This window comes from Myzus persicae, unplaced genomic scaffold (genome assembly GCF_001856785.1).
Source record: "Myzus persicae strain clone G006 unplaced genomic scaffold, MPER_G0061.0, whole genome shotgun sequence".
In the NCBI taxonomy this organism is placed as follows: domain Eukaryota; kingdom Metazoa; phylum Arthropoda; class Insecta; order Hemiptera; family Aphididae; genus Myzus; species Myzus persicae.
This window is the reverse complement of record NW_019101569.1, coordinates 612,627-748,397: the sequence shown is the minus strand read 5'-3', so window position 1 is coordinate 748,397 and position 135,771 is coordinate 612,627. Positions and strand designations below refer to the sequence as shown.

General features: G+C 29.5%; 3 protein-coding genes across 8 annotated transcripts; all 3 read right to left on the bottom strand.

Moving 5' to 3' along the window:
* Positions 1–4,726: 4,726 nt before the first annotated feature.
* Positions 4,727–17,908, bottom strand: LOC111029639 (kelch-like protein 2). Of its 4 annotated transcripts, none has more exons than XM_022308734.1 (14): positions 13,400–13,505; positions 9,034–9,265; positions 8,848–8,947; positions 8,704–8,784; positions 8,532–8,636; positions 8,300–8,456; positions 8,021–8,220; positions 7,850–7,956; positions 7,743–7,779; positions 6,310–6,563; positions 6,060–6,243; positions 5,796–5,972; positions 5,226–5,701; positions 4,727–4,991 (listed from the first exon to the last, which is right to left on the bottom strand). In XM_022308734.1, exons 2-14 carry the CDS (start codon positions 9,237–9,239, stop codon positions 4,895–4,897), a joined length of 2,181 nt encoding a protein of 726 aa, XP_022164426.1. In that variant the 5' UTR covers positions 9,240–9,265; positions 13,400–13,505; the 3' UTR covers positions 4,727–4,894. The 4 variants fall into 4 exon arrangements, with proteins under 4 accessions (XP_022164426.1, XP_022164427.1, XP_022164425.1 ...); XM_022308735.1 differs by lacking the exon at positions 13,400–13,505 and adding an exon at positions 9,703–10,109; XM_022308733.1 differs by lacking the exon at positions 13,400–13,505 and adding an exon at positions 9,737–10,109.
* A 9,296-nt stretch (positions 17,909–27,204) lies between these two features.
* Positions 27,205–52,521, bottom strand: LOC111029631 (inactive pancreatic lipase-related protein 1-like). The gene is made up of 8 exons (XM_022308722.1): positions 52,328–52,521; positions 42,659–42,757; positions 39,360–39,630; positions 37,142–37,290; positions 35,787–35,967; positions 31,630–31,895; positions 28,876–29,044; positions 27,205–28,027 (listed from the first exon to the last, which is right to left on the bottom strand). Exons 2-8 carry the CDS (start codon positions 42,720–42,722, stop codon positions 27,955–27,957), a joined length of 1,173 nt encoding a protein of 390 aa, XP_022164414.1. The 5' UTR covers positions 42,723–42,757; positions 52,328–52,521; the 3' UTR covers positions 27,205–27,954.
* Positions 52,522–67,820: 15,299 nt separating this feature from the next.
* LOC111029625 (MAGUK p55 subfamily member 5) lies at positions 67,821–128,635 on the bottom strand. Of its 3 annotated transcripts, XM_022308707.1 has the most exons (17): positions 128,268–128,635; positions 123,887–124,135; positions 123,133–123,242; positions 122,990–123,041; positions 104,687–104,841; positions 100,011–100,261; positions 88,579–88,825; positions 82,894–83,061; positions 73,742–73,985; positions 71,985–72,211; positions 71,642–71,890; positions 71,313–71,567; positions 70,533–70,893; positions 70,302–70,466; positions 70,011–70,142; positions 69,748–69,929; positions 67,821–68,947 (listed from the first exon to the last, which is right to left on the bottom strand). In XM_022308707.1, exons 2-17 carry the CDS (start codon positions 123,948–123,950, stop codon positions 68,762–68,764), a joined length of 3,048 nt encoding a protein of 1,015 aa, XP_022164399.1. In that variant the 5' UTR covers positions 123,951–124,135; positions 128,268–128,635; the 3' UTR covers positions 67,821–68,761. The 3 variants fall into 3 exon arrangements, with proteins under 3 accessions (XP_022164399.1, XP_022164400.1, XP_022164401.1); XM_022308708.1 differs by lacking the exons at positions 122,990–123,041; positions 123,133–123,242; positions 123,887–124,135; positions 128,268–128,635 and adding an exon at positions 121,623–121,811; XM_022308709.1 differs by lacking the exons at positions 100,011–100,261; positions 104,687–104,841; positions 122,990–123,041; ... (1 more) ...; positions 123,887–124,135; positions 128,268–128,635 and adding an exon at positions 94,517–94,749.
* Positions 128,636–135,771: the final 7,136 nt, after the last annotated feature.

The window sequence follows — 135,771 nt, the reverse complement described above, 5'->3', positions numbered from 1 at the left end:
GTAAAAGACATGATAAACGCAGCGTTGCGCTCATGCGTAAAAAACGAAAAATTGCTAACTTCCAAAGCCTATAACTTCAAAACTAAGTCCGACCGATAAACTTCCGAACCATCGTTCTTAAATAGCTAATATATTATATTAGTTTCAAAAAAATAAAATCGAAAATTGTGAGGGGGTGGTAAAGTGCATTTATTCCCCTATCGGGAGAGCGTGAAATGGACGAAAACATTTTGGCCGATCCATATTTCAGCCGAAAAATAATAACGTAAAAAAGTTTATTTAGAACCGTATTTCAGCAGACAAGTATTTTATTTGAACCGTATTTTAGCCGACAATTAATATTTCGTTTCTTTGTCTCAGCGTGGCGGGCGACTACTCGGGCATCACTGTAAATAATGTAGAATGTTTTTACACGTTGGTGACATTGCTGGTTAGGTTGCTGTACAGTATGACCAACCGTGTTAAAAACTAAAAATAAAATATTCAAACACTGTAATTTTATGAAAAATTTTTATTCGACTTTTTTTCTGAATACCCTTTTCAATACATTGACGATCAGGTAAAAATACACCTTTTTTTTTTTTCCGTTTTAACCGACGACGCCGCGGGATCTGCTTTCGCATTGCTTCCGCGGCGCCGCCATCGTTTATTGACAGTATCAAATATTAATACATACGTGGGAGGCAGACGGGACAGCTCCCCGACTTACCTCGTTCAAGCATTTTCAAAGTTTTGCATTAACAATTAAATTTTACATTAACAAAGGTCAATCTGAATTTTATGCATTACAAGTTTTACTTGACTTCTTCCTGTCCTTCTCGGGCCGACCGGAGTCCGCCGCCCTTGAATTCGCGTGCCTGTCATCCGATTGGCGAGCCGACCGGAGTCCACCACTCTGGATGTTTCGTTCTCCATCAGGGCGGTCGCAAGTTCCCCCGTGCCCTTCGCAAGGCCTCTTTCTCGCGTTCATCCGTATCCTTGGTCGACAGAATCGTCTCGGCCATGCGGATGAACTCCAGGCGATTAGTTTCGAACTGTTTGATAATTCTCCTTCGGGCTTGGGCGTCTCCTAGCAAGTCTTGTGACAGGGGACCACGCAGGATTTCCCAACGTCGCCCGCGTTCAGCGATCGCCTCATAATCTCAGTCATTCGAACGCGGTCGTCAATCCATCTCGGGCAGGTAAAAACCGTGTGCTCAGCAGTGTCGTCGGGGTCGACGCAGTATACGCAATAACTGTCGTCCGGCCGGTTAAACCTCTTCAGGTAGCTCCGGAAGTACCCGTGCCCTGAAAGCACCCGCGTCAGTCGGAAAGTCAGGGTTAGCGGGGGCTTCGCTGACCAGCGCCCGACGTCAGGGAGGAGCCGGTATGTCCATCTGCCTTTATCAGACCGGTCCCGCCGAGCTCTTGCCAAGCTGCAATGCCGACTATTCTCTCTTGGTTTTTCACGGTGTTCGGGACGACGTCGGTCTGGTCGTCCAGGCGAACCCGAACTCTAGCCCTTTCCGTTGCTAGCAGGTCTGCAGAGGTAAAAATACACCCACACCGCAGTGTATGAGTATGTGGTTTAATAAATTATACGCCTATTATGTAAGTTCCGCCACAAGCACCATTTTTTACTGTTAACTCCACCGGGAAAAATAAGCCGGTAAAATTAGGTTCATGGAAACAAAGCCAGGAAAAAAACGGGTAAACTCGTAAACTAGAGTGCATGTAAACTCCGCCAGTGAAGAAAATCAACTAGGTAGCAGTATGCAATTAATATAATGGGTATATTATTAAAAAACATTCATTATTTTCATAATTCATACATAAAAATTACTAATTACTTACTAGTTACCAGTGACTACTATTAAATACTCGTTATTATAATCATATTTTTTAATAATAATAAATGATAATCGTCCACATAAATAAGTAGGAGCATTTGCAGCCCCCCCCCCCACCCCCTTGGCTTTTTCATGGGTCAATTTATCATAAATTCATAACCATTATGTAGCACAGAATATTTATTCTGTGTATGTAGTATAAAATATCATAAAATAAATAATTTTTAAATTAAAAACATTTTTTGGAACGTTGAGCGCCACGGTCAACGCATAGTCGACAAATGTTATGTGAATTTTTATGGGTGTATTAACCATTGGGTCATCGGTTTTCGATTCACGGTTTCGACTTTTATAATAATGTGAATAATGAATATTTACTATTTAGTAGGATCTCGTGATTTCATTGGTATCATAGTCCGTTGATAATAAATACTAAAATACAACTAGTATTTAATACTATTTATAAACATTAATCAATGTTGGTATATTTGGATTTTGCGTAACTATTTTTAGTGTGTATTAATTATTTTTCCCGAATGACGACGACGGACGTGACGGCAACGTCGAACAACGCAGCGGTGCTATTTCCGATAATATAATATTAAGTTCAAGCTCGAAAATATATTAGTGAAATTATTGAAGTATTTAACAACCTGGATGCGAATAATTATATTCATGAGATTTTTAAAAAGGCTTAAAAATTAAAATGTTGCAAATAAGCTTGGAGAAGAAATTAAAATTCCTCGTATTGTTCCTAACCAAAAGCATCGTTCAAATCATCCAATAAATACTTCTGAAGATTATTTTAAAGTTTTCTTTTACCAACCATATGTAGATGCAATTATAGCTAAGATTATCTAATGAAAACAGTGCTGCTCATTCTTTATTAAATTTACATCCGAATAATATGAAAAAAATGCAGCATGATGAATTTAAAAACATGTTAGTAGAAATAAATAATTTTTATGCAATTGATAATTTGGTTGAGGAGTGTATGTTATGGTATAATGTGTGAAAAAATAGAAACACAAGTCATAGTTTTAATTAATTACAACTAATACTGTAAAATTAAGATTCAGTTCAAACGTTCTAACTATACACATTATTAATAATTTAATTTTTAAGTTCCCTACTTGTATGATAGAAAACACGTCAAAAACAAATAAGGTAGGTACTTCATCAGTCATCACTATTCAGATATTGAAACAAAAATTAAAAATTAACCCCCCCCCCCCCCTTTGACAATGTCCTGCGGACGCCCTTGCTCGGCTGACATTCAGTGTTGATGAGTATTTTGGCCGCCGTGCCGTAATATATAGAAAGCTGTAAGCACGTGTTATTTGTTGTAATTATAAAAACAAATATTAAATAGATATTTTTTAATGTTTCCATTTTTCTAAAATGGATTCTTAAGTGAATCAACAGAAACTACCATGGTCCATCTATGAATGAATCCCATTAAACTTGTTTAGTATTCATCAAAATAAATAGCTACGATGTAATGACACTTCAATACATTTTGAACGATGGCCTCGAGGGGGTTAAGATGTGTGTGTTACTGTTTTATAATAATGCAAAAAAAAATTGAATATTTAAATGAACAAACACAATAATATAATAATCAATTATTACAAACATGAAAAACCTGCAAATCATATTACTTGCCGGTCGCTTTAATAAAAATATGTTATAAAAAAAACTACTGATATCTCAACAAAAACACTTCGTTGAACTCCGCGTAAAAAATTGCCAAGTTGAAAAAAAATAGTCATTTATAAAACTTAAGCCTTATAAAGATGTGATATCATGAATAAATGCCAAGTAAATTACATTTAAAATACATTTATTCCATCTCAATAATTTACTTACTTTATTTGATTTATAAATTAATAATTAAGACCTTTTCACAAAACAAATTTGGTAACATTTGTAATAGAAATTTATTAGAAAGGCCAGTTATGAAAAGACATGTTAATTCGTCGAAATAAATTCTAGCAAAGTGAATAAATTATTGCGATAGAATAATTGTATTTTTAATTTAATTTACTTGGCATTTATTCATGATATCACATCTTTATAATGCTAAAGTTTTATAATAAATGACAATAAAATGTGTACCTACTTCAAATACTTATAAAAGATGAAATTCACTTTCCTGTCACTTTTTTCTTTTGTTTAAGGTAGAAAAACATGAGGAATCTTGTTTTAAATTTTTAAACTTTGACCAAGCAGAAAACTTTTTATCATTATTTATAGAAAAAAAAATTGAAAATTTTAAGTTAAAAATAGTCAAAATATTTTGAGAAAATGTATAGTATGTCAAGTTATTTGATTTTGAGTTACTATAAAAAACCTAAATGGATTTTGCAAAAACTGGTAATGCATATTACATATAACATTTTTTGAGTTTTTTCTCAAGCTTTTGAAAAAAAAAAAAAACTGAGGAATTTTCTATTTTGACCTTTTAAGAGTATCAACTTGATCTACCAGAAACCACCCGTAAAGTTGAAAATCAAATAATATCTTTGATAATTTTTCGTGTATACTGACTCGAAAAAAAACATATTATAAAATCAATAAAAGTACATTCATTGCTCAGCTCAGAATTAAAAACCTATCAATTCCATCCAAGTCCCCTTACCAATTCTACACCACTCTTAGATCTCTAATCAGGTGTTCCCACCCTGCTTTGTGGTTACAAATTAGACCCCCCTAAAGGCCGGAATGTTTTGGTCAAACAATCAAAACCAATTTATTCAAATTACTTATTCAAATTTTAGTTAAAGTTCTTAGTCCATATGAAAAACAATCTCAAGGTTAGGTTTTTATGCATGTCTGTTTACTAAATATTTTTTCTTCTAATTATTTGTATATTTGTCATTTTTTTAGACCAAAAATCTAAAAAACTAAATAAAATATTTATTATAATAGCAAGTGAATATTATGTAATTAACATTATACAACAGAAAAATAACCAAAACAACTATATACACAATGTCAACATCATGACATCTAAAGTAGCACTCTTTGTGTTTTGTATAAAACTCATTTATATCAAATTATACTCATTCATTTATGAAAGCTAGAGTTGGAATATAAGATCTCATGTGTGAAAAACTTGAAGCAGCTTTAATATAATCCCAGCCATTTTCTTCTAAACATCTATAAAAAATAGATTAATAAATAAAATATTAAAAACACAATAAAGTTATCTAGTGGGCGAAACAATTTTGAAGGTGCGTTTGATATTGTTATAAAATTGTAAATATAAGATAAAGAATTTAAGACATTTCTCATTCTTTTCAAATCATAGTTAACAAATACTTCAATATTTCAAACAATACTCCCACTTTCAATATTGTGATAAACAAGAATGAAATATAAGTCATGTCTTACTTTTCAGCCCATTCTTTATTCATCCCAGACTCATTTGAGAAACTCTTTATCATAGTCAACTTATCGGGATTGGCATACTTAATCGAATTTACAGGCACTTCAGTCGACAATTGATCTATAGTAGGAAATTTAGTTGTTGAAACAGTTGTTGTGTTGGGCATAGAAAATGAGGCAGTTGATTGCTGTGGCAAGTCTGGTTGGAAATTTACTGTTGCTGAAGGCGCTATTTGGTGGATCTGTGAAGTAGATGTCTGCATGCCTTCTTGGTAAGAAGGCCGCTGTGGATTTATAGGAGTCATCACTGGTAAAGACCGATCAAATGAAAATGTGGGTTGTTGCTGATAAGATGATGATGACTCTATTCCATCTGTATCCTCTATAAACATTGTTATATTTTGGTTACTACTGCCATTTAAATTATTCCTTTTTAATGAAACTGGTTTTGGTTTAAAAACATGGAGTCGTTTTGAAGTCTCCTAAAATACAAAATATTTCTATAGAAACATAATATACTATATATACTAACTATTCTATAACTAAAAGATGAAAAAAAAACAAACATTCACTTACTATTAATAAATCTTCATTGATTGTGGTAATAAAAAACATATCGCTAATTATACTCAAACCACTTCCAACTGGCACTATACAGAATATTCTGCAAAATGATCGACATATTTTCCTACAGTTGGTTTCTTTAAAGCCTTCAGCAAACACACCATTTAGGACAATCTGAACCATTGAAGTCTAAAAAAAAAATTTTGAAAATATCTGTTTAAAGGACCATGTGTGTATATATTATTAAAATAAAATAAAATAAAATATGATACCCACAGTTGCCAATGGAACATCAACTATGAATGAGCCATGATCATGCTTGGTTTTAGGTAACTTGTCTAAAAAGTGCATTATATTTTCCCTGCCTCTATGTAACAAACGATGTTTGATTTCATTTTTTTGATCAGATTTCAAAAAATTTCTACTTTCAGGTAGGTACTTTGACAAACTACCTTTATTCCTAAAATTAAACACAATTACAATTAGTTAACTGAATTTTGTTTGTTAGGTATATTATATAACCTACTTTTTAGGTATAAAACAACTGGATAATGTAAATATGGCATTTTCACTGTAAGCTTCCGAAACCATTTGTCTAGACACTTCGTTATCGTATCGTTCATAATATTTGGAGAGAAATGATTCTACTAAAGTCATTACTGGATTTGGCAGTTCAGGATTATGGCCTTCTGGTATTGGATAACAATTCCCTAAGTTAATTGGCATTTTAAACTTGAATCCAACAATCGAACTGTACAGAGATGGCAGATCTGAGTTATCCTGAGAACAATTAAACAGCGTCACCCTACATTTTCAACAGTGAACATTGGCACAACTTAATAAATATAAATATAATTTAAAACGTGGAAAGTTTGTTCATTAAATATTTTTTTTTCTTGTTTTAAGTACTACACGCTTAAGGCCGGTTTACACTTATCAAAGTAGCCATGTCCATGAACTACAAATTAGTGGCATGGATTCTACTTTGATAATATAAACACACCACGCGTACGTGTGACAAACTCGTACAAGTCGTGTTGTCTGATCCGTGCCAGAACGGACATGTATCAAAATTCTCGTACCTGGGGAGAACATTTTATTATTTTATATTTTACTTGGACAGAGAAAATTTGACAGTGTAAACACTGACGTCAGTGCTCGAATTAAAGTTACACTGATCTGTGGTTCACGGACGTGGCTACTTTGATAAGTTTTTGATAAGTGTAAACGGGTCTTTATGTTGGGTAAGATAATAAATAAAAGCTATAAACATTTTTTTTAATGCTATCAAGTTATAATATTTATTATAATTGTAGTTACAACAAACATCCATCATCCAAAAAACATAAGGAACAACTCAGTATTTTGTTTAAAAATTAAAAGCATAAATAAAACATTAAAATATATCAGTATTTGCCAATAAAACTACAATTACACATATATAAAATACATGCTAGTATAATTATAATAAATAATGTGTTTAAGAATTACACTTAATCAAACACCAATTACATCACAATGTGAAAAATTTTTTTCTAATATAACTGAATTAAACTTATGTTTGTCATAGCCATGGCAATTCATGATGTAATTTTAATTTGAAATTTAAACCAGGTATGTTGTACTTACTTTTAGAGTTTGAGTTGTAGACACCATGCCTTAGATCGGTGGAGTATCCACTTTTATTTTTATTTTTTTTGGGGAGGGGGGGTGGTTAAAATTTTTTTTGACAAATTGTATTTAAAAACAATTTATTAATGAAAATGTTGTTATAATTTAACAATTTTTGGGGGTGGTTACAACCCACTCACTTCTCCTCTCCAGAATGTATCACTACTTAGAATACACACCAATAATAATCATAATACTGTTAAGCTAGTATGACAAAAACATTGGTCTTGAGGTTCCTTGCTAACACTTAGTGTGCAAGTAGAATAAGATACAATAGATAACACTTACCAACTTGTTTAGCATAGGAAAAACTTTTTGTACATCCCTAGAATATGGATAGTATAAATATATGTTAAGTGGTGTTAAGACTGAAGCATAAAAAAAAATATGCATACCGTCTGTAGCCCTCCTTATTCTTTGTAACACACATGGGATTTCTGGACAAGTTCAGCACTTCAATAGTGTAACCTGAGAGACACTTAAGTTCTTTTAAATCAGACAACTGCAATAAAAATTATTTTAGCATATTGATCTTATAAAAAAAAAAAAAATAAAGAACACTTTACTTTGTTGCCAGCCAAATTCAACACTTTCAGTTCAGGGAACAACCTACGTATCCATTTGAGACTTTCACCTAGATAAATGTGATTGTTTTCAAGACTCAAGCCGTACAAGTCATGCTTGGTATGTTGAGCAACCATGTTAAGTGCGGCCAAGAGAACTGCTGGTCGATTTAATGATATAAACAGATGATTATTGGTAAAAACTAAAACAAAAATAAAAATGTTTTTCCATATTTCTTTTAAGACTATTAATGACTTAATGTAAAATAAACGTTTACTTACGTGGACATGCATAAAATTTTGACAAATCCAAGCTCTTGTTACTAGGATTGTAACGAGTCTCCATGGCCTCCATCATTTTCTCTTTTGCTTCACTAGATACTGGTGTGAATAATATAGGACCACGTGGAGGCAAATATAATGACACTTTTATAGTTAACTAAACATAAATATTAATGTTAAAATAAATTTAAAAACTCTTTCACATTACTACAACTGAACAATTTCAACTTACTTTTCGATCATTTCTCTGTATTATCTTATAACTAGCGTTGTGCAATGCTTTAGCAACTTCACTATCATCAACAAGAAATCTTAATGCATTATCAAAATATTGTTTCTGTAAGATAAATATTGATTATTTTAATGTATTCTAAAAGTATACAAATAGCAAAGAAATAGCATACATTATATGGATAAAATACAACCGGTGTGATATAAGTTTGTATTATTTTTAAAACTTCATCACTATCTTCAACATCTGGCACCTTAAAAACCAGAATAATTATAATTTAAACATGTGCCATAGGCAACTAAAGATTAGAACTTACAAATACTGAATACCATCCAGTGCTACTTTCTTTTAAAGACCAAGATAAGTTTTTGTATTTACCATGACCACCATAACGATGATTTCTTTCAGGAAAAGATCTATTAAATATTCACATTCATAGGTATATTATTTGATGTTAGAAATAGTAACAACTAACAAAAATTATTATATAATATATAAATACCGTCGACCAGTGTGATATCTAGGTGGTCCATTTCGATTTGAAAATTTATTTTTCAGTTGATCATGGACCAAGTCATTTTTACCATTCCAACTCTTACGAAAATGATTATCTCCACGATCATTTGGTTTAAATATCATCTTTTTATTAAAACCATAACGATCAGAGTATCCACCATCTCCTCGACTAGTGCTAGGTCTTAGAGACATTGATGTTCTATCATAATGTTCACTATCTAAAATTTAAAATTTTGTATATTATCAGAGTTGGAAAATAATGTGATCACGAATCAGATGAACACATTGGTTTTTGTGTTGGATATGAATGCGTTCAATTTTCAATAAATGAATTTCAACATTAACATGTAAAGTAACTTTTTTTGAGAACAAAAACGTTTTTGGTTTGTTCATTGGCAACATAAATTTCTTAGATAAAATGTATAATTTATAACTGATATTTTAAACTACACTTTGAAGTAGAAAATTTCACTGAATTTTTTTCAAAGAAATAATTTCAATGTTTCCGTAAAATGGTTTTCATTAATTTGTTGTTTGAACTTTTGAAGTATAGTTTAAGATAACAAACCAATGTTATGAAATATATTTGGTGGGTCGTACAAAACTGAGTATTTCTATTATTTATTTGTAACATTTATTAAAATCAAATTAGTACCTATAAAACATCTGAAGATTTGTAGAAAAATTACCTGCAAATAGCACCAGACCACCTTTATTTTGAAAAACTTACGCAGTTAGATACACTGAAAACTATGGTGAAGTTAGAATTTGGAAGTCGAACTTGGTTTCGACTGTTTCGAAGTTGTAGCCTATGAAAGTTTATCATTCGTCGCGGTGATCGCGTCTTAAATGGTCGATGAGCGGCGCATAAGTGATAACACACGGTCGATACTCGATAGTCGATAGTAGACAGGTTATAATAAATTAATATCCACGATCATGAGAAACTTTATTAAGTTTATTTAGTTCTATAGAATCGTGGTAATAACTAATATTATAGTAGTTTATATACTTAGGTCGGGAGATGAGGATAACTACTCTTTGGACAGACGTTGCCAGTCAAGTATAATAAGAAGTCGCTGACTACACCTGCCGGCTACCGGATCCGATCGCTAGACCCTAGTGGTCTCTATCCAGTTAACACAAATGCACTCGTTCCGGTCGGTCACAGGGCCGCGTGAATGTGCACTGTACCTACCCAGTTTTATATCTAATCGGATCAATATTAGGATCAGTCGAATTAAAATCCAGACTGCCGTTTCCGTCCTAGCCGTCAAGAAACCGAAACGCGTAGAGTGAAACTGAAAACAAATGAAACGAATACGCACTACTCCAATATAATCATCATGTTTGAGATGTCGGTCCTACTTATGAATATATTTTATTCAGAATCGATAAAATAACACATTTTTTTGTCAAGGGGATTAAAAGTGGCGATTTTATATGTGGAACATAGGAACTTGGACAGTTGGACGTGTATTCATTCCAACGTACCGATTGTCGATTGATCTAGTGAAGCCATGAGAATTCTAAAAACAGATTTAAATGTGATATCGTGTTAACTGTTTACTTGAAATAGTTGAAATCGACTTTCCCACATTTTTGATTTTATCCCTCTAAATTCCAAAAACAAAATCGTATAAAAAACGAAATGGAATATTTGAATTTTACTGTAAAAGTTAAAATCAAAAAATTAAAAAGCTGGAAAAGTCGATCAAGTCAAGTAAACATGACAACAAATTCAAATCTGTTTTTTGATTACTCATCGCTTCCCTATATCAATCGAATTGAAAACCCGTCTAAATTCTTATAATATTATGTTCTACTTGTGCTAGACAAATATAGAAAATCACCGCTTCCAATCTCCTTAAGGTACCTAGTCACGTACTAAGGTACCTGAGGGATGCCGAGTGGCACATATATTTCAATATTGAGATTGAATGCTAACAGTAAGCACGCGCTAGTGGAAGATATTAGGTTGGCCAAATTCTTGTTAGGCCGAGCTTTACGAGAACTCCACCACCGCCCAAACCCCATAAAACCATCGATTTCTAGTTTCTACGATATTATGCTCACTTTGATGGACATTATGAAACCTGCCATTACGTCTTGGTGGTCTGTCAGTCATCGCGTCCAGTAGACAGTACGTCGTCTGAACAATACCAAATACTATAAATGAAAGTTTCAGACAATACGCACAAGAGTCAGAAAACAGTACAACACAATTAAACTGTTAAAGAAATGGGACATCGGGATAATATGATGAGCCGATGAGGTGACTCCCCCAACCGTTGACGAGTATATAAAAAATATGGTTGTCGCCCAACCACGGATATCCACAATTACCATAGACATAAATACATAATTTAATTGTATTCTGACTATTTCACACTACGTAGAGTTGCCACACTTTAAATGTTCATTATCATGCATTGATTATAAAATATACGATTGATTGCTCATTAGTAGCTCAAACACGCTGCGCAAAAATGGAATTTTCCGTTGAAAAGCACTTTTCGGCTTTCGATGCTATACTGCTATAAAGTATCATAGTGGCTGGGTTGTTAGATGTCAATTGTCGAACACATAAAAATATAATAAACTATAATTTATTATGACGATTATGTCGACGTTGTAACGTTGTTAGGTATAGCTTCATAGACCCATAATAAACTTGTTCAAATAGGTATAGTATAGACTGATAAACATGTTGAATAAATAGTACCTACCTACTTGAAATTTGAAGGAAAATCGATAAAACTAGAATACTAGTCAAAATTAGAATGTACTATAAGTGTAACAGATTTCAAGTAAACTACAATATTATGTAATAGGTAAGAAAATATATCTGAGTATGTAGCTTTCAATATTTAAACTTAGTAGGTATAGGTATAATAGGTATACGTTCATACGTTATAGTTATGACCTGCTCTAAATAATATCGTGATCGTGAATCGTGATGATACGAAAAATATTCCAATAGTTAAATTAAACGTTTTTGACCAATTTTTTATGCAAACATTTAATAATATAAATATATAAAATATATTATTAATATTAAGATTTTTTTTTCTATAATAACATTGTAATTCAAAAATATTTGGAAGGTTTTTAACTTTTAAGGGAGTATATTATTATACTTTACTATACCTACACAATAAAATTTTTAATTTTAGAAATTTTAGATGCTTTTAATAGCTGAAAGCAACTGTCCATTGCTCATCTTGCATAGGTACCTAACTAATTGTTGCAGCACTAGAAATATGGCACCATGGTACCCTTGAGTAATGGGCTTTCTCATTTCTTATAATTTTATAAAAAACAACTTAATTTCTATATTGTGGGTATAGAACTTAAAATTCACAGTTTTAATTAATCTGTTAGTTTAAGTAGGTAATAAATATCTATTATTCTAGTACCCACATAATTTGGAATGTGATGTACTTTGTATTAATATTTAATACCTACCATACACAATACAATATGCCTGATAGGTACCTATGTAGATTATAGGTACATTATTAATATTTAATTGCTTATTAGTACTTTCAACCCTTATCTTCATTTATAATAACTTGTGAGTTTCTTAATGGATTATTCAGAATATTTGTATGAGTTCTTAGTGTTCTTATACTCCTTATGAACTTAAAATGTATTTACTGCACAATAAATATAATAGTTTATCAATTAACCATATTTTAAGGCCCAAACAGGTTTCAGTAACAAATTTTTGATTTTAGTAACTAAGTATTATACTCTTATGTGAAATTAGGTTAGAAACATATGATGGGAAAATAGTTTTTGGACATCAATTTGATCTAATTTTCCATAATCCTGTTCAATGTATGCATGTTCCAAAGAAAGCAATACAGATCATGTTAATATAAAAGAGTTAGGTGTATTCTGGCAAAATCATGGCCATTGAAAGAAATATACAGGTATTCTATATATAATGTATATATATTTGTATCTCTTCTATTATTAATTCTATTTTGTAGTTGGTGCATTAAATAGTTGTATAAATGCTGCAAGTTATGCTAATATATGTATTAAATACAAGGTATAGGTTGGTATTATATCAAATTATAATTGTTATGGTTATAATAATAATATTTATTTGAATAGTGCAAAGGTTTTTAACTTCAATACTGATCAAAATAAATGGCATCTAATATGTCTAGTAAGAGAAGTCATTTTAGTGTTCACCTATATCTTTAGTGACTTATAAATTGTGCAGGATTGCTTTGACTTGGTAATGTTATTAATAAACCATATTTTATTTTTACTTATTTATGTATTTGTTATATTTATGACATTTAAGCATTTCAACAGCAGAAATAAAAACACAATACCTATGCTAAGTGGTTCTGAAAAGTGGTGGCTTATCGATGACTATTCCACCAAAAATATCTCCGGCAATTTTTGATAATGTTTTCATGGACCAGGTATTACTTTTTGGGTTGTATATTTCTAAAGAATCCAAATGAGTGAATTCGTGGCTTCCATCAATAACATACAATAAACCATGTAATGTGAATACTCCTATATTAAAAATTTAATTTAAATTTAATACAGTTTTACAAAGATTTTAATACAAAAAAATAATATTGGTAGTCACCAGGATTGAATCGGCATAAGTGCATATCAGCAATGGAGGTCCAAACACCAGCACTTTCACTATAGACTTCAACACTTCTTAGATACTTTTGTCCATCATGACCACCGATAGCATACATTTCATCGTTTAAGACTCCTATCCCAGGACCAAAGCGACGTACAGACATTTCTGAACCTAGTGTCCATGTGTCAACACTGGGATCATAACATTCAATTGATTTCAAAGCCGATGAACCGTCATAACCACCCACCTACACAATTTAATTATATATAATATAACAAATTTATAACAAAAAAATGTAATTATTAACTGCATATAGAAGATTATTGAGTACTCCAACACCCGCATCACTTCTCATAGTAAACATACTAGATACCATTCGCCATTCTTGAATATTAACATCAAAAACCTCTACACTATTTAAAATACCAGTATCATCCGATCCTCCAACCTAGGTAGTAATTAATATAATACAAATTATTGATAATAAAGTAATATGCTGGTAATACTTACAGCATACAAGCAATCGTCAATTACACCAACTCCTAAACATTCTCGACTAACTAACATGTCATCCAAAGATACCCAGCATGGTGATTCTGATGACAAATCAAGCATTTCAACAGCTCTTGATCCACATTCATCACCCAAAGCAATTACAAAATGATCTTTTATTAAAGCAAGAACACTTAAAGAATACTCTTTACTCATTTTAAGTGGAGTTTGCAATAAGTTGGTTGTTGGGTCATACCAGTTTGTGCAATACTTTTTCAATGTTAATGAAAAACATAACAATAGAACTACCTGATGGAATTGTAAAGATAATTGTAAAGATAAATTAATGAAAACAGAATCATACTTTATGTCCAGAAAGTCTTGGTGTACTACATATTGTTTGTGGAGAGGTAATAAGCTGTTGTGCCTTAAGTGTATGGAAATCTAAAGCTTCAATTACTAACTGTTTACCTAAAAATATTACAATTATATTAAAAGATTAAACTTAAGACTAAGAAATACCTATGAAATACATACACTTAAGACTATTTTTAAGAAGAGGTTCCACAGCTTCTTTTTTTGATATGTATTCGTAGGATGCTAATGGCAAGCGTATGTGTTCTATTGATTTAGGTAAACTATCATATCTACAACCTAATGCATGCTTCATCCAATTCATAACACATTCAAATACCTACAAAAAATAAAAACGGTTAAATTAAAATGTACAAGTAGGTAATAAAATGTAGTTATATTAGGTATAAGATCAGTGGCTCAAATTTTTTTGCTTGGACTTACATACGTAATACTTATTTGGTGTACCACCAACTAAAATTTTTTTTTTTTCACTCAAAAATTCAAAAAATATTTTTGGGAACCTTTTTTAAAATACTGTTATCTATCTCAGATTCTTTTAGATTAGTCATTACTCAAATCATATACAAGACCTTAGAAATATAGCCTAGTGTTCTACAACCTTGCTTTTAACATATTCAATCAACTATCAAAAACTATTAATTTGTTATGCAAGTATTAAAATAATCATTATTCATTAGTTCATTACCAACATATTTTTTTTTCTGTCATTCGAATAAACTTTTTAAATTTGTTTCAATCCTTCACTGTATAGATTTTGACTATGTTTTTATAATATATAAGTTAATAATTCTATCAATACAATTAAAATTCAGGTATCAATTTTAGATTGCTTACTTTTTCTTCAAATGCACCAGTAAAGTAATTACAAGATATTAACTTAATCACTTCTTCGGGAGATAAAGATAGAAACTCTTCATACTTAACAACTTCTCTGAAAATAATAATCATAATTTATATAATTTACTGACAAATTTGTACTAATATAAATTTAAATTAATTAGAAAATTTAGTTAAATATTGTACAAAAAATGTTTTTTTATGAAGTCTTCAGAACTTGACAATAATTCCATACAGTTATGGATATCAGCAAATGATCTAATACCAAGGCAATTTGTAGGATCCAGTAATTTTTGTAAAAACTCAACACATACATCTTTTACATAGTCCAATTTTAAGAGATCTGCAGCTGGTAACAAAACCTTGAGAAATAAAAAAAAATTCATCAGGGTAGCCGATTTATCAACATTTACTGTGGTCTGGGAAAATGTGTGTTACCTATTATTGCATCATATAAATTATAAATGATTGAATATCTTTTAAAGCATAAAAATATGTTTATAGTTGAACAATTATGAAAAATAACAAGCCACATTTACTTCGTTTACAATGAAATTGTATGTGATTTTTGATTAGTAAGTAGTTTGGATCAAGCTTGGGTAGTATAAATGAATAACAAATGAAATATTTATTTATACCTGTACATTTTGTTTGGTAACTATGATTTCGCCCGTGTAAATATAGTCTACCAATAGTTGTAATGCTGTAGAATCTAAGTATCTTATATCAAAAATAATTGTATTGCTTTCATCTATGCTAGTGAACATGGCATGGAAATATGGACTGGCAGAAACTAAAACAACCCTATGCCCAATTACCATTTTACCATCGTCTGTTCGTAATTTTATTTCACATAAAACATCATCTCTAAAACAAAAATGTATCACAAGTATTTATTTTGCTAACATTTATAATTTTTCATAACTTACTTGCGTAAAGATTGTAGAACCTCAAATACTCTAACCATGTGAGATTTATTTATATAGTTTGTTGGTTCACATACATTGGATTTCATAAATTGTATTTTATTACATTCACATGATGATTTCTGTATGACATCCATCTCTTTTATCTCACCTTTCAAAATACCTATGATAAAAATGGAGTAGGTATAATTTTTATGTACATATTTATTATTTATTGTGGTCTATGTGTATGGTATTAGCTTATTGTATACAAGTCCCGAATAAACTACATGCCTACATAGTAACATCAAGTTATCAAGCTATTTTAGTAAGAATGTTCAGCCTATGTAACATGGCTTTTTAGTTTTAATTTCTATTCATTCCAATACCTACTTTATTGTGAATATCATACTTTTAATTAACAGGTATCTACTTGATTGTTTTCAAGTTGATTTATTGAATATTATTAGTCCAGAACTACTCAGCTGTAACACTGAAAATCAAATGTTCAAAACTTTAAGCTACCAGTGCTATTAAAATATATAAGCACCAAAGATTGGTAAAAAATGCATAGGTGACACTAAGGTCAGGTCAGTCAGGCTGACTGGATAACATACTGTCTTAATACAATTTAAAATTGGTATCAAAAACTTATTTTATACCTAATTAGATTTTTTTACGTATTTATCATTTGGCCTGTTCAAAAAAAATTGTCTAGTTTGGTTTATGCAAAAATGTATCTATGACACATTTATACAATTTGTTTGATTTTAATATGATCGAAATATTATTTAAATGTGATGGTTATGTGTCATAGATACCTATTATGTAAATAAGTATAAATGAAGTACATATAGCCATATAGGCAACTAACTGAATTCAATCTATTTCAATAGATACCGATTTCATGTAGATGGTTCACTTCAAATTAGTGACAGTACCTGTAATTAGTGACTAGTAGATCCAATTAGTGGTTATTCCGGTAGAATTGATTTACCTAAAATGTTAAGAATTAAGACTTGTTATTTATTCAATAGTATATAAAATTTAAATAATACAATACCTATGTGACGTTGAATGTTGATGCACAATGACTAGTATGGGCAGTGATTCTAGGAGACATTTGACTAGTAACAAATGTAATGAATATTCACAGACTAGATAAAATATTTGTTTAGAGATTGTAAAAAAAATTCTAAATGTAGAATGTTCACTGTTATATAGGTCTTTGGTTGATATGAATACCGTATAAATAAGTCTAATTGTATAGGTAAGTAGAAATATAGAATTATAGTAAAAACATTAAACTAAGATTTTTTACTGACGTGGTCTGTGAAGAAAAAAATTATTACTGTCCAGCCAAGTGACAAAATACCACACAGTTGTAGACTGTGGTAAACATGTAAACAGTATAGGTTTAAATCAGTTTAATTAATAATATAATAGTAATAATATGATCAATGTTTATTAATAGATTAAAGTATTATCTATAGCTGTGAAATATGAATGCCCGTGATCCATCACGTTCCATCACGTTTTAAAATTTTTTTTTTATGTTTTTGAAGAAATATATTCTATGATAAAACATAAAACCGCAGACAGCGAGATTAGAGTTAGATAAATTTAGAATAGAATTTAGACATATGGTGGTAGTACAAGCATAATATTATTAAGTATAGCATTGTCACATACTCACATAATGTAATACCTAGTAATAATATTGGTATTGTTTATCTCGATGAACACAGTCCACAGACGTAGATAATAAACTATTCAGGACTAGTAAATATATAAATAATATTATATGAATTTAATGATAAATATTGTTTAATTTTTACATGTGAATGATAAAAATACAGACACTTTTTTTTTGTTCATGGTTATTAGCCGGTTTTTACTTTGGAAGGGGGTATTGTTGATTCGGAATACGTGTATACCTATTACCTAATGTGCGGCAAGAATTTGTCACTAAGAGCCTAGGTGGTTACCCATCCAGGAACTAGTGGCACTCACACCAGCCGGTGCTGGCCAATGGCGCCCACAGGCTTTTCGTGAGCTAGTGCAATTATAATAATAGGGCCTCCAAATTTATTTTGGTCTACATTTCATTCAACGATCTAACAATTTAGATGAATAGTTTTGCATTTATAGGTAGTGTTGCTCCAGAGACCAGAGTGGGCCACCCAGTTGTATGTAGGCCCCAGGACCTACGACCCACGAAAAATCAAGGCAATTGCACAATAGTTTATGTAGATAGTGATATCAATTTTGTAAGTAAGATTATCTTTGAAGTCCATCAACTCGAGCACATCACTTTTACTTTAATTCGTTTTTACTTTATTTAAGACATATTTTTAGTAATATAAGATATAATTGTTAAGAACCTAATTTAGGAACTATTTAAATATCAATTTTAATACAAATAAATAAAGTTTGATAATTGTCTTTGTATTAAATAATTTTATTAAACAAGAAAAATTTATTCTTTTGTCTGTATAACTTTTTCAATTGTATATACAACTGTATATGCAAGATGCAACTGTAACATTTATTTATTTTTTGCTCACGTACTTTTAACCTAACCCTAAACGGCGCAGCACAACATGCGCCGGACGAATTTCTTCGTCCGTCTCCAAATTGTGCGACGCCGTTTGGGATGTATAGGCTCGCTGGCCAACAACTCCTGACGAGTGACGTCACTACATTTGTCATGCGTTTCGGGTTCTGGTTGGTCCATCAGTGAACAACGCAGAAGGATGTTCGGTGCTGAGGACCACCGACAGCCATCCATCAATCTTTTAACTATGCAGCCACCGAATTCGCTTGTCTTCAGGATGCCAGCCGATGTTACCCGAAGTTCCGGCTCGGACGTACACGTTGTCGTGTCAACTCTGTCCGGTGTATCCACAACGGGGGAATTAATCGCATGGTCGACCAGCGACATGTAATGGCGGAACGTTTGTCCTGCATAGTTCGCTACGGGCATATTGTTTTCCGGTGGACTGGATGGTAGTAAGTTTGGTCCGATCTCTTTGGGCTGCTGAAGTAACTTAAACGGCGATTGTTCGAACGGGACCGACAACGACTGATAAATCTCGGCGTCTCCTACCGAGTGTCTACGACATGTTGTGGCCACGTTTGGCGTCGACGAGTATCTTATTATGGCCGGCCCTGTTCTAACGCTGGTTGGAAACGTCGATGGTATGTGAAATTCAGCCGATCTAAGCTCTTCGAACACTAACTTCATCTTATCACTCTCCGTCAACTGCAGCTTGATGGATTCAGACGTGGTAAACATATTATTCAAACATGCGTATTAACCTAGTACAATGATATAGCAGACACGCAGGTCGATGCTTCAAGGTAGAGTAGCAAGTGGGTAATGACTAATGACTCATATGTCAACAATCTTCGAGTGACAAAAATAATTTATACTAGTCAAACCTATCGCAACGATGTTTTGTTGATTTTGTATCGGCCAGAAAAATATTAGGAACTCTATTAAATATTGTTACAAATACATTAATTTAAAATTTAAAAAAAAACAAACGTTTTGATTATATGAGTCTTGGGTCGGTTTTTTTTTAAACAGGAATGTGGCTCTTCTGTGATAATATCAATTTTATTCATAGGCGTGTTTACGGGTGTTGCTGGGTATGCTATAGCAACACCTGAACTTTTGTTAGATGATTTATCATACTAGTATACTACCAAGTATTAAGTAACATCAATTTGACAATTTGTATTTTAATTTAAAGCACGGCTACTATAGCTGTTGTTAAAACTTTAAAATATAAAAACCTAATATAAATATGTCTATGGCCTATGGGTGTAATTGTTATCAATATCGTGGTTTCATAATCTCGGTATACATAGATCGGTTCTCAACAGTAGATAACCGTAGTATACACCAGTTGTAGCTTACACCACGAAATTATGGTATCATGGTATCTTGACATCTTGTTAAATTGTATTAGTGATAATATTATTATTAAATGATAAGTGATAATTTTTTTATATTGTTTTGTTTTCCATTCAATCTTTTGAAATTTTACTGAAAATCTTCTGACACGCACAGTGATTATTTAAATATAATAAAAATAATAAAATATTAAAATGAACTATTATCAGAACTTGACTATGATAATATAATTGATGAGTTCAAAAATATCATTCCTCATAACAGACGTTTGATATTGTAATATTGTATTATTTTATATTTTGTATGTATAATTTACAATTTTTTATATGTTTGATTTAATTAGTTTAATATTTTAAATTATTTATAATGTAAGAAATATATAAATTACCATTTACTATTCTGTAAAAATATCTAATTGATAAAATAAACAACTCATTAAATACAATTTTTAATTTTTGGAACTTTTTAACTTTTGTGACATTTTAGCAACACTTGACAAGAAAGTCTGGCCACGCCTATGATTTTATTACACTATGGAACCTGTAGAAGGAGTTAGCTGAAGAAAAGATGAAAAGGGGGCAGTGTATACGTTGGCACCTCTTTTATTTTCATGGATTATTAGCCAGATATTAAATTACTTAAATGACAATAATAAATTATATTAAAACATGTTGTATACATTTTATAATTAATGTTTATAATTAATTATAAATTATTTTATATAGTTTGTTAAGGTAAACGGAGTCAATTTAGTAAATTGCAAAGTTCCGCAGGTTAATATTGGGACAAGAAATAAACCGCATTAGTCCCCCTCCCTACAAGTACGTTTTTGAGTGAGGAATACTTTTCACGTTATGTTAACTAGGTTATTATACTCATAAGTAGTCTAGTAGTCATATTATGTAGAGTGATTTATGTTTTACTAATATTATATATATTTTTTCTTAATATTGTTATTTTTTAATATATTAAAATAGTTTATTAACCTGCCAACGTTAAATTTGTTAAAAGAACATAGGTTCAATATTAGGTAACTTAATACATTAATATTAATTGATATACCTCCCTAATAAAATAATATCAATATTTATTTTATAATTAAAAAAAATATATGCATCAGCAGGTTTTAGTTCTATGTGTGGGTGGGTGGGTTACGACTTACGGATAGCTTCAATATTTGTCCCTAAGAATAAAATGTTCGTGACACTGATTGCACTACTTGGTACCCTAGGTGGGTGTCACCGGTGCTGGCAGTCAGAGGACATGTATGGCTGAAGCCAGACTCCACGCCACACAAAGTCACAGTCCCAAAAATTTAAAAGTCCACCTAATTTACACTCTATATTTATTAATTCATTATTAATGCAAAAATTTTCATTGAATTCTCTAAATGCTTAAATACCTAGGTCCTAGAGAAAGTTAATTCAATTTTGTTGCAGTGTATTTATACGAGTTTATCAAAACATGATTATCAAACAATACTAGTTCCCCTGAAGTCTGAATTTAGTTTTGATAATAATAATAATTATAATGTATATTATAATTTATAGTCGTATAGACCATATCAGAGTATTAGACCGAAACGTCAAATCTATATAGGTATACAATATACATACTATAATTAAATGCTAACTATAGCGGACAAATGCTGGTTTTTCAAATTTTGAAACAATTTGAAAATTATATTTTACATTATAGTTCCCACCTTAATTATAATACTTTTCCATTAATCTACTGCCTGATATCTATTTAGGGGGGGGGGGGTGATATTTAGTTATTTAGTTGTAATTAAAAATATTATTCGTGGGCACTTGAAACTTTTAAAGTATATTATTATATTTTAAAACTTAAACACACAATGTTGGGTAACACACAATTTTTTTGGTAAAAATTAATTTGACTTACTGAAATATGAATGCCTAGCCTATATTAATAAAACACATTACTTTAATCACAATAATATCATAAAAATAAAATATACTTAGTAATAGTATTATAGGCTGCTTGCTGGCGGTCTATCTTTGCGTTTGGAATCGTTGTTCGCACACACTGATTTTCTATCATTGAATTAAAATTTAACACATCCCTTATAGTAGTTATAGTGTCTCCTCTAGACAGTAGACACCTACTGTACAACAGAGCGTTACCCACTTGCCACTTTTTTATCTGAAAGAAGACTTCTTACAGGCGACATTGAATTCTGATTTTTTATTTTACTTCAGAAAATAGTATAAAATAAACTTAAAATTGTCTTGAAAAACGGAGTTTAATGCAAACTGTAAAAATTACTTTCTATAGTTTAAAAAAAAAATGGATAATTCTATAAGAGTACAGGACCAAGATCATTAATCGTTATTTCCGTAAAGTGTATATTTATGTCCAAAACTTTAAATAAACCTTAGAGCCACCCTATTACAGTATTACATTCCATCGTAATACATAATAGAATAATAGATTCTGATATAAGTGAAATAATATTAAACATATAAACTTAATATTGTACATCTTATAGCAATTGCCTATCAATTCACAACCAAACAAATACAAATAACCAAACAAGCACAACCTTAAATAAACAAGGTTACATACCGATTTATATAACGCACTTTATTATTGTAAATATTCTTAAATATTCCAAACTCTGCAATTACGAGTCAGTGCGACAAAGCTTATCAATACAATAACATAGCCGAAATAATAACAATTCAACGAAATAATATTACACAACATTACACAGCAGTACGTGCACACAATATTACCAATATTACGCAATATAAAACTTACGGTTCACGAGGTATGATTGTATGAATCCTATAAAGGCTAAAATAAATTACTTTAATATTAAAATTAATGTCAAAACTATATAACTTAGCATAATCGTAACCTAGGCCAAGAATATTTTTATTTGTTTATTTATAAGGGTTACCATTGATTACATATTATATCACTATAGGTACTATAACAGAATCATCTCTAATATGGTATACCCATTTTTTTACAAATGTATTTATAAAAAAAAATCTTTGGGACTGGTACCTACTAGTAGGAAGGACAGCTGTCAGTTAGTATTCTATACATTAAAATAACAATAATAATGTGGGCAAGTGGGTACCGTTTTGCTGAATATTATGTGTCGTCTGGGTGGTGGCCGGTGGGTCTCCGCAATAAAAGGGTTACATTTGAATTCAATGATATAAAATCATTGTGTACCTAAACGATTCTGAGCGAAGGTCTATCAAGTAGTATCAACCTATATTACAATATAACTTATAAGTACCAAATTGTTTGATACTATTGCTATTAAAGTAATATATTTTACTATTAGTAAAACAATAGATTGAATTAATTTTTGTCAAAAACATTTCATCTGATATAGGTATTGTAAAAGTTTCAAGTAAGTGCCAGTATTATATTTAAAAAAAAACAATTAAAATCATTATTCTCTGTTTAAAGGTCTAATTTCGTTCAAATTTGAACTTAAAATATCATGGAATAAACTTTGATCACCTGTATAATTTTTAAATTTTTCAGTTACAGTATGAAATACTTAGGGGCAACCTTGTTTTAAATTGTCAACCCTTAATTATAAAAAATGAATATTTTATACATATTTAACTACAAAATTATTTGCAAAAATTGTTAATGAATTTTGTCAAAATATGAACTTGAAATACTTATAAAAAAAATCATGCCCAAGTATCTTTTAAATTGTTGAACTACTATTATTGTAAAAACTTACGTGGATATTTCTATACAATTTTTAAACTGTTTTTATGGGGGGCGCTGCTTGTTTTTGCGGAATTAGGATATTAATTAAGATATTTTACCTTATATATTTATTTTAGTATATTAATTTATATACAAAATAAACACAAATAAGAATCGTATTAAAAAAAAGTTATAATATGTGTGTATCTATATAATATATTAATATAAGAATATTACAATTATTTAATATTACAAGTGTAACATTCAATTTAGTTTATTTTTTCTATACCTACGACTTTTTTCAAAATATTTGCATTATGATAATTAAAAATAAAATATTCATTATTAGAACTTAACTTCAAAAAGGTTTTTATTTGTGTATAGTTTATACTTGTTACTACTCTACTGTATAGGATTTCGACGGCATATTCTTCATTTATTTATTTCTAATACTTCTTAAAGTGCCAAGATTTTCAAACAAGTCAAAATCATCCATTTCTGAATGTACAATAAATGTAATATAAATGATGAGTATCAGCTATAAATGGACTTGAGATGATTTTTATTTTGTTTTAGTAGGTACATACGAAAACCGGCTTTCACAAACCCTGCTACTACCATATCTATTACCTTAACGTTGCAATTATATTCACAGCCCTAGAAGATAATGTCAGTCACTTTTCCCTATTTGACAACGTTTATCGATTCGGTCGCTTAGAGAGGACATTTTAGTTGAGTTTTCCACCGCACAAGCGCTTAAACACAGACGTGGTGCAATGATTGTACGCATTGATCAAACAATGCAACTATCAGGGTATGGTATAACTGGTATTTTGTTACCAGTTATATAACATAGTAAGAGCGGTTTATCATAAAAGGCATGACTATCATAGAATAAAAATAAAAATTTGAAATGTCCAAGTAAGCAGTACACGCGCGGTTGAGAGAACCGTTAACTCCGGGGACGACTGGGATTTCCCTGCGAGTTTTTTTCGTAGCGGTCGCCTGCAGACATCTTGGACAGCCAATTAATCCAGTGAGGCGATTAATAAGGGCCGGTGGGAGAGTCGCACGAATTTTAGCGAGTCCGTTTGGGTGCCGTCCATATTTGCAGTCACCCGAAAGGTTGGCACCGGCGATGGGTTGGTCTCTACTTTGCCGCTGTACACGGGCGATTCCATCCTTAGCTCGGGCGATGATTGCGAACGCAGCAACGGTGACCCGACAGTCGTGTCCCTACCATCGACGGACAAATCTTCAGACAACGATCACTGTTCGTTCTCCGTAGCTCGTCGGCGTCGACAAACGACTGATGATGATGGGGTTTTCACTTGCATGGCGTCCATCATCGGTGTCATGTAATTTATCAACAGTTTTTTTTCTTCAAGTGTTTTGATGTGCCGTGGACCGTGTGGTCAAGAGCTAAACATATAGTGACGAATTATAACAACAATCTGTAGAGCGAGGTTGAATACTTGTAGTTTGTTTTTTTCTGGTTTATAGTGCGACCAGTATAGTTAAATTGTAGCCAGCTAGTTGATGGTAAATAATTAAAATTAAATCATTTTTTACCAATTATTTTAATGAAGAAGATCTACGAATGTTCTCAAATTGATTTATTTTACTATTTGTTTGTAGCCTGTTTGTAACTGGCTTGTTTTTTTGTAATTTTTTTTTTTGGTTTGTAAAGATTTATATATTTTTTAAAAACCCAAGTTTTGACGGGGGACTAGGGAACTGCCCTAATTTTGATGTTTTTTCCAATTTAGATTCCAATTTAATTTTTTTTTGTGTCTGTCATCACGGTTTTGAGCAGTAAAAGTGCTTCGATTTTCTTCAACAGCAACTTTTCTGGTAGGAAAGTAAATCTAGTTGGTGCATTTGGGAAGTCAAAATTTAAAAATCCCAATAGTTTTCAAAAACAATAGGAAAAACAAACAAAAAAATTAAGGAAAAATGGGAAGTTTTACGCAATATAATTTTTCGAAAAAAATCGATTTTGGTTTTTAGTGTAACTCTAACAAAAATGACCGTAGATACCTAAGATTTTCACTGAATATTTGTGTAAGCATACACCATCAAATATTTGGACTCTTGTTGAACCATTCATATGTATGAAATGTTCAATTATTATTTGTTTTTTTTAAAACTAATGTCGATAAAAAATGTTTCACTCTGCCAAAATACTTGAAAATGTAATACCTACAAGGTTTTTCATAAGTTGTTGTGCGAGGATATAATAATAAGAAAAGTTGAGTCGAAATCAACAAAAAAATGTAAGAGCGTCTAAGTTTTTTGACAAAAACATAAAAATGTGCAAATTATTTAAGTCAGTATTTCTTAAAAAAATTCCAGTTTATACCTAAGTTTTGAAAACTTAATACAAAATTCCCCTTAAGTTTTCTTACATTTAGCAAAAGAAAAAAGTTGACCGGAAAGTCAAATTAAATTTTTATGAGCGTTTGAAGTTGAAATTTTTACAACATTGGATATTCACTCGATTTCTCTTGTATAGCGATTTTGAAATTGACACCAAATGTTTATTTCATCAATTCATACACTTGATCAAATTTTCAAAATATTCTGACTCGTTTTAGGCTGTTGACGGACATTTCCTTTTATTTTCATATTTTTTTCTATAAATATCAATAAAATTGTATTGGTTGGGTCAAAAAGCATGAAAATATAATACAAGACTCTTGATAACTTGTTATAATAGCAATTGAAAAATATTAAAAATACATAGGCACGATTTTTTTTTGTAAGCATTTAAAGTTCAAATGTTGACAATATTTATAAAGTTGAAAATTGAAAATGATTTTGTAGTTAAAAATGTATAAAATGTTCCATTTTTATAGCTAAGGATTGGAAATTTAAAGCAAGGTTCCACTTAAACAGCTTTTTCCATAAATAATAAATCTAAAAAAATATATGAATACAGTTATTTTTACAGACATTTTAAGTTCAAAATTTGACAAAATTGCATATTAACACAAAAAATAATGCTTATCATTTTGTTGTAATTCATTTCCAAAACAGCCCAATTGTACATATGTATATTTAATATTTTTCCAGCATCACTGATAATTTAAGAAATATATAATATTAATATAATATTAATTCAACTTACCGGCTACCATATTAATAATAACTAATAAGTAATAACAATATAAAATATCCTAAACTGACATACCGTCTCCGCTCAGAATCGTTTTTCGTATACAATGATTTGATATCATTGAATTCAAATTTAATACCTGCACGACTCGTTCATATACAATATATTATATACAATTAGCGTTTTCGTTACAACTTTATTGTTTCAAAACAATCGAACAATATACACTGTTGTATGAATAAATTATACTACAGTCTACAACTTTACACCAGTATTGACTATACAGTAACTATTCGCCTATTTTATACACAGAAAATAATTATTTACAAAGTATAATCTAAAATCACATGAATCTTGAAACATTCACCGTTCGGATAAATATACACAGAAGCAATATAATATACATACGCTTATTAAGTTATGAGCACAAGGGTAGTATACAATACGACATAATATTATTATATTGTAGTAATTATGTCTTATACTTAGGTCATATACAATGGATAGAGCTACTGCTTTAATATTTGGAGCCAACTAACTGAACTAACTAAGAGGAATCAGGTAAAATGAGAATTCAGTTGCTACATCTGTTATCACAAGCAAAATATTTTGTATGTAGTTAAGTGATATGATAAATATGCGACGGGTACTGAAGATGTCTTCAAACACGTAGGTAGTACGCGTTTATATTATGCCAAGGCTCTGTTCATTGTAAATGATCTAAGCCTTAAGGACTAAGGTCTTATGCGGATGGTATCAGCACAGAATAGATTAAAATATCTATTCTATCTTATCAGTGCGCTTATCGCACAAAAAAATATTAAGAATACACATAATATTATTTGACTAGGCCTTTTTTTCGTATATTTTATTATTATCGAGTGTATTGTTGCAAGGGTCTGTGCGCTGCAGGTCGACAACGATGATCACTTCTTTTTGGGGAAGCCTCTGGCGTAAGGTTTTTTCGCGTTTGTGTGCAAGTAATAAATACCGCGAGCTCTGTGAACAAAAACAATAAGAACATATTATAAAATATCAATCATATTAAATTATTATATTCATTATTAAATGAAAAATGGGGATGAGCTTGATTGGAGAATCAAAACGCTAACTCAAAATATTCGTGCAGCAAATAGATGCGATTGTAAAAATAAAAAAATTCGTTCATTGAGGTGTTACGACGTATACAAGGGGATTATTTTAAAGGTAAACTCTCATTTTATTGAAAAGTATTTATGTTAGAAGAAATAATTTATGTTAAATATTAAAAGTATTAAAATTTGTACAAAAAAACATTTTTGAAAAATATTATGGTTATTACTTATTTCTTACTATTTTTGTTCATTATCATGTTATCCTATCAATGTTCTCTTTTTTGAATGATAGGGTACATTTTAAATTTCACACATTCCTAATCAGACAATTTTTCTGAGAATTTCAATACAGGATCATACAATTCGAATTTTAAACTATTATAGGTAGTTAACTATTTATACATTTATAAATTCCAGTATGACCTATTTTAATTTTAAAGTGTAGGAGCAGAGTAGAAGACCATTAACTAAATATTTAATTAACTAATCGTCTAAATTCTCAGGAAAAAATTGTGTTATAATATATATGACATTAAAAGCGTAGGTTTCGAAAAAATGTACAACTGATAAAGATTTAAAATGTTTAATATAATATTATTTTATTTCAAAAATGTTGTTTTGTATAATTATTAAGAGAGTTGTGTAAATAAAAATATAATATCCAAAAGCAGTATTATACTTTTCGAGAAAAACGCAAGTGTTTGTATCTTTAAACGTATCGCCTTTTTAAAATCCTATTTAAACTGCTCTTACTTGTGTGTCACGTGTTCGCCCATCAAAACGTACTCAGACTCCGGCGGATCGCAAAGGCCCAAGTTGAAATAAAATCGGTTGGCGCACGGTATTGACCAGAACCCTACGTTGGAATTGATCGATTCGATGAAATACGGCGTCACTTTGGTGTGATCGCACGACAGCGTCTCTGTAAATCAAGTAACTCGTTAGTACCATGATGGGTACTTAAAAATACATTAAATGCACAATACGCAGTATAACCTCTTTATAACGAACCCCCAATAAGATGGAAGTCTCCTCACGATGAAAAATCGACAGTCCCGCGATAACCTGCTATATCCCGTATAATATTTTATTCTCCATGTAACGGAAACGCTTTTATAACGAAAAGTAATTTGGTACCGAGCTATTCCGTTTTAAGGAGGTTTTACTGTATATTATCACATAGATAGGTGCATAATTATTGTATAAAGAATAATTTTTGGTGCAACCTAAATGGCTCCCATCCATGATTGTTTGTTATGGTTCCCAAACAGCTCCTGTCGAATAGGTTTCACAAATACATAAATATTCCCAAACAACTTTGGTTTTCGACGAAAACAGTTCTGTATAATTTACTTGCATAACTTGCATAATTTAAAGCCAATTTTATAATTTACTTTACACATACAGTTAAAAAAAAAATAATATCAAATTTTTAACCAAACCTCTTTTGAGACAGTTAAGTGAGAAAGAATTTGTGCAGTCAAAAGCGGGAACCGTTGGAGAATCAACCGAGCATTTGTTAAACGGAAGCTGTTTGGATATATTTACCATTTTATAAGACGGGAGTTAAATGAGCCATCATTTTGATTGTACGAAAAAAGTATAATATGTATACTGTATAAGTACCTACATAATACTTATCATACCTATTGGTTGTCATAATAAGTATGAGTAGAACCATTTAGTGGTGATTATTTTAATTATTTTAATGACTTAATTAAGAGTTTCATATCACTGATAAGTCAAAATATTAAATATTATTATGGATTAAATTTTATAGTTGTTAAACTGTGTTATATCTATTATACAACAAATAATTTAAAAAAAATAATTTTGCTTAAATTATAAACAGGAAATATTTATTATACGTATTAGTAATAAATAGGTAAATACTATGATCAATGTTTGAATAAATATTATAATATATTATTAATTTATGCATAGACGTTACCCTCTATCCGATTTGAAATAATTCTTACTTCCGAGAAACCAATATATTTAACTTTAAATTAAAACTGCAGTGGTAATTGACTTTTATTGTCGTTATTGAAAAATGATTTTTTTGCATGCGAGTGAATATTAATTTGATTATTAGTTATTATTTTTACCTACAAGTGTTTGTGTTTAAATCATTAAAACGAGTGGTAGTATTGCGTATGACATCGTGTCGGACAAGTACTTAGGCGAATATTATGCATTGCGGAAATGTCGGAGAAGGACGACAACGATCAATAAGTTACCTACCGCTAAATATTGTGTCTTTTCAACAAGGCTGGGCAAGTCAATTTAATATTTATATTTAACTGGTTAGCTGAAGTATAACTAATATTGTTCAGCGCTACTAGCCCTAGGCTAGTCTTAACAATTGAGTAGTATTCATGATATGATGTAGGTAGACAATATATAAAAAAAATTACGAATTTACTTTTTCAAGTCCAGCCTCGGAGTTTCAGCAGAATCTTCAATCGACGTTCGTGTATATATATTACATAATACATAATACATAATAAATGTAAGGATATCATTTTATATTTATGCAAATTATGCATTTTATATACATTCGTCGTATTATTCTAACTATGCGTGTTGTCCTCGTCACCTGTTGATCGGGAAGGTATGTTTGACCGTCTACTACACATGTGGTATATAAGTACTGTAGTTTTTAGAACAATATGACGACTATTTATATAAAACTCATAATTTGCATAAATATAAAATTATTTCTATACATTTATGATATATTATGTTATATACTTATATGCTTGAACGCCGATTGAAGAATCTGCTGAAACTGCAGCACTTATACATCAAGTGTAATTTTCAGTAAACGGTTAAAATATATATCTTCCTGATCAACAGTTGCCAAGCTGGTATAATGTGTTAACGAGTCAATAACTAAAATTGAGCTTAACTAGAGCTCAACTTTAAGTGACATTAGGTTACATTTTTTTGTTCGGGGGATAGCATTATCCAAAGTTAAGTGGTCAGCCCACATCCGATAATCACTATTTAGGTTCATGGTCCATGGATAAACATACAATTCCACTTGATGGGAGGGGGCATTTGAATTTCTGGAGGCCTAAATCCCCGGATTTCGGCTTAGTCATCTATATGGGCACACGAGTCGAAGCTTGCAAAAATATCGTAATGTATAGAATGTACATTATATAACCATGTATTGGTTAGGTTTAGGTTAAAAAGAGGATTAAAAAAGGTCAAATTTCATATTTAAAGCTAAGTTGAGCTAATTTTTATAATTTTATTATAATAAAGTTAAGTAATGTATAAAATAAATGTCAACTTACTTTTTTCTAGGTCAATTAATAATTAGACTCAACTCGGTAAAAAAAACGTTGACTTTCCCTGCCTTGCCTTACAGTATACAACGGTACTTATACGCCTAACGTTTAATTATTATTATAGTTAAATGATATTGTATTTTAAAAGTATTTGAAATAATATTCGCAATAAATTCCTGGTCTTGGGAATTCGAACAATATTACTCACGTATGATGCTGTCGCTGGCGCAACCAGGCTGCGAAGTGCCTCCATTTACGTAGAAATCGGCGTGTCCGCTGGGGCCCCACTGACCCAGGATGCCCGCCGCCGTGTGTATGATGTCCACGAAATGAGCGTCCGTGGGATCAAGGTCCCTGGATCTGTTGTTGCTCATGTAGAATATGATTGTCGGGTCCAAGCCGGTGATCCTGCCGATTTTTCCCGAGTTGATGAAGTTGGACGCCAGTCCTGCGATATGAGCACCCACGCTGTACCTGGGGTGCGCACAATATAATTAATATTATGGCACGAAAAGTTTAAATATTTAATACAAATAATATAAAGTAATATTATGATACATTAGATAATGATATAATTAATAACTATAAATGAATACAATATTACGTCCATATTATGTGTGTGTTTCAGATCGTCGCAAACATTTTTTTTTTTGGTCATAATTGTACATCGTCTCAAATGGTATTCTATAGATATATATAGGTAGGGGTTCATAAATTTTTTAATGTTTAAAATGTCTGTTTTATTTTGGCTCGAGACACATTAAATAGTAAATACTCATGATTTTGAAAAGTATGAACGTTTTTTGAAATATTTTTTTTACATAATTTTAAGTCATTACAAAACAACATAAGCTTGAAAAAGAATTATATAGGTATCTATTATGTGGAGGTACTTAATAAGCAATAAAATGTTGGCCCGTTACTCTGCTCATCTTAAATGTTAAACATATAAATAAATAATAATTAACTACTATAAATCATAAAATATTATTTTCAAAAATGTTACTTTGTAATGATTTCAAATTATCTAAAATAAATATTTCCAAAACTTTTTAAAAACTTTAAAAAAATGAGTGTTTACCTTTAAATAAACTCCTTGGTGACATAATCAAAGGGTTGTACTCCTCCCACATTTAGTATAATACTTTTTTAATTAAATATTTTTATTTTAACTAATATATACTAATAATAATATTATGAATACTTAGTCATAATTAATATATTATATGATAGTTAAAATTTAAACGCATGTTGATAAAAAAGGTATTAAAAATACATTTTTTGATTGGACCTTTGCAACCAATCTAATATTATTATTTTATTATTTAAATATTGTTATAAATGATATTGATCGGGCCTTTGATTTATCTGTATATTATTCATGAAATTATTACATTTTTAAGATTACAATTAAATCCATTCATGGCACGCATCATCGCATGAAATGTTGTTACTATATAATAAATAATTGGCAAAATTATATACGATAATTTTATATTATATTGAATGCAACATAATATAACGTTTTATAGTTACTAAAACTAAATCTCATGAAAGGTCGAATTTCTACCAATAGGTAACACATTGCTTTAAAATTAATCTGACTATGTAATTCCTTGTATGAAACCTGTTTTCGTATAGAATAAACATATAATAAAAAATAACAATAATTGTTCATTTCGAAACAAGTCACCGCATACCATGTCGTACAGACAAGTGTACAAGTATATACTAGAAACAATATGTAAGCCTTGTGTGACCATCAACCAGCTGCTGCAGGCTTGACCATACACACTACATTTATTGGAACCCCTATTTGACAAAAACACACCTATTATAATATATGTGTATACATTATTATTTTCCAATATTATAATAATGAGAGTAGCATAGATAGTTGGTTCGATTTTCTATGGATCAACATTGTCTATAACAAAATAGTCATAGATTTTGGGGCGAGGGCAAAAATATGTGACCCCGGGGCACAAAATGTTCAAATACAGCTTTATAATATGGAATCTCTAAATGTTCGTTACTACTGCTGCAAAATCCAGGGCTATATTAGGGCATTTTATTTTCCAAAGAAACGTATTTTAGCCTGTATATATTCACTGTATTTATGTATATTTATTATTTATACACATAATTATGTGTGTTTTTGTCAAATTTATTAAGAATAATCATCTTAAAAATGTAACAAAATATAGTTTACCTTTAAAAATATGAATGTGAATATTTCATCTATTACTATAGTTATTTTCCTCTCATATGGATAAGCTGTATACACTATACATATTCCTTAGCACATTGACGAATTTAATTAATTGAATATTGTAATACTATATGTCTATATTATGAACAAAGAAAAGTATTTTTACTAAATTATTATATTAGGGTATACTTCCGTTTTTGTGACTCTGATAGTAAACGGTAAATATTAATAATATTTTCCGACAAATTTATGAAAATAACACAGTAATATTATAATAATATGTCAACATAAATTTACCACCCCCTTAATAAGTGAACAATTTTCTATCCTCCCACTCCTCTAAATACGTGTCTGGTAATATTGTATACGCTTACAGGTGTTTTGACCTTTAGAGGTTTTGCCTAAATTGGAAATGACTTTGAGGCACCTAAATATTTGAGAGAATATGTTGTGTATTTGTGTTACGAAACGCATACCTACAATAAACGTATTATGACTGTGATTTTGTATAATAACTAAATTTTTAGGTGATAGTAGAGCGGAAAATGGTTTTAACAATGCTACTTATATATAATAAGTAATATTAACACCTATTGTTGTAGTTATTATTGTATTTACCCCAGGGCCAGGAAGTTGATGCACTTTCAATTTTTAGAGCGGTGATGATAACTTATAAGACTTATAATATAATACAGAGAGTATGAAAATTAGCGAAATCAGGTCGATATAAATTCGTTTTAGGATACTCGAATCAAAAAACCGTAGTTCCATATTGATTATTGTTAGAACTTAAATTGTGTTTAAAAAATTAGCAATTTTTCGATACCATCATAATATCATATTATACAATTATGATTTAAGTTTGGTGTTTAGAAAAATAGTGATAATGTTAACTTCGTGTTGTTTTACTCTTTATGCACAAAGACTTAACGTGCAAGAAACTGAGAATAATTATTATTTACGACTAATTGAGTATAGATATGTAAAAAATTATGCTCGCTATATCTGCGCTATCCATTTTGGTACAGCAGTCTGTTATTATTATGTGTTCATTATAATATACTAATTTAATTTAAAAATATTTTTTACATTTTATTTTGTAATAGATTACAACTGCAGAACGTCCCTCGGTGGAGTCAGTGATTCTATTGCAAAACCTAATCGGATGTTCCGGTTTTCGAATACAACACAATTTTGGACGGTATGCTGGTGAAAGGGAATAATTAAGTAGATTTTGACAATATTTCGACTATTTACTATCTCGTAAGCAAATTATATTCACGTAGTTTTTACAACTAAATTAAAAGCGGACGTTGTATTATTTCTCATTCTAGATTAGCTGTGGAAAACGAAACAAACCATACACAAGGTGATTTAATGCAAGACACTCATAATTTTTAAACATAATTCGTAGTTATCAAAATTGACAGTTATGAAGAAAATTTTAGTTTCACTTATTTTTATCGTTATGATTTATTATTTTTTACTTTTTAAAGGCGATACACATTTTTACTTTCATACTCCGGTGTAGAATATTTTTCAGATTTTCAAATTTCTAGTAGCCAGTTACTTATCTAGTTATAATAATAGTATTGTTTTAAAGTCATGACAAGCTACTACTCCGCTCACAGAAATATTTATAAAATTATAACAAATTAACGGCTCGTTTGAAATTCGATTTTTAATATACTCGTAAAAATATACTTACCTACTACTCATTTGCTAATGTATCATAAAAACTTTTCACCTTTTTATCGTATTTTTTTAAAATTTTAAAACTATTTCGGTGTGGTGTCAATCAAATAACATGCACAATTACACCAGAAGCTAACAAATTATTTTTATTAAATTTAAAAAAATTAAAATTAACTGTTAACAATTAGCAGACGCCGGCTGTTCACTTCCCCCCGGGACACATTGTATAGGGTATCTAAACATATACGGTGACCAAAGGAGAGGGAGGGGACCTCCTTGATTGCCACTGTCTCCTGAAAGACCACCGCCGATCCAGGGCATAGTAGTCGTGGTTTTCCACACCTTTCCGTATATATGAAAACACAGAAAAACCATACAACTCAGTGCACGGTGCGCAAGCTGTATGCACTAAACATTATCGTATAACTATTTATAGGCTATGGTGAACTATACGTTACCCCATCATATGCAGCTTGTCGGGAGGAACTCCTCTAGGATGGTCGGCCAAGTAGTTGGCCAGTTGAGCGATGCACATACCACAAAATCTGGGGGCCCATTCCACTTGGTTCAGACAAGGTATTTGCGCCAAACTCGAGTAGTCCACTATGATTATATTATAGTTTCCTCGAGTGAAATAAGCTGCAACACACGACAAAATGTTAAAAAAAAAAAACAAAAAACATATGACGAGGAAGTGATTCATACTGATTATTAAAATGTAGGTCCAAGGATTTTTTGGCTTGACTCATCGAGCATAGCTAATTTTATACCTACTTTGTTAATATGTATTTACTATCTATGGAAGTTCTCCAAATTTGTATGATTAGGTGACAACTGTCAAATGAGAACCTACACCCTTTTAACTGTGAATTGTTAAGTAATTAAACTTTATGTGCTGAGGATAATAATCCTCGATTATGGTTTTACTGTAAAATAGACGTAATATCCTTTCTAGTACCTAATTTTTACAAACATGAAACGTTTATTATTTATTAATATGAATTACGATAATTTTTAAATAATCATAGCTACCATAGGTTTTAATTCATTACTCGGAGGACTGTTGTCTATTATAGTAATATTCTTACCTAGCAGTCGGTACATTAAGTTTAATAATTTAGGAACTACGTGTTTGAATTTTGATTTAAGTATATTATATTCAGCAACAATAAAAAAAAATTGAATGAACAATATAGGTACGCAGTAAAAAAGGGCAGATCTCATTTGAATAAAACAAGTTTGTGTTGACACAGGTCAATCTTTAAATGTCATAAAAAATTAAGCATTTTGAAAGTATACTTCAGTATACTTCAGAATTCTAAATACAAGAATTTGAATTAACTAATTAGGTACCAATAAAAAAAAAAAACGGTGAAAAAAGAATGGTTTATTCTTGTAAATCACTCTGTATAATATCTTAGTTTAAAATGTATAAGCATATACACTCATTGAATTTCTCAATATATAATAATATAATCGAATAAAATATTTATTTTACAGTCGATATAAAATTGAAATAAAACCAAACAAAATGAATCATGGCGACTGGCGAGTATATTATTATAATATTCATTTCACTAACTAGTTTTTGTAGGTATCTGGTTGAATTGAACTTTTTCAATTTAATTTTTAACATATTAATATCTCAATTATTATTCCTAATAATAATAATAATAATAATGATAGCCATAATATTATTATTACAGACCCGGGAGGTTTAACAATAATATGTACCATTGTACCGTATCCGTCGGGTAGTACTGAAGTATAGATCCGGGATAGTTTACCACCGGGAGAACTATTTTTGACTTACCGTTCCGGAGATCGGTACTCGGCGACAGGTTTCTGCCACCTTGGAAACCATGTATGATAATCTTGACCGGATGCTTGGGGTTGAAATGAGACTTGTACAGCGATTCGGGATCAGTCACGTCCAACAAGTCGGGATTGTTCTGCGTGAGCCTGAAACAACGAGTGGTTAAATAATATATAGATATTATTATTATTATTATTATTATGGATATTTCGGTGTAAACGAAAGCCACGAAACGAGAGAAAGTATAATATAATATATTATCGTACTAAGACCTACGTCCTATGCTATATAGTAATAATATAATAAATATGCAATCATCGCAAGCCGACCATCATAATGAAACCCAAGTTATAATGCCGAGGCTTTTTAATTTTTTTCAAACAGTCTTAATTCGGTTTTCCGTGAGTCTAAATGAGTGAAAGATGCATGGGGTGGAGAGGGTACATGGTGCAAAGATAAAATATGGGATAAGAGATGGACAACCGATTACTGCCAACGTAAAGCATGACATTATACGACGATAAATGAAACGTGTTTTGAATATTTTTTGCAGGTAAATGAGATGGTTTTTTAAAAAGAAAGCAGCAATCAACAGATTGATAATAATGACGGACATCCTAATAAACATGTTTTTCAAATTTCGTTTGCTAACGATGACTTATTTTTCGGGAAAAGCAAATCAATTTCAAATTAAGAATAATTAATTATTTATTAATTATACAATATCTCACTGTACTTTTTCGTATAATCAAGTTCTTTTAAGTTGTATTAAAAATTCTTTTAGTGCTCAAGGGGCATAGTGGGGGAAATTATTGTGTGGTAAAATGGCACTGTCCCATTTTTTATTATTAAAAATATAAAAAATAAGTTATTCACAATTTTAAATGGTAACTGATTCCGAATATTCATAATGTACAAAAGTGATAAAAAACAAAATAATACGACTAAAAAGGTCTTTTTTGATAGTTAAATATTAATATTATTATTAAACGATGTTCAACAACATAATATTTAAGATGATACAATAAACAACGTTAATTACAATTTTAAGTAACAATTTATAAGTATACACTTAAATATAAAAAGTTAATAGAAAATTGTTCTATTTACTCAACTTTGGCTCATTTTACTACTTTACATTATGTACAATTTTCTTTCCCACATTTTTGGGTTTAAAACTTTTAATGTGATAAAATTAGCTGGTAGTTTGAACAAAGATTAGGTTGTAAATTTAGCTTTTGGCAAATTAACCTATTAGATTGAATGTATAATCAAGTGGAGTTAACAGGATTTCCCCCTTTTTTAGGCGGGGGAGGGGGGGGGGCTGATAATTAGTTGTATAAGGGAGGCTTAACTATACGATACATTTAGTATCCTGATTGCTGATGGTGTGTGAATACATACAGTATTACAGTTTTAGACTTTTGCAGCGGCCATCATACAAATTACAATACATATTATAATAAATAGACAATAGTTAGTACGTCTTATACGTAAGCAGAACACCGGTATCATTTTTAAATTATTCCCAAATATTGATTATTGGGGAGGGGGCTGTACCCCCCTTGGACACTTGAATATGCCACTGCAATAGATGGATCGGTTGGACTAACAGTGAACGGGGAATTAACAGTTTTGATTAATAAAACACGACTTTGGAGATGGGTTATTTAATATTTTCCATATAAATATATAGTCGCCATTAAATGAAAGGACGAATCAAAATGATAAATCTCACTTCTTCGATATCGTTGACTGGGTAATTGCGTGCACCGTTTTTTTTTATATAGTAGTAAGGAATAGAAATTTAAGCATAAATAAATTAATAATTTATACTCGTAGCAATGGTCATAAAAACTATTGAGATCGTTTTAAATAAGTTCCGCATAACGCACTTAGCGTGAAGTAAATATTAACAATTCGAATATTTTAATATAATTTTGTGAACCTATTTACTCTAGGAAATACTAAATAGGGAAAATCTCGTCGTCCCTCAGATATGGACATAAAAATAATTCACATTCACGCAGAAAGAACTAATTTAATATGTAATTGATAATTATTAACTACAACGTGGCAAGTCATATTGTTTTTTTTTCCAATCAATACTTTTCATTCCTTTACACGGTTTGTCAGAAGTGATTTTACATTAGTTCTCAATTCTTCCTTGTTACAACCTGTATTATTATTATTATTATTATTATTTACGTAGTACCTGGTGTACAAGTAAAACTGAATCTTCGGATGAGGGCACGTGAACGGAGGTTCGACGCACGATGAAGAATTGAATAGTTCTTTGACCGAGACCGGCGGAGTCGGCGTGGTTTGTTTCTGGATTGTGTCCTGCTGCTGTTGTTTAGTCGGGCGGCCGATGGCATTCGCCGCAGGACCGCCGTTGGCGGAGGCTACTGGTATGGCGCGTCCCTTCGGCAGTGGCGTTTGCAGTCTCGCTGCAGGGACTTCTCTACCCTGACACAGTATTTCGCCTAAAACAAGGAAACGTTAGTTAACGTGCCTGCAGTGTATATTTAGGATGGATTCTAATTATACGCATTCGCATACATTGTTGTCTCCTTCAATACATGTATATGTAGTTAAAGTTGGAGTGAAGGATAGAAATGTATTTCTAAATTAAAATTCGGAAGACTGGTTTATGAGTTATACAACGTTGGGCACAAAAGATAATAATATGTACCTAAATTATAAAAAATCATTTAAAAAAATGGTTCAAGTAGTTATAATAAATATTAAATCAAACATCGCAAAGAATTTATATTTTTGTAATAATATTTTAAAAAATGATTATACTAAGTATAAGCATTTTAACAATGAATGTACTACTCATTAAAATTTTAATTTAGATGCAACAAGATATTCAAGGAAATCATCCATTTAATAATTTGCAGTAAAATATGGGAGTTTTCATTTAGAAAAAAATAACACAAGACATTACTTAAGTGGCACAAAAAATATCAGGAATTTTAAAATATGGTCTCTAGGTATAATAAGGTATTAAAATAAAAATTCAGAAATTGAATAAATTTATTTAATTTAAATGAAAAATGAAGGGGGGGGGGTGAGCATACTTAACAATTACCTAGTACCTATATACATATAAGGTACATAATTAATGAGTATTTGCATATTTTTGACTATTTAACTTTAAAAGCATAGCATGTAATATATATATATATATATATATATATATATATATGTATATAAGTACATTATACGTCGACCTTTTTTTATTTGAATTATTTGTACGTAAGTATAGATACATTATTTTATATTTTACATTTTAACAGTTCAATATATGTATATTAATTATTTATTTGATATTTTAGTGCATTAAAGTCTTTTTGGTTGTAGTATTGATATTGAGCACTAGTGCGCCCCACAGCATAGGCAAACCTTGCTGACATGGAGGCAGAATTTTTGGTCAATTATTATTATATTTTATAAATAAACTACCTAAAAGATCAGTCGCTGTTCAATATATAAGATTGCCTATTTTTACGTTTTATAGGGAATTTTTATAGGCATATATTATAATTAAATAGTTATTAAGAGTGACATGATTTTTAGTGCGTTGTAAAAGTATTTTTATCTATGGCATTTGTGTGGCCAACAGCAATCCAAGGGCCTCGAAAACATAATATTATTGTCTTACGAAACAAAAGCTTAGCGACGTTAATACGTTATTCGACTTTTAAATATTTACCGAACATAGCGATCCGTAATGAATATAGTTTTATCGAAACCGAAATAGATAGTCCAAACTTTTAACGCTTGTGAACGACTAAGTATTTTTCCGTTGTTATACTTGATAAAATCATTGTTCAAACATTTAAAAAAGTGATGATCTTTTCGACTTTATTTTTGAGGGCATCCATCCTTATCTCTATCTATAATTGATCATAGCTAAAATATATCAAATACAATATACACTAATGTGGCTATACACAATCATTTTAAGTGATAACAGTTAGTGTATAATATAAATATAAAATAAATCATTTTTTATTTAAATTATTTAAACATTATTATTTAATATTATATTAGTTTAAAATATTTTATTTTTTAATAGCTCAACTTATATTATGGTTTATTTATTTGATATTTTACACACCATATTTTGCCGTTTTATTGGGTATTTAATAAACATATTATATTAAAACGTATGATTACATAATTTAGTGCGTTAAAGTCTTTTTATATTCATGGTATTGTTGCGCCTGGCAGCTACAATCCAAGGCCTCGAAAAACATTATTTTATTGTCTCAGGAAACGAAAGCTCGGCGTCGTTATTACGTATTGATATATTGATATTTATCATCGAACACTCCAATTTGTAATGAATGGATTTATCGAAACCAAAACAAATAGTTCAAAGTTTTAACACATGAGCTTTATCGATTTATATTTTTTGAGACATTCAACCCCGTCTATTTTACTGCAGGCTTACATGGACCTATATTTTCGAACGCACCATAGCTCCGCATGAATAAAAATATTTTGTGAATCCGTAACTCCGCATGCACCGTATCTCCGCACGGTCGAAAATACAAACGCACCGTATCTCCGCATGGTTGAAAAAACGAACGCACCGTAACTCCGCATTATAAAAATTTTTATTTACATCAGCACATCCAAATATTGCTGTATTCATTAAACATTTATTAGCTATGCAGACGGATTCTTATATAAGAATGAATTCTGCCAATAATAACGAAAGTAGGATAATTAGAAGAAAACTAAAAAATAATATACAATTTATAAATAAAAAAATCGAATTATATAATAACAACCAAATAGATAGATATAGTTTTGTAAAAAGTTTGGCTTCGTTTAATAATATTTTATTTTTACTTATTTTAACTTACATTATAATTTTAACGATTTTTCGTTGTATGCATTAATTATTATAATTTTTGTTAGATACATTTTATACCGACAATGACGATTTTTTTTGTATGCATTAATTATTATTAATTTTATATTTTATAATTACCTAGTATTACCTGCAGTCTAATATTATTTTTATTTAACTTTAATAATATGTATTGTATTTTGTATATTTTAAACATTAAAAAAAATATGTGCGGAGTTACAGTGTCAAAAAAAATCTTTTATGCGGAGTTAGGGTGTTTAAAAAAAACTTCGTATGCGGAGTTAAGGTGTCGAAAAAAAACCTTGTATGCGGAGTTAAGGTGATATATTATAAAATGGCGACGATCCGTGCGGAGTTACGGCGCACCGATATTTTCATCTCTACCAAAGCTAGAATATATCGAACACTATCATTATAACATCATCGTTGCCTATAATATGATGATAGTTGTGAGCACAATAATTAAAAAGCTGCATTGTTGCAGTTATATAGGCACTACCCAGACTAAATCCTATAACTCAATATATATTAATAATATATATTTTAATTATATAATTAGTGCATAATGTATGATTAAGTAGGTATTAACACCGCAGTCGACCCGAACGACCGCTAGCACGTACCGATTGCGACGAACGTGAACAGGTATAGTAATGTTTGGTAACTCGTGATTGTATGGCCGGCCATGGCTCTTTCATGTTCATGCTTGGTGTCAGATCATTCTGCAAAATATAAACGACGAAGTGATATTAGTGATTATTATATTAATTGATGTGCGAATAAAAATGATTTACAAAATAATATTGTCAGCTCGTGCGTTCGCGATAAAAAGTTATTTCAATAATAACTCTTTATACCAGTCCTTCTCAACCTTTTTTTACAACACCCTAATTTAGATTCATGGCAACATACTTTTCAACAATTAATGGATTTATGAAAAAGTATTACAAATATTAATCTCTACGCCTATAGATATGTGAATTAACCATGAGATTATCTTCACAATTATTGTTCTTTTTATCTGTTGTTTTCACCATCACTTCATAACCCCATAATACCGTTACACTATGCTTTCAACATGCACGATATAAACAAATACATTTTTTTGGCGATACGCATCTTGATAATACGCGACACGCTGGTTGAGAACCACTGCTTTATACTATCGTCGTGTATTAATATAATACCTATGTTGTCGACCAAATTATTATTTTTTTTCTTCGCGTATGACGACAATTATTTACCCAATTCCAATCGGTACATAAAAATAACGTTAATTGTCGAGGTCGTATCTTTAGAAAGCTCACAATATACGAATCATTAAAAATGTTACTTAAAATTCAGGTTGCAAAAAGATTTAATCAACATTCAATTTTTTAATAATGTTAATGAATGAACCTACTTGGTAGGTACCTACACTGCACACTGCAACATACCTTTGAATCTATAACTAACAAAATAGATACAGTACAATATTATTCTTGATTGTATTAAATAAATACATAATTTTTAAGAATAAGCGCAGTTCACGATCGTATTATGTAATATTTTAAATGCAATATTGTAGTATGATGATTATTGGACTAATTCATATCAAATTATTTGTATGTTTTCTATTAATCATAATAAAAGGTAGTTGAAAAATCAAATTTTTAGTTTAAACCAAAACGAATAGAGGTCATAGGATGTTCTGCATAGTTCAAATCATGTTATAGCCATATGCATCATAATATCGAGTTCGAAAGTTTTGAAATCTATAAGATTAACCATTTCTAAATCACATTTCTAAAGTTGTTTGTTATTTTTTTTTATTCAAATTCAATATCAATGCTCTTATTGTTCATATTCGAAAGCTCGCGAGACAATCATCTACACATGTGCACTTGTGCAATTTATCCGTGAACTTCACAATTGTCATTACTCATTAGGTATATACTACGAATACGTATACACACACACAGACACACACACACATATATACATTATATATAGAAGTATTTAACAAAACAAACGACACAGTATAATACAATTATTTAATAATTTAGTCCCCGGGAAATTTGAATCGCGAATACGAATATTTTGTATTATAACACATTGTATATTATGAGTAATTATAATATTATAAATATATATAATAATTATAATTATATAGTTGAATTATTATCTATTATGTTCTGAATATATTCATTATAATATATTATAAAACAAAGATAAACAATTGTAGATCATGAATATTTTAAAACAATTATAATAAAAACTGCAATTATTTACCTAATATTCACAATATTCGTTTGTTTTTGGAAAGTCTAAGAAATTGTAACCCTCGATCGCCGGCACCATGCGTATACTATTAGTTAGGTACCTATATTATGATATGCTGCAGCAATTATAAGCGCGTGCACACATCATATTATTATTGTGGCCGTGCAGCTCGAGTGTTCCACTGTCCAACCGGTATTAGGTATTATACCACGGTAACCGGCCCTCTACAGTGATGTAATTGCAGAAACCCGGGCGTACAAACGGGTCAAGGTTGCAGTAATATTTTTACGTTAGCGTTTCTTCATTACGATTTCGAGATGATTGCTGAAAAATTTTGCCGATTCACATCGCAGTGGACGGTGAAGATCAATCCAGCCGAGAGTCGATCAGTCTTCGTGCAACCGCGGTGATAATCAACACATATTATAATAAAGATAGGTGCCTACACACATATATATATATATATTACACTAACCTACCTATTATTATTATTACCGTAGCTACTTAACCAATTTAACTGGACCATAAAATACAACAATATATATATAGCTCGACCGCAAAAGAAAGATAATGACATTGTGCATGTATAATTTATGTTTCCAACGGCTGTTTAAAGCTGCTGCAACGACCTTGTAAATAATGCAATACACATTAAAAGACTTGAGGGGTGAGGTATACAGAGTGTAATAGAATGACTTGACAAACGAAATGACTTTTCAATATTTAAACTTTTTTTACAATATAATTTATAGACAGTTGTGCTACAAATTGGTACAGTATAGAATTTTATATTTTTACTTTTTAATACTGAAAATAAAAAATTTAATTACATTTTTTTTATAAAAATTCAAAAAAGCCAACTGTAAATCTAATTTTTAAGGAAAAAGTGGTTATTCAAGTCAAGTAGTTTATTTTTTACAATTTTTTTAATTTTTTAGTAATATTTTTGGAAATTTCCTGAGAAGTATTATACTTCTTAAATTATTTACTATACATATAATTTTCACAACAATTTTTGTCATACGTTTAACAAGTGTCAATATTTTATTTTTATTTATCTGGTCTTTCTGTTACACTCTGTATATTCGAGACGTGATAATATAATATTGTGTGGTTCGATGAAAACGACTCAACCTTCGGATCTAATATAATGTATAGTGACAGGAAATACGATTAGTTTTGGAATTTCGTAAAAGCTCCAACAAGTAATAATATATTACGTAGGTATAAACCTCTTAAAAGTAATACTCTTAGTCATATTATAGATTATAGGGAAAAAAATGTAAAGATTGTTGGGTTTATTTTTTCAAGTTTGAAATGCGTTACTCATTAGTACGATAATAATATATCAAAATACCACATTATGATACAATCAATCCGCATATTATATCCTTCAGACTTGATTAAAAATAATTTTCCTTACTTCGTTTATACCGTATTTTTATTTTAAAATGATAAATTAAGGTAGTCGTGATTAGTAATTCGAATTTAAATTTGACCATTTAACATTATGAACAAAATAATCGCTCATCAGGAAATATTTCGCAAATAATAAATTTAAATCCGTACATTTTATCTAACAAAATATGCAATATATGTTTCATTCAAATGTCGATGTTAAAAACATGTTTATATTATAACCTACCCGTTTGCATACTACAGCAGAAAAATATAATTTTTGTGTATAAAATTAGAATATGTTAGTTTACAGACAGAGACATTCATATGGCTACGATAATACAAATTATCAAATGGTATATAAACGAAGAATTTGCAAGAATTACAGAGACCTTGGCATACATTTTACTCCAATTTGTTTTTCAATAATAATTTATAAATTCGTGTGTGTAATACACTTAATTATATTATGTGTAGGCACCCATACGTTTTATACATAGAATGAAATATGAATTATATTTTTACTTTTTAGGCACATCATAAAGTAAATACAAAATAAACAATTATTGTAACTTCTATTTAAATACGATTTGTTGGGTACAATAATTATTGATGTAACAGATGCTAGAAAACATATAGGTACCTACCTACTTAAATCACACAGATAAGATCACTTGAGCGTACAAGACATATTATAATTATTATGACAACAGACATCTTGAGCTGATACCCTTAAAAACAAATGAAAGAAAGGCCTAATGAAATCTAACATTATAAATGTATTAATAATTTATATATTGGACTCTTAAATTAGTTAAATTGATTGTTCATAATATCAGTGTTAAGCAAGAATTAAAATATACTTAAGATGATTAAGTATATATTACTATATTGATTCAAGGTATTAAGTAATTTATAATAATAATAATATATACATATTTGTTTAAAAGAAAACTATATAAAAATACAGTAAAACATATTTTATTATTTAGGTTCGGGTTTTTAGTACCAAAAATAAGAAAAATTTATTAAATTTTTTTGGAAAAATTCAAAATAGCCAGCTTGTAAGTTTAATTTTTAGACGAATTTTTATAGTAAAAACGTTTATTCAAATTAAGTAGTTTTTTAAATATCAATATTTTTTTGGAGTAAATTATTAATTTGAAACTCAATCACTTTTTGCAAAATAATCTGACATAATAATAAGTTTATTTTTTAAATTATTTACTACAGATATCATTTTTTTAATACATTTAATACTAGTGTCCATTATCTTTTTTCATTTGTCAAGTATTATTCATGTTGGTTACATCCTGTATTAGTAGTTGGAGTTATAAATAAATTAATAAAAAAAAGAAACAATAACCAAGAAAATCGAGCTCGAAATTAAATTAGTGTTTTTATATCAACTGTTAAATATGCTTAGGTATATGAAAATAATATCTCACTTTTGTAGCACATTATCCATTGTTCTCAGCTGTTATTTTCTAATCTCACGAAAATAAAATTCGTTTTTACGGAAGACTGAACTGTAATGTATATTTCTCGTACTGCGATCTCGACACCGCAAGTGAAATTTTGGTACGTAGGTGCTTTGAAGACGTATATTATGCATAATAATGTTATTATAGTATTATATTACACAACACCATCATCGTAATAATAATGATATTATGCACATATCACTGATCTATTGTAATAGCACATGACATGGTTAAAAGTACTTTTGTGTTAATCAACACATTCGTCCAAATTTATTATTTGAAAAAATCCAATGAGATTATTATTCTATGGATATGAGGTATTGATATGCGTTTATTATATTATCGTCATGGGTGCAATTATTGAGGCACCTGTGATTTTAAGTAATAACAGTGACAATATAAACTATAAACTGATAATGTAATATAATTATATATAATATGTTATCAAAGACATTTTTAATGAATTTAACAGGTGGTAGTATACTAGCGGATCGTTCAAATGATTTCGATCAAAAGATATTTTATTTTTTAGAAGACTTCAAACACTAAAGATTTTTGTTTGACAAAAATAATCGTACTGTGTGAGTAATACTTTTGTATAATGTCCTTATAAGAAGACGCAAATTGTATATAAAATTATAAACGTATATAGTTGGAATTGCGATGGAGAGATTTAATTGGCGTGGTAATGGTTTCCTATTACATATACGATATACCTGTAATTTTTTATTATTAGGTATTAAAACTTTTGGATCGATACTATGAGTAACGTTTTTTTTGTTTAAATCGATAGAATCACATTTTTTTTAACATACATAATATTATTTTTACAATTTCCTTATTTTCAGAAATGGATGGATTACTACCTACACGGCTATACCCGCAGTCTAACTATTGGATAGCTTAAAGTAATCTATTAATTCATAAGTATAATTTAAAATGAAACATATACATTATATAATCGACGTTAACATAACATTAAACATACTCCCAATATTCATTATTGAATTTGATACATTTGTAAGCAATTTGTTAATGTTTATCAATCATCAAATTTGAGAAATAAATACATCAAAACCCTATTAAGGGGCCCGGTGACGGTTTTTTATAAATTATATTTTACATTTTAGTTTCTAAATTAATTATAATACTTTTCCGCTTGTCTACGACCCGACACCTATTCAGGGGGACTTATATAATTATACGCTGTATTATATCTAAAAAATGACTTCACAGGAATATTTCTCAGGTCTCGTAGAATTATCAAATTTCAATAAAAAATGTTTAATCTGAAAGAAGACTTCTTACAAGCCTCATTGAACTCTGATTTTTTATATTATTTCAAATAATGGTGTATTCAAATTGTAAAAAAAACTTAAAATTGTATTTTTTTTGAAGACATTTTATTATAAAGCTTGAGATTAAAATAATGAACAACGAAGTTCAATGCATCCCGTAGAATATCACTCCATATATATAAATTCAAAAAATATTTCCAAATTAGGTTGATGTCTGGGTTGATAGGTCTGTGTTCGCTTTTATTTGTTTGATATCTTTAAAAAGAAAAAAATTATAATCCTTTAAAAACTGATATTTTTACGCGTTTTCCAAATTTAAATAACTTTTGATATGTTGGTTTTATCGAAATAATAAAAATCGACAACACAGTTGAGATACTCTTCTATTCGAGGTGAAAATTTGGTTTCTTAGTAAAACTGTATAGTCTTCTTGATTCTTTCTTCCCGCAAAACAGTTTTTGGTATGTTTTACATTTGTAAAAAATACGAGGGTGTAAGCTCTGATGGCTTACATTTCTTCAGTATATTTGTATATAGTTTCTCCTCACGCTTACTTAGTTATATGGGAAATATTAAAGAGCAGTAAGCAAAGTTTAGTATTTATATAAATATAGTTGATCAAGGTTAATATGAGATTAAATCATCATCCTATTTCTCATAATTTATTCAGGTTCGATATGACTATTCTTGCATGGATTATTGAAAAGGCATGTTTGATAAATTTGAGCGTTTCGTGACAATTATTGATATCAAAGAAGTGCATCATTTTAAACTAACTAATTACCTACATTTACTCTTAACTATAGTTAAGAACAAAGTCATTCGAAGTGTGCGTCATGACTCCCAGGGACGTAGAGCGAGCCACGTCAAAGAACCGGAAACCAAAATTAATATAGGTAATATAGGTAATATACTCAATATAAGTATAATTTATAATCATTATAGCGATTATGGGAACGATAACGAAACACACGAGACCATTAATTCATTTATAGTACTAAAGTCATTGCTATTCATCAATTTATCATCAGCTTTTAAAGGCCGAGCCTTACCGTTGTAGTCATTTATGCCTGTCACATGCCGTTCTTTTAAATTGTTGGTCAGAGGTATAATCAGTCCTACGGAAGGTTCTTCCGTAGATTATTAACACCCTAAATTGTAGAGAATTTTTTTTCTAATTTGAATTGCATACTCCGGACATTTTTAGTGCAACAAGTTCCGAACCCTACAGTCATATTATTACTGTGTGTAGTAATTTCTTTACAAATATTTTAAGCCCAAACCATCAAAGTTTTTTAGAATAAAATGAGTGTTCATATAATGTAGTTAATTTTTTTTTAAGCTAACTAGTAAAATTTTACATAAATATATTAAATTGTGTATTTAATTTTTTAATCGCTGTTTTATATTAATTAAAAGCTTTTTTTGGCCTTTTTTCACATTTTAAGTGTTTATATTGTTTTTAAATCCGAATTCTAGTAATAATACAATATTGTAATAGGTATCCATATTGGTATGATAACCGCAACGAGTGGAATACGAAGTACTCGATTTAAATTTTTTATCCAATTATCACAAAGATCTAATTTGAGCTACAACGAAAGAAATTTAGATCAATATAGACGTGCGCAGGATTTTTCCAAATTTTTTAAAATTTATGTTTTGTATTTTTTCATGATACCTATACATTTTTCTCGAAATTAAAAATTATAATAATATTTTTGAATTGAAACACATATTTAAAATAGGTTCAATATGTCTAAGGACATGAAAACCCCAAAATACAGAAACTCAAAATGATGGTTCGGTTCCGCAGTCTAAAATAAAATTATTGAAATCGAAAATAGATTTCCTTTTTTATTAATAGGGTGCTATCCGTGCATTTGTTATCTCCGTTTACACACGTACGACATAGTACATTTTAGTTCATTAGTTTCAATAGTGTGCTGTTCATTTTGATAGTATAGTGAATTTACTTATTAAAAAAGTTTTAGGTGAGAACAATATCTGTGCTGAAGCATCGGTTTTTATTTGATATTTGAATATTTAAGTGAGGTATAAGAATTTTGAATTTGTGATATTTTACATACCTATATCAGCTATTTCTCGCTTGAAAATTAAAATATCGAATAAATACTGCTCTAGTTGCACTATACCGCTTTATGTCGTCGATGTAAACCCTCCGAGCCTGGCTCCTTGGCAGACATATATTTTACTATCATTGTCTAAGGAAAGTCATAAGCCCGTGATCCACTTGATGCTATTGTTGTCTAATTAATTTGTTTTGATGTCAACAATAAATGTTTGGGGATGGGAGAGAAGTATTGCCGTTCCTCTCTCGATCATCGTACCACAAAAAAAAGGTGTAACAGAAAGACTTGACAAATAAAATAACTCTTGAAAATAAAAATAGCCAATTTGTAAATCTAACTGTTAGTGTTAAAAATGTTTATTTTTTGAAGTTAATTAATATTGATTTTTTTTTCAAATTATACTTTTTGGGATTTCCTTAAATAACTTTTTATCGATATTATTTTCAAAATTTTTGTCTTAAGTTTAACAAGTATTTTTTTTATGTATCAGGTGTTTCTTATATACGCTACTGTATACCTAACTATGCAACCACATTTGTGAAAACGACGTTATGATGAGCTGATTTCATTTTGGCAGAATTCCTAAAATTACATATTGCTTGGGCGAATTGTTGATATATTAATTCGTTTGGTTAAAATTCATATGAGCCTAACACAACTAATGCATTTTCCCATTTTTAGAGTTATAGGACTTTCTCTGCAGTTAGTTTTAACTGTCAGGTATAGTGGTATGGTTAAAAAATTTTACTTGGACATAATTTATGCAAGTACTTATTGTAGTGTTGATATGATGTGTAGTAAATTATTAAAAAAAAGTTGGTAGAAAAGTTAAATATATCGTAAATAAAAACAAATAATTTTCTTGACTTTTGAAATTCGATGGTATGTAAATAATTCACTCTAATATCATAGCTAACAACATAAAATTGAATATTTTGAGTCCAAATTTGCTATTTAATATATTGCATGGGGGGTCAGAGCAAGGGTATACACAAATAGCGTGCTGACATAGTGTTAAATATGTAAATTCACTCAAACAATAGGTTATCAATTTGACGGATTCTTATAACTTGAGTCAATTTTGGGTAGTTTACGCCCAAAAGAATTAAGCTCGTTCCTACGTATGATGCAGTATCTACACGTAAGTAGTGAGTATAAGACCTGCGAGTCCGTAGAGTGGTAAATGTCACCGGCACGTAGACTGTTCGGTCGATTCGATCCAAGGTCTGGTCTTTTGGGATGAATATAGTTCTACACCGTTTGGGCGAATAAGTATAGATACAGACTTATAATTTTATTGGCAAATTAAAATATGTATAGTATAATTACCATATCTAGTGTTATAAAAAAAAAATAATTAAATCGCTTACAATAAACATAATTATTAATAGTAAACTCTAACTTTAAAAATAAATCGGCGATAACTGTTAATATAAACATATACTTTATGCATAGTACAGTAGAAAATGAATTGAATACAATTATATGCCCATCTGTGTCCATCATATCACTGACGGAGGTAAAAAAAATTTCACTCGCCCAAACGGTACAAAATAATATTATGCAAGTCGCCCATATGACCACTGCCCTGCAATGTCACGTCCGTATAATAGGACCACAGAGTCGGTCGTCAAGTAAACCCTAACCTAATCTAACCTAACGCATTATTGTGAATACCGCAAACCCGAAATAATTCGATAGTTATAATACGACAAAAACGGTGTTTGTGTTCATAGATAAGTGTAAAGTGTACTCACGTGCGAATTTTCGATACCGTGTCTGTAAAGCGCGAAGTGTGTGTCTTCGTCGTGACCACCGCAGCAGCTAAGGCGCACGCGACCAGCACGTAACTGAACGACTGTCGACTGCAGTTGCTGGCAGAAGTCGCACGCGCGCAGTCTGAGTGAAAGTGAACGGAGGCGGCGGTGTTTAAATTTTTTATTTTCCTGCCGTCTCGTCTGGGCGCACCACGGTTCTGACCGGTACTCCTACATTTAATATTATTATATATTATTACTATTATTATTATTATTATTATTATTATTGTTGTTGTTGTTGTACACCACGGTCGTCGCCAGTCTTCTCGTAACTATAATTATTATAATAATAATAATAAGAAGAAGAAGAACTATACACTGTGGCCCTTTGAGACCGCCTCTAAAATAATACAATATATTATTATTATTATGATAACCAACAAAAAATTTACATATAGAAATTGACTCTTCTAGTTTTCTAGTTCTTCTTCTTCTCCTTCTCTTCCTCATCTTCCTCTAGTGGAGGTCACCGTCCCGGTTTTGGTTTTTCTTTTTACGATTTGTAAAAATAACAAAACGTGATGGACATAAACCGTCATAATCGGTATGAGTTCCACTCAATGTAATAATCACATTTGTGCAAGTCGTTTTGATTCTATTAACCGGTCGATTTCCATTAGACGCATTTTATTTAGATTATCATTAAATTGTTCTATTGGGTACTTTGTACTTAAACTATTTTTTTTTTACTTTAGTACTTACGAAATAAAAATAATTAAACACATTTTATAGATGTGGTCCGAAGCTTTGATTTTTTCAAGTAAAAATTATTCATAGTATTTTGTAGACACTTCTCAAACAAAAATATATAAAAGGGTTAACATATTTTCTTATAACAGCTAATAATTAGTTATTATACCTCATAATAATTTTAAGAACTATATTTTGTTAATTTACTATTTAGTATCAAAATTCACCGATGACATCAAGAGAAATGATAACTGACTAAAAAATATGAAAATATCAAGTAACTCACATATTATATGTATAGATTGATTCTTCATATTTTTCTTCTTCTCTTCCTGCCACCGTCTAAGTCACCATCCCGTTTTTGGCTTCTTTTTACTGTTTGCAAATAATAAGTGCAGATGGACACACATTGTTAATAATGTAGTCGGTGCGAGTTCCGCTCAATGTAATAGTCATGTTGGTGCAGGTCGTTTTGATTCTACCTATTAGCCAGTCAATTCCATATAAGACATTATAATATAGACGTTTTTAATGACATTTTTCATATCATAAGTAATTTTTCTTAAATTTTAGATTTGAAAAAAAAAATATTTACATTTTCAAAAATAATAATATTATTGTTATTGAAGTTTTTATTGTCGCGGTTAGATTTATCGCTTGCAAGTATAAGTTCAATGTTCATACTTTTAAACACATATGCTTTTCGAATATTATATTTACATTAAGTTAATTTTACTGTAATTTTTTTTTAAATATTAAATACATTTTTATTAATTTTGATAAATGTTTCAACAATTTTTGGTATTTTTTTAGGTCATCAACATGCTATCTCTACTTACAAGTTATAACTTTATAATAACATGTATATTGTACCTAGTTATAATATGTTTATCATCAAGGCCCAGCGATTGTTTTAAAGCCTTCTCTATGGTAGAAATAATTCGAGTATACCGGCAACATTAAATAATTTTTACGGTCGTAGAAATAGTAAATAAATAGCATAATAAAGTCAATATATTCAGTTTATATAACTTTCATCACCTACTGGTTTAGAAGTCATAAAATTATTTCTCTTATTCACTCGGTTTATTTTTTAAATAACTTTTAGCAAGTATGATGCCATATTTGTTAATATACAGAGTGATTCTCACCAAGCATGCTCACCCTCTTTTTACCTTTAAAATGCATTCCTATTCTAATTCAAAGTTTTGGAATTTTGAAGTGTGCGCTTAATTGTGTTAAAAGTGCTCAATTATTTACAAATAATAGACACTTAGATATTTTTATGTCAATATTAATATAAGTGTCCTGTGGGGATAATGGGAAACTATACCAAAGTATATTAAACTTTGATTTCTAACTTCTAAGGTTAATAACCGACCACAATTACAATTTTCGAAAAATATGAAGTCTATAATCTCATGATTTTAAAATGTTAGTAAATATTTAATAATGTCAATGATTTTATTATGCTAACATATAATTTCTAAATGTTGGCTAAGTAATAAACACAAGATTTACACGATTAATATTACAGTAAAATAACTCTCGGTGAGTCGAAACTCGAGGCAAACAGAAAAAATTCGAGGTATTGAGTTTCATTGTAAAAGTGATTATTTCAAGGGGATTTCAATTGGGTAAAAATCTACTGTACATGTATTATATTTTATTTTAAACCATTATTAACGATAATTACTCTTTTAAAATTCGATTAAGATATAAGTAGCAGGTACCTATGCCTATAAAATGTTTAACAAAAATCATCAGAAGTACTATAGCTATATAATGTAGGTATAGCCATAATAAAACACTCCTCAAATCCTCAGTATAAATAAAAAATATCCTGACTGATTTATCGACGTGCAGCCAAAACCACGATAGTAAGAGATTAAGCATGTTCATGGTACTTTCGTACCACCTTGTAAAGATGCACTAAGGTAAGGACATTTTTTTAATTCATATTTCGAACAGGTGCATACACAGGGATTCGCTGGTATTCATAAAAAATTAATTTGTTTTTGTTTGTATATAGGCTGCTGTTGGTTACAGAAAATAAAATAGTTATTATGATTTTGTATAATAATTGTTTTAGACCTATATTTTATATTTGCAGGTCAAAACAGCCCTTAATAACTGAGCAAAAATTTGTTTTATTTATTATTTTATTTTATTTAACGGAGTTTAAGATTGTATTAATTCACGGCTATTTAATGTGTCTCGCGAAACGCCGTGCGTGATTAGGTATCTATTGAATATGAAAGTAAAACGAAAGTAGTCGAAAACGTCGGCTCTAAGTACACATCAAAATTTCAAAAATCAGACTATGCATAAGGAAAATATATTTTTTGGACAAGAAAGTCTGAACCATGAAGATCACTGCTGCGTGCCTTGCTAACATGTTATTTACAGTATAGGATCTTGTAGGTCCGTAATAATCCAAATAGATCATACATCGGTTGTAGGGGGGGGGGGAGTCCGGGGTGGATATCTATTTTGGAGGCTCAACTCTCTTTGCATAGCGTATAGAGAATTTAATCGTCACTGTTCTTTAATTATGATTTATGGCCCAAGGTCGCGACATAAACTAGTCTGTGAGATGTCTGTTTGGTTATGTAACACGCGACGTTTGTAATATTATTTCTGGTCGAAAATCTTTTTGGCCTAGTTACACTCTTCTATGAAATCGATCGACGTCAGTAAAGGATGCAAATGTCTGCAGGTGACATTGCTGTAATAGATTTTTCTCTTTAAGTTAGTATATAGGTACCAGGTGACAGGTACTATATATGTTATCGAAATCAACATTTTCCTCCTCTGTAGTATTATATAAATTGTATGACGGCAGAGGACATTTTACAACGTTCGAAATACTTTTTCATGAAGATTCGGGTTAAGGCCCTATTTATTTTGAATGTTTTTGCAAAAACTGGTATGGTTTTAAATTTTTGAATTGATAAAAAGAACAGGAGGTTATTTTTATTTCGATATATTTGTAATAAGTATGAGTTTTATGATAGCTTCAGTGTTATTTTCCGAATAATCAAGATAGCTCGACATAAGGGTTTTTAGGGTAACGTTGAACTGGGAGGCATTATTATTCTTAGCATTTTTTCCCATTTTTTTAGATTGTTTGCGTTGGAGTAGCTGATTTGATGTTTTGACCTCAGTCCATATTCTCGTTTCAAAAATATAGACGTCATTTAGTGACATAAATTATTGCAGGTTTATTTTAACTAATGATTTTTTGGACCGTTTTTTGTCGATCATTTTAATTGGCATGTCTCATGACAAGATATGATTGACTACGGAAGCAGTGACAATATACTAGTAAATTGCAATATACGAGTCAGCAATTAATGTCAATAATTAGTAAAAGAATTACTCGAACGTTTCTAAAGAGTATTTTAATTTTGAAAATTGTCTCGAATAAGACATTCAAATTTAATTTGATGAATTATTATATTCAATATATTACTATCATTATATTACTGCACACAACAGCTATAAAATTTAAATGAACTGTTATATTAAAAAAAATATATATTACAATTATTTAATAAATTTAAACTATTTTTAATTTGAATGCATTACTCTTGTTATACATTATTTGTTTTAGTCTTTTTTTTAATTAGTAATTGTTATACTAATACTAACATACATGTATAGGTATTTATTCGAGATTAATTGTTGGAGTTGAGCTCAATAATTTCGAGGAATGCTAATTTGTTTTTAAGATTTCTCCCTTTTTTTATTTGTCCAATTCAAGCACTGATGACATTAGGTATATTATATTATTATGTACCTATTGTAATAACCATTTGGTCACCATCGTATGCATAAAATATCCTTGAGGGTCTGACTATATAGTCGGATGTACAACTAAATTTGATGTTTATATATTGTTTCACAACGATAGTCTTAAATTAAATTAATGTAAACACTGTTTTTCTTATATACTATTATAACGACCTCATAATTTATTATTTGTGAGTACCTATATTTAACGTACTTTTATTGCATAATTAATTCAGATAATGTGTATATAATTACCAATTAGTAATTACTATATTGCGTTTGCAAGGTAATCATCGTCGACATTCAGAAGTTTTCCGATATTTAAATAAGTATCTATAAATACATATCTTTAAACGAGAGACATAGTTGGCGAAAATATATAATTGTTTATATTATAATCATTAGTGAATATTGAATATATTAATCATTGGTGAATTTAATATTTAGCCGATTCGTTGACGACCTCTAGGAAGGCTACGAAAAAAGAATATCCGTTCACATGGTATATTATATATTTATATTATTATGACTTATTATCATAGGTTATAAGTCCTCGCATTATATTGTCGTATGTACAAATTGTAATTTCCGCCATTAAAAAAAAAAATTATATCTAATTATTTCTTCCTCGATATCATATACGACTTTATATAAATATTTGTTCTTACTTCTTTAAGTTAATATACCGGTTGTTCAATAATACAATTGAAAATTATGCATAAAATATAATAGGTTTTATTTTTTATATACCAATCAGTGGCGGGTTCATTCTCCTAAGGTACCAAAAGAAAAGCACAACCTAATTATTAGCCTTGCTTTAATATGAACCTGCAAAACTTTAGTAGTTTAGTTTAATACTTGAATACCTACAGTAATATTTAAGATAATAGTTTTTAAATCATCATTCCCTTATCCAATATTATTTATATCACACATTAGTGTGTAATTTATTTAATTTTTTGAAAACATAACTTTTAAACTTATAATATGATAATATATTCTGAATTCAACTGTAACATACGATTATAGAATTTCCATTTATATGTATAATAATATAACCATATGATATAAAAAAGTATATAAAAGTATGATATCGAAATTACATGGCACTGTGGCAGACTGGCAGGGGATTCTGTATATTAAAAGTAGGTACGTAAATTAAAATTATGTATTTTTGTGCAGCTATTTCCTGTCTTTTAAAATCCAAAAGCTCAAAATTCGTCGATTTCTAATATTACAAATCAAGAAACTTGTGGCTCCAAATCCTTATACCCCAGCTCTTCTACAAAGCGAGAACAGACATATGGTACCTTATAAAAGTTGAAAACACATACAACACTCACGTACACTTAATGAAACAGGAACCGAGATCCAACAACCACAATTGAATTCATCAATGCATTTCTTCAGAAAACTAATTTTTACAACCAAATTGAAATATTTCACAAATGTTCTATTATTATTAGAATTCTTATTACCTAATTACCTTTACATGATTATGATGATAAATATATCATATTATAATTAATAAGATATAAACATTTAAATTTTCAATCCTTAGCTATAAAAATTGAAAATTTTATACATTTTAACTACAAAATCATTTTCAATTTTCATTTGATAAATATTGTCAAAATTTGAACTTTAAATGCTTATAAAAAGAAAATCGTGACTATGTATTTTTAATATTTTTCAACTGCTACTGTAACAATTTATCAAGAGTCTTGTATTAAATGTTCAAGCTTTTTGATTCAACGAATATACTTTTATAGATATTTACAGAAAAATAAGTTTAAAAAATTGAAATCTGAAAATGAAACTATCAGTAAACAGCTCAAAAAGAGTCCAAATATTTTGAAAAATTTTCAATTATAGCCAATGGTAAAACTAACATTTTATGTAAATTTCAAGTATCTACGGTTATTTGTTTTTTAAATACAACAAATTAAGAAAATCGTTCCATGGGAAATCAAGTGAATATACAATGTTGTAAAATGTTGGACTTGAAACGTTCATAAAAATTGTACTTGACTTTCCGGTAGCCTTTTTTTTATAATAAAGATGAACACACTTTTGAGAAATCTTAGATGAATTTTTTGATGAAAGAAAATGTTTATGAATTTCTAACTCAAAATAATTTGTAAATTTTAGTGATTTTTACGTATTTTATTAAAATTCGAAATTCAAACTCTCATAAAAAATATTATTTTTCCACTAACAACAACTTACGAGAAACCTTGTATTACATTTTTAAGTTTTTTGGCTGAGCAAAAATGTTCTTATTGATATTAATTTTAAAAAAAACCCCAATAATAATCGAAAATTGTATATGCCTACAAATAGCTCAACATGAGTCAAAATATTTTGAAAATTCTATGGTGTATACAAAATGCTAATATATTATATACATTCAGTGAAAGTTTCATGTATCTACGGTTATTTGTTTTAGAGTTCCACCAAAATAAAAATAAAATTCGGCTACATATTCCCGTTTTTTTTAAAAATTTTGGTTTGTTTTTCCAGGCACCGGAAAATTACCAGGAATTTTAAATTTTGACCTTCCAAATGCACCAATTAGATTCACTTTCCCATCGGAAATCATACTGAAGTTGAAAATCGAAACATTATTTCGACTACATATCGTGACACAGCCACAGGCACAAATAAAAAAAACACACATCATTGTAAAATTAATACAATCATCGCTTCGTTCAGAATCTAAAAATATTTTTTAAAGTTCAATATGTTGTTAATCCGAATGCTGAGGAACTTTTCAGTTGATGTAAGGAATAATTATAATATTATAATTCAAATTAATTTTTACCTAAAAAAGTAAGTAGTCACCAATTTCAAACTGTTAGAGCCACGAGAAAATTCGGTTTCACATAACAATTTATAATTACACAATATTTGAGAAATTAAGAACATCAAATGTAATTTAACAACAAAAATCGTTGGAAGAATGTCTTGCACTGTAGATTATTAGAAGGTTGTTTGATGGTTAATTTTAATATGTAAATTTCATTATATTTCTACGGTATAATGATTTTATTTATAATTACCTAATGATAAAAAATCTAATGCTGCAGTAATTACCTCCAGTTAATTATGTCCTTGAATTATATACTTACTTAATCAGTGAATCTGCGGATTTATTATAATGATTCTTGGATCTGCAAGTATGAACAAAAAAAATCGTAAACAGATCATTTTATTATTTTCAAGTTTTCATATACAGTCGTGAACAAAAACATTATTATTTGTTAGAATCCTCGAATTAAATACCTACATGGCTACTTAATTATATATTGTATATAGGGTAAAGAATAATAACATAAAAGCATAGATAAACTAAACATGTTATTTTAAAATTTACTTTGTGGAAATAGTCAATAGATTTCTCTGGACACAGTTGCAGATAAAGCTTCGATGAAGTATCTATCGTTTCGATCAAGAATTCTAAAAAAAATGTTTGTATCAAAATCTGACAATACATATAAATTAAAATAAATATCAATAAAGAATGTTAAAAAGAAAAAGCAACTATAGAAAAATAATTTTTTTGGGACGAGAAACAGTGAAGTATAAAAATAAAATTGTAAGACGAATGGAATTACACATTTTTATTTTTTACACTGCGTATAACAAAAAATGAACAGTGAAATAACGATATATTTTATACATAAATATGACTGTACATTATGAATTTAAATAATTATTTTAAAAGAAATCACATTTTTAACCACGACTGCCAACACAGGTAGTCCTAAACCCGAATGGATGATAGTAATTTATTTTTCACAATTAACAGTGAAAATTGTAATTTTCATTTAATTTGAACTTCTTACACCCCCGCATACGAATTCTAATGATTCGAATATATTTTGTTTGAATATAAGTTATAACTAGTTTTTACATGTTTATGTGTAATAATAATTGCAGATGATTATATTACTATTTACTAGTCATATAGTAAGAGTATGCTTGTAATCGTGTCCAATTTAATTGTTTCTACCTATACTCATGTGTTACGCGATACCAAATCCAGCCATCCAGGCTTATGTCCGATGCCATTCTACGGCCTACGGTTACAATCATACCATAGGACACTTTGTGAATTATTGTTTATTATATTGTGCTCGTGTTTCTTGCTCAGCTCCTTAGCTCTTTGGCTGCCATTTCACTTAGCCTTTCCACAGTGCCATATAAATAAAATATAATTAAGGTTTAAGAACACACTCGATTTATAGAAGATTAAACTATTTGTTTACTTTTGAATCTGAGGACCATTTTACCTGCGACTGTAACTGACAAACTGAGTGAACACTGGAAATAATTATTAACTTAAATAATAATATACTGTTACAATAATAATAATAATAATAATACCGTACAATACTTAGGTACCTACTTTGTTTGGTTTTCAAATATTTTCTAATTTACTCATCACGCACAGTTTGTTATTTTATTTATTTCGTGGGATTTTTGCCAGTAATAATTTGTCGTTTGGCTTAAAATGTACAAATAGATATCGTATCGTAAAATGACAATTATGTACTATATGTACGCAAGAGTCACATATAGATATCGGTATAAGTTTTACCTTTAAAGTATAGGTAATTTAATCGGTATAACACGGCTAGACATAGGTATAGGTATTTCATGGCTTTTAAAACGTTTGGATACACCACTCAAGCATTTACATATAGGTACAAGAATATTTTATTATTTATTTATTTAAAAACCTATTTCTGGCAAGAACTTTATGAACACAGAGCCGTGCGTTGTGGAATTTTGCATCTGGTTTCACTGGTACCACAGGGGGGAGGGACATAGGCGGAAATCCATTACAATTTTAGGGGAGGCTAACATATTTAATATCAATGTGAGCGGGATAGGACTTTGATCACACACAACTAAAAATATGTATGTTTATTTTGTGAGTGCTACGCCCCCTCCTAAGATTTCATGTACATAATTTATAAGTTAAAACCAAAATAATGAAATGATAAAAAGGGGAAAAGGGGAACTAAGTAGGTAACCACTCTGTTATGCAGGTGTTGAGTGTACCTCATCATTGAGAAGTAAGTCATTTTTGTAGTGTACTAGTATTAAAGTAGTATTACATGCGTTAAATTTGAACTCAATAATAAATCGAGTCATACGAAAAACGATTCACAGCGAAGACATAAAACATATATTAATATACGTTGAACGTTTCAAGTAGGAGGTACATACAGATATTTTTTTTAAATTTCAACAAAATATCTAAATAAGTCATTATTCTTAGTTCAAATATTATCTAACTTTGTCGAAATTTTAACTTGAAATGTCTATAGCAAAATTTTTATATTAATTAAATTTTTTGGTTATAGTATAAACTATTTACGAAGAACCTTGTATTTCATTTTCAAGGTTTTTGACCGGGCGAACAAATTTTTATCGACATATATTCTATAGAAAAAAATCTATTATATCTAAACATATTAGCTCAAAAAGAGTCCCAATATTTTGAAAATTTTATGATGTATAGAAAATGCTAAATACAAAGATATGGCAATATCAAGTACCTACTATTATTTGCTTTAGAAATACAAAAAAATAAGTAAATCGTTTGATAAGAAATTGTTATTTTACTTGAAAATCGTCAAAATTTAAATCCTAGGTACTCATAAAAAATATTTATGGAATAACGATTAACCTTTTTTTTTAATTTCAACAACATACGAGGAACCTTGCATTAAAATTTCAAGGTGTTTGACCATAAAAACAATTTTTACCGACGTTTCTGGAAAAAAAATTGATAATGTCATGTCTATACATATCTCTACAAAATTCAAAATTATTTTGAATATATTTCTATGTACGAATAACTGAAGATACTTGAAATTCACACTATATATTCATTTTACAAATTCATATACTTGATACAATTTTCAAAATATTTTGACTCGTTTAGAGCTGTTTTCGAACATTTTCAATTTTCAATGTTTTTAGGTTTATTTTTATGTAAATACCAATAAAATTGTATTTGTTGTATCAAAAAGCGTGAAAATTTAATTCAAGGCTATATATTGTTACAATATCAGTTGAAAAATATTAAAAATACATAGACACGATTTTTTTTATAAATATTTAAAGTTCAAATTTTAACAACTTTTATATAATTCGAAATTTACAAATAATTTTATAGTTGAACGTTTTTAAAATTTTCAACTTTTATAGCTAAGGGTTTGGTCATTTAAAGCTATATGTATTACCATTGTCCGTTGATAATATTACTTTTACATTTGGATTAAACAAAATTGCACTTCAGGCAGTGCTCGAAATCGAAAATTTTCCAAACCAGAAGGCATTTTTTTTCAAGTGTTCAAATTTAAAGTGTCTTGTTTTACCATTTTTTTAATGATTTAGGTATACTATTCTTTTATGACTCTTGGTGCTTTTTAGTTTTTAGTCCTCTTAACATTTTTAAGGAATTTGAAACTTATATTTTATCTACGCTTGTGTTTGTGAGTGTATTTTTAAAAAAAATATATACAGCTTTAAAGATCTGTAATAAATGAACTGTCAAAAAGAGTCGTTAAGACCTGAAACACTTCATTGGAGTTCTAGCCGATTTGATTCTAACAAACCCCTAAACAATAAAATACGTTTTCCAGTTAAGGAGATTGGCGTTGCTAAAAAAATTTAACTAAAACTAACTAATTTCAATGGTTAAAGAGTTAATTTACTTTTTTTAACTTCAGATTTTGTATCTACTGGACTAGTCATTTTTAATGGTCAACTCAATTCTAGTTCTCACAGTTTAAAAGAAAAGTTAAGAATAGGGTTTTCAGGGCTGAACGTTTTTCGGGATTAAAATCTTAAACAGCGGAACAGGAAGCATGATATCTCTTAATTATGCACCCATTCATTATTACTAAACTACATTTTCCATTATTTTCCTATTTACCACAAACTCTCAAAGCTTTCAAAATTTAAATCTTTTATTTTCAATGGTTCTTACTTGATCAAAAATAAAGAAAGTAAACAAATACAAATCATGATAAAATCGTTTCACTCAGAATCTTAAATCAAAAAATTAAATGAAAACTAATTAAAACCTCAAATAATGAATTCACCATTAGGATCAAGAAACAAATTTTCTTGTTTACCACCATCATTGGTCAGTTGATGACTCCAACATCAGTGTCGTTAGGTAGGTTTTTATATCAATCGATAATATAGTTGTAGATAATTTTATTAGCATTCGATTGGTGTACATACCTACTAGCTACGACTTGTTATGTTAATTGGCCTAAAAAAGGATAGTAATAATTTGTGTATCTATTATAATATGTGTCATTATGTAAAAGTAAATATATGATATATAATTTGAACCATGGACGAATTTTATTCGATTTGGTGAGCGAAGCAAAGAAGGCAATGTGGATAGCTATTACTTGTCGTATACCTACTCGTATACGGTTAATGTCCGTTCACTGTATTTAATCTTTCACTAAATACCCTGGTGTAAATATTATTAAATATGATAACGTCACTGTATCTACTTACAGGCGTATCATTGGCATTCTGACAGTATGTATATTATTATATTACCCGTGGGAATTCGTTTATGACAGTTTTAAATTGTTTTTAATATTTGTTTTACAATAATATAAATAATAAATAATAATATGTCATCCTTAAAATCGATAGGGCTTTGGATTTAAATGAAAATTAAATTTTTTCTGTTTGTACTGAAACTGCACTGCATTCCAAAGTCAATCAAAAAATTTAAAAATTAAAATTAAAGTTTTCAGGCTTTGGTGTAGTATTGGAATACTTTTAGAATATATAATTGCCCAGAAGTATTTAATACAGTAGGTATTCTGAATACTTGTATTCATAGGTACAGCATACAAATTAAATTATAGTTACATTGTAAATCATAAATTATTAATTATAGAACTATACAAATACAATATAGTTTTAACATTGACAACAATTTCAAATTTTCCCAAAGACGATGGGTAAGTATCATTTTTTTTTTTATATATATCTTAAACAGAACTATTTTTAAAGTATTTGGATTACTTTATCGGAATACTATTTTTTTCATAAGTTCTATCGAGCACCTATTTATTCCAATAACTTTAGAAAGTATTATGCCTAAGTTAACCCACAGAGTGAATGTGTTTGATTATAAAATTACAAAATTTCGTAAAAAATGACAAAAGTGTATTGGCCAAATAGGTACCTTTATGCATTTTAGCAAGTAAGAATATTGAGTTAAAATGTTCAAAAGATTCATTAAATATGTGCTTTGAATCCTCTAATAAGTAAAACCACTATAATTTATCACTTTTTAAACAATACCACATACTATTTAGTATTTATACTTTTAATATTTCCTTAAGAATATTAAGACGTTTGAAAAAAAAGGTAGGGAAGTAGATATATCATACAATAAAACGACTCGTTTAGGCACTTAATTCAATTCTATCGACTTATCCTCACGGAATCAATATTTTATTATTTTTATTTTACTAAAACATTATTGAACCAATAAATAGATAAACGCAATTATTAGAAAATTTGGACACCTTCTTCTTAGAATAATAATAATCTGTATTATATACATAGGGCTCGGATTTTAATGTACTTAAAATGTACTAAATATGCATTTTCTTATGCGCTTAAAAAAGTACCAATATACTTTGAAAATATGCACTTTTTTTATTCATATTTTTATAAATTTAAATATTTTTAAATCTTATAATTTTTACTAAATTTTTGTTTATAAAAATGGGAAATTGTCATCATAGATCATTAAGTATGTTCTTAAAACTACAAAATCGCTAAGTCTGCAAAAATATGCACTATAAACTTTTAGTATTTTTCTCGTAGTGTCATGATAATAATTTCGAACTTACTTTACAATAATATATTTAATAGCCCAAAAACCACATGCAGATGCAACAACTTCCGAGCTCTACTTATCACTAACGTTTATATATTCAACTAGGTGTTTACTTCATGTCTGTAAAAAAAGCGAAAATATGAAAATTGGTAAATAAATAAATGAGCAATACTATTATGTAAAAAAAAAAAATATATAACAGTAAAAATCGGTTCCTAGATATTATTATGCCTATAGCCATTAATGTACCTAAGTATTCAATATTTAGATGAAATAATAAAATGAAGGTAAGTACCTACTAATAGTGGTGCGTCATGACATATTCTTTAGTCTGAACTCTGAAACAACCGTGTGATATTTTATTGAAAAATATAATGAAGTGAACCGCTGACAACATTTATCACGCATATTAACAACATTATATTACGCATATTAACAACGACATATATGGACAGGTACTATAATAACTATTAACAAAATAGATTACATATGATTAGCTACAATATTGTAATAATAAATTGTGATATTATATAGTATTTTATAATATTATTAATATTACACTGCATTATTTATCAACCATGACCCACAAATGCAATACTTAAGTTGATATTTTTTTTATTATTACTAACCACCATCGTACGATACCACACGATAGTAATAATACTAATTATATAGAATAAAATCTCAGTGAATAATATTAATAATTATTGTATAAAAAAATTGCTTAAAAATAAATATTATATGGGGTATTAAAATTATGATATGTTTTTGTTTTACATATTATACATAATATATGGTTTTATGATATTCAGTATAAATGAAACGTTTGGTTCATTTTGAAAGGTCATGGTTCTTCACTAGCTGCAGTTGTTTTGCTTAAATAATAGAATCATCATACCATAATTAAACAATTTAATACAATTTTATTTTGTATTTATAAGAACTAATAATATCAAATTTAGCAGTTACTAGAGGACATTAAGGGACTTATCATCCCCTCACGACACCTTAGATCAATTTCTTCCCGTATTACTACTTCGATTAATGATTAAAATCATTATTATTATAATATTATCGAATATACGAATATTTTGACAGTATTAATTAAGTGTAAGTATAAAATATGTAGGTGCCTATATATTAGCGACATCAGTGTATAGGTAACCCAAGAATTATGAATTAGCTGGCGGATAAATTAACATTGTTTTATAAGACTTGGGTAGCGGCAACCGTAGTATTTTGTATAAAACAGAAACACATTATCTGCAGTGGCGTGCTCAGCTTTTAGGGTTAGCTTTTTTAGCTTCTAAGGCCAGAGGGGGAATATGAATTTTTGACTATTCTCAGACCACGTTATATATGTATAGCGTAAATTTATGACAATATATAAAATAATATCGTTACATATGACACCCTCACCCCTCTTCCCGTGAATACACCGCTGCTTTTAACGTTATGCAATGTCAATATTATTTGCAATAGTCGGTTGTTGGGGATTGTCTGCAATGTCGCAGTACGCGTGATGATCCCGTTTGAATTTTTTATGAAGGAACTACACATTAAACAAGGATATAATATCATCAAAATCTACTGTTAGGAGAAAGTCGTTACGAAGAGGAATGTAATAGGTATGCAAGTCTTCTGAGTAAAAGATTTCATCTAATATTGAGCTGAATTTATTAATAGATTCTAAAATAATAATGATAATAATAATCGTGTACACAAATAATAAATAATTTACATTCATTTATATATATAGGTATATATAATGTTTATAGGTACATACCTATATGTATTTAGATCAATATTAAAAAAAAAAACAACAAAATAATAATAAATAAAATAATGCACTGGCGAGTAAGATTTTGTACAAATAAAAAAATAATAATAATAATACAATATATAGGTATTATATTTAGTTTTACTTTTGTGCACACAGAAATTACTGAACCGCGGGCGACACAGTAAAAAATTGTAATGTTTTAAAATAATAATTTTAATAAAAAAAACCATTTGCTCGGTTAAAAAAAGTAAAGTATAATACCCGCCTGAGTAGTCGTCTATAATAGGCACGCGTAAGGCGTGCGAATTCAGGATTTAAAAATGGTTGTTTAATATCCTATAACATACCCGTTGTCATCTACTCATTCACTAATCGGCTGTATATTACACCATACAATAATTTATTCAATAAATAAAATATTTTTAACAATTATTTCATTTTATTTCATACACACCGTGTGAGTGATGATGGGTAATAGCGGTTCGTCGGTAGTCATTATTGTAATGCAATATTAAAATGATTACAATAATAATTAATAACAATATTATTATTATGATTTGTGTACACCTCGTGTACACAGAAAAACAATAAAACAATAATATAATAATAATTCTAAACATTCACAATCACAAAATTAATTGAACAAGTATTGACAATACATTATTGGATACTTACATATTATTATTATTATATTAGGGATTCGTACAAGAGTGGGGCTCAGTCGTTTTATAAAAATTTACGAGAAGTTTCCGAATATTTTGTATGTTGTATAATAATACTATATATAGTCATCAACGCTCTTCGAAGGGGAATCAACAGAAAACATTCGAGGGTTATAATAATATTATAAGTAATTATACATACTAAAATGGCAAAGTTGATGGCTTTTCATTGGTCATCATTTACATACAACACTGTACCTACTAAACTATAATTAAGGTAGCATATCACATTACTTTTTTTTTCCATTATTCAATCTGTACAAACATAACACATAATAATATTATGTTAACTTATAAACGTTCAGTTTTGTGTATGCTTACACCGAATGCCTGACGCAGCCATTCGACTTGTTCGGCAAGCACCGTTTTTTTTCTGTTCATCAGTCATCATGAACTTTTTACAATATAACAATGATAATAGTTATAATAATAATAATAATAATAATAATAATAATACTAATAATATCCATCGTCTACCGCTATGATGCGGTTTTTACCCAAGTAGCTGGTACCCATTGCGGTTCTCTTTCTAGACTATTTATTTCATTTAATAACTGGTGATACGCCCTCTCGGTGTCGTTATTGATGATGATCATGTCGAAGTAATGGCCGAACTTGTCTTCCATTTCTCTCGCCTTCTCTATGATTTCTTTTAGCTCTTCCTCCTGCAAAGAATATTGTGTATAAAGTCATGCGACCAATAGAGATTTAATACAGTATAATTTATCAAGTAAATCTAACGTCCCGATTTGGGTGGGACAGTCGCCCTTTTGCGCTATGTGCTCTGCATCCTGCTAACCCCAAAGAACGCAAAAATGTCCCGCTTTGAAAAATGACGGTCTATGGCCATTGCACTCTATCAAAAAAGACTTGGACTGTAAGTCCCCGTGGTTAAAAATGATTTATTATATAATAATAATTAAAGACGTTATTGCGGCCGCCAAACACTCGTGTATAATATTTATTATAATATGGTATATAAATAAAATGTAGGTATAGGTAGAATCGCTGAGAATTTAGTTGCTAAAAATCGTTGTGGGTGGAAGTTTTTTTACACTTCTTGATAATGATCTCTCGCATGAAACTGTCAGTATAATTGTAGAGTATAGGTACAAGGTACATTTTATGTCTGTCAGGCTACCAGATATTTTATAACAGATTTGCTCGTCCTAAAAATATAGAAAACCGGCCCACCAAGCTCACCAAACTGCTCAATACTAGTTCTATTTTAACTTTCTAGAATAAACACACATTAAACATATAGAATATTATTTCAATAAGGTTGAATAATTTATTTTATTTTATTCTACTGTATTTTAGTACATTATTTTTACTGTAAATAATAGTTGTCATTTAACCAGAAAAATAATATGAAAAAAAAATATGAGTTTTTCCTATTACAATTTACAGGCACCCCGACACCTAGAAATGTTGTTAATTTTAAGTTTATCACAGCAATGCATACTTTATAAGGTTCACCGTTCTTTAGTCTCTTTTGACGTAGTTTTTCTAAGGACGGTGGAGCTACAAACACTACGAAGGGCTTCAAATCGGAACTCCGGAGAATTTTCAACGACTGCGGGTGTAGGTTTAACACGCATATCTTACTGTAGTTAACCACAGATCGGATGGCGTCCAGGGATGTGCCTGAAAATTTATGATTTTTATTTATTAGTACCTCTATATTATGCATCTTATAAAAATGAATGTTTTTTTATAATATATTACCATAATAAGCCTTCTCGTATTCGCCGTGTTCAACAAACTTCCTCGACAGAATGTCGGACTCAAACTGAACCCTGGTGATAAAGTGATAATCTTGACCATCTATTTCGCCGTCTTTTTTCGCTCGGCTAGTATCTAAAAAAAAAAAACGATGAGTATGGCAAATTAATAATACATTTTTTTTTTTTTAAGGAAAAAGCTTACATAAAACTTATGAAAAATTAATCAGACTAATGTGTAGTATATTTTTATAATATTTAACAATGATGAGTATGATTATACATTAACACTTACGAGGAATAGCAGCTGCGAACCTATCTCGGTCTTCCATTAATCTTTGTCTGAGCTCGTGTCGGCCAATGTTAGGTGGGCCAATCAACACAATTGGCCTTTTATGGTTTGCGCGTGGATAATACAAGGCTACTTCTTCATAAGTCAGTATCTCTTCGGCTTCATATTCTATAAAAGATAATAATATTATGATGCGTTGAGAACATTTATTTTAATAAGCTAAAAAAAACTTACCATCAGAATTGGAAGAATAAATAGGGTAACCTCCGTCTTGATACAGTGACTTTTTTTTCCTTTTTTTCAGGTTCTTTTTGCCACAGAGAAGCGTATTTTGTTTTTTGGGTTTATCTTTGCCAGGCTTGTCGCCGGTTATGGTTTGTTTTAATGCTTCACGCTGATGTTGAAAAGATTTGCTTGGTATAAGACCAGCCAGTGTTTGATCTTCTTCGCCTTCTCTGAACGCCTGCCACCAGTTGGCGTCTTCCTGAGATATAACATGTAAGATCTCACCCTTTTGGAAACTAATACCTAGCTCTCTGCATGGAATGTAACCATCATCTTCGGGATCATAATCAAAGTGAGCTTTCATATGCATCTACAATGGAACATAGGTGGTAAATAATATACATAATAGCATGAAAACAATATTCATATTGACTCATAGTAAGTTCCTATAATATTTTTTTTTAATGTATTCTATAATATATAATAATTTTACTATATCAATGAAGGACTAATATTTCATATTATTCTAAAATACAATTATTTCTAACTTTCACATTCTATTTAAAAGTAAAGGCAAAATATTTTTAATTTAATATACGATTATGATATACATTTTTAATAGGTTTGTAATAAAATTAGTTAAAATATGTTTTGTATATATTGGTATTTATAAGATTAAAATAATTCGGAATTTAAGATGTAGAATTTAAATTTAAAAAGACTACCCAGTTCAAGTGCCAATGAAATACCAAGCAAAATATTTAATTATGTTTTTTTTTAAAAACTCACAATGAAATTTTCTCTATTTCCGTTTGTGTTCTGGTATGTAACCCGATTAGCACTCGGTACAATCATGAACGTTAGAGGTCCAGTCATCACGGACAGGATATCACAGACATCATTTATGGACTTGCCTCGCATTTCTACACCGTTTACCTCCAACACTTCATCGCCCTCATGGAGAAGTCCACTTTTTTCGGCAGCACCACCTCTGACTATTCGACCGATGATCACCGCATCACCGTCGTTTCGAACAGTTGCACCCTGAACACATAGGACGCGAGTTTTATACGTTTTTGTTTGAATGATGTATGAAAAAAAATGATAAAATAACTCACCAATGGTTCGTTGGTTTTTTCGATATTGATAATTGTTATGTTGGGAGGATGTTGGTCCGTGTTGTACATCGATGAATCGTTCGCGGGCAACGTGACTGTTACCTCAGTAGTAGCTTCGTCGTCTTGCGGCAACACGTCCTGAGCTATAGTGTCGTGGGCCCAGAGCACGCCTTCGATTTCGTACTGGGATAATAGTTTAGCGAGTTCCGATGCTTCGGGCAAGTCACTGTTCTGAATGCTCTCGAGACACTGTTTTACCAAAACAAAAAAAATTAAAAACGTCACTCTAGGTGGAAACACGAAATCGAAAAATAACAATAATAACATAACAGTATGAACTTACGTCTCGGACCAAATTTTGCGCTTCCGGAGTCACCGGCCTCTTGGTCGTGGTGGGAGGCCACAATTGCTGCACCTTGTTGTGCACGGACAGCACACGGACGAATTCCGGGTTCAGCAACAGGCATTGGATCACGGCCACGTCTGGATCCGACTTGTTATTGATATAGATACCATTCTTTTTCAGCTGCAAGTGTATCCTCTGGAGCGCGGCTATCAGTTCACCGTACCCTGTAAAATAACGACGACGACGATGATAAAAAACGTCTAACGACCTGCACGCAGTGTGCGGCAACGCGACTGACGAAATGTTTAAATATACTATAGTATTATAACAATATTATTATGTACGTACGTCATACACACGTAGGTATATGTGTACAATACTACAATATACGCCAAGCCGTCGCACACACGCTATAAAATAATAATAATAATATTGTCGTCACGAGTGTTGGTGACAGGTTGTTATGCACAGGGCGTGCTCGTGGTGGCCGACTGCAAGTACCTATGTAGTGGAATACTATAGAACAACGTGACCTGAATGCCTGACGACATCATAACATCACATATAGCATTCCATTACGGTGTTTCCGACCGGAACACAATGAGGATACCCCTCGTAGTTTTCTCCCTCCCTCTACTGCATAGAAACCTAACTCTTTTTTCCCAATTCTATACGACGTACGGTAATCGCGTCTTGTGCTAAAAGGGAGACTATAAGTCCGATCAGTGACACATCTTGAGAAAATTTAAAAAATAAAAAAACTGTGTGTGGGACAGGATTTTTATAAAACACCGGATTGTCGTATAGTATTTGGTACCAGAGCAAAAAGGGACGACAAAGGGGACACTTTCCCAGGATGGCTTAGTTTTTATAAAAATATGGGAGGTATCACTTCAATGCACGGGACAATTAAATGTTTAATGATTAATATATTTAATGTTAAATTTGTGTTTATTGCATTAACGTCGTAATTAGGTAGGTAATCATACATATTAAAATTGCTCTGTACTATATTGTTATCACTATTATAATAAATATTATCAGAGGCGTCGAACGGCGTTTGTTTCGCCTATGACAAATGCCATATATCGATAAATTAACAATCGGAGAACTCAGAACTATTTTTTTTAGAACTTGTTGTGGGTTGTTTTAAAAATAATTATGTCATAGGCGTTTCATAAAACATCGGTGCTTCTAAATATTACCTATAACATTTTAGTCGGTCTACGAATGGTAAATCATTTGTCTTTAAACCAATTCAAAAATAAATTAAACTATAATGTTTAATAAAGTAGGTACCTACTATAGTAGGTACCTACCTAGTGCACATATAATATGTAGGTATTATGTTATACTATTTTATCGAAAACTGGGCCAAAATCGCACTGATAAGTATAATTTATTACCAACTAAAGTGTAGACCTGTGTTTTTAATTTTTAAGCCGTATTATTCATTATATATTTTTATACTTAAAGTGTCTACCTATACAAGAGTCGTTAGTAGTATACTCTGCAATGTGGTGAGTGGGGGCGAACAAATGTATGCCCGTGGATGACGCCAATCTGGTATTCGCCGTGTCAATTCGTCTTATAATTATAGACACACTTGTTATTAATTAGAGTTGTTTCCAGCTTTGTCTACGTAATATTATATACTTAAGTCGAAAGACTTCGCAGGACCCGAGGTCCCTTTTGGACGACAAAACAACATGAACACGGACGAAAAATGAAAAAGTCAAAATCTTATCACTCACCTACAACCCTGTATATCGGCTCGTACGGATCTTGCGATTCTTCTTCGGCGTCATCCACCACACCGATGTTGGTGCGGTTGTTTTCTTCATCCTGTTCAGACGAAAACCCGTCGTTGACGATCCCCGTTTCTAGTGGTTCGTGTTCGAGTTCCCGAAGTTTTTTCGACCCTCTCATCGACCGATTGAGAAATTCGTTTTGTTGAGCGACCCTGTCCTCTTCTTCTTTTCGCTTCCGCAGCGCGTCCTATATGTAACAAAACAATCGTTGTTATTATTATTATTATTATTATATATTATCATCGAACACATAGTCCTATAATACACTATATTATTTAGGCACGTGACATATTATAATTATTGTTGTTCAATAGTAACTTAGATGTCTGTGTAAGATATTCAAAAAGAAACGCCCCGCGGTGTTGGGCGAGAATCGAGTACACGTATTATATAAGAATATATAGGTAGTACCTTCGATTCCGAAACCGCCGTCCGACGGTGGTGAAGTTCGATCACCGGGGTACGCGAAATCATCATCATAAAATCGACCGTCATTCGAATAATTACGAACGTATATTATAATACAGCATCACACAGATTCGATATGATGGCCACCCGCGTGTCACTCGGACGTGCGTACGAGGTAGTCTGACGTACGTTAAAAAGTTACGCATAATTCCCGACGTTATAATAATATTATTATTATTATTATTAGGTATTATTTTGTTATTATGTTTACGGTCCGGAGGACGACCGGATAAAGCTGCTGCAGCGTATACCTACGGGACATCCGATTGGGAGGAGTAATGCACGAGCGCCGCGGCGTATATAGCTGCAACAAGGATATTGCATTATTGATGGGCATATACCTAGGTATATGGTTTTTTTCGTTTGTTTTTGTTTCCTACGATTATTATCGGACGACCACAAAATATATTATTGCCGTCGGTATGTACGAAACAACGACAAAGTCATTATTAGGTACGCGATATTGCGGGCCGAAGTAGGTGTAGGTAGTAGGTACCTATATAGAAACTTTTGGTCGTATACTCGAAAAACTATCTATACCTATGTATACGAGAGAAAGAAATCCACACGAATTTTCTAAGAAAAACGAAAATGCGTTTTTTCTTTTTTATCATATTATTGCATTCAGTCGTTCATAGTGCGTCGTTATGAGAATATGAAAATAATAATACACAGTGACTGTAACGATTCGTAAGCGTATTTTATGTGCTTGCATCGCGTTGCACGTATTTTTCATAAAAATATTATATACCTTGCACGGAGAGACACACTCATCGTGTTTGTTCTCGGCTTAGAGGTTTATTGATAAATATTATCGTAGTGTGTATATTACATTATTATTATTCATGTTTCGTATATGCTACAGGTCTCACTCCCGGCTTTGTGATATACAACGATAATATATCCGAGATAAGATGAGGCTTATTTTATTTTTATTTTTAATTTATATTATTATTATTATGAGTTACGAGTTTATGACATAAAATCGACACCTGCGAGCACCGTATACTTATCTAAAATATTATTATACATTTCTGCGGTTCTTAATATTATGTTTGAATCGCTCAAGTTGGAGAGTACGATCGCAAAATTTGATTATTTGAATAAAGCTGCAAATAACTATTTAACGCTATTATTATTATTATTATTGCACAATGTATACATTTTCTAGGTTCGTTACCTCACAAAACACGTCACTGCTGCTGCAGATAAGATTAGAATTAATGAAGTATTCTCTTGTTCTGTCGACATTATTATAAGCACGAAACAATATGATTCAATCAGGTCGACTCCGAATTGAATAGAAATCATTGTTCTACCTCACACCTACATGGCAATATATGTATATGGAAAGATTCTCTATTTCTTAAGTAGGTATAAGCTTATATATTCTATTCTAGAATACGTTTCAGTATATACTGTAATAATATATTCTAAAAATTCGTCCGATCAACTCATACAATTCTTATCAAATGCACCGACATAAAAAATGGATTAAAAATTTTACAAATAGGATTTGTTATTTTTGTGGTACCTATATCTATGGGAAATTGTAAGTTTTTATACACGGACACAGCGGTGGTTAAACAATATACAAGTTCCTATACGGGTAAAATGTAAGTATTTCATGTTGGCTTCTACACAGTACACAGCGTTAAAATCGAAAATGTCAGCTCCTACACAAAACTAGACAGATTTTCCAGGTTGTAGAACAGCCAGGCAGGAAGAACCAGCTCGTGGTTCTTGGTGAGTTTAATATTTTTTGCAAATCTTTTTTATAACACTCTAAATAGTTCATTAGAGCTAGGTACCAGTTATGCAGAAAATTGTAAATGAAACTGTTATAACTAAATATTATAAACATGATCGAAAAATGTTGTTGTAGTCTTTCTTAAGCCCATAAAAACTTACACATTTTAACCGCACCAAAACTAGGAGGTACCTTAAGTTTTAGGTGCATCATGTGGGAAATAAATTTATTTAATTTTGTATAGAGACAACTATCATTTTAACAATGATACTAACAGTACTACGAAAATAAATTATATTTCGTACGTATTATAATAATTATTATATATTTATTGTTCTGTGCTCAAATTGAATCACACAGCACCTTCTATATAATTAAATTCGCTACGGTCAACATTGTGTTATAAATTGAATTTCATTGAAAAATGTAATTGTTTTCTATTCTTTCAGCAGCAATTTTTTTAAATCCTATGAAATAATTATATTTATAACAATTATTGAGGTAAACGAAGCAAACTCTTCATTTAAAATCAGGGATAAATTATTAAAAAATTATCTTACAACTATTATCTATAACAGCAGTAAACAATTTATATACTGACAGCCTGTGCACAAAATCAATTCGTCAGTTTACGTTTCATCTTTTAAAATTACACGATTCGTGAACGTCAAATTAATTTTACGTACCCATCGTGTTCATATAAGTATCTTACATTAACTGATTTAACAAAAATAATAATAATTAAGTAATGCGTTTTTAACTCGCAGAATATGTCTAATGTCTATAATAATATAGGTATAATAGGTAAGTATTGCTAACTGAAGAAGACAGATGCGACTATTACACTGTACAAATATACGATATATGAAAATTCGAGGCCACAAATTTAACCACAGGAATGTGATACCGTACATTTTTTTTTAAATATTAATTTGAAATCTAAAACATACCTAATATTAGTAATATTATAGAGAAAAAACCAAAGTAATAATTACCAATCCAATACGAGCCATCGCACAGTTAAAGGTAGGCGCACGCACTGCGGTGCACAATCGTTTGGACGTACGACAAAACCCGTAATGAGCGAAAGCCCATTAAAACACTAATTTTTTTTTTTATCTCTTTGACAACGCACGTAATCTCGAGTACTAACGAAATGAAATGTGTACACATAATAATGTAATAGTTTGAAAACTACACAGTGCGCGTAAAGCACATATACGGGCCAATGTTTTGTACACACGACTATAATACGTATACTTATACTACATCACACATGTCGTGTTTTTTGTTTTGTATATACTATAATATTTACTACTATAATATGACATGACGACTACTAATGCAGAGAGATGGTCAATATAAAACATTTAATATGTCTATGAGTTTCAAAAACACACCACCACTACTCCAATGGTAATCATAATAAAGTGGTTTGTATATCATATAAGCTGCGCGTTTATTAATCACTGCAGCACTGCACACTACTATTCGATTGTCGCTGCAAAAACCATATATATATTTATTGAAAATGTAATATTATTTCGCATTTTATTATTATTTTTTCGCCGCCCGGAGTTACGCAACGATGAAATAATATGCAAGCCACCTGTTATGTAACATACCATGATGATGGACACCTGTAAATGTATTCGAAATTCTCGTGTGAAAAAATATCGGTTTGCTTACCTACCTACATATTTTTATACAATACATATTATTATAATAACAGCACCTGCTCTTCAGACACAAAACCCTGCAGTATGTACTTAATAACATTTTTTTCATTTTATAACAGTAATAATGACGATCTACAGGGCGATTCATCGAGCGTGTTCATCCCCCATTTTATATCCTTGAATAATGCATTTGTTCCTTTTTTACTGCAAATTGTTACGCAGACGATTTTTTTGAAAACGTTATATACCTTAATGGTGGTTTTACATAAAATACAAAATAAAAGTAATTCTTATAGTCACTTATTGTGTTCTGAAAATGTTTACAAATAATGAAATATTTACAGGTCATAAATAAATAATAATTACTATACATTTCAAATCATCGTACTTTCCATATCTTCCAACCCTATTATTCTTACAGTAACATCTCTAAAATGACTAACTAAAATCTCAATTTAAAAACTTCAACATTTTCAAAAAAAAAACAATCTTTTTTGTTAATATAATGTACAGTAGAAAAGAAAAGTTTGCGTATCACTACTGCAGGATACTTCTCAAATGGTATTTTAGGTATACACGTAAGAATGTCATTAATCAGAATTTGAATGCATTCATTATTAAAAGAAAAAAATAGGGGAGAACATGGTTGTTGAATCACCCTGTATACATATATTACCGCCGCTGTAGCATATCGTAGTCCCTGTAACACTTTAAAAGTCACCTGTGTAATATTGTCGCGACGACAGCGTCTGTTTAGTGTGTATACAATATTATATACGATATACCTATCGAAAGGTCGAACGTACAGAGTGAAGTGAAAAAAATACATAATATAATTTTCTAAATCGAATATTTTGCATCACTCGCAAATAAACGACGTCGCACGTCGACGAGAAAAATGCGCATATGATGCAGTACCGCAAATCGACACAAGGAGAAAGAGATAAGGTGAGAGAGAGAGAGTGAGTGAGAAAAGAGAAAAATGTTTTTTTTTCTTTTAATGTTTCATTTGGAAATCATCTTATGTTTCACCTAGGATGATTATTTGTGCACGAATCATAAAATACGACAAGAAAAAAAATTGTTGAGAATACAGACGACGAAAACGACAGATATAAGTATATAAGAAACTAAATATACTATAAAGTAACGTAATATTTTTCCCGCAAAGAAATCCGATCAGTCAAATACACCATTATATACAACCATATAGGTAATATACGATGTAAAATATAAAATATTGCACCGCGGAGTGATCCGATTTATAGGTGTGCTAATTTTCGATGTCAACTTTTTCAAAAATTTAAAAAAAATAATGAAGCCCGTCTTTTGAAGAATGTACGACAAATTTCTTCAAAAAAAAGAAGAAATTAAGTTTTTATGAAATCAAAGTTTATAATTAAAACATCTATAAAAAAAACCCACTATGTATATAGGTAATGATAAAAAAACAGTATGTCTGTAAAAATGTGGTGTTGCAAGAACTCAACGATCACATGAGAAAATTAAGTCAACAATAAATTATAAAAGTCATTATGTGAATGGATCACTCTGTACCCACGAGTCAGCGATCGTCGTCGGGATCGGTTCTACCACGGATGAAAAGGGTTTCCCGAACTATTTGTGCCACATACGAACACTGGAACAGACCTGTGAGTAAGTAAGGTTCGTTTGTATATTATAACGCCATCACAACGATCCGATGACTATGCAACGACGGCGGGTAAAGTATATTCAGGAACGCCGACCAATGACCATTATTATTATTATTATTATTATTATTATTATTATTACCGTGGACCACCGACCGACCGCCAATATAATATTCTTACACTAGTGCAGATCGCGATCTTTTTTCCCACGTTCGAGAAATTCGTGAGACCCGTTTGTCATTGATATAATATATGGGTATTTGGTAACCGCATTAAGCATTTTTTTTTTCGAACTCAAAAGATGATTTTCATTTACCACTTCATGCGCCGCTGCCGTCGTCGTTTACGAAAAACTGAATATTATGCGTCAGTATATAATATAATATAAAATATCATCGTCGATTCTACTGTGTATAGATAACTAGAATCGTCGTGTCAGAATGCTTATGAAAAAAAATTGATAAGTTATATTATAAAACCTGTATTATTATTAAACACAATATTATATATAATATACAGAATTATCATTTAACAACTGACATAATATTATTATTTAAGTATTGTGTCATCTTACTATAGCGGCTACATAATGTATAATAATATTATGGAAAATATATAAACAAATATTTTTCGTTATTTTTAAACGTCTGCTGCTGCTATAGTGACAATCGAAATTTTCTTCCCCTCGTTTTATTTTATGAGTAGCGCATTGTCGAATCTTGTTCGTATTTTTTTCGTTCTAGACGCACATAAATATAGTGTCATATTCAGAATGTAATTTTATATTATTTTTGTTAAGTTACGAAAAAAAACAAAAATGAACGTACCAGTGTACCCGTGTTGTACTAAAGTATATTATTGAATTTTTCGTACCTAATCCAGTATTCACAACGAAATAAACGTCGTATAATATAATAACAGTATATATATATAAGTTTATCGTTGGAAGGTACACGCGTTCTTGCCCTTGAATAAATATTTTATACTTTATTTTTTGCACGAAATATAGAGACGATTTTTAATGGTGCATACTACATACTATATAATACTCGTCGGCATGTGGTATACGCATATGTATAATACACAGCAACAGCGATTATTATTATTATATAATATAACAAATGGATAAAATGTATAGATTCTATTAATATTGTTATTTTATAATATGAAGCCATTGTCTGCGGCGAAGACAAAATATTATTTTAGTGTCATAAGACATATTATTATTATTATTATTTGATGACGAAAAATTTTTTTTTTAAATATCCATAAATCTTCAAGGAAATAATTACAATTTAATATAATCTAGGTAAATCTATTACATATATATATAATATATATTGTACATAGGTGCTGAAGAATGTTCGGGTCGAATATGAACGTATATATGCGATCATCAGCTGCAGTAGGTAAATACGTATATATACATGAGTGTGTGTAGGTATCGTTTATTATATAGTCCCCCTTCGCCACCCCCCACCCGTAACGGTTTGGTGTAGATATACGGTGGAATGCGAAGGTCATGCTGAGAGAGATACCTGCAGTATATACGCGGCATCGTGTAGGTATAATAAACACGGTGCACAATGCCAGTAGTCGTGTGTGCTGTACCTACAGCTACAGTGTTCCCGAAAAAGAAAAAAAACAGTATAATATTATAATAATATTATAATCAATCTGTCCGTGTCATTCGTACCGTTCCGGAACAATTAACCGGCGCGAATTTTACGGGATCGCGTGGCACCGAGTGTGGAGAGGAATAAAGGATAATACACTGTTGTACATGAGCGTCGAGCGATAATAATGTAATATAATACCATCTCCGTCGGGGTAACTCGCAAAACCGTAGTAAAAACAACGAATGAAATAGCATAATACGAATAATTACAAATTGAATATTACAATATTGACAACGGACGTCCGGAAGTAATGTAACTCAATGGTGTCCCGATGCAAAAAAATTCTATTTAGACGTTAAAAAGTGTAAATCTCCGATAAATATTAAATATTATTTAAATATACGTGTTACAGGCCATATCAGACATCAGTGTATGTCCATAATTATTAGATATTCTCAAATTCAGGACATTTAAGTTCTGTGTGTAAAATGTAGGTGAATGTTTATTTTTTCATTTTTGATTTTCTCAAACTTCTGTTTTATTTGAAAAGTGTCATTTTTTTTGTTTTTGTTTTGTTTTAGCCCCCCCCCCCCCTTACCCACCCACCCTGGTACATTCGAAATGTTCTGAGTTCAGAAAAATGTTGAGTTCCTGCCCTGAAATTTGAAAGATTGGATAGTAGGCCGTCAAACGGTGGTAAATTGTTTAATGTTTTGATGTTCATATAACAACTTTAGATACATAAATACTTATATAGTGGTATTAAAGTCGTAGAGGGCCTTCGTTTAATAATAATTGATAAACGAATGTATTTATATTATTCATTTTAAACTATGGTTTCATTATTTTACGTTAATACTTTTATGTTAGTCATCGCGTCTTATTATAAGCATTATTGATTTGTCTACATTTTATTTCCGCATAAACAAGTATTGATATAGAGTTGTAACTTTGTAGCTGCTTGTTGGCACCTTAAATATTTCGACACCTTAGACGGGGATCAATAATTTAAAACGTAATCATAGAGAAACTTTTTTGTTTTTGAGATATATGGACATTACTCATTGATGACTGAAATGAACAATATGCGTATTGCAGATTCGGAGGTCATGAAATGCAATAAATATTCTTAAAATATGTCAAGACTCAGTACCTACTATATTATTATACATAGTATAGTTTAAGTGTAGTATTCTCAATATGTTGTTTAACATGAAGTTATCGGTGAGAAAATAATTTTTAGGGATGGTTAAAACTCCACCATCGTTGAACATAACTTAAAATGACGACACTCAGTAATGATAACAGAAAAATACTAAACAGAATATATTTTAAATCGTTCGCGCATAGTTAAGTTTAATCATAATGCCCCATATTCATGACGACCACTGCCAAATACTGGCGAACTGAAAACAGTGAAAACGAGTGAGCTAATACATTTTAAGATAAATTCAAACTTTAAAAAGGCGTCGTTTTTAACCCCGAATTATAGCTACGAAATAATTTACCTATAAATACTCTGTGTTAATGAATTGGAAAGTCAGTACTAACTATAAATAGTATTAATCCTATAACTCAGGACTTAATGCGAATATTTTGTAGCAATAAAATTCCGTATCTTTTATGACTATTATATTTTAATGTAGTAACTAATAAGATTATAATGTATAATATATTCGTGTATTGTGTTTAAAAATAGTTTTGTCTGAAATCGAAAAAGGATAGTTTCGGATCGAATTTGTATCGTATCATTAAGAGTGAGGTCAGGAATGTGGGGGGTTGTCGTTTATACAGACATATGGGCTATAGGGTGTCTCCGTTAATACATGTCATCGTCTCATATACGATATATCGTGTAATACTATAATATATTCAAGTGGGTCGTATTGTAACCTAAGTGGTTATCTCATAAAGTCATAACATTTACCTGGTATTTCTTGATGCTCTCCAACTGTTCCTTAGTGGGCTCAGTGGACGATATGGTAACGATCGTGTTGTTGTTGATACTGGCCTGGTGAAGCTGCTGTTTGATCACATCTGACCGGGGCGGTGGAGGTGGCGGAGCCGCGTGTCTCTCCGGTACTGCAGAACCGTTCTAAAAAAATAAGTATGATACAATAATTATAAAAATATTATGTTTTGCATGAAAGAAATTTGTCAAAAAGTGTACCAATGTTAAGACGAAGCGGAAAATATTAACTACATCGAGCAAAAATGACAGAAAATAAAATGAAAACGCTGCGGAGTCGAGAAAGTGAATTCGGTTGAATACTTCGAATGCATTATATTATATTTATATTATATGAACTAATGGTCATTGTAACCTATGGGGTTTGACCTGTAGGAATCGATCTGGAGAAAGGCACGACTTACGAGATACTTTATGGAGTCGTTGGTATAATAAACCATAATATACAACATCTTGCATCAAACCCATTATACGGTTATATAAATAATTATTAATAATAAGCAAATAAAATGAACAATTGAAAATTCGAAAATGTTCACTTAATGGTATTAAAAATTATTAACTGACAAATTCGAAATACGATACTGGGACGATTAAAACAATGAACTTATCATACTTAACTCATACCTACTGTTTCCAAGAACTATGAGATTAATTCAACCGTTTTATTTATTTATTGTCATATCGTTATATGTTACTGAATTAATTTGATGTAACTTTATAATATTAATGTCCATTACGTGATACTTGAGTAAAATAAAATTAAAAATAATTTTATTTTACTGATTTTCTTGTTCGAACACGAATAAAAACAATATATAATAAATATCAAATGTCTACTAATTTTATTTGAGAATTTAATACTAAATTGTTGATGTAATATCTTCAAATAATGTAGCTACCAAAATGCAGACATAATCTAAACGGATATATATAGAAACTAAACACTAAAATAAAAATACCATCAAAATTGAAATGTTTTATGCTCATAGCCATTAAAATAACTCGTGAAGTTAAGTATCTTTTAACATTTTTTTTTCAGTTCCTAAATACTTGTCTAAAATTTGAAAAAGAATTACTATAAAATAGTTAATATGTACCTATGTACAATATATAATTTTATGTAGGTGGACAAGTTAAAATTAACTCCGATGAGTATTTATTATAAAATACTAAAGTTAAATCGTCTATGTTTATGAACTATGCATGCTGTGTATAGCTTTATAAATAAAATGACAGAATGACATCAATTTAATATATTTGATACATTTTTTATTTATTTCAGTTGTGTACATTATGCTATACATATTACGTATATTGTATTGCATTATTACTGAAATAATTATAAAAGTCTAAAATCGATCAAACCACTATTTATACATTGTATTAATGAATAATAACGAATCATGATTTAAATAGTTATAAAAAAATCAGGTACTTATATAATGTAAAACTATAAATATAATATTATGTGTTCGAACTGATTACATTTGTTAAATATTTAAAACTTTCAGCAACTCTGTCCACAAAATGTAATGTTCCAGAACGTGATCAAAATACCGTAATGAGCTATAACAACTCGAAATCACATACTTTGCATTTTTTAATTACAAAAATATGGCTTAACATATGAAAAAAATATTTCATACCTACCGCATAATAACTTATATGAATATTAATTAAATATGTATTTATTTTCGAGTAAGTACTTAAAAATTAATTTACACAAAGATAGTTTTAAAACATAATATGTACGCCTATACACTCGAATTTAATAGCACAGGTGAACATCAATAATAATTATTCAATTAAGTGGGTAATTGAAACACCTAAACCTACTCAACATTTTAATACACGAATATTGCAGATTGGTTGTCTAAAAATACCAAACAAGAGGTTTAAAACATATTTACATAGTACTAACATGGTCCTCAACACAAAAACACTAATGAATGTGTATTCAAATGTACCTACTTGATTAATTTATCAGTGTAATGTTCAAATTAAAAAACAATAATTATTTTATCATATTATAATTTGAAAAACAAACGATTAATGTTATATAAAATCGAAGCTTAAAAAATAGTATAGAAAACAAAAATTGAGATATTATTGCATTAATCTACCGCTATAATCTAAATGCGAAAAAGCGAAACACGATTTAAATTGTTTATTAAACTATATAGGTATTGTTTCGATGTCTTAAATACAAATTAATAAATTATGAAGTAAAGACAATAACTATATAATAAGTATATTTCTTGAAACTCATTCTTACCTATAGGCTATAGTGTTTATATCTAAAAAATATATAATGTAATTAAGTACGCGTCTCGTAGTGCTACTGTAGATTCGTATTTTTTGAATATTTAAATTATTTTAAACATTATAAGGTAATAATTTGATATTTATAATAAAATTAATAAGAATAACAGGTGTGAAATTTAAACACGTCTCATTATATTTTACTTACTATACTTCATCGAATTAAAAAGACAGTTTTTAAATTTACATTAATTTTCCATGAAAAATACGTCACACCTAAATGTGCACTGTCTGCGTGGGTAGTGGGTACATTAGGCGCAATTCCACCTTAATGCGTTTTTTATTATTAAAAATACTGCACACCAGCAAAAAACCTAAGAGAAGATGTTTCTGAGAAAAAACAACTGCGGTGTTCGGATGAGAACAAATTTTTAAATTTATAAAAAATTGTGTAATATCAATAACGATTTAACTACATAGGTAGCGGTAATATAAAATGTGCTTAAGAACAATAGTTATTAATTATCGTTCCAATATGCTATAAAATAATAATACTCGAAAACGTACAACTATTTTGGAGACTTAGGAACTATTTGAATAGTCCAAGACCTAACCTAGCCAATCACCGCCTCTGGGTTGATGAATTTCATCTTACACCGAAACCGAGTACTTGAACAGCCGCCACGTGAAAATGTGACCTTTTGTCCGGACGCCTCGGCCAACCATGAAGTATCAATCTGCTATGACTGCAGCGAACGAATATTACAAATAATTTCGAATAATAATAATTAATAATTATATGTTGGAAAAAATAATAAAGTCGTGAGTAGGCCATATTATATTATCTGTGTAATAAACAGTGCCCGTTGCATAAAGCATTTGCATATAATTTGTTTCGGAAGGTATAGGAGAAATCTGATTAGATAAATTGGTTTCGGATTTCTAATTTTAAAATGTTTAAAACATATTTCAACTTTTTATGCTAAAAATTAACGTTCTAACTTGAATTGTATAGGTTTTTTTATTGCATACTGACATACAGCTGTATTACAACTTAAAACTAATCTATCTTTTTATCGTTTTTACATTATGTTTCAGTTGAAACACAATATTACGACAAATTATGATTTTTCACTTCAGAAAATCTGGACATATTTTGATGTAAACACAAAAAACTGGAGACAGATTCGACGAATTCTTAAAAACCGACGTAAATCCAATATTGCTAAAATTGGTACCTATTTTTCTTTATGTTTACATCAAAATTACGTGTATGTAAAAATTAAGAAAGGAAATCATGATTGAAAAAATAATTGTGTTCTCAAGTATTCGATTGGTTTGTTTTTTAAATATATTTGTGAACATTTTAGATTCTAAGCGGAATGATGAGTATAATATTTAATGATTTAACAATGATGTGTTTTTATTTTTCGTGTCTGTTTACACGATCAGTAATCGACAAAATACTTCGATTTTCAACTTTGCGGTAGTTTCTGTTGGCAAATCGGATGTAGTGAGTACTTTTGATAGGTCGAAGATTCAAAGTATTTTTCAAAAGCGTCAAATTATAAAGTTTTTAATTTTATAGCTAAGGATTGAAAACTAAAAACAAGGTATCTCGTAACTCGTAAGTCATACTGTAAACAAATAATATAAAAAGTATATAAACGCTGCACCTTTTTTTTTATAGATATTTTAAGTTCAAATTTGGACGATTTTACTATATTAAATATTTAAACTAAGAATAACAATTTTAATTATTTTATTGTAATTTAAAAATATTATTCGAGGGTGCTTGAAACTTTTTAAATATATTATTATACTTTATACACATTATGACATTTTCTAATGCAATGTTTTCTACAAAAATTTATTTAACCTACTACTCTATCACTTACTAATAGTAAAATAAATTACTTTAATAGCAATAATATCATAAAATATACTCAGTAATATAGACTGTGCAGACCGTCTTCGCTGAGAATCGTTTTTTCATAAACAATGATATTTTATACCCTTGAATTCAAATTTAACACATCTATTGCAGTGATCTACGCGACACCTACAACTTTCCACCAGTGCAGTACCTTGTTGCCTGTCTATTATTTCTATTTACTTCACTGTAATCGAAAATAATTTTAAATCAAGTTCAACTGCTTTTTCAACCCACGTATTATTGCAAATTTTACTTCGTTCCCATATACATTTACTGATGGCGAGCATATTTCGATCGAATGAAATAATTTATTTTAATCTCAAGTCTGCAGTCTAAATAAATCGCATACACCTATTTAAACGAGTATCTCAAATACTATTGAGGGCATTAATTGCCAAGTCCAGAATTTATGGACAATTGCATTAATACATTAATATAATGCAGTCAAAGTGAGAGATTGAACTATAGTAAATCGTAGGCGTCTAATTTATATGTCTTTATGTAGGTACCTGGACTAAGACAAGGGAATGTGCTCTCCCCCACACTTTTCAACTTGGCATTAGAAAGAGTAAAATAATAAGAGGAACGCAAAACAATAATAGGAAATAGACGTGATCGGAAACAATATTTCGCTCGCTTACGCGAAAAACATTGTCATCCTAGGAGAATCCAAAAGAGATTTGATGACAATCAAGCTTAAACTATTAAAAACCAATTTTTTTAAAATGGGACCAACAATTTATGAAAATAAAACAAAATATATGATTATAACGAGAAAGCCGATAACTACACGCGAAACTTCAGGATTGGACTAATTTGAACAAATCGAAGGTTTCAAATATATTTGGAGTTCAATAAAACCAAAGAAATATTATACATAATGAAATAAAACTAAGACTTGCTTCATAACAACTAGATGGTATCATGCAATGATAAGCACATTTACATCAAGGCTACTATCACGAGAAACAAAAATGAAGCTTTTAATAGTCTACCTACATCCTATTGTTATATGTATACCTGTAAAACCTGGGTAACAATGAAAGGCCATGAATTAAGACTAATATTCTCATGAAATTTTTTAAGAAAGACATTTGGTCCTACCCTAAACTCGGAATGACTAAGTTATGAAAGAAGGAAACACGAAGACTGAAAAGATTGAAAACAATTGCAATAGAACAAACATCCAAAAGTGTCTGAAAGCTAAAATAATAGAGTGGGCCGGTCATAACATTTTAATCAAAAATCACAGAGGGAAAAGGTCAAGAGGTAGGCCCGCTAGCGATACGTTGATTTGATAGAGTAAACAAAGATCTAAAAAGTCTATAGGAACGACAAAAATTGAAGATACTAATGATCGATAAAGTTGAAGAGACGAAGTGTTGGAAGTGGCAAAAAGCCTTAATGGCTTGTGAGCCAAAAATAAATAAATAAATGTGTACCTGTTGTGTTCCGGGTGTGCGGTTCGCCCTGGACGGCGGTGGGTACCTCGGCGGCGTCTTGTTACGGGCGATAAACGAATCCGGAACATCGACGGCCATCTCGCGGTGTGGCCCGTTGTCCAGCGCGCTCATCATGATCATCGTGTCCAGCGTTTCGCCTGTCACGTCTTCGACGGCTCGCTTTTTTTCCAGCGTACCGACTTCGCTACCCACGCGAACCAATCCCCCGCCACTTCTACGACGAGACCTGCAAATCAAACAAACACAGTTTAGCATAATATTATACATATTATTATATTCACTATAGAATGGTGGGCTGCAAGCTAAAATGAAAAAAATAACTCGAGTTCAGTTAGCTAAATTATAAAAATACGATATATTTAACACTATCAGAAGTTTATGACAGGAATATAATATCAAATTGGCTCAGTTAAAAATAAGTCAATCAATATTTGTTTAAATCATCCCCTGCAGGGAGTAGTCAGACATAATATAAAGTGGTTGTTCAACTTCCAATTTTTTTTCATTTAATGATTACTAAAATAGATTTTGTTAAATAAGTATTACATGGTAAGTACTATTCCTTCTTATTCCTCTCTAGCTGTGGTGGTTTTGACAATCATACGTTTGTGTCAACTAAATTATTATAAAATCAAGGAGTGATAAGAATCACCTCATATGAAAATATTTTATTTGTTTATTTATATTTAAAGACATTGGACATACATGTGATTAAACGAAATTGATATCATTTAATTAGTTTAAACTATATAGTTATAGTTATTGGTGTATAGATATATCATATATACAACAATATATCTAATCATTTTTACAAATATATTATTTTATATATTAAAAGATTTAACAACTAGGTAGGTAGTTAATTGTTATGTAAAAAGTTTAAAAAATTACTTTTTCAATTATAATTTAACTATGTCGTCCTTTGGTATACAAATAACATTATATAATATCTGCATATGCCATCGAAAATGGACACGTTCAGTGGCAATTCCAACCCGGCATTCATTCGCTTACCATAGTCCATAAGACGATGTCTTATACATAACATTACGTTACATTGTTCATACATAATACATATGCTAAAAGCATGAATATGAAGATATTCTATGATTCAAAAATAAAAATTAATATAATATTTTAATAATTGTAAAACTATAATAAATTACTACGTCGAGGTATAGGTATCGGGTTTAATAGTTTAATTTATTTTACTAGATATATTATCGCGTTGTGTAATTACTGTAAAATTAAAAGTGGTAAATTAGTTAAGTTAACTAAGTTAAAAATGAAAACGTTTTTATAAAAGATTTTTCTTAGAATTTGTTCTCTTCAGTAGTAGGTATTTTTCTGGCTACGGCCTTGTTGGTGCGTACGGTGATGAAGCGACATGGGCATTTTCCCACTACAAGCAAGTTTTTATATTAATTTATTTTATGTTTTTATATATGCAATATGCATGTATAGCATTTATATGATTTTAATATATTCAATAAAAATTCTTATATTTTAATAATCAGATGTAGCTACTGACAACTTTTTTAAGTACCTGCATACACTGCATGTTATATAATTAATAATTGAAAAAGTTTGATTAGGAGTTATTAAGTAACTATTAAAAATAAATATATTTTTAGAATTATTTTTTTTTTTTTTATTCATCGTGAAAATTGTACTCAGATACACCATCGAGCTTGAGGACAAATGAAATATGTCAACACGGTAAAAACGATAACTGTAGTCAAACGTCAATATGCAAACTAAATATTTTAGAAACCCGATGAGAAAATGTTGTTGGAATTCGGACGGATCCGATAAAAACAAAATACACCGTCAAGAAAATAATAAAACCCTAATTACGACGACGAGGTCGGAGATAATGCGCCGTCTGCTGACAACTGCCACAGCTAAGTGCTTACCGGTGGGGGCCTCGAACGTTTGCGGTCAGACTTAAAAATATTATTTTCTCTTATTGGTATATAAATACGTCAATATAATATTATTATAGCTTGAGAAATTTTCGGTTTTGCTGTCGTTCACCATTTTTTTGAAAGATTAATTTTACTGAAATAATAACCGTTATAACGACTTTTCATTTAACAATTGTCCATATTTAATATTAGCTTGTTATTACAAATCCACTTTTGACGTTAAATGATATCACTGCAAGTAATCATGAGCAAGAGGAGTGTGTGTAAAAATTTAGCCTTCATAAACAACAATTTTTTTCAAAAAATGTGTTCAATGCGACGAATACACGATGCGGAATAATTTCATACGTTCTTATAATATATTATTAAGCTTAATAGTGTTACACGAAGTCGCATTTATAATGAGTGAAATGAAACATTATTAAAACCTAATTATTGTTCTCTGGTTTATACACAGTTACTAACGGAAACAATGTATTATAATATTATAAGACTTTAGACTACCCATTTATAAATGCGAGAATTGTGAGAAAAACAGAAATTAAGTAAATAGTTTCGGGATTAAAACGATATGCGGTAAAACTTGTTGTTTAAGACATATTAAAACATTAAAGTACAATGTATAATTTACAACGTATTTGGACATAATTATATTTTGATGTGTTACTGCAGTAATAATATATGCTTTATTGATAGGCAGGACGTGTAGTACCTACACATCTCTGCAGTAAAAGTAGCTTGCAATTTTGGTTGCCTACACACCCGCTGTTCTGGGCGCATGACAAACCAATTATTGTTTTAGACAAGGTAATCGTGAACAAAAATAATAATAAATTTTTCCTTGAACTCGGTAAAAAAATAATTGGGCGTGTCGGTGAATTTGAAAAAAAAAAATAATAATAATAAACAACAACAGTATACCTATATACGACGACAACAGGCGCAACATGACCAGTACAACTACACAACAGACCGACCGCGTTATAATATTTAGGTACGAAAATTCAAGATTTTATCGTTTTAGTTACGCATATACATGTGCTTAAATGCAACGGCAATATATAATAATAATAATAACGACGATAATATTATATAGGTGGTTTGGCAACGGAGGAAAACGGAGCTAATGCGCCGCTTAAATCCCTCCTGCAGAAACCATACATGAAATCGAACGAAACGTATCAATCAATCACTGTATAATATAAGCCTATAGTAGGATAATATAGGATAATATTAACCACATCTCGACCATGTACAATACCGTTCGATCTTCGATATAATAATAAGTATGTTACATAAAGTGTATAAAACACTGTAATAGCATAATGCATAATAATAATAATAATAATAATAATAATAATAATAATAATACTCGTTATTGACATATATTTAAGCGCATTGGACATATTTTGGACGTAAAGACGCAGTAAGAGTATACAATTTGACTACTGCACCTATAATACGATAGCCTCGGGTGAGTAGCAAAATATTCAAAAGCCAGGAAAGTTAGTGTTTCAGAATTCTGTAATAATAATTATTATGAAAATATTTCTGTGAGTTAATTCTTTTCATGCTGTTAAAAAATAATAATAATAACAATAACAATTAACTATACCTAAAGTCACAGCTACAATTTAGCATTAATAAAATAGGCATTGGCCTATAGGCTGTATTGGAAACAAATCGATACTGTAAAGTGATTAAAAATAGCTTAGTAAAGACTAAATCAATAATTAAACTAATAGATTTAGGTAGAACATTCATTGAATTCTTACACGATTTTGTTTTTTGTTCACTGTAGACACTAAATAGTATAAACTTTACCATGGAGCACTAGGGAAAATAAATTCTACCAGAATACGAGATCAATAAATTAATAAAAATCAAAGCGTATCGGTTGTTTACGCACGGCACATGATTACATTTTCTGTTGTCGTTTCAGACGCTATACTGCAATAATTTTGTTGTGATGATTATGGCGTGCACAGAAGTTTACGAAATGTATTAATTATTTAGCATGTGTATAACTGTATAAGTATACAAAATATTCGATGTGTACTAAATATATAATTATAAAAATAATTACACAATAAAATATAGGTATTACTTGTCGATGTATTTCAACTTAATGTTAATTACATATCTTGTCATCCGACATCGAAATTAATTTTTAATTTAAATGTAACCCGGACAAATGTATAATAAATTATATTTGTAATACTTAATTTTCTGCAGTTGCTTCGCCCTTTGCGAATAAGGATATAATATAATGATACGTAGTATATAGTACAACCAGTTATTACGTGACCAGACGGTTACCAGACCATTATGGTTTACGACTACTCCGAACCCGACATTCTTCCTAAACATATAGAAACTAAAAGTCATAATTAGGAAGCCCCTCAGCCTCGAGTATTATTTAATGCAATCGTGATCAGACTTACGGGACTTCACTTATTGGCTTTTAACTTTTACGTAAATAAAAAAAAAACATAAAAAGTATTAACAATGACTTCAATAATACGCATGTATGACTAGTGACAAATTAGATTATTTCGTGATAGTTATTAAACTCGATAACCTTATAGGTAAAATAGTTACGCAATATACCTACTTGTCTTGTATACATAAATAAGATTAAGAATCAAATGACAAATTATCAGTATACTTGACACAAATATTTTAGGGTGGAAATTTAATGCTATTTAATACATGTTATTTGTTCTAATGGGTACACAATATTATGATAATGTTTGCCAACAAACTTTTGATACATATAAACTAGTATAATATCTTCGTAAATTAATCAAATTCCTACCTGTCAATATTTATTTGTTTTTTTGCAAATAATAAACCGATTAGATTTTTAGAAAATTCAAAAATTATGTTGCGATGTTATAACGTCGAATTCGTTGCTTTAAATATACATTTTCCGGTACTTTGACCCCTGCTTTGTAATTTGCAAGACAATATATGACCGATTTTTGTTGTTGAAGAAGCGAAACAAATTACAGCTTCTACATGCAAAAATGTTCTTTTGTCTGTTTTTGCATGTGATTAGATTAGATATACCTATACGGCTATAGGTATACCCATTGAGGAGGCTTATAATAAGACGGAGAACACGTTAGACTACGTTAACGTATTTGTATTCTTATGCGATGCTGTGGCATCAGAAAATTATCGTCAAAAACGTATAGGTAATAATAATAATAATAATAATAATAATGTATACAACAAGAAAACACAATTTCAATAATTGTTTACATAGGCATTAGGGATATTTTTTTAAAACGTTATTTCGTGTTTGAACACAAACGGAATACCTTTACACACAGTTTAATAATATCTACTATCTAGTGCAGAATTATTATGAAATAATTTAACTGCCTACCACAATAACGACGATGATAATAATATTATATAGGTACATTAAACGGTCATGGTTTTGCGTCGTATTTATGTATATCGATTAGTAATAAACATGTTATTAGAGTAATACCGTTCAAAAAGTTCCATCATTCTCATCATTGTGCACAATTATTTAGAAAATACTGAAAATATAGGTATTGGAATTGGACACTGGTTGCAATTAGTGTAGTTGTAGTATACCTTATTATTATACCTATATTATAATATAACCTAACCGATATTAAAATACCGACACTATGACGATTATAAGGTCGGAAACATTTTCAATAATAATTTCACAATATATCATTAATATTAAGTACAACACTGCACATCCGTCAAATTATAAATATTATGATCACAGCAAAGTACAATTTTTCTCCCTCACCAAACCCTACGGAAGACGAAACGACCGGCGCTCGAAAAGGCTGCTGCAGGGATATTTAAATATATCTGGTCACGTGAGGCTATGGTTTAGCCGGCATTGCTTATACGGCAATAATAATAGTGCATGAGATAATTATTATTCTTGTTTTTATATTGAATTTATATCATTATTAAATTTATTTTTCACTCACCAAGTGTGCCAGTAGTACGGTAATAGTTTCATCGTGGACAAATTATATTGTTTATATTATTAATATATAATATTATATTGCAGTTAATGTGGTACTGCAAGGAAATCCGACAGGTGGGTGGCGTGCGGCGACGGCGGCGACAACGACGAGTGAAACTCGCGAACAGCACTCACTTTTACGACTGGAGACGGGCGAGCCAACTGCAACGTGCATAGCGCGGACCGTACGCAAACGACGCAAACACCGAACTGGCGCGCGCGTCAATTGTTCGTAGGTAATAATAATAATAATAATAATATATATGTGTGTCGGGGAACGCGCACCGCACCGGGGAAGAGAACCGGACCGATAGTGGTTGTGTGGCGGAGAGGTTGCGGGGGATCGGTGCGTCCATTATACTATTATTCTTATAATATTCTTTTATTATTATTATTATTATACCTGTGCGGCGCATTTTCTTCCAGAGAACCGGGGGATAGCGTCGTCGCAGACCGTGTACGTCCGGGTGTGTCTGTGTGTGTGTGTGCGTGTGTGTATGTGCGCGCGCGCGCGTTTTATTGTATATACCCAACCCTCGGCACACAATGCGACTTAGTTGGCTTAGGGGTGGGGTCGAGGTACCTGTACAGTCGGCTGTACCTGCTGTGGCGGCGGCACACACGACGTAGGTACCTGCCTGCCGTGGAATTCCTGACCCTTGGTAGTGACAAGTCACACGCACGAATATATCGTGTTATATTATAGTGTACCTATTGGGTACTGTGAGCCCGAATAAAATACTATATTTTATTATTATTGCTGTTTTAGTTGTTGTTGTTGTGTGCACATGGGTGTAGAACTGCTGCGCGACCCTACCACAACGATTTAGTAATGGCAGTGGTTACAAATCGCCTGCGTCGAAGAGTAGCATCGCTTTTCCACCCTTACGTTGTTATTTATTAAATATATATACATGACGATAATATACCTTCCCTTTCGTATGACGATTTATACCTTCCCTTTTCAGACTTGGGTTGTATAGGGGTATAGCTGGTAACAATATTGTCGAATTCCAAACATCAGCCACACAGGTACATTCACTACGTTTACGTGTCACTGTTAAAACTACGGATTGAGATCTATCTAAATGATTCAGACCTAAAACGTTCATTACGCAAATATTTTCTTAGTACATTTTTGAGTAACACCATGGAAAAGTATATGTTTGAGTAATTTAGTAATTCAATGATATTGCCGTCTGTCACAAAATTATTCAATTTATCTTTGTTTTTTTATGCATAATATATTAAAATGATATATTCTTTATTTATTAACTAGTATAATAAAAAAAAAATATGAATAATATAGTATTCAATTGTTGAATCTCTAAAAATAACGGAGAAGAGTATTTTTGCGCCTGTGCCCCTCCACATGTCCCTTGTCCTCCCACTGGATCGGTCCCTGGGGCCTTATATGCATTTTACTGTGTTACTATTTAATTTATAGCTTGTTTTAAACTCCATAAAGCAAATTGAAAAAAACTATCATTATTCGAGGATATTACAGCTATTGTTTTTCTTAATTATACTGCAAGCATGTCGTGTTCGTTTTAAAGGCTTAATAACTAATTACATATGTATAATAGGCACCAAACATTTCGTAAAATATAGCATATATTATATTATTTATTTTTAAATACCAACTAATAAATAATGGTATATTGATTGGACTGGTTTCTTGATACCATCTACAATCCGACTTAACAATATTTTGTACTCATATATTTTATAGTATAGATTCATGACGATATACCCATAGGTTTTAATACAAAAATGAACTAGAAAAATGTTTTTTTTGTTTTTTAAATGTTGAGAATCAGTTCATTTTTAAGAAAAAAGATTATATTTTATGATCCCAAAAAATCTATTAACTTATTGTACTAGGTAAACATTTACATTATAATACATAAGTATAATGCGAATAAAAATTAAAATAATTGAATAAATTCTTTAGAACTGTTTACAATTCAATACATTAATAAAATTGATTTTGATCATAGCCAAAGATCGACGGCAACTAAAATCGGTCCGAGGAAAAACTGCCATACGATTTATAATTCAGTATATTATATTATAAATTATTTCGTGATAGAAAATTTAAATACCTACTACTCGATGATCATTTTATACCTCACGAATTACTTACAAAATAATTTTTATCATCAAATTATTTCATTTCGTTGAGCACTTTTAACCATTTTAAAATATATATTAGGTATTATAATAAGTTTATGTATATCGATATACCTCCTTGGTTTAAAATATATAGCTTTCTAGTAAAAATATCAAAACCTATTTTACGATATTAATACGATATTACGATACTATGTGTTCAGTAAAATAGTCTTATAACTAGGTATTTACTAAACACGTATATTATTATTATTATTATATTCATCTTCCTACTTATTTTTAGCTACTACGATCATTAATATGTATACGCAATAAATTTGTTTTATCCAACGACTTGGAGAGGCATAACATAACATTGTGAGTATGAAAATATGTAGTCGTTTATATTATAGTTATCCATGTATACAAACACAAACCCGTACGTAGAATAATAATAATATATGTATATGATATGGTTCTGGTTTTATAATCAATAACTGGTTATGTCACGTGTGTGTCTGTGTGTATGTGCAGGACAATGGAAGGGATAAGGTAAGAGGTGAGTTTATTAATAATTTTCCTCTCCATTTAGTATGACCAAGTCAAAATTTTCGAAAAAAAAAACTGTCACGGTGTTCATATCATAATATAATTTATCAACCATGTCGTTTGACTGCAGTACACGAAATATATACTTGCAGCAGAATAGATCACTGTCCGGTTTTGCAGTTTAAAATCTGTCAAAATATGAAAACCCAAGTATAATATGGTGGCGGTTGATATTCACAGAAAAAAGCTGAAAAAATCGATTAAATGCAACCTCTGCCACAAATAAACCGTACAGTAATAATAATCAGTTTTAAAATGATAATAATATGAATTGTGTGTAATTGCAGTTTTAATATAAGGCATTATATAACACTATGCCATATTGAAATTTGAAACCTACTGAAGAACTTAATAATGGCATTAAACACGTAATATTCAACATCCATACACAATAAAACAAAAATTAAATTTTGAACGATCGAAGATCCATTATTCGAATAGAATTTATTGATTAGGATAACATACAACGCATACCTATATGATTTTATTTTAATTAACCATAAAATATTATAATATTATATTATACGGTGTCGAAGCGTAGGACGTAGGTATAGGTACTACTAGATAGGTCTACACTAAAATCAAAACGTAGCCGGTTAAAAAAACTCCCTTTGTATTGTGCACGTTACCGTGGTAAATTAAAGACAGGTGGACCGTAAAAAAATACAAACAGCCCCCTTCGAAATCCCGTCGTTTTGGGAGGGGAAAATGTTAAAACGCTCATGGCATAACTCTTCATTAAAATCATTGTTTACGTGGCCGGTAAATAGTCGTTTTTTAAACTATAGTGGACGGAATCATGCTCTGCAGTATACGAGAACTCTAAGTATAATATTCTATAGTACTGTGATAGTAATATTGTGTACACAATAATTAAGAAACTATACAATTTGTAAAATGTTTTAGAACAATATTATAATTATTATTATTTATTCATCAATCGCAAAAACCATCGTTCGTAAAAATTAAAAAAATTTCAGGATGTTTGATAGGAGAATATATATATATAAATAATAATACCTATAGCTAGGGATATAATGGTTAAATCTTAATTTTTTTTTTCAAAAACAAAGAACAAAGGTTTTGCTTGAAAACGAACAATTATTCTTACACTTCGCTATTAAATACGTTTTTCGACATAATTTCGATTCATTTCATAAAACCCTACAGCATGCTACTTGGTAATAAATGACATTGCAACAACCCTATAGGAGGATGCAATAAAAATATTGTCGAGTAGGTAGCGTTTCATATGTATACCGTGCTCAAATTGCGATAAAAAATTATAAGTGGTTTTTTCTTTACGAGATTGTCACGTTTTACATTTTTTTTTTTTTTAAAACGTTTATAGATTACATATTATATTGATATATTTGAAATTAATATACACTACGTTTGTAATTTATTATTTTAAAAGTACTGACGGCAAAATTGGTATCGATAGCTGTTTTAGATGATTTACACAATAAAATCAATTGTGTTAACGAAAGACTGTGTAAAGTAACGATAAAAATGAAATACATACATTTACCTTCACTGGAATCTAGTGTTGTTTTTTTTATCAAAGCCAGACAAACGCTTAAAATGTATAGATATTATTATAGTTATAAACGCAAACAGTTTTAGTAAAATAACTGATTCGTAATAATTCTATAATAATTAAACACTTATTCCCGTTTAATGTATATAACTACGAGTCCTACGTCATTAGCACAAATTATGAATTTAATATTTTTTTAAATATAGATGTGTTATTGAATGCAGTAATACGGTATATTGTATTATATTATAGTTGTAGGTATATAATCTCAAGAAGATTTTCATACATATACTACAAAATACATTTGTTATGAATTTCCGATTACTGTATACTATACTACCTACCTACAATACAAATTTAGAAAGCAATTATTTATTATGCCCAACACTACAAACACAACACACAATTATTAAAAATACTAACCAGCATAATAATATATAGCTTTCTACAGTATTCTTGATGAATATAATGTGTCATGGAAAACGATATCTAAATTCTAAATACATGTTTTTTTTATAATATATTTTATATTTTTACTTTTTATATTTTAGAACTGGATATAACATTATGGATTAAAAGAAAAGACAAATTATTAACTGGTAACTGTCTATATAAGATGCAAAACTATATAGGGAACATCATTGGGACTCAACTTCATAAACTTTTTTAAACCTTATAGAGTTGAATACGTATATTAAAAATAAAATAATTTCACCTATTGAATAATATGTTAAATTCAACTGCAAATTATTTCTTGTTGAAATCCTATACACATTACACATCATTAGCGTACACCTCTCTAAAAGTATAAAAAAAATACTTGATCGATAAATACTAAATCATCAACACAGTATACAGTTAAATATTTAAACTCATATTAAAAACGTGTGTTATGACCACGCTATAAAAATAAATTATTTAATAAATATTAATAATTAAATAAATAAATAATATTTGTATTTACAAATGAAAATTATTTTTCCCGTTAAAATGAATGCCGTGTATGATATTCATAATTTTTCAAACGACTTTGATAAAATATGGCCTACAATTTACAAATATAATAACTACGTCCTATTTACACAGATGAGCCTATATCAAACTGTAAAAATTGTTTTATCGCAATAATGTTTTAAAATATATTTAAATCAATTAGATTAAAAATCATTATCACTTAGGTATCATTGCAGCTTACCTGTTTTGAGTTTCGTTGGTCTCGTCGACAGCTTTTAGTCTATTATTACTATCGGTGACATCTTTGCAGATAAGAACCTCGGTAAGACCATTATTGAATGGTGAACTGGGTCTCCTAGATAATTTGGGCTCGGATTGTTCGGTTAATTTATTTCCGTTGTCTGGTAGGCATGAAGAACCGACACGACCACTGTGTACCTTGTTGTCTAAGAAATCGTTGAGTTCAGCTGTCGGGTGCAATTGACGCATCAACTAAATACAAATTTAAAAAAATTATACAAATTGTTTTCCAATAGAAATAGAAAGAATTATTTATCTGACAATGAAAAAACTTTGCTATGTGTTTAAAACTATTCCAAAAATTATCCCATGTGTATAAAAGTGTTATAAATTAATAAGTCATGACACCAAAATACCTCTGTTGCTTTTAATAAATGTATACGCTTATAACTAATATAGTACTCGTACCTATACATAGTTTTTATTTTATTAATTTAGAAATTTTTTTCATAAATAATGATTATTAATATTAAATTGTACTATTTATTTTATAAACAAAAAACAAATTTTTTATACAATAATGAGTATTGGATATTGTTGAAAATAAGGAAAACAATTTTTCACTTTAATACGTATAACTTATAAAATTGTCTACAACTAATCTGAATTATCTACTAATGACTAATGAGTAATGTATATACAATATACGCTGTATTATAAGTATGTTCAGTGATAACACACATATTAAAAATGTTTTAAGGACAAGTTTTAGAATACGGTATACCGTATACCAGACGTAAGGTTTTCAAAAAGGTAGTCAAAGGAAACGTATGGGCGCCATACAATTGAACCTTTTTACAGGTCCAAAACAGAAACGTGTCTAATTAACTGGCTCATAAATCTTGACGGCATAAAATAGCCCAAATTTGTTTTCATGCGGACCGTGCGGCGTGGTATCCGATTTCAAATTGAAGTTTTTGACCAGCGCTCATATTTCACTGTCGGGAATTATTTCACATTAAAATACACCACCCAAATGGCCAAATAATACAAGTTGAAATAGTGCAGATTCTTTAATTTTATAAATTTAGTCTAATATTTCTTGCTACCATGGACTTATTATAGACTATACTATAGTAGACTTTTTTTAAATGTGCATTATTCTAAGTTGTATTCTGTACAATACTGCAGTTTCATCTAGCTCCGAATATTAGGTACTATTTCATATAATTATATAAATCACAAGCTATTCTAATGGTTTAATATAGTTGAATTTAGTTGACGAATTTGAACAACAAAAATATATTTCGTGTAATACATTTATTTTTTTATTGTTTTTTTTTTTTTTTTTGGTATTTGGAAAAAAAGCCCCAATATCAAAATACGGTAAAAAAAGATGCGCCTATAGGAAAAAAAGCCCGGTACCAACTAAATACATAACACTTTTTTCATTAAAGTATACATTTCATCATTTTAAATTTTTAAACAATATATTATTATTTATCAATAGCCATATATTTATAACCATATAAATAATATATAATTTGTATATACCGTTATATCATAATAATATTTAATTAAATAATAAACCCAATATTTTAAACTACTTAGGCATAAACATACATTTGAAATAGAAAAGATTAAAGTACCTGTATAGTAAAAAAAGTAATTGACATTTGACTTTATCTTAAAAATAATGAAGGTATATTTTATTGTAGACTCTACAATGTTCATGTAGTTAGCCACAACATTAGAAATCAATGCTACTAAATCGTTTTTAAAATTTTTTAACTAAAACATTTTTTTAATTATGTACAAATGATAAAAGACAATTATTGCAGATTGCAACTATACTTTTTATAAGAGTAATGTATGTTAAGGAACGTTACTTATGGAATGATTTTTAACTGTGATATAATTAGTTATTGTTTAATGTAATATACAAAATATAATTATTTTTAAATAACTACCTTTATGTTTCTACCTTTTAATCAAATAAATGTACCAACTAGTACATATAATAAATTAGATGCATAATAATATAATAAAATAATTTAATAATTAACAAAATAAATGTAATGGTTATATTATGATTATTATGATTATATGTAATATGCAAATCAAAAAAAAAGAATCATGTATTTAGTATGGGGCTTTTTTTCCGGGGCTTTTTTCCCTAGATTCTTTTTTTAAAGCCTCGGCATCTAAGGTTACAACAACTATATTGGCTATTGGTTGCAACAACTATATAAAATTTCACATTTTATGGTACACATTTTTTTATTTATATTTAAAATAAGTATGGGTTATGTGTTGTCGTTGATTATAAATTATATAATATACTAGAAATATTATATTTATCTAATATATTTAAAAAATTTTAAAAATCAAAACGTTCTTTTTTTGTTGACGGTAGGTAAATAAAAAAAAGGTATTTATTTGCAAAAAATGATTAGGTACCTAAATAATTTACGTTAGCTTTTAACATTCATGCATATTAAAAAAAACCCATAAATGATTAGACTAGGTGCCATACTCGATCGAATGCTAGGGATACTCCAATAACCTAACTTTTGACTATTCAATTGATATTTTGAATAGGTACATAGCGGGTAAGTATAAAGTAAATTCATTATATAAGTTTATAACCATCTTGGTCACAGATTTCTTATAATGTCCTATTTATTTTACAATTACTTCAAGAACTAAATAGATAAAATGTTAAAGATAAAAGTTTAAATTTAATTTATATTTAAAAATATTTAGATTCAAACCAATTCTTAAACATGTTAATTCTTAGCCCATGAACCCGTGAAACTGAAGTTGTAGCATTAAAAATGTATAATTATTCATTAATACTTATAAACACTCAAATTTAGTGCATGTTTAATGTGCACAAAAATTAGACTAAAATGCAAAATATGATACTAGACGAAATTGTTTACAAATTACAATAAATTGCAATGAATAATGCATAATATTATAAAATATTAAAATACTATCAAAACAAAACATAATAAAAGTATAATTTGCAGGATCAGGTCGTTGTCAATTGTCATCTCTACAACTTAAAATGTTTAAGTTTTGGAAATGTTAAGTATGAAAATTATATGAAAATTATGAATATTGAAATATAAAGATTCATATTTCGCTTGTCTTATATTTTACGAGACCAATTTTTATCTTGTCATATGAATATTCTGAAATACCCCTAAAATTAAATATATTACATAATTATAATATAATAATATTATGCATATTATGATAAAATAATTACTTCCGTCCCTTGATTATAATTTAGGTGTTGTTAATATTTATATATAAATTAAATTGTTAGTAATATTTTACATACAATGTAGAAACTACAAAAAGACCGTCTTATTTTTAAATCTACATTGCGAGAATGTGTCTAATATGATCAATTTTATGCCATACCTAAATTGTATGTATAAATATGAATTTATATTTTTAATTGCCTACCTGTAAGAAATGTACATCATAATAATAATGAAAATAATATTATAATAAATAAATAATTATTTGTAGTTTATAATGTTGATGTTATGATATACGGAATTATCTACAGTATAGTACTACATAACTTTCATTTGTGTATTTAAAGTTGCATATACAACCAGGCGTTTAACATTCTAAAACTAAATAAATAAATCAACGACCGGTAAAGACTTAAAAGTCTGAAATAATATTTTAGTCATAAGTTAACAGTTACATATTATAGTTTATACATTATACAAACTTATGGAATCAAAAGCGAATTAAATTTTAAGTAAAGTTTGATAACTATTTTAAACACCAAATCTACTTTGCGGCATCTTTACAACTTATTTTGTATATTATAATAATCTAAATCTATAAGCCAAAGAATGAAACAATTAATGTATACTTTTTAAAATAATTTTTTTTTATTAATGCGTTAAGAAATTATTATTAATACCATCAAAATATTTTACTTTTACTTACAATAGTTTATTGAATTAATTAGATACCGTACAGTATAATTTTATTTAGAACGAATACTATTATAAATGTATTAAATACAATAAACATATACAATATGCACAATTTATATTAATTTGAACATAATATGAATAGTATAGTTACAGATGTTGAAATAAGTTTGTGAATAATAAACATTAAAAAATAATATACATACAATAAATAGATATTTAAATGTCAACATCGCAACCATAAACTAAAAAAATCTAACATTGGTGTATACTGTATACTATTATTGCACACGTGCAGCACTAGTTTTATTTCACAGAAAAATAGTAGGCGCATCTACCTAAACATATTCATATTTAAACACAGGTTTCTGGTAAGTCTTTATTTTTCGGCCAATTTAAATAGAATATATTATAGGTAAATTATGATATTCTCAAAATTTCTGACTCATCGTAAACACTGGTAAAACATTTTACGCAATAAAAGTAAAGTGACTCATAATAATTATGCAAAATTTCATCTGAATTGAATGAAACAAAAAATTGCATTTTAAAATTATGCGTTTATGTAATATTACAGGTATACCTTTAAATCAATCCTTATTAAGATTATTGAATCAATTCGTTTTTGACATTGCAAAAGTAATCATCATTATTAATAATTAATCATTAATTACTATGATTTATTATGTTAAAATAAAAAAAAACATACCTGATGAGCCAATTTAGTAATGTCAACTGGTGTGATACGTTTGCTAGCCGCCAGCCGTTCCAACCGTTCTTTGGCTTCATCTTCAATTCCGATGAAGAAGGCATCATGAACTTGACCTAGATCAGAACCTGCCGAGTCTATGCTGGTGGTAACGACTAAATGATAACAAACAAAATAAAATGATAAAATTTACATTTGTCGAGCTCAGCTGTACATCCATTTAATTAGACTTGTTATTATTAATTTAAAGCTGATTTCCGAAACCCCCTACTTTTGTGACTTTCAAGTGAACCGGTTTCCGCTATCAATATCATCTAGAAGAAATTGATACCGGTCATCGTCCCGGAGAAACTTGAGGTTTCCTCATGACCTACTCTCTAACACATACTATTTCTTTATAATAATTTTTATTAATAAACAAAAATTGTTTTTGTATTTAATTTTTTCAAGGGGTAATAGATCGTGATAGGAATTCCCAGATTGATTAGTCTTTCGGCGGTTGAATTTAATACTTAACTAATCAAAAAAATATATTTACCATTTTATTAGTAGAAGAAATTCCATCACCCATTTAAAAAACCCTAAATACACAACTGCCAAGTCGTAAGAAAATAATTATGATTTGTAAATATTAATTAAAAGTCATACCTCGAAATTCGAATAATAATTTATTTCTATTCAAACTTTCTGAATTCAACAGAAAAGATAACTGTTTACAGTCATTTTAAAGCGAGCTATAACTTAAAGGTATTTTAAAATTGCAAATTATTTATACAAATTAAAATACTCATAACACGTTTTAAAATTAAAATATAATACAAAACCTAAGTCATTCTCTAGAAAATAATCTTACATTTAAATTGTATAAAGCAAATTCACTCTAATTTTTAAACTAATGGAGCTAAACGCTATCTGCTGTTTGTAAAATTTGCTATGTTACGCACTTGTAAAACGAAGACAAAAAATGTCACTGTAACGTTCCCTTAAGACCGCATGTATGTGCAATTTTCATACAACGCATAGTATACGCATTAAAAACAATATTGACACATATTTGGTACTTTTTACCCCATTGAGTAGCTGCAGATTTAAAGTTAACAATTATTTTAAACATCTAAATAGTTAAAAATATTGTGTAATTAATTATAACATAAACCTTAATTGAAAGAAAAAAATATATACATTTTAGCAGACATTAAAAATTTAACAGAAGTATAATAGATACCTATCGTAAAATACATATGAAATAGACCTGTAAAAATACTTCCGGAGTTTTTTCTATGGTAATTATATTGCACAATTTAGGTGTGTCTTAATTTCACAATGGTTAACCGTCATACTAAATTGCAATCAACGAGCGAGTAATAATATTTTAAAAAAATCCTGAAATGTATAAAAAAAAACTCTCAAGGACGTGATAAACCTATGGTTTGTTAATTACAGAAATTTACGTTTAAATAATCAATTTGTTTATCATTGTTATATTCCAAAATGTAAGTGCAAGACTATGGTGTATATACAGCGTCAGATCGTCCCAATTGAAGCTAGACATAATTTATTCTGATAATTTATTAGTGACAAAGGAAAAATTTATTTACGAACATTTTATCACATATTATTATAATTTTACATTTTTACCATTTCTCGTCGTGGCTCATCCACACAAATTATACGCAGAGAACAAGAACTAGATATCTAATAAGTAATAATATCTACAAATTTAAATTAAAATAGCAACGTGTAATTATGTTCATGATTTACGCATATTGAACAGATTAAAAATAAATGTATTTGATATAAAATTGTGTTTATATTATTTTCCAACCTTAATAGCATGTAATTTTTAGCATGCTTATAAAAAGTCTAAAAATTGGGTACATTTGTGTTTTATTTAAATCAAAGCACTTAGATTTGAAACTAAAACAGAATTTTAATTTTAATTAAAATCTATTTACTATAATTTAATAGTTTCAACTTTAAACAATGAAAACTATAAAACAGATGAATAGATATAAGAAGTATAAAAGTATATGATTTTTTTTAATTGTATGATTAACAACTTATAGGTGATTATTATTTTTTAAAATAACAATGGTAAAAAGATTCCAACTGTGTAGCATTGTATTTAACAAACATAACGAAATATGATAAACGTTTATAATATAATTATCTACAAGTGATGATTTTGTATACTTTACATTAGCCAAGTCATGTACCCAAACTACGCAATTTCGTTCACTTTCCAATAATAATAAAAAAATTAATGGAGTAAAAATTAAGGTCAAACAATTTAATGATGTAACTTTTATTTTTTAATTGCAATTACGTAGGAGATACATAGTGCATTATTTTATGTAGTGATTAATTTTAAACTGCATAGAAATAAGTATAAGACATTTTTATATTATACATAATATCTCATAGTTACTGGGACATGCATAATAAAATGTGTGCACATAAATAATAAAATATGGCATCTTGTGCAGATAATAATATTACAATTGCAAATAAAAACATAAAAAAGACCATTATGTATAAATGTATAATAACAGTAAATTATAGTACCTACAACCCACCAACGCGGCTTAGGAATGAACCTAATTTTGTGTTTTAATTTTAAAATGCTAACGCCGAGTCGCATAAAATGACTTAACATTTAGTATTTTAATAAATCAATAGAGTGAGATACTAGCCCTTATGATTTAGGGTAAGGGCCTATGATTGGTTCATTAAATTTGATTAAATCGTTAAATTAATCAATTTTTTATAAAATATTGAATTTACTGTAGGCACTATTTGACTTTTTTTAAACATAAACATATTAAATAAAAAATGCTTCATATTATTATCTATGCTCACATTAGTTTACGACTAAGTATGAAATAATGAATTTTATATTTTACATAATATTCATTATTGCATTGGTCCTATTATGTTTGATTATGATAGATAATAAGTTTATATTCCAAAGAATCAGAATGTATAAAATAAAACATTTTAAAAATATTTAATTTCAACCAAATTCCAAACAGACAGAAAATATGAATCAGTTTCAGTTAAGAATTTCTCTAACTATTTTTACCACATAACCTGAATATTGATCAGTGGGTGTGTAAATACGATAAACTGCAATATATGTAAATATATAATAGGGATAAGAACTAAGAAGTGTAAATGTGTATAAGCAAATAAAAATCATCAGATAGAAAAGAAAATATATCACGATAAATCAAATCAATAAATTATATACACACAATATAGTTTACTGTATAGTATTATCCGTTGTTATACAGCTACATTTATCACTTAAAATGGCCTTGAAATGGAAAAATAAACCTATTGAAAGCCATGTAGGTGTAATTCCTAAACCTTATAGGTCAATAGTAATTTTTCAACGCGCAGTAGGTGTATCGTCGTTGTATATCTAGCCCGAAAACAATGAAATTCAATCAAAATAATTTTTCCCACTAAAACTGAACTTCAAAAAAGGATATTAAATAACATAAAAATATTCCAAGTCTATTTCGTTTAAATATATAAAGACCCTCCAAGACAAAAACTGAAATCACTCCTATATTAAGATTGTTTTATTTAATTTATAGATAATATTATTTTATTCGATTTTAATTGAACTCAACTCATCCGCATTCAAGTTTATTGCTTAGAGGACAAGTCTGCAACTTTTATAAATTTATTTTTTTACACAACATGTATACATTTTGTTATTGCAATAAATTATTATTATTATATTATATCAATATATCAGTATGAGTATAGTCACACTAAAATATATAAATTACAAAATTTATTGAAAAACTCGTGATTATTGAATTTAAACATATATTTAAAAAAATTAAAAGATTGAAAATAACTATAGGTATAGGTTTTTTGTACATACCTATAATAAAAACGACACGTCACACGTGTGTGACTTTGAAACTGAATCGTGGACTTTTCGTCCCGTTTCGTCCTCGTCTATTATTGAGATAGGATATTTGGCCCCAGGGAGTACTTATATGATGTTATTTACCCATAGGAAGTTTGCGTCCCCGGTATTTTAAATCACTAAATTAAAATAGCTTTATTTTATTTAAAATTTTACATATTAATATAAATTATACTGAAAGTGTTTTATAAAAAGAATTACAATTTTAAATTTAAAAAAAAGAGATTTTAGTGATTTAAAATACCGGTGCCACAAACTTTCTATGGGTAAATCACATCATATAACTCAAGAGGGTCAAATTGTCTACCTCAGTGGGACAAAAAGGAACGAAATGGATCGAAACTAGATCCATACGATTTTGAAAAAAAATGCAATACATTAATCTATTTTCAGCGATTCCCTCAGCGTCCTAACATCCCTAAAAAAACAGTGGCCCAGAAATGAGATCACTCAAATTACCCAATCCGAACTAATCAACACCCAGAAAACCTTCAAATTTATGTGGGTACCTTCCCATGTAGGAATAAAAGGTAACGAAATGCTCGACGAAGCTGCCTCCCTAGTTTCTAAAGTTCTACTCAACAACACCATCGAGAAAATATCATCCTATGATATTTTCACGTCCGTCAAAAACAAAATCTTTTTGTCATGGCAACACCATTGGGATTCCATTCCATTTACCTTCAAACTCAAGTTCATAAAAAGTTCTGTGAAACAGTGGTATACACCCCCGGACCTCAGCCGACGTCAAGTTATCGCGATCTCTCGTATAAGAATCGGACATACCTTCATTACACACTCCTTCCTAATCAGCAAAGATCATCCACCTATATGTAACATGTCAAACTCGCATCACTATAAAACATATATTCCAAGAATGCCCCACATACGAACCAGTACGCACATCTCTCAATTTTCCGCAACACATCAAGAAAATCCTCGACGAAGGACAAACTTTAAATATTATCAAGTTCATCACTACATGAAACCTCATCAATAAATTCTGATTCAGTCAATCTAACTTGTAAACATAATTAATAACTAAACTGTAAATATGTAATTTTTTTTCTTTTCTTTCAATTGTATATGTATATAAATATAAAATCTGTTTTTATTTTAAAAAAAAACTGTTGGGTAATAACCTTTGTAGTGGAAGCCTGTAAACTTTTAAATAAAAAAAAACTAATCTATTTTATATGACCGTGTATGGTCGTTAAAGTTGTTTGCAAGTACCTATAGGTACATTTCAAAACGTGTGCGCCGTACAGGTATGATTTTACACTCGTCTAAGCATTAATACTGCAAATTGCTATCTTACAGAATATTTCATTCGTGATGTTACACATTCATATCCATATCTCACATCGACCACGGCAATATTATTGTTTTCAACGACAGGAACATATTAAAAGTTGTCAAACAACGCCTGCAGTATCTATGTGTTTAGTGGTTTCTTATCGTTAGTATAATACAAACGAACGGATGTTTTTATTGGGGTTTTCGATTTATAATTTAATAATTATATGTAGGTATGTATATATTATTATATTATATAAAAATGTAAAATTATTTTTATACGCTGAGCCAAACCTGATTTATAAACATTGATTCTATCAATTGCGGTGTGTTAAAAAAAATATAATCAACACCTATAATAGCATTAATATCTCATAAATAACATACGTAACATATAATAGAGTTCTTACACCCACATTATGTGTATAAAATAATAATACAAGCCTTGTTCAGTATATTATGGGTACCTATTTAGGTTGTAGTAGGATGACTGCTCTACTTGAACAATTTAAAGAGCCTACCCCTCAAAGTTTGTACATTTATTCAAAACAATAAAAATTATTTTTCGGTACCTAGTTGGATTTAATTCAGGAAAATTGAACGTAAAATGACTTGGTAGTTAATTTAACCTAACAATATAAAAAAAATTATTAAATTAGATTAACTATTACACGTTTTGTAAATATATACCTAGCTCAAAACCAAAACTGAAATTTTTAAATGATATTAAGAATTACATAGGACAGCTAATTTAATGAACCTATGCACAGTCAGTCGTAACAGGATGTATAGTCATGTAGAATTATTTAAAGCAATTGCTACATGTCTGCAACGGGTGGGTGGGTGTATTACCTTAAGATCTCAAGTCCTCACACAAACATCACGATGAATACTTTAATTAATATTATATGTTACCGAGTTTAGAGTTAGCCCCCTGCGATTAACTTTAGTGCAATAAAGAGGATTAAAAATATTAAAAATATAGAATTTGCTTCAAAGACACAAAAATTTCACACGGCCACTGTGTATAATTCTCATGCGACCAACAGGTACCTCAGGGTTGGGCACTTTATTAGAATCAGATACATGTATCAAGATACTTTTGTATAAATAATAAATATAAGAGTTATTTGCCCAAGCTGGCTTTTTAATTTAAAAAAATAGTGTGTTATTCGATATTTTTCCTCTACAAGGAAAATCTATGAATCATAAATAATATGTTTTTTTAATAAGTAACCACGACAGCAAAAACATTACAAAAAAAGTTCATCCAGTCCAAGCATACTTATGTTAATAAATGAAAATAAATGAAAATTTAGTAGTACAATAATCCACGAGAATGGGGTGTATGTATATTGTATACCCATATAATTAGAAGCCGTCTATATATTACTACTTAACTTTAAATGATTTTAATAATAAGGAAAAATTAACTAAAAATATATTAATTCTAATATGATACAATAGGTGGGTTTGAACAAACATATAGATAGGACCAGTGGCGTATTGACGGGGGTGCATGGGGTCCGTACCCCTCCCATTAACTCGTATCTCATACATGTTAAATTTTAGGGTGTTTACCAGTTGCCCCCCAAGGCAATTATCGCGATTTTAAAAATATACCAGTTGCCCTCAATCAAATGTACCAGTTGCCCCCAATTGAATGTACCAGTTACCCTCACATGTTAATATATACACAATGCAATATATAGCTCGTAAAATATAGAGGAGGTAAATAAACAAATCATAAATAAAATATAAAATTCAAAATTTTAATAATTTGTCAACATAACATGTAATTTTAGATGCGTCTGAGTGGATATAATCATCAAAAACGTATGAATTGTTATTTAGTATGTTAAAAGAAAAATGCTCTGGCTTTGAACTTGAATTCAATCCGTCAATTATTATATCCGATAAAATAAATATAAAAACAAAAATATTAGCAGATTAGATTTTGTAAAATCGGTTAGTAATTATTATAACAAAACATAATACTTTTGAATTTTATACTATTTATATGTTGATAAATTATTATATTTTGTACTATTTTATATTAACAAATTATTATCATTTTGAATTTTATATTTTATTTATGATTTGTATATTTACCTCCCTTATTTTACGAGCTATATATTGTATTTGTGTATATATTAACATGTGAGGGCAACTAGTACATTTGGTTGAGGGCAACTGGTACTTTTTCCTCTAGGTAGTTTGGGGGGATTTGGTATAAAAAAAGGTACTTTTGGGGGCAACTGGTACATGCCCAAATTTTGTGTTATTACATGATGAAGGAAAACAAATTTTATAAAACATAGGTTGTTTTTGTTATCAATTTACAATGCCAGTATCTACAGGCCTACAGCTACTCCCAAAATATGTTTTTCAACCTTAAAATGGTTGAAAATTTATCTTAGATCCACTATGAATGAAGTTATTTAGGACATATTTATTACAAAATTGTTTTGTATTTAGGATAGGCTAAATGAACTAGCATCGATGTCTATTCATCGGAACATACCTATCCCTCAATGTGGATGCAATCCATAATAAAATGGAGCTAAGTCCTAGGCGGTTAGATATTGTTTTGTAATCTCACAGTAAAATGTTATTTAATTATAATAAATAATTAACAGTCCTTAAGTTCTCCTGTATTTTTATAACACATAAATATAAATTTTAAATTGTTGTAATCATGAAAAACTAACCAGTAACTAGTTTATTGTTTATTCTTATTTATTAGTTTATTAGTAAGCTGCTTACATAATTAGTTAGTTTATCATGGTTTTATTATAATTATAAAGTTTATGATACAAATATATAATATAAAAAATAATACAAAACTCAAAAATTTAACATGGACTTATATTTAATATGGTATATGTATTTAATAAAGGGAATTGGGGGTGTGGGTGGCAAAGCCAAATTATTTTATACCCGAATTATCTGGGCCCTCCCCATGACAAATTCCTAAATACGCCACTAGATAGGTCGTATATATGTGTAGTTATTTATAATTGTATGTATATATATATATATATTAATACTATTGTTAATCAATATAAATAATTATTTTAAAACATTTACAAAAACGTTTGATCTCGCTTTTTTCTATGTATATAATATGTGTATACGAAATATTGAACAACTTTTTTAGAGTATCTTGATCTAGTAACTTATATCACTTATCAGTCTTATACTCTTATGAATTCTTAAAGTATCAAGTGTCTCGTACATCTTGATGCCTACCAAAACAATAGTAGGTAGGTACCTATCTCGTATCGTTTTGTATATACAAAGATACTCTTTACAGTCTGCGGTATAAATATCTTATCCAACCCAGTTGGTACCTGCTAGTACAGGCTACGCATAGAAAGAGGAAATATAATAACACAGCTACGTGACAACCGTACCTATATAGTTTTGTAATATACAGCTCGTACAGATATAATATAGTCTTAGTTGGATAGCACGGACTGCGTATCGTAGTCGCGGCTCGACCGGAGGAGGAAGACGCGGCACGATGGACCGAAAAAACGCGCTTTGCTGGATGTCAAGGGCAACCGGTCGCGCGCATACATAATAAAATAATATGGCAACATCGCATTACGTGAGCTCTGCCGCCATGCAGGACTCTGACAATAATAATAATAATATATTATATTGTTCCTTGAATCTTAATACGCACACACACTCACACACACGATCGTATATATTGTTCTTTCGTGATTTGGATTTCCGTCGCGCAGCATTATCAGCTACATAGCTATAATGACTATACCTACTACAGAGGACGCGTGAATTTTCAAGGTCTCAAAGGGGAGTTTATTAGAAAACATTAGAATTGCGGTGAGTTTTTTGGTGGTGGGGGGGATGGTTGGTGGGAGTGAAACTACTGCTGGCCGACGTCCAAAATAACGGTCGTCTTATAGTGTGTACCTAGGTCGAGGGTTGTACGCTGCACAACGATGGTGCTCCTAAAAGCACCGATGCCAATATATCCAGTAAAGCTATATAATACGACGTCACCGTTAAGCCGTTCGTAACTCAAGTACCAACCAGCTACAACCAAAACTTTTTTTTTCTAAATTGTCTTGTATACATAGTATCCGTCGATCTGCTCGGTGGTATAATACCTTATGTCTGACAGTATGGTGTTAAAAATACATTAAAGTGCTGGAAACGACTGTAAATACGTGTACGAGTATAACATTATGAATATTACATATAATATGCACCTGTACCTATATAGGAACGCCGGAAATATTAAATCACAGCAGGGTATGCCTAATCATAAAAATACCTATACAAGCATATACCTAGTATATTATATTATGACTTTATTACAATATTAGGTACAACCATAACAATAATTTCTGCAATATAATATATAATACCTATAGGTACACCGCATACGCAATATTTCATAAAAAAAAATGTTATTTTAAGGAATATTTCTTTTGGCATATATATTACAAATTTTTTTACACAACAAATATTATAATAACGTTTGCGTAATAAGTATTTGATTGGTTTACAGTTTACACTACCCGTGTTTCTAAAAAAAAAAATACAGAGTAATAATGACAATTCAGAAAACTGCGTATTACATGTAGGTACCTGCGCGTTATTTATCGCCACAATTCGTAATAATTTAAAAATTAAAATTAAAAACGTGTTTCCGAGGAGAGTTGAATGTACAATATTATGTATATCATACTCAATATCAGATCAATAACTATTTATGAAAAGAACGATTTAAGCAATAAAAAGAACACTTATTATATTGTAAAAATAGAAAGTATTGATAAATTATATAAAAAATTTTTTTTGAAATAGGTAGGTATTTATTAAAACTAAAAGTATTTTAAAACAATTATATTAAACATTTTTGATTTGATTTTCGCAGTAGAAAATTAAATCATCAAATCCGGAAACCAAATTTAAATAGCGAATATCGATGAATCCAATTAATAAGGAATATGATGTTTTTTTCATCAAAGTTTATCGACTATCCAATTTATAGTTTTAAAGCACTTATTCATTATTTATTATATAGGTATTACAAAATATATTCTGTTCTTATGCATATGTATAAAAAAATTGAATATAAATAAGTTACCCTATCGTTTTAGATTTGATTGAATACAAAACTGTTAACTGCTATTTCATAAATCTATATATATTTTTTGAGCTAACATAAAATAATCATTTGAAATATTTTTGTTTTTGAACTTAGAGACTACAATACATATAATAAATAAATTAAAACTAAAAAGTATATTTTATACATATAATATACATATTACATATTATTATGTAAGTGTTATGGTTGATTTCCTATAATAATGACTCCTATATAGTTATATATTAGCTCATAATTGACGGAGCATGAGTTATTTTAAGACCTGCAGAATACCCCAGTGAATATTTAAATAATAATTCATATTTAATAATATATAAATAAAAAAAATTATGATATCATAAATATTTATTATATTTGAATTAATATTAAAATATTAAGAATTAATTTGTACAATAAAAACACTTTTAGTTGTTGACCAACAATTTTCAAGTCAAATACTTATCTGCAATAATAACAATAAAATAACCGAATTCTTTCACAAAGGATAAAAGTACAAGAAAAAATAATACTCTAACGGATAATTGGCTAAGCGATTGGCTTCGGTCGAGGCCATCGAATTTTGTCCTATGTGCAGTTACTGTCGGTTACTGCGACAGTCTAACGTTTCTTTCGAGAGGAAGAAAATCGGTTGACAACGTGCAAACTCGCACAAATTTTAAATAAATAAATCAATCGCATGGTGCGATTAAGACTGCATTATAAGTACTGCTACTGCGAGTGTCTGGTTACTTGCCTTCGAATTATTATTTATATAACATGTGTTTTATACATAATAATTTAATTTTTAATTATTCGTTTGCTGAATATTAACATGAAGATAATTTAATTTTCTAATAAAATATATACCATACTGCTATACTTTAATGTGTACCATACAATATTTAACTATTCATCAACGAACAAACTAAACGCGTTTCACTAAGAAAACGATATTTATCATTAATCAATAGTCTATTCTGTACAGTCATTACTTACTGCTGATATTGTATCATGAATATGAATTAATGACGGTGCAATGGATAATGGTGCCCACTATAAATGTATTCAACAACTATAAATCGTATTAAAAGGTCATAGGACGCCAAACGAATTGACAATTTTTATAGTTTTTACTTAAATGTTCAAAATATGTGTAGTCATTAAAATGAATAATATTGATACAAAATAAATAAATTTTACATTACCTACCTAGGTCTAGGTCCTACCTACTTACAAAAAAAATTGCGTGCAAGTTAAACATGAAAAATAATATTATTTTTCTATCCTTCAAAAATATTCTTGAGCACGCCAAGCTTAGAAACTTAATTAGATCATTACATGTAGATTGCAGATATGCATGAAAACTACAAACAAATCGATGAAAAATGGAAATGTTAGTTTCTATCTTTTTCAAGAATATATTCACTCTATAAAATATACAAAAAATGTGTGCAAGAAAATGGTACTACTCATTTTTTGTAATCATTAGTAACAGAAGTTTAAAAAATATTAGTACAATGTATAAAAATCTAACATGCGTTGTGAGTCTGGTAGAAATACTTTCAGCTTTTATACGATTGAAACATCCAAAACTATGACAATAAATTGAATTCAAAATTTAAATATTATTTGACAATTCATAGATAGTAATATTGATTGTAATTTGTAAATTCAAAATTATAACATTTGTAAGTTTTTTAACTACGAGTAGAAAATATTCAAGATAGTTCATAAGTATAGTTAAAATAGACTCAAGCACCAAACAAAACAAATATTTTTTGACCTAATTCGAATTCCGACCATAACTTAAAAGTTTATGTGGTTAGTACTTAGTTGTTTAAACTTTTGAAATCATAACACTATTATAACAACATTTTATTTTTCTAAAAATATTTAAAAAAATTAATTTTTGATAAGCTAAAGAACTATAATAATAATTGTACACTTCGGTTAGCCATGAAACAAAATTATAATGCATATATAGCTTTATTTTTCACTGACTATAAATATGTACACATAAAATATTGAAAATAGTTAAAAATGTTTTTAAAAATAAAGTATGAATTTGTTAAAACTTAATGACGTTATTTTAATTTAATGATATTCTAAAAAAATAAGAAGCGATTATCAGGAACACTTATATGTTATTCACATAATTTTAAATTAATTAATAGATTGTATCATACAGTATAAATATTATAAATATATTTTTTTTTTTTTCCTTTATTATTAAATACACAATCTGTACCTCGTGAGTACAACAAGAGTATTAGCTAAAATATAAAAAAACAAAATAACATGAATAACATGATAAAAGCAGCCACCCAGTGATGACACTTATAAATTGAGATTATACATTAAGTTTTCTCATAGAAACATCTATCATCTATATATATATATTATATATATATATTTTTTTTTTTTTTTTATTATAAATATAAATATAAAATTAAATCATTATCAAGTATCTATATAATTTATAAATAAAAAACTGTTTCACCTGGCAAAGATTCACTTAGATCTAGTAAAGAAACCAAATGTTTACAAGTAAAAAATATAATGGCTTATAATGTGCAATACCGAAGTTTAAAAAAAAAGTTTTTGGACAGACAAATTTCTTATATTGTTTTAGTGAAAATTTAGTTTCTTAACTTTAGCTATAGCCTTCCCGGTACTATCCCTTGCCATTTTTCTAAATGGTTTTGTAATCAAGCAGCAACCAACAACAATACCGTTGAGTGTTGTGATCACTTTTAAGTTACTTTAATTCAGTATTTAAAATTAAAATAGATTTAAGATTAAAAGTTCTAATTTCATATTTTATTTATTTATTTTATTATATTATTCTTATTAAATTGCCTATATTGAATTCCTCAAAAAGCTGGTGTACTTATAGTATCATATGAATGATACAGAAAACAGAATATAACCTTTTGAGTTTAGAAAATTATTTTTATGTAAGCTAAAATTGATTAGATATTTATAACTTACATAGTTATATTATGAAATAAACTATAATAATACTGTTCATGGAAATTCTTTCTTACTAAACAATCATATAATAATATGTAATCCGGAAGCTTTTGAAAGCTTTAGGGTTTGTTGTCTTCAGTCTTTACTCATTGTAAATCTGTTTACATTGGCTTTTTTACATACACCTACGCTCTTAATCGATATTTTTTTATATCAGGACTCCAAAATCTCTTAAGAAGCAAGTGAAACTATATTTATACATATATGTAATATATTTATACAAATAATCTTATGTACGGACATCCATCGAGTAATTTTTCCTGGGGCAAACTCGTTTTATTCACCACTGTTGACTGTTCGTTTGAGATTCGAGGTTAACAACAGCACCAAAGGCAAACTCGAATGACCGGTTTCACGTATTCATTTCTCTCACCATGTCTCTCTCATTTTATACATTTATCTGCCAGTACGTATCATATATAGGAATTAGGTATACATAGTTACACATATATATATTATATTCAGTATACTGATATACAAATAAACCATTTTATAATATGAAAAAACTACTACCAAACTACTGTAAACGCTTAAACACCAACGATTGCTCTGAGACCGGAACAACTTTAACATTTCCACCGTTGAATGTGTACAATATACGTTTATTGTATCATAAAATAACGATACATTGTATCATATACGGCTATACGGTGTACAACTGTACACATATTCAAAGCGATTAGTATGGTTTGTTAAAACGATGCCGTTATACCATGGTTTATATCTATAATATTATCGGAGGTATAAAATATAAGACTTTGTATGTCTAAAACAATATTACACTTTAAAATGAAAAGAGAGTAAATTAGTAGTTTTTTAGAAATATTGTTTTAGTAAATATTATACGGGGATGATAATTAAATATGTAGATTCATAATAATGATAAAAAAATATATATTGATACAAAATTATCTTCTTTTGTCATACAATTTTTATTTTAGTCTAATTTATTTTATTTTTAACTTCATTCTAGTTTTCTTTTAGCAATTACTTAACGGTCAATTATAAAAATGTATGTGAAAAAGCATAATATTAAACATGGATGTATACTAATTACTATAGAGAACACATTGTGAAATGTAATATTTGTATGTACAATTAATGAAAAGTTCGATCATAGTGTAGGTAATCGTTTTTCTAGTATTTGAACTTAAAGCAGGGAAGATAATATGTACGTCAATTTAAGCGTCCTACTTCTGCAGAATATCATCTGTTTGACAATATTATTAAAATATTGTGTACACTGTACAGTATACATAGTTTTTCACCGGCCGGAAGCCGGATATCCGTATGAACACTCACAATATATAAGTGTGGGGAGAATCGATGGCATTTCCTTGGCAACCAGGTATAATCAAAACATCCGAAATCCACTCCCTCCAAATAGCGTTATTAAAAACTGGATATGGACGACGTCTAAATACATATAAGACTCTCAGTCACGTGTCGGTGAATTTCCTATCCTATTATTGCGGTCAGTGGTTTACTGACCATTAAATGATGTATATGTATGTTGAAGATTATTGAACTTAAATAACAAACTGTATATAGTTAATTATCACATGTAAAAATATAATATGATATTTGGAAATAAATTGTTTGTTTCTAAACTCGATTTCATTTAAAGACGTGTTTTCAAAACTACTCACTAATTTTAAACTAGAACTATTTCTATCATAGTTATTTATTATTGTAATAAAATCCCCTGTTATGAATAATTAGAGAAGATATTATATAAATTATTATTAAGTTATGCTGCATTGTTCGTATTCCTTACAACGACATTAAGAATTTTTGTTATAAGTTATGTTTATGTCACACTTTAGATTTATATTAAGTTTGTATAAATCGATGTTTTTTTATAGAACAATTTAATTTTCAGTTTTATTAAACTTTAGTTTCAGTAGTCAGAACATATAGGTATATAACCATCATAATATGAATCTTTTCAAAGTATTGACGTCATCGAGGCCAAGGCAACATTATTTTACCTTAGTATACGTACTGTAGGTACCTTACCAATGTAAATCTAAATAAATTAACCCGGTGCATATAAGTAGATGTTTTGAGCACTAAACTTAGAAAAAAAAATAAAACCCGATAATAACATATAATGGAAACCAAGGTTTTACACAATGTACATATCAATAGAAGTACAAGTTTGATAGGTACCATTGTACTCTTTGTACATCTTTAATTTAAACCAACAGACAAGTTAAATTTGAATTATTTTAATAACATTTTTAAAACTTGATAATAATTAATGTTCTATAGATAATATTTTATTTCAAGGCTCCACTTTACTAAATACTTTACTAAATAAGAGAGCACATCAGTAAAAATGTGAACTCTGTCTACACATGTATAAATGTATTATAGTAAGCCCCTCACTCTGTATTTCAATCATTGTTTCTTGTGATTAAATTATTTAAATCTCTAACAATATCCCATATATATAATCCCCTACATTGCCCATTATAATAAATACAGAAAATAATATTTAAAAGCTGGTTTTAATGTTTTAATTTTCAAGAAAGTAATCAGTACCTGCCTATTTATTTTTAGCTATTTATAATTATTAATAACTTTCTTAATAAAAGTATAAAAAAAAATCTTTCGGCAAACCACATACTATAATGTAAATCTTTATAATTGTAATGATGCCTTAATTTCAACAATGTAATCACAATTAGGGAAGTACAGAAAGAGATTATAATAATATTATTACGTGTGTATAAAATAGAGAAAAGTATTATTACACTTAAGAAACAAATGTAATATTGCTTAAATATACTATAAAATATAATATTATAAGACTCTCTACACAAATAATAATTTTATCCAAAAAATAAAAATTATGATTGTAAGTCAATAGTTTCATTGTAATTTGAAACTATGAAACAGTATGCTAACTGTGAATAAGCAAAAAAATTGTATTATTATTAGGTAGGCATGTAAATCTAATTTAATATTTAAAAAAAACCTAATTAAAATAATTATTAATCATTCCATAAGAATTATATCAGCAACAGCATTTTTGAAGTAAAACTGTTTTCAATATCTAATGCGCTTTTTCAAAAAAATCCATATTTTACCAAAAATATATTTATAAGAAAATTATTCATTTTTCTATTGTAAAAAATGTTAAGTAAATTTCTAAGATCACAAAATTATTTGACAGAAAAACGTAATGCTTTTATTATTCATTAGTATAAATTGAATAATTTAAAAGATGTTTGTCTGTACTTTTTATACATAAAAAAATATTTTCACGATTAGCCTTTTACATTAAAAACAAATCTAATGGCGTTTTATTAAAACAGGTTAGACCTTTTTTATGCTATCTCTATAAGCCAAATTGGTTCTCAAGTGCAGCCCTTTTATTTATAATATGTACATATTTAATTAATACTTGTGATAACGAAACTTGGGTTTTTTTTAATTACTATGGGTCACACAAGTGAAGTGCTCTTATGTTTAACATTACACTCAAAATAATATAAATTATGTATCCATGTACTTGTAGTACTTACTTTATATACATATATATAAATTAGAAAAGCCAAAGTATAAAATCCAATCCACACAGCCCGAAAAAAATTGTATACAAATTTTACACAGTCACTAAATAATACGAAACTCCATCAAAAAAACGCGAACTCCGAAACGTTAGCGGCACAAGTAAAAAACACAGTGTAACTAGGTAGACTAACAACACAGACCTGTTATTGGTGTTACCTGACGTACCTGTTGTGATCACTCGAGGTCGCTAACCGACTACAAACGACAGTCGTCGACCACAGACGATGTAGAAATTCCCATAAAAACACCATCATGGTGATGAGTATAGAGGTGAGAGAGTTATTTCATTTTTTACACTTACTCTCAGAGACTTTTAAGGAAATTAGAGAATTTACAAAACAAGAGTGAAAGTATATTGTATTGAAGAAGAACCTGGACATTTTAGAATGTTCATATATCTTCAAAGAATATAAGCACCTTTTTTTTTTTGGTACAGTCGTGAGGTGAAAAAATGTAAAAGAGTTCATGACGATGTTTTATAATAGTCGATTATTGGAAAAGCGGTTAAAGGTATCTAAAGATTCAAGAATCCTTTTGTAAAGCCTAGAATTTTTATTATAAAGCTGGTGTCTTACGAGAATTATCATACCTTCTGTACGCCAACTCACGCGTGGCGCCCACACAACCTTTTTTTATAATAATTATTATCTTTTTTACTATTTTTTTCCTCTTCTATCTTCTGACTTTTAAATACATTAAAACGTAGTAGATAGTACCTTTTATTATTAATATTTTGTACTAATTGTTATCTATTTAGTATTTTCCAAAAGTTAAAAAAAATTGAATTCTGTTAACAACAAGTTTTAGTAGACATACGTCAGGGAAACTTTAAACTAATAAAAAAAACAACAAGAATTCTCTATTTTAAAATAGGGAAGTGAAATAAACTACATGCCTACTCCATACTTTTTAAATTATTATATTTCCCATTGCTCGGAAAATTATACTAACACGTTTACACTGTCAACTGTGTTGATAAATAAGTAATAATACACCATATATACTGCAGTGCACATCCCAACAAAAATAACGAAGACACTGAGTATATGTCATAAACATAATATATATAAGCTTATACAGGACGGGCGTCATGTTTTCAGTTTTTTTTTATATAGACCAACGTAGCCTGCACGAGGAAACGGTAAAACATAATATATTATGCAGTCTGTCAGTCTAACTGTTTAGCCCATTCTGTAAAGTGCGTTCGGGCAATTAAATACTTCAGCAAACAAATGAAAGTGTCCAAATACTTAGAATATAAATATAATATATATAGTAAGTACAGGTAGTTATATTTATATTAAATGAATGTACATACCTTTTTTTACTCGAGGTTTTAAATTCATGCATATGGTTCTTGTAACAATACACTGTAACAACATTTTTATATTTTAGTATACTTTTAATAATTATTATTATTGAGTAATAATTACGATATTTTAAATTTGTTTAATAACTCACCTGATAGAGATAAGATAGCAAATCATCACGAGTCATTTCTGCAATTTGCTGTCCATTAATTGCGAATATTTCATCACCGGTTTCGAAATCTGCGCGGTCGACTTTTGAGCCTTAACCAATCAATTAGGTTTTAAAAATATAAATAAATACTGTCTAGCTATTATACTATACACTTAATATAAAATTATTTTAATTTTTGACTGATGTAAAATATTTTTTGAATTTATATTGAGTACTTGTATGTTAGTTATAAATATATTTATTTCAGAACATAATATATTAATATTAGATATTCATATTTATTTTGACAGCATAATTAGCAATATAGCTAATTATTTTAATTTTAAAAACTATATAAAATAGCATAGGATTTAACATTATATTATAGTGATTATGGATTATTCTAACTTATATTTTGATATGCAAAACAAAATATAAGCACTCACTACTCACTCACAAGCTACTCTGACAGCTATAGTACCTAGCACTCAAAATCGTTTTCTGAATGTGATAAATAAGGAATTGTCAATACTTTAAAACAGTTAATAATGTTACAACAATTCTACCTTGCAATGGTAAGATAAAGACGATTGCCTAAAAGGTTTATATAAACTTAAATGCATCGCATCAGATTAATTAGTTTTTAATATTAATTATGGAACCATAGAAAACATTTAGGGTTTAGACACATTTTCTCTTAATCCGTCCACATTAAATAAATGTTTGTAAAATAAAACAGGGATGGCTTACTCACCTAAAAGCTTAGCTTTATTATCTTCAGTTTCCTTGAGTATTAGTACGTATCCACTGAGATCCATGATGTGAATTATAATAATATCAGGTCAATATGTGTTAAACACAACCCTGATAGTAAAAAAGTTATTATAAATTGGAGTTCTTCCTCCTCTTCGTTGTCGCTGTCGCTTTCACAATCTGAATCAGAATTCTCAGCCATATTGGTCGTAGCTTGAAGCTATTCGGAGCATAGCCTACTAAATTATTCCTGAAACAAAATATTAATTGTTCATTACCATTTGAGTTATAATTATTTAATTAATTCAAGTACACAGATTAAAGACGAGTCCTTAAACAAATATTGTATAGTATAACTTAATGTCTTAAGCTCCCACTATCGTTTATTTCTGTATAAATATTAAGTCCTTAAAAGATGTAGGTGTACAATCGATTCTCTAATTTGACAACTATTCTCTTACATTCTTACACTTTGAAACTAGCACAATATAAATATTTAATGCATCGAGTTTCCAAGACTATTGCAGTTTCTATATTGTAATAAATATGAATTTAATTCATTCCTTGTGTATATAAATTACTTGTAATTTAAAATCTTTAAAAGTTTACAAGACGAAAATTATCAACAAATAATTGGCGTGAACTATATACAGAGTGATTTACCAAGTAAGCGCACACCCATTTCTCATTTAATAATGAATTTATTCAAATTCTGATTTTTAGGATTTTTAAACATTCTAAAATACCATATTTTAAAAGTTTTTTGTTTTTTTTCTTGTGAAGGAGGAGAATTTTTTTCCTTTTTGGAAAATGAAGATACAGACTTCTGTTTTTCAAATGATAACCTCCCTTTCCTACTGTAAAGTATCTAACGGATAATTTCATTTTGATGTCAAAATAAAATTTAAACGAGTAATTTTTGAGTTACTTAACTGTGTGTATTATGGATGATAGTTTCATGATAATAATGGGTTTGGTTTGGAAGATACGGGAGCTAAGGGGAGTTGAAAATGTTATCAATTTATATTAATCTATCAACATTTAAAAAATTTAAAAATGTTCGAAGTATAAAAGAATACTAAATCCAAATATCCAATCAAAGCCGTATTTAGGGGGAGCAATGGGAACATTTGCCCTGGGCGGCCAAATATTGATCTATTTAGGGGTGGCCGGGCCACTAGCGGTAACTCGGTGCAGTATTGTTTCAATAAATATTTTATTTTTGGAAAAAATTTGTATTATGACTCGACCCTTGTGAACTTAACAGTGCAACGATAATGGATAAGTGCTAGTTGTAATTTTAACATAACCATAGTTGTAGATAGACAACCATGACTTAACCATAAAGAATTATAACTAAAATGTGTTAATAAAAATCAAAAAAGTGGACCTATTTTTTGGTTGGGGGACGTAAAATTATGGTTGACCCAGGGTGCAAAAATTGTAAATACGGCCCTGTATCCAATCATACATATGTTATATATTTTTGTAAAACCATTTGTAAGGACATAACCTTTTATAATCATTTTCATAATTGAATAACCACTCTTTATTTTACAAACCGTTAACCACAGAAAAATTAAGATTAAACAAGGGAGAAAGGGTATCATTTTAAAAACAGAAGTTTCTAAACATCTAAACATGTAAAATATTTATAATTCTTTCTTCATTGATTAGTTATTAATAGTTAATCTAAATTACGATTATTACTTATTAATTATTACTTACAAGTTACAGGTAAATATTTTTAATCAGTTTTAGTCTATACTCTATAGGTACTCTATCCTACACTTCAAATTATTAATGTAAATTAATTTTGAATTACAATTTCTGAATTACAGTATTTCTTAAAATTGTTGAATCATCAACATTTTTTGCGATTTATTCAAATTTCAAGTGACTCTTCAACCACTTTAAAATAAATATCATTTGTAACTTTTATGTGTAGGGTTTTTAATTTGTATTAATATTTATGCCATTTTGTGAGTATTTTAAACCATTTAGTCTAGAATTACTACCTATATACAAGAATATTAAACCACAATGTGAAATTATTTATTACCTATATTATAAAACCTACATTCATTAAAGTAGAATATATTTTAAAAATTTGTATTCGCAAAACTAAAACTAACTATAAAATGAAATTCAATTATCCCAAATAATCTTTTTTAATGCTATTACTAATTAATATAAGCAATAAATAACTACCTACTTGAAGTTACATAAAAACGGCTTTAGTTGATAAAGAGATAATAGCAATGGCCTGGCACATGAAAACTTTTAAAAATATTGTAAAATATTAAGAACAATATGAGTATTTTAAAGAGAACATAGATTACATTTTGATTAATGGTCCCGAAAAGAGCAATTTGTTTAATGCATACAATGATTACAACCACAATTAGAAGGCATGTGGGAGGTAATCCTGCCAAAAGGTGCTAAATATCATCTTGACGCTCATTCCGAATGGTGCCTATTACAGTTATTTCCATTTAACAGTTTAAGTTGCCCTTTAAGAACACGAATAGGTATCTACATTTTTATACATGTTTTATATTAAAAGTCGTAAAATATGTTAATTTTAATGTTAAAATACAAAATAATCCATCATAAACAAAAAATTCCAACTTTTGATTGTTAATTTAATTTTTTTTAGTTTCATTAATGAAATGGACATTTTAACAACTTTAATCACGTGGATATATATAAATAACCTATATCACATAAATTATAAATACTCATTATGGATTTCAATGATTTCATAAAATAAGGTACTGTGGTAAAACTACATTTTAATAAATATAGTTTACATTTTAACAACTTAGTATTCATATTTCACAATTGAAAATTGTTTAGCATACCTAGTACCTACTGATTCAAATATCTTCATAGAATACGAGTGTATGACCTACCTTAATATAAAAATAAGAAACTTTGTTTCTTTCGTGTTTATGCAAATCAAATATGTCTATAAATTATTCAAAAATAGAAACAGTACGAGCCACGAGGTTTAAGAACAAAAACTTATATACCTATTGCAACCACAAACTACCCCGAAAAGTTGAGGGTAACAAACCAGCTACATGGATCAAAAGTACGAGTCTGCACGTCGTCCTATTCTATATATCATTAAATAGTTTAAGCTCACCATAATATCTATTACTTTGCCTGTATCGTTAAATATAACAAACAAGAATGTATTAACTTATACCTAAGTTATAGGTATCTACTATTTTCTGGGCTGAACGCGGAGATCCATTTAACATAAAACCCTCATTATTTCAAAAAGCACTAAAATTTTGAAAATATTTCTTTTACATAATTTTAAGTCGTTATAAAACAATATTTTATACTATTTTTTTTTGTTCTAATTTTGTTTTATAGTTTTTACTCTTGAGTGACAACATACATTTTTATTTTATATTCCGGAGAAAAATATTATTCGGAGTATTTCGAATTTTCGATCTATAATAATTTCGGTCAAGTAGCTTATGAATTATAAGTATTTAAAATATAGATGAGCGGATTAGTGAACCAACATTTTGTGGGGTTTGAATTTTAATTTGAATACCTCAACGGCCAAAATGTTCAAAAAAATTATCTGTTGAATAATTTACAGAAGAAAAGGGGCGTTCTCATTTGAAAAACAGAAGTTTATATACACACAGGATACTGATCCTTAAGTTGTACAAAAATACAAAGAATTTTAAATATAGATTTTAAGTATATGTTTATAAATTGCAAAAATCAGAATAAGAAAAAATTCATTATTAAAGGAAAAATGGGAGTGAGCCTGCGTGCATAGAATGATCGCAATGAATAATATTTAGTATTACATACATATATTTAAATTATGCTTAGGTATTTGACGGACTATTGTAAAATATTCGAATAAATGATTTTAAATAAGAAATTGTAATGTGTTTATTTGTTTTTTTATTAATGTGAAAATTACATTTAAATATTTGATGATACAGATACCTAAAAATATTTGGTAGGTCCCATGAATCATGAAACAATCCATCACTCATAATTACGTTTTTAGTATTTTGGGGCCAGATTTAAAAACAATTTTTTTTAAGAATTGCATTTTACAATGATATATATAATTCAATAACTGATCAATACATATGATTTGTAGAATACTAAATAAATATAGTATTTTGTATGTTATATATAACATATCCCGCATAGGTAGTTATAAAGACTATATTTTGTTTGCATAATATATATTAAGAAGATTCACGAAGAAGATGATGATGAGAAAAAATTGAAATCGATGATAATACACCGAACACTAAATGTAAAAATAATGTTCGAATACTAAACACAAAAATAAAGTATACTTTAAGCTTACAAGACTTTGATCATTAACTTACTTGACCCGGAGAATCCCAGTGCGGCGGTAGATAGTTTAATATTATATTATGTTATTAAAATAAAAATATGTAATTGTATAATATACCAATAATTTAACAATAATATGATGACGACGACTATGACGTATAATTACTCCGATATCCGAACGCGCTCTCAAAAACTACAACGCTTTGACGAACTGTACCCTACGACGACCGTCTTGTTGGCGATATATCGTTATTATCATGTATACATTTAATATATTATAGGAATCGATGTGTCGCGAATGATAAAAAAGAAGGAGCGTTATGATCACATGATATAATTATATTATAGTATTATATTTTATTATATTTTTTATAGTGGTGTGTGCATAGGCTTATAAGTTATAATTATTAATATAACAATAATAATAATAATAATTATTATTATTACTAAATTCGTCAACGAGGTCCGTCCGTCCGTCCGTACGCTACGGCCCGCGCACTCACCGAAACACAGACACGCGAGCGCGCGCACGCACGCACACACACACAAACACACACAAGCGCACTCGTACCTCTAAAATATTATCTCCGGAGAGGTATTGCCGGGAGAACGACGACGGCGGCGGCGGCGGCGGCGACGACGACTACGAGACGGCAGCGGCGAGCGCCCATAATAACAGGGTGGCGAGGTATGGTCGGGGCGGCGGCGGCGGCGGCGACGGCGCGGAGGTCTCGCGAGGCATCATTCTCGTTCGGCGGAGTAACGGGCGGCGCGCTGTGCGCGTGCACTACGCCTCCGAGCCTCTCTGCGTGGCCGGCGGTCCAAGCTCTCGGGGGCGCGCTGCTGCCGTTTATTGATCAACGGCGGCGGCGGCGGCAGCGGCTGGGCGATCCGCACGCAGCATCCGCGTCGGGGCCGACGCGGCGTATATTACGCGTTCCCTGCGTACGGTGGCCCCCATCCACCCCAGTCGCCGCCGAGGGTAGTTAGCGCGCGGGCGACCGCGTTCCGGTAACCGCTAAAATCGCGCACGTGGACCGGGCGCTGCACGTTACCATACGTATGGTAGTATATTATTATTATTATTGACAATCACGCAAGCGCGTACACGCGTCCGCGTCATCGTCGTCGCTGCGACCGGTGAGTGTTTCGAATTTTGTCATCGTCGACAAGCGTAGCCGCTTATAGATGGCGATCGATGGTGGGGGGGGGGGAGCTAGGGCTCAGATATATCAAAACAATATTCTATTAAGTTGGTTTTTCGATAAGACGTACATTATGACATGATTATAAATTATAATTGTTTGTGTCATACAACAAAATATATTCATACAAAACCAATAGTGTTCAGTGTTTACCTAACTATTGGTTTACCTCTATTAGGTAGTAGGCACCTACTGATTATTGAATATTATTTTACGTCCGACTTTAACCTTAGAACTTTATCTACCAAGTTATACTACGTACACCATTCAGTACTTCAGTCGCCAATAGCCATAAACTTTTATTAAATATGAGAATTTGTGATGATAGTAATGTTAACTCACAAGTCACAGATCCCCCATTGTTGGCATTGATGTAGATTATGGGAGCAAATCTGAGAGGCTATAGTCTACCAGTGTAAGATGTACTGATAAAACTATTATCTGTTTATTAAACAAAATAATTATCATCTTAAAGTAATATGTATAATAATTATGTTAAAATGCGATATTCAGAAGAATTTAGGAACTGGTTAGATATTTATTTTAACTAAAATAATTTTTAAGAAGTTATTATTGTTTATGTAGAGCAGCTTTTGGGAGTTTTAAGGTATGTTTCCATTTTTTTTTTTTTGCTTCTTTTTTAGGACTTCAAATACCCAGCCCCAATTATGTTTTTAAAATATTGGTGCACAACGTTTTTCGGAAAACGCCAATCCTCTTATCAACTTAAATTGCTTATATTAATTATATGAATAAAAAATCGATATTTATATAGTTCATCTGAATTTGTGTGAGTTCTAGTTGGTTTATAGTTTTCCATCGATGACCAATGTCTAAAAGCATTTTAGGCAATACCAAATGTTCAAATTATATTGAGTTTAATTTTCTAGAAATAAAATGTTGAAAAATATTAATAGTTTTCGAAATAATTTTGTGCTCTGTTATTTTAATCACCGAATACTAACACAGGAAGCCTAGAGAAAAAACACGTGTTGTATAATAATTAGTAAATTAAGGAGAGCGGTGCTGCATAATTATATACACCTACTCTAAAAATCATAACTTGTCGTCACCGTATTGTAATGTAACGCTCCAAACTGCAATAATTTACGCATAAGATATCAACTAAAGATGTATTATATATATGACTATGAGTACCTACTCCAAACCAATTACATAAAAGAACTGGCTTATTTTAAACATATTAAACGGTATACCATGGTATTGCAATGTGTGATTGCAGTGAAAAAAAATTTATATACGCACTAATATAAGGATTTTGAAGCTAACAGCACCAGAAACACCAGGAAGTGGAAACCAATAGAAATTTAGCATTTAGCAATACAACCAATGTTTGAAAGTATAAAAATACCGCTCAGGACAAGCAGTGGCCGAGTGTTGGCTAACGCGTCTCGCTTCAGCTCATCTCGGCGCTCGATATAGTGACGCGTGACGGAAAATAAAATTTAAAAGCAATATAATATACCTAGTCAGTCAAAATGTTAAAAATATGTTATCAGTTTATCACCAACCGTTATATCATTATACCTACTTGCAATCATGATTTTAAAACAAACACGACTACTCACCAACCGGTGTGAGCACTAAAATTTAAATAGTTTATACTTTATAACTTTAAGGATAAGATTTCACAAAACATGTCATAAAAACTATAGAATATGTATGTATATATAAAAAATCCTTAAGATACACGAAAATTCTAAATGTGTAATTATAATAGTTAATAAGTATCTATTATATTATAATAATTAATATAAATATTAAAAAATACAAAATGTCACTGCTTTCGTTACAAAATAATGTAATACTGCTTTATGATCTTCGTTTTAATATGCATTAAGCACTATTTTTTAAGTAAGTAGTAGGTACATCTTAAATCTTTAGGTTTTCGAAGATGAATAAACAACGACATTTAAGTGGCCATGTTTATCAATGTATTTACATTAAATACAATCATTTATAATAATATATGGATGAATATCGAAAAACATAAAAAATAAAAATATTGTAAAATAACCTTGTATACAAAAAGAAAGTTCGTTTTATTCTGCAGAATCTTTTCAAACATATTAAACACTTGCTAAATTTGGTTAATTTGTTTGCATTAAGATTCAAAAATAGGAATACTCGCACAAATATGATCACCTATATCATATACGAGTACAAGTAGATAGCTTTCTTTTACCTGCCACACTACTACGAATTACTACTATATACATAGCATAATATACAGCAAGTATAATCTCCTGTCCCAAATATGAATATAAATTGAACTTAATGTTTAAAATTTGAAGCATATTGTGTGTACCTTTACCTGTACCATAACGTCATAAATCATAATAATTAAAAATAGCAAATTCATATATAATTTAGTAATTATCTTTTAATAAGTAATCATCGATTTAACGCTTCATTAACCAAAAATATTTATTTTTTGTTTTGAATTTCCGGACATCTGGAGTTTAATTATTGTTAAACAAACCAGCTACTATAACTAGTGATAGAGGATCGTATCCTCAAATTATCTATAATTTTGTAGGCATTTAATTTTTATAAACAATGCATTAAAATATTATGTGTATTTATATATACATAAATTATTTATTTTATAAATATATTTTGTTTAAGCTTTAAATAAATAGTCTACTAAGAACAAGCAGTAAGTACCTACCTATTCATCTAATTATATCTAAATACTAAATTTAGCACCTAATACTAGTATTTACCAATGCTAATATTTATAGCCTATTGGTATTAGGTATTTTTTTTTATTTCACTTTCGGAACTTGAACATTTAAAATTGAAATACCCATTTCGAAGAATTAGTTTATAAAAACCAATACCTATTACGAAGTATGAACACACACTTCACAGTTTAGGAAAACGAAGAACTTTTCAGTATCAGTTATCGAAAGTCAGATTTATATAATATTGTAACAGGTAGGTTAGGCTACTTAACCTAACCTACTCGTACTCCTGATCAAAACAATATCTAATTAAATTGTATGTGGTAATCTTAAATAGTAATATAAGTAAAATATAACTGAATTAAGTGCACAAACTACAACGTGAATCAGATTAATGAGGATTACCATCCGTAGATATAGACCATTAAAAAATGTTAACAACATTTCATTACAATATTATAAATATTAAAAAATATGGTCGACATGGTTACTACGGACTCTAGTCGGTACCGATAAGTTTTTAGTACAAAACTTGGATCACAGGAAAACCTTTACCAAAACCAAAACAAAATATACTCAAATTATTGATGCAATTTCATGCAATCTGAATAAAGTTTTCCATTTTCAAATGAAAAAAAATGATCAAAATTCTAAAAGGCGTGCTCATTGGTTCGGTAAACTCTTCCTTGATCATTGAAATGGTTTGATTTCATTTTTGTGTAAGGCCCATAATATTTTAAGGTTACAAATTGCTTGAATAAGTAACCGGCTGCGACTGATGATTGATCAATACAAATAATTTGGTAGGTTCTACTTAAATGATCAATTTATATTTTTATAAATATTTGCAAAATCACCAATTTTACTGTATTAAAATATACGTTGATACTAATTATTAACATTTTATAATTATACGACATTTATATTTTATAACAAATTATGCTATTCTATAACAATTCAAACTCTATTTTATTTATTTGAGATACGATGAGTTTGTGCTCAGCTATATTATGTTGAATTACATAACTACACTCTGTATTATACAAACTATGACGTCATTATTAAAATATTAACGTTGATTTAGCATTACCTATGTCATTATGTAATGTACATATTATTATGTTTAAAATATAAGTACTAGAAATAAGCGCCATGCGCCAAGCCTGTATAGTAATCTGTATATCCGTGTATAATTATTTTTATACTAGTCTAAAAAAAAATATTGGTCAGAAAAGAGCTGGTGAAAATAATAGGTATTATGTTATTATACTGTCATAACTCGTAATAATTAACGGTTTGATTATTAATTTAAATGAATATTGGCAAACACGCTATAACACCTACATAATATAAATATGGGGGACGAGGTGACCGAGTGGTCTGACTCTTCCGCTGCGACGCAGCCGGTTGCTGTTTTATCCTCGGTTACCGGGCGGCATTTTTCTCCGGACAAGTCGCGGTGACCGGAGAGCAAGTGCTGCCATCCCCCACCCCCGGGGCATGGCAGAAACCTACGGGTGCCCCATTCGAAATTCTGCCAAAACAAACACACACGTGTTCCCCCTACCGTTCCAAAAACCTACAAACCATCAATACAAAAACCTACAGTACCTACTAATAGCTAATGGCCACAGTTGCCGGGCTCAGGATCAATTAAAAAAAAAAAAAAAAAAATATAAATATATAATATCATACAAATTCTTACTTGCAGAAATGCTGCATTAATAATAATATATTCACTGATAATGATATATTACTCATTTACTCATTCACAAACACAAACAAGTAACGATAAATGTGCTGTGCTAAGTTTAAACAATTTATGAATGCCTTGCTAACTTTCATTGGCGCCCCTAAAACGAATCTAGGACGTCCCCCTTTGCCTAACCCTCGATTTATTGGACATCTCCCCCCCCCCCTAAAAAAGGGACAATTTCCTACCGAACAAAAAATTAAAAGTAAAAATATTAAACAACAATATGCAATTCAAATCAATACATTTCCAAATGATTAAATTAACATAGTTCAATAATACGTTATAATAACACTATTGCCATTACAAAATTCACTAATATAAATATTAAAAATATTGAACAGTATACAAATTACAAATACAAATACCAAAATAAATGTAGGTACCAACTGTTTACGAGATTTTTCATAAAATAATTATACAAAGTCTTAAATTAATGTAAAATTTTATGTAATTCAAGAATACACTTACATAACTTTAGTTTATCAATCATTACCCATTCAATTGGGTAATAAATCAATTACGTGAATGATGATAGTAGATAGATGATTACATATTTGAATACTTCAGGTAAAACCAAAGAACCTATTTTCCTATCTATTATTATGTGTTCAAAAATATATATGAACTCAGGAGGGAAATTTCTTAGCAAAGGGGGAAACGTCCAAACACCCTATTAAACATACATATTTAAACATTTGCCATCCTTTAAAATGTTACAAATTTTGGCACCCTAGGGCACTTGCCCCATTCTCCTGTCCCTCATCACGCACAGAAATGTATAATAGTGTACACGGCAGCTATGCAGCTACCACATAATTATTTAACAGGAGGAAATGTAATGTTTATAATTGGAAAATTATGATTGCATATTACTATTATTATAATTGTTTATTGTAGATGTCATACGTCCCGTTTTTAGTATGTTTTTAGATTTGAGATAATAATACTTGATATCATTACAATTTACAGGTTAGTGATTATCGAGGATTTAGATGAAGTTGGATACTATATAGACTTAGTAGCGGTGCAAACAATTTTTTTTCATGGGACAATACATTTTTTCCAACTCACTTACACCTGAAATACTGATTCTGAAATGTAGTTACACCCAAAAGTCAGTTAACAACTGATAAATGCCCACTGCCAAGTGTCCAAATAAGGCAGTACCCACTCACAAACCCACAATTTTTTGTCAGGGACACTTGTCCCGAAAATTCTCAGTCATGCCACCACACCATATCTAACTATTTAAGATTTAATTTTAGTCTGAGGTAGTTACCATCTAAAGTTTAAAGGTAATAATTTCCATCGACTGTTAAGGTTTTACAACATTGTATTTTAATATAATAGTGTCTATTAAAAAAATAATAGAAAATCAATCCTTTACGCCTTTATCATAAATATGAGGGTTTATTTTTAAACTTTGAAAAACATCGATAATTTGATTTTCTACATATTAAAATATAATGGTCGAGTTTTCGATGAACATAACTGGTTCAAATGCCAATGTGGAAATAATATTCTCACTTAAATAACTTCTGAACTTAAAGAAATAATGAATTGGAACTAAAAGCTATTAAAGTGGCCATAGTAAAATTACCTTTATCACAAACATTGTACAGATGGCTAGGTATTTATTAGGAAATCCATAGTTTTTTTATTATATAGAAAGTAATAAGACAATCCCAGCCTATGTAGGCTATCTACATATATAGATATTTACAGGAAGGTAATTATTTTGGCTATTTTATCATGTTAATAATTAATAATAATAACAACAATAGTAATATACTTAAGATTGGTTAGTCGTACGGCAATATGTATAGTGGTGTATAGAAAATCCATAGTTTAATTACTTATTTTTTTC

Coding starts and splice junctions, on each gene's coding strand:
- LOC111029639 (XM_022308734.1), bottom strand. CDS start 9,239: ATGTCTCTAAGACCTAGCACTAGTCGAGGAGATGGTGGATACTCTGAT. Junction 5,702..5,795: donor TCAATGAAGATTTATTAATA/GTAAGTGAATGT, acceptor TTTGTATTTTAG/GAGACTTCAAAACGACTCCA. Junction 4,992..5,225: donor AATAAAGAATGGGCTGAAAA/GTAAGACATGAC, acceptor TATTTTTTATAG/ATGTTTAGAAGAAAATGGCT.
- LOC111029625 (XM_022308707.1), bottom strand. CDS start 123,950: ATGGATCTCAGTGGATACGTACTAATACTCAAGGAAACTGAAGATAAT. Junction 72,212..73,741: donor GCCGATATACAGGGTTGTAG/GTGAGTGATAAG, acceptor GTTATTTTACAG/GGTACGGTGAACTGATAGCC. Junction 71,891..71,984: donor CGCAAAATTTGGTCCGAGAC/GTAAGTTCATAC, acceptor TTGGTAAAACAG/TGTCTCGAGAGCATTCAGAA.
- LOC111029631 (XM_022308722.1), bottom strand. CDS start 42,722: ATGGCCGGCCATACAATCACGAGTTACCAAACATTACTATACCTGTTC. Junction 39,631..42,658: donor GTTCACGTTCGTCGCAATCG/GTACGTGCTAGC, acceptor TCCTTGTTTTAG/GCGAAATACTGTGTCAGGGT. Junction 28,028..28,875: donor GGCGAACACGTGACACACAA/GTAAGAGCAGTT, acceptor TTTTGTTCACAG/AGCTCGCGGTATTTATTACT.